Below are 122,417 nucleotides of genomic sequence, written 5' to 3'. Positions count from 1 at the left end.
TAGAAACGTAGAAACATAGAAAATAGGTGCAGGAGCAGGCCATTCATCCCTTCTAGCCTGCACCGCCATTCAATGAGTTCATGGCTGAACATGAAACTTCAGTACCCCCTTCCTGCTTTCTCGCCATAAACCTTGATCCCCCGAGTAGTAAGGACTTCATCTAACTCCCTTTTGAATATATTTAGTGAATTGGCCTCAACTACTTTCTGTGGTAGAGAATTCCACAGGTTCACCACTCTCTGTGTGAAGAAGTTTCTCCTCATCTCAGTCCTAAATGGCTTACCCCTTTTCCTCAGACTGTGACCCCTGGTTCTGGACTTCCCCAACATTGGGAACATTCTTCCTGCATCTAACCTGTCTAAACCCGTCAGAATTTTAAACGTTTCTATGAGGTCCCCTCTCATTCTTCTGAACTCCAGTGAATACAAGCCCAGTTGATCCAGTCTTTCTTGATAGGTCAGTCCCGCCATCCCGGGAATCACTCTGGTGAATCTTCGCTGCACTCCCTCAATAGCAAGAATGTCCCTTCTCAAGTTAGGAGCCCAAAACTGTACACAATACTCCAGGTGTGGCCTCACCAAGGCCCTGTACAACTGTAGCAACACCTCCCTACCCCTGTATTCAAATCCCCTCGCTATGAAGGCCAAAAAGCCATTTGCTTTCTTAACCGCCTGCTGTACCTGCATGCTAACCTTCAATGACTGATGTACCATGACACCCAGGTCTCGTTGCACCTTCCCTTTTCCTAATCTGTCACCATTCAGATAATAGTCTGTCTCTCTGTTTTTACCACCAAAGTGGATAACCTCACATTAATCCACATTATACTTCATCTGCCATGCATTTGCCCACTCACCTAACCTATCCAAGTCACTCTGCAGCCTAATAGCATCCTCCTCGCAGCTCACAATGCCACCCAACTTAGTGTCATCCGCAAATTTGGAGATACTGCATTTAATCCCCTCATCTAAATCATTAATGTACAATGTAAACAGCTGGGGCCCCAGCACAGAACCTTGCGGCACCCCACTAGTCACTGCCTGCCATTCTGAAAAGTACCCGTTTACTCCTACTCTTTGCTTCCTGTCTGACAACCAGTTCTCAATCCACGTCAGCACACTACACCCAATCCCATGTGCTTTAACTTTGCACATTAATCTCTTGTGTGGGACCTTGTCGAAAGCCTTCTGAAAGTCCAAATATACCACATCAACTGGTTCTCCTTTGTCCACTTTACTGGAAACATCCTCAAAAAATTCCAGAAGATTTGTCAAGCATGATTTCCCTTTCACAAATCCATGCTGACTTGGATCTATCATGTCACCATTTTCCAGATGCACTGCTATGACATCCTTAGTAATTGATTCGAGGTTCCAGGAGGTGTTGCTACAGTTGTACGGAATGGTCAGTGTGACATCACTTTCGAATCAAGAGCACACAAGAAATGGGTCATCAATAAATGGGAAAGGGATTGAACACTCTGCAATTACATTGTAAATAAGAGCAAATAAAATGCTGGAAAATAACTGGCGAAGACAATAGCTTATCTCTGTGGAATTCATTGTCAAACATTAAGAATGATGTGTTTTGTTTACATACACGCACACACACACACATATATAGCAAAGACTTTGTGTGTGCACTTTTCAGTTGTTGTGCTTAACCAGATGCGATTATATTCTTCGGTCTTTAGGACCTTGCGGGAGCCCACCGGCGGTGCTTGCTGTGTGAGGATATAAGGAGACCCCGCGCGTTTGCTCCTCCCAAACCTGGGGGAATGGAGCAGATATTTAAAGGGACTCGGACTCCCTTTTCACTGCCTATTTATACTTAAAGGAACAGTGCAGTTTATCTCGGAGTGTCGGGGGACTTCACGAACCGACCTCCCATTAACAGTTGTTCCCTTCTGTACTGTGCAGTGATTGAAAAGCTGTCTATTTCAGTGACTTGCGCCTTTCTAAAATGTCACACACTTTTTGATGATCCATTTGACTTGAATTTGGAAAGACTTCAGAATTGTGCAGTGTGACGAAAGTTTCGTTTAAAGCTGGAATAAAATGTGTTTCAAAATATCATTTCTAACCCTCCCCCCCATCCCCCAAATTTTAGAACACTCTGCAATATTGACTGGGAAGTTCCCAAGTTCGTTCCTTGATCTGTGCTGTTGGTTGATCTCAGCCAAGGCAGCAGTTCAGTGGTTAAATTTGTCCTCGGTACCAGTTGGCTAAATATGATTAAAAATTAGCCAGTGCCCCTGATCTTGATACCGATCCAATGACCTCAACTGGGAAATGACCTCAACTGGGAAGTGTGTGGTTGTAATTTGAGGGCAGGACTGGACTCGACTCTGATGCCTAGCACAGTGGAAATGTGTATCCTGTCCTTAAAGTAACAACGTTTGTAACCTCAATTTGCAGGGTATTAGAAGGTGAGGGTCTACAGCTGGGAAGCTGAAACCAAACATCATGGCAAGATTTGAGAGATTCACCGGATTGATCAGGAGCACCCTATCATCAGCCTTTGGAAAAACACCAATCACAGCGGTGAGAAACAGGACACATGTTCTGTGCGTGGATGCACCTTCAACCAATCGTCTAGCCTGTGAGACTCGTGTGGCCAGCTGACTCAACACTGTGAATGTAGGGACAATGGGAATGGATGCAGATGCACGTTGGGTGGAAAGACATCAGGGAAGAGACCGTTTACCAGCTGAATGTGGAAAGTGATTCAGTCTCTCATCTCACCAACTGACATTCGAGGACGTAGATAACAGACTTTCTCCTGTGAATATAGAGCTGGGTTACTGGGCCGTGATATTTTTACTTGTTGAGTGTAAACCTTTGCCAATTACTTGACGTGATGGGTTTACTTGTACATTTTGCTTTAAATACATTTACTGAGTGGATTCAAATTTAAATTGAAACCAGATTTGCACGATTCTCTATTCACACATCGAAGGTGAGAGAGATGCTGCCAGGAACGCGCTAAGTCCTGTAGCAGAAATAGATTAACAGACTGTGTTTTGTGTTTAGTGATCCCAGGCGTGATAGCTATCCCTACTCTGGACACCAAGGCAAGGAGCGGCAGTCTGGAAGGTATAATTAACTGCGACTTCTCCCTGAGAGTAACCAAAGGCATGAGAACAGAAACAATCTAGAGATAGAAAGGAGAAAAGGACCTAAATATAACAGGACATCAATTAGTCTCCTCTTATCAAGGATATTTCAAATATCGACACATTGTATTATTTGAAATAACAAAATATTAAACTCCATCCCAGTTTTCGGGGTGAGTAATATCAGCAGAAACAAATCCCAACTGACAGAACGAACACGATTCAGTCAGGATGCGATTAACAGCAGTAATAACAGTAGAACATAACCCGTGCAGTCACTTGTGAACACGCAATTCAGATGACTGAGTGAATCCCTTCCCACACTTCCCCAGTGTGAACTCGCTGGAGTTTCAGCAGGTTGGATGACTGAGTGAACCCCTGCCCACACACAGAGTAGGTGACCGGCCTCTCGTCGGTGTGACTGTGACAATGAATTTCTAGATCAGACGGGGAACTGAATCCCTTCTCACAGCCTCCACATTCCCACGGTTTCTCCATGATGCAGGTGTCCTTGTGTCTCCTCGGTTGGATGATCAGTTGAAGTTTTGTCCACATACAGAACACGCGTAGTTTCTCCCTGCTGTGAATGGTGCAATATTTTTTCAGCTGTGTATCTGATTGAAGCTCTTTCCACAGTCAGTGCACTGGAACACTCTCACTCGGATATGTGTGTGTGCTTTTCCAGTCACACTGATGTTTGAGATATTTTCCCACAGACATGTGGAAAAATATTTCCGAGACTGTATAATATATAAAGAGAGGTTTATTAAATCGGAGACAAAGCTCTGGGAGAAGTGTTAGAGACCCCTGTCTCTGAACCAGCTTCTCAATTTGATATCTCCAGTGAGGTTCTTTTATCTTACAAATTACGTCACTTTACATCACATGCTTTAGAACTAGTTCTTAAGTCTAATCATCGCATTACAAAGTTTACAAAGCTTTTCATACAATTACTATCCAAGGCTGAGCTCTTGATATAAACCATCCTCGCATTGTGACAGGGCATTATAAACAAGTGCAGGCTTTTTGCACCGGTATAGACAAACATACCCCCACTTATCTCTCCAGTCGTTCTTTATCTCACTTTCCTATATCCATAACTCAAGGCCAGCAGACCTTGAAGTCAAACTGTGTTTTTTTTATATAAAGCATAATGCATCAGTATTGTCCCTTACAAAATTCATTAAAGGGGAAAATAAAAACAAATGTTTGGTCCCGTATACTAGTCAAGTATATGTCCAAAAATCCGCTCCAACAATATTCCCCCTTTTGGTCCTGGAGGATGTTCACGAAATCCAGATGACCACAATGATAGTAGCATGGTGTCATATATTCGTCCTTTGGGGTATGTTACTTCCCTGATGTTGCGTATGTCCACCTTGCTTGTAGCTCTAGGCTACCCTTCAAAGACAGTGGTCGGTGTCATCGTCATCTGTTTCTTCATCCTTGGTGTCTTCAAGTATTTCCATCAGGTGTGCTTCTTCTTCGGCGATTACACTGGCTACTGGCATCAGTCGAGCCATCATAACTTTACAGCAGATATTAAAACACCCGATAATCAGATAGCAAGTAATTATTATTACAACCAGAATAATTACTCCATGCATAAGATAGGACCCACAGGATTCCGCTAACAGCCAGTCAAACCAGCCAGATCCTCCTGCTGTCGTGGATAACTTCTTTACCTCCCTTCTTATGTGATCAGCGAGGTTGGTTATGTTTTCTGAACTATCGGGAATGTAAGTGCAACATTCAGCTCCAATTAAGGCAAATGTGCCCCCACTTTGTGCTAATATATAATCTCGGGCCATTCGGTTCTGGAGTACCATTGTGCCTATGGCTACCATTTCAGCCGTTATGCCCTCCATTGCTTCAGCACTGTCGTTAACTATCTGTTCCAGTATACTCTCTAGATTACCTAATTCATCTATGGTGCATCCTATCCCGAATGTGAGCATCATGACCCCAAATAGCCTCTCTACCGGGGTAAGATCTCGTCTTAGTCGACCCGGTGTCTGTACTTCTGCTAAAGTACGTACCCGTCTGACAAAAGGGAACACATATCCCAAATGACAGGACCCCCTCCAGTCCTGTGGCAATCAGGGGTAGGCCTTATGCCTGCACACAAAATACATGCCATTGTATGCTGTTAGATTCGATCCCAATCTCTCTCTCATACCCCATCGCCACCTAATCTTCGGCTCCCAGTCCTGGCTACTTGTCTGATTCTTCAAACCCTCTATTTCAAAGAACCCCTGGTTTGTTGTTTCGCTGGCTATTATGTTACACCTGGCGAGGTTAAAGTATCCTGCTACAAAACCTGTTTCCTCACCAGTCAGGGTTCTAGTAAAACAAATGTCAGCAGTGGGCCTTCCAACACCTGAGGTGTTGTTCAAAACCAGGAACGGGGGTCGCACCTACCTATTGTATTCCGGCTGGTACCATCCGTCAATGCATCCAAAAGGTAACCCCCCCGATCTCCACGTTTCTTTATCTCTACTCTGGTTCCAGGTATCATTTAATTCCCCTGTACCGTTTTGTCGCATTACCCACTCCGCAACTTCCGAGATGTTAAGGGAGATTGACCTCAAAGGGATGCCTCCTTTGCTATGTATGGGGATGTGCGAACATACCCAGCAACTGGAAAAGTTCTCATTTTGCGCATAAACATAAGACATGTACAAAAAGGTATTCACATGTAACTCTCGTTTCGATCTAGCTAGCAGGCCGGACCTTACACGAACTATGATAATCTCACCGATTGCAATATATAGTTTCATCTTATTACTCTACAATTAACAAATAGTCAAAGGCAAAATGGCCGTATGGCTTTGAAGAATCTCTCGCTGTCAATCTGCAAGTAGACAAACAACAACAACTAATACGTGTGCTAAACGGCTGGTTCAAAAACCTTAAGCTGGGTCCGATGCTTCCATTGTCCTTTCCCTTTAACATCGATGCAGGCACAAGTATCCCTGCTGATTATAACCTCATACGGTCCTATTCATTTTTGGGGCAAACCACGGTTTTCCCGGGAGGACCCTTACCATAACGCGACTTCCCGCCAACGGGACTTCAGGGAGCTTTGTAAGCTCTGCTTCCGCGTCTCTTTCTTCCTGATTGTACCTAACTAATTTACACATCCCTTTTAATTGAGTACTTAGTTCCAAAACATACCGTTTTATTTTGTCTTTAAATGGGCCTACATCGGCCCCCCCCTGTTATGATGTTCTCTGGTAATTGCATCGCCCTTCCTGTCATAAGTTCATAAGGGGTTAATCCGGTTGTCCGGTTTGTCTTGGCTCTTAACTTCATCAATATAATGGGTAATACTTCTGTCCACGTTTTTCCTGACGTTTTCATGGCCTTTGCCTGGGCGTTCTTAAGGGTATGGTTCATGCGCTCTACCATCCCAGAACTCTGCGGGTGGTAGGGGATGTGGAATTTTTGTTTTATTCCCATCAGCTGGCATATTGTTTTTACAATTTTCCCGGTGAAGTGGGTGCCTTGGTCAGAATATCCTTGCCACTGTTGAGGCAGTGCAATCACGTGTGGGGAAAGATTCCACCCACCGGGTAAATTGATCTATAATCACTAGGCAATATATTTTTCCATGGGATGGGGGCAAAGGACCTGTGAAATCAATTTGTATGTGTTCCCATGGCCCCCGTGGACGGGGCTGATGTCCAATTTTAATTTTAATGGGCCTGCCTGGATTATATTGTGCGCACGTAACGCATCGATGGCAATATTTGGCGATATCTCTCCCCATCCCTTTCCACCACCAATCTCTTCCAAGACTCCCGGACATGGCCTCTCGTCCTGAATGAGACAGGCCATGATGCAACTCCAATAAGGTATTCTGTATGCATTCAGGCGCCATTACCTTGTCGTTTCGTCTCCAAACGTTATCCTTCCCTTGTGTTGTGCCCTGCTTTGTCCACATACCTATTTCCTCCTCAGAAGTGTCCTGGTGTAGTTTCTCAACACTTATCAGTTCGTCTCGGGCCCCAGCGGCACTGACTGAGGCTTCCTCACACGCTTCCTGCTCTAATGCCTTCTGTGCAGCTACATCTGCAGCTTTATTTCCCTGGTGACTCAGCCAATCTGGTCTGGTTCGGTCCGGCTCCCTCCTGTGGGCTTTAATTTTAATAACCGGTACCTGTTTTGGTTTATTACTGGCTGCTAAAAGAGCTTCTATTCTCAGCTGATGCTTTATGGGATGTCCGCTAGTTGTGATAAAACCCCTTCTCCCTCATGCTGTCATATAATCGTGTACTACCCCCAATGCATATCTACTGTCCATATAGATATTAACAATCTTATTTTCCGATAATTCCACTGCCCGTGTGAGGGCTACCAGTTCTGACACTTGAGCTGACGACGCCCATTAATTCGCCCTGATTCAACTCTCTCTAGATCCTGGTTAACTACGGCCCATCCGGGACGAGGTAGTCGCTCTACGTATTTTCGAGAGCCGTCCACAAACAAGGTTTGTTCTGCGGTTTGAAGGGGGGCGTCTTTTATTCTATCCTCTTCCATATCCTCACATACCTCTTCGCAAAAGTGGGGTTCCCCCTCACCCATCGTACCTTCTGCGGGATTGTTTCCTGCATCTCTAATTATGGTTACCGCCTTGTTGGGTGTTAAGAGGACTGCTTCCCAATTTGCCTGTCTCATATTAGATACGGTTCTCAGTTTTCCTGTGCTTAACATTTCTACCAATGTGTGTTTAGTGTGGCGAATGATGTTTCCAGTCATCACCACAGGCTCGCTTAATTTTTACCGCCCAATCTGCGCAATCTAGCGCGGCTATACATCTGGATAACCCAGTCACCACCGAGCTTTCGGTGGTAGAGTAATAGGCTATAAGTCTCCTTTTATCCCCGTGATCTTGGGTGAGCACGGCCATATAGAACCCACCTACATTGTTACAGTGGATGTGGAAATCCTTACCCATGTCAGGCAGTCCCAATCCAGGTGCGGAGACTAGTTCTGACTTGAGTTTACTATACGCCTGTTCTTGTTCAGGGCCCCACTCTATGAGTTCTAGGGCCGGTTTCCCCCCTTTCACTAATCTTTGTATTTGCTCAGCAATTTTTGCAAAATCAGGGATAAAGTTCCGGCTGTAATTAAAGATGCCCAGTACCTTCCTCACCCCCCTTACCATTACTGGTCTAAGCATGTCCTTGACAGCCGTTTTCCTATCCGAGAGCATTTTTTTCAGTCCCTTTAAGAGGCAGTCCCCTAGGTACAGGGCCTGGGATTCCCCTACCTGGGCCTTTTTGGGGTTAATCCTAACACCCGCCGTTTCCACAGCCCTTTATACTAAGTATAGGTTTGCCTGATGTCCTTCCTTGGTTTCTGAGGCTATTGTAAAATACTATTTCCTGCCGGTACCTCTATTTGTTTTAGTATATCCCTCATGACTCGATGGAATATGGCAGGACTATTATGGAATCCTTGCGGTAATCGGGTCCAAGTATATTGTTTATCCTCCACCGTGAAGGGAAATTTTTCTTGTGATTCTAGGTCAAGGGGAAGGGCCCAAAAACCATTGGCTATGTCCAGGACTGTAAAGATCTTATGTTCAGGTGATAATCCATTAAGGATTGTGGAGGGGCTGGCCACTATGGGGTGTAATTTGGGGGTGACCTTGTTAAGGGCAGTGTAATCGATAGTGAGTCTATAACTCCCATCTGGTTTCCCTACCGGCCATGTTGGGGAGTTAGTGGTGCTAACTGTTTCTTTTACGATCCCCTTTTCCACTAGCCCTTTTACTATTTCTACAGCCGCCGTTCTCGCTTCAGGGCTTATAGGGTATTGTCGGTGTGGTTTATGAGGTGGTCCAGGGACTTTAATAGGGTCCATCTTCGCCTTTCCAGTATCTAATTTTTTCTGTGCCCTGACCCCGGGCACACAGGCACATATGCCTCCATACCCTCCAGTCCCGATAAGCCAGTCAGTTTTTGTGGCTGTAGCTACACCTAAACTTTCCACATGGTGGGCTATCTGTCCTAAATCTTCCTTACTGCCATCGGCCTTTGGCCATGTCAGTTTCCCCTTGCCGCAATCAATCAGGGCCTTAAATTCCCTCATTACATCATTCCCCAATAGTGTTCCCTCACGATTCTTGCATACATAAAATCTCATGGGTATATATAAGTTATCAATTTGCACCAATTGGGTGGTGCTCAGGTCGGCCAGTGTGAGCCGTCCATCTATTCCGTTTATCAGAGCCTTCTTGTCGGTGACGAGAAGGGACATATTGGTAATGGATATTGAGGCTCCCGTGTCCACTAGCATTTCACACTGTCGGCCCCCTACTAGTGCAGGCACATATATCCTTCCCTCCTTTTTACTTTGTACAGGGGCCGCCCGACATCACCGGTGGCTTTGTACGCCTGCCACTTCTGGTATTCCTGTTCTGACAGGGTCCTTGCCTTATTAGTATAGCCATTTTTACCATAGCATGTCGCTTCCAGGTGCCCTTTCTTAACACAATACGTACATTGCTTTTCACTGCCTTTCCCTTTCCATTCCTTGGCAAAATGGCCCGGTTTTCCTCAATTATGGCAAGTCCCGCTTTTCTGCACTCCTCCTGTTCCCGTGGCAGAGACCTTTTCCTGCTTTATCTTTGTCTGAGATTTTTCATCGCCCCCTCCCTGGACGCCACTAGACCACTCGACCAGTTCACCATAATCCTGGGTTACAATTACTCCCATTTTTATAATGGTCTGGTGTACAGCGGATAGTCCATCCTTGAATGCCTGAATAAATGTTCGGTCACCGCGGCCTGGGTTTCCCTGTCCAGAGCATTCTATATATATCTGGAACAATCTTTCCCATACTCTGAGGCTCCTTCCCCTTTTTGCTGTTTGGTTGTCGTAATTTTACCCCAATTAGTATGGGCATTGCCTAAAACCCATTGGATCTCGGTTTTAAAAGGGCCAAAGGCCGCCTGTTGACCATCTACTTCGGTGGTTAAAGGTACCGCGTGTGTCCAACGTCCCCCTGAAAAGTCGACAGGCTACCGCGGCTCCTCCGGCCACTGCTCTCCACCGATCTGCCGGGCAAGCCGCTCGGACTAGTTGGTGGATATCTCTGAGGTGTAGTTGGTGGCCCACCCAAACTGTATTCAGCTCTGCCCAACATTTAATATTCGCACATCGGGGCTGTAATTTACCCAGGGATGCTATTATCTGCTGTCTTTTGCCGGGGGTAAAGGGCTTATAGGTCGCAGTGGGATTAACGGCCGTCCGCCCTCTTGTTACCGGCGCCACCGGGAGGGTTTCTAAATCTTCCTGACCCGGGGCGGTTGCTTCGCATTGATAATTCTCGTAAGGGGGCAGCGATCCCCCCCATTGAGATCGATCCTGGATCTGTTGTTCCAGCGCCAGGCATTTCTTTTCCCACTCTACGTTTTTCCTTTTTGCCTGGTTTAATTGTTTACTTTTTTCATTCATTTTCTCTTTAACCTCCTTAACCTGTTCAATTAGTCCACCTAACTGATGCACCAATAATACTCCGGCTTTTTTAGTTTGATCTTTCTTTTGTTTAACTATCCAACTTCGCTGTTGTTCTAACGTCTGGGATACATCCCAAACGTACTTTTGCATTTTCTTGATTAAGACCTGTCGATCGGTCATATAGGAATTAATTAACGACCCAGGCGGCCCGTGTTTTACATTCCCTTCCTCACCTTCCATCTTCGCCAGTCTCGGACGTTTCCCTTTGTTCCTGTAATACTCACGGCCACGACTACTCAGTGGGGACTCTTTGTCTTCACAACAAAGCTAGCGTGTTTCCTTGTCACCGGAGTTTTTCGACTCTTGGTTGGAGTGATCAGTTCCCTTCCGCAACGACCTTATTTACCAAAGGGTAAAATCAAACTGTTAGTCAGCCTCTTCCCGCTATCTAGTTACTCGTATCTTATACACTATCCCGTCGTGCCCGTACACCTCTCTTTTCAGTCTCTAACACGAGATTCCAGATACTGTCTTAAGTGATCAAGTCTGATCGGACAGTATCCTGTCGTGACGCCATTTTTTTGTGGAAAAATATTTCCGAGACTGTATAATATATAAAGAGAGGTTTATTAAATTGGAGAAAAAGCTTTGGGAGAAGTGTTAAAGACCCCTGTCTTTGAACCAGCTTCTCAATTTGGTATCTCCAGTGAGGTTCTTTTATCTTACAAATTACGTCACTTTGCATCACATGCTCTATCATCGCATTACAAGGTTTACAAAGCATTTCCTCCAAGGCTGAGACTTTTTGATATAAACCAGCCTGCATTATGACAGAGCATTATAAACAAGGGCATACTCTTTGGCACCGGTATAGACAAACATCCCACTTAATTATCTCTCCAGTTGTTCATTATCTCACTTTCGTATCTCCATAACTCAAGGCCAGCATACCTTAAAGTCTAACTGTGTGTTTTATACAAAGCATATTGCATCAGTATTGTCCCTTACAAAATTCATTAAAGGAGAAAATAAAGCAAATGTTTGGTCCCGTATACTAGTCAAGTATATGTCAAAAAATCCGCTCCAACATCCATTAGTAAGGGTTCCATTATTTTCCTATCTAAGAGACAATTATACCCTTGACCAACGAACTGATTAGCTGAGACAAGCAGGGAGTGCAGTTTATTTTCCGCCGAAAGTGATTCAGCCTATCCCGTTTTCTACTGCGTAATACAGCGACATAAAGTTGTACTGTAGGTCTCGGATTAGTCTTTGTCTGTTTAAAATGGTTGTGCTGTCAGTGCTGCTTCACTCGGTGTGTGTTTAAAAATGCAATGTGCTAGCTGCAGTGGTAATGTGCTTAAATCGTTGGATTCGGAATTTAATGGAATTGTTTCCGAGTCGGTTAGAGCCCTGCTCGTAGTGAATCAGTAGGTGTCGGCATTTGTTCGTAATCCGCTCTGATTGGAATTCATTTGATCTGAAATTCTTCTGAATTATTTTGCAGTAACTTTTCGGCCACCTGTTGCATCACACTCCCCCAATCATCCACTCGTGTGAGTCCAGAGGATTGGGACATTTTTAAAATCCAGCCAAGAACTACAAAAAATATGATTAAAAGTGGATAGATTATGAATGTTAACTTACACGAAATATAAAATTAGATAGTAAGAGTTTCTACAGGTGTATAAAAATGAAAAGAGTGGCTAAAGTAAATGTTGGTCTCCTGGAGGATGAGAATGGGGAATTAATAATGGCGAACAGGGAAATGGCAGAGACTTTGAACAAATATTTTGTATCAGTTCTCAGGGTAGAAGTCACTAAAAACATCCCAATAGTAGATTATCCATGGGCTATAGGGAGGGAGGCACTTAATGCTATCATTATCACTAATGAAGTTATCAGAGGTAAAATAATGGGACTAAAGGCGGACAAGTCCCCTGAATCTGATGGCTTATATCCTAGTGTCTTAAGAGAAAAGGCAGCAGAGATACTGGATGGTTTGGTTGTAATCTACCAAAATTCCCTCGATTCTGGGTTCGTCCCAACGGATTGGAATACCACAAACGTAAAGCCCCTATTTAAATAAAGAGGCAGACGCAAAGCAGGAAACTATAAACCAGTTAGACTAACATCTGTCGTTGGAAAGAAGCTGGAGTCGATTATTAAGGAAGCAGTAGCAGGACATTTGATAAAACATGATTGAATCAAGCAGAGTCAACATGGTTTTATGAAAGGGAAGTCATGTTTGTCAAATATCCTGCAAATCTTTGACGATATATCGAGCAGAGTGGATAAGGGGGAACAGGTGGATGTGGTGCATTTGGATTTCCAGAAGGCATTCGATAAAATGCCACATAAGAGATTACTGCACAAGATAAACGCTCACGGGATTGGCGGTAATATATTAGCTTGGATAGAGGATTGGCTTACTAACAGAAATCAGAGAGTCAGGATAAACGGGTCATTTTCCAGATGGGAAAGAGAGACTAATGAGGTGCCGCAGAGATTTGTGCTGGGTCCTCAACTATTTAAAATCTGTATTAATTACTTGGATGAAAGGACCGAGTGTAAAGTAGCCAAGTTTGCTGATGATAAAAAGATGCGTGGAAAAGCAAATCGTGAGCAGCACAAAAAAAATCTTCAAAGGGATTTAGACAGGCAAAGTGACTGGGCAATAATTAGGCAGATTGATTATAATGTGGGAACATGTGAGGTTATCAACTTTGGCAGAAATATTAGAAAATCAAATATTGGCCCTGAAATCCTGGCTTCCCCGGGTCTGTACAGAGTTCCTATAGACCTGGGAAGGCATCGGAAATGCCGGTTTTCAGTGTGCAAGTTTCTGACATGAGAGATGGCCGTATGTCTGGAGCAAGGACACTTGCAAGTGGAAATTTCCGATATTTATTCTTACTAATGTGCTCAAAAATCTTGCGCCTGAAAAAGCAGGCGCATAGCCGACTTTTACAAGCGCAAATGTTTTACAAAACACAAAAACATATAAAAATAAAGTTATTATAACATATTTTATCATTAAAAACCCTCCCCATAACGGTAAGTTTGTTAAAGAAAATGTAAAAAAATCGTGAGTTTTTTAAAGACATTATTAACTTTAATTTAAATGGAAGTAGTGTAATTATTTTCTTTATAATGTTTTAGCTGTTTGGATCTGTGTTTTTAGTGTTTCAGGCTCTATCACAATTATCGTAACAGGAGCACAGGATCCTGCGGAACTCCTATTACTATGATACCTCACTTGATTGGCTGCCCAAAGCCATGTGACTCCAGCTCTAGACCGTGCACACGCTGCGAAGCGCAGTCGAAGGAGTCCTCAAGAAAGTCGAACGTGGTCAACAGCTTAATGTAGATGCGTATGTTTTGTCTAAAATGCCCGCGGGAAGGCCAAAACGGCATTTCATGGCCCACAATTTAAATGGAGAAACGTTGCAACATGATGCAATAAAAGGAGACCTGGGGGTCCTTGCGCATTAAACACAAAAATGTTATTATTCAGTTACAGTAAGTAATCAGGAAGGCATACAGCTTGTTGGCATTTATTGCAAGGGAGATAGAGTATAAAAACAATGAAGTCCTGCTACAGCTGTACAGGCTACCACGTGGAGTACTGCGTACAGTTTTTAAGGAAGGTTATACTTGCGTTGGAGGCTGCTCAGAGAAGGTTCACGAGGTTCATTCCGGAGATGAGGGCGTTGATTTGAGGATAGGTTTGGAAGGTTGGCCCTATAGACATTGGAGTTCTGAAGAATTCGAGGTGATCTGATTGAAACGTATAAGATCGATCGGGAGCTCGACTATAAGATCGATCGGGAGCTCGATTGGTGGATGCAGAGAAGATATTTCCACTCATAGGAGAAAATAAAACAAGGGGATATAGTCTTAAAATAATGTGCCGCCTATTTAAAACTGAGATGAGGAAACATTTCATCTCTCAGAGTTTTGTTAAACAATGCCCCAGAGCGCTGTGGAGGCTTGGTCTGAATATATTTAAAGCGGAAATAGATAGCTTTTTGAGCAATAATTGGGTGAAGGGTTATGGAGTGCGGACAGGGAAGTGGAGCTGATTCCATTATCAGATCAGCCATCATCTTATTGAATAGCGGAGCAGGGTCAAATAGCCTACTCCTGCTCCTATTTCTTATGTTCTTATGTTCCAAATACAACACATCTTCTGGAAACGGCAGTAGGATGTGGCCCAGTGGATATGGCGTCTGACCTCGGTGCTAACCATGACCTGTCGGGGCCGTACAACTCACCGGGTAATACATTTTCTATTCTGCTGTGAAACTGTCTCAAAACTGGCCATTTCTGATACTCCCTCATCTAAAGTATTGGAAGGGCTTTTGCTGACAGAAGCTGATTGTAGACTTTGAACGTTGTCGACCTGGATGCTCGGGCCATTCAAGTGGTGAACTGCACTCTGTCGCAGGGTATATATGTTTGGATGCAAAAAACAGGAAACCGAAGGGCAGATCGCACTTTAGGCCTCAGACAAGGTGGCCGTGTGGTTAAGTCGATGTACTGCTGATCCCTTATACTCTGCACGTGTTGGTTCGGATCCCATTCTCGTAGTTTTTTTATGGAATGTTTCATGCCTCTGTTTTTTTTTCATTGTACTTTTACCTTGAAGCTCATGTCCAAATTCATCTTTTTCTACCAAGCATGTTACACTCAGCTCATGAAATTTCTCAAATTAATATGCGAGCCTCGATGGCTTTTAGATAAAAGTAAATATAAACTTATGAATTTGCTCCATTTTCCCCACATTTTCCGAAATCTCAGAGCTTCACATGAGCAACTAATGAAAACTAATCAACTGAGTAAAGTTAAATGTTTCCCGGTGTATGATGCGCTGTGTCGACTTGACGTCTGACACCCGTGTTCCATTCAGCACGCAGGAACTCGCCTGAATTTGGATACATTTAAATTCAGCGTCAATCTCAAAATAATCTTGAAAAATCCTCTGCACTGTATTTTAGTTAGTGCCCATTCTCTAGTGCTGAAGGTATTAAGGAGCTGGCCTTTGAATTAGTATCATGTGTGCCGAATGCATACGATTATTTAGGATATACAGAACAGGCGCAGGCCATTCGACCCAACCAGTCGATTCCCACCTTTATGGTCTACTGGACATCCTCTCGTCAGAATAAAGCTATATTCCTTTTTCGCACATATACTTATCTAACTGTCCTTTAAATGATTATATCCTACTTGCTTCAACAAATCCCTGTGATAGTGAGTTCCACATTCTCAATCTATGATAAATACGTTTCTTGTGAATTCTTTATTGGATTTGTTGGTGACGATCTTATATTGATACCTTCCAGTGACGGTCCTCCCCACATGTGGAAACTCTCTCTCTGTGCATTTAACGTATCAAACCCTTTCATGTCGAGCAGACCTCTATTCGGTCACCCTCAGACTTCTCTTTTCAAGCGAAAAGAGACGCGGCCTGTTCATCCTTTCCTGATATATATCCTCGCATTTCATGTATCCTCCTTGTAAATCCTCTCTTTACCCTCTCCAGTTCCATTATATCAATTTTGTAAATAATATGGCGACCAGATTTGCACACCGTACGCCCAATGTGGTCTATCTGTAGAGGATTCTGTAATGACTGGGAATGAACCCGGCGTCGCCAGGCTGTCTGATCAGAGTAAAAGGCTTCATTCGATAAGGTAGTTTAGAGCATTTCTGAAGGCATTTTGCTTGCAGAATCTGATTCTACATTTTGAACTTTGTCAATCTGGGTGCACGGGCAGGACTTTGAAGGTGAGGGGGACGTTCTAGCAGAGTATTTCTGGTTGGAGACTAACAGCACCAGATTGAATAGCTGAGTTGTCTTCGACAGTCGACGGGATGTTAAGGCAACTGCCGCCTAAACCGTTCTGCTCATTTACTGTAAACTTTTGATGCTGAAGAATCAGCCCAGAATTTGACTGAAACTTACATACAATAGGCATTGAATCCAAATCTCCTTAAAACCACTGGTCGCTGCCCCAGCATTGTTCACGTCTTGTTAAAATGAACACTGACTATTGGAATTCTTCACTTCTTGAATGAAGGTGGAACAGAGATCCGGATCGGAGATGGAACTTTTCCTCACTTCTTCCTTCAGATCATTCGTCTGGAGTGAACTGACAAAGATTTTTTAAGAAATGACATTCAAAGAGAAAACGTGCACGACAGTTCTCTTTACCACAAGACCTGCCCGTGTACCCCGATCAACAAAGTGAAAAACTGACAATCAGCTTCTGTGAGCAAAATTAATTTCGCTAAGTCCGTTACGTAAGGTCAGAGACTGTTAGAAATGGTCGGGTAAAAACAGTTCCTTTCCACGTTGGAAGCCACTGGACAAACCGACCTCAACAGACTTGAAACCACAATGTTATTTTCCATGAGGAGAGGTTGAGTAGACTAGGCCTATATTCTACAGAGTTTAGAAGAATAGGAGGTGATTTCATTGCGGAGCAGGCTCGAAGGGCAGAATGGCCGACCCTTTCTACGATTGCTTATTTTCTTATGTTCGTCGCATGCTTTGCGGTGCCGCCAGATCGACAATGTGGAAAACGCAGAATCAGTCTCTGTACGCAGGCGTTTCCATAACTTAAGTTGAGTAACTGTCAGAATTGGTCGCTTTTTGGGGAGATTCGGAACACAGAAGAATAAGTTTTGCCCGGTCAGTTAAACAACCGGAGCACAAGCCGAACCGACAATCTTCTGACAACATCACGATTAAAACTGAACGCGGATGCCTTATTCATTCGGCAATGTGTCCACAGCTGGTCACTTTGTTGTGGAGAGAATTGGGAGCTTTTTCAGGGCTTCAGCTATGATTAGAGAAAGGGTTTTACTCAAATATAAATACATTTTGAATTATTCAACAGGCGCGCTGTCAACTGGGTTCACTCCTACGCAAGGAAACCCATTTCGCTTTCAAATATATCACCTTAGAAATTCGGTCTTCACAACTGTAAGCACACTAATATTAAGCAGACACACGCACAGAATGATCCTGGACAGACAGCACATCCCTTTTATACTGACAAAGAATGAACTGAACTGACAGCATATCCATTTAAAGAGACACAGAATGATCCGGGACTGACAGCACAGACATATTTAAACACATATTGGTCTACTTTGCTCAATCCTAAAACTCCCCCATCATCATAGGCAGTCCCTCGGAATTGAGGAGGAGTTGCTTCCATTCACAACGTGAGTTCTTTCGTGGCTGAACAGTCCGATACGAGGTCCACAGACTCTGTCACAGGTGGGACAGACATTCGATGGGGGAAGGGGTCGGTTGGGCTGGATTGCCACGCACTCCTTCCGCTGCGTGCGCCTGGGCTCTTCATGCACCTTGCGTCAAGCCTTAAAGAGCTCAACGCCCTCCCGGATAGACTTTCTCCACCTCGGGCGATCTGTGGTCAGGGTCTCCCAGTTGTCAGTGGTGATGTCGCAGTTTACCAGGGAGGCTTCGAGGATGTTCTTATAACGTTTATGCTGTCCTCCTTTGGCTCGGTCACCATGAAGGAGCTCCGCCTGAAGCATTTGCTTCGGGAGTCTCGTATCTGGCATGCGGACTATGTGGTCTGCACAGTGAAGCTGATCGAGTGTGGGCAGTGCTTCAATACTGGGTATCTTAGCCTGGTCGAGGGCACTGATGTTGGTGTGCCTGTCCTCCTCGGAGATTTTCACGATCTGGCGGAGACATCGTTAGTGGTATATCTCCTGCGACTTGAGGTGCCTTCTGTACATCGTGCATGCCTCACACCCATACAGCCCTATCAACCATGAGTTTGGTCGTAGATTTGTTAAGATGCGATCTTAAAACACTTACTTCCGCAGGCGGCCGAAGGCTGTTCTGGCGCACTGCAGGCGATGCTGAATCTCTGCATTCACATATGCCTTTGTTGAAAAGAGGCTGCCGAGATATGTGAAATGGTCCACGTTATCCAGGGCCGTGCCTTGGGCCTTGATGATTGGAGGGCAGTGATGTGCGGCGATGGCAGGCTGGTGAAGGAATTTTGTCTTACGGATGTTCAGCGTAAGGCCCATGCTTTCATATGCCTCAGGGAATACAATGATTATACCCTGGAGTTCAGCCACTGAATGTGCACAGATGCAGGCATCGTCCGCATAGTGCAGCTCATTGACAGAGGTAGGGGTGATCTTGTACCTGCCCTGGAGGTAGCGTTGTTTAAACAGCTTCCCACTGGTCCTGAGTTTAAATGGGGAGCTTGTTGATTGTGAGGGGGAGCATGGCGGCGAGGAAAATTGAGATACGTATCTGAGGGAGAAGGGAATAGAACATTAGGCTGATAGAGTTGACGAGGAAGGACAGGATGTATTTAATGAATTCAATTTAAATTCCACAGCTGCCATGGTTGAATGTGTACACATGCCTCTGAATTACTCAACCAGTAACATAACCACTGTGCAACCGTACTCTTAACTTCATCCTTTACTTGTGCAACTGGGTCAAGGGGTGAATAGCCTCCTTCAGCTCCGATGTAACAAACTTGAGTGGCTGAATGGCCTGCTCCGTTTCCTAAATACAAGGGTCGAGGGCATGAATCGCCTCCTCCTGGATCGACTGGCTTATATTAACTGGAATTTAGAAGAATGAGAGCGGATTGCATAGAAACAGATACAATTCTGACGGGATTGCACAGGTTAAATGCAGGAAGAATGTTCCCGATGTTAGGGAAATCCAGAACTAGAGGTCAGAGTCGAAGGATAAGGGATAAGCCATTTAGGACTGAGATGAGAAGAAACTTCTTCACTCAGAGAATTGTGAATCTGTGGAATTCTCTATCACAGAAAGTTGTTGCTTCCAGTTCGTTAGATATATTCAAAAGGGAGTAAGATGTGCCACTTACTGCTAAAGGGATCAAGTGGTATAGAGAGAAAGCAGGAATTGTGTACAGATTTTGCATGATCAGCCATCAGCTAATGAATGGTGGTGCAGGCTCAAAAGGCCGAATGGCCTACTCCTGCATCCATTTTCTATGTTTGTATGTTTCTATGTATCCTGTTGATGTCTAATAGGCTGAACAACGTTTAATCATCCCATCTATTCCAATGTAAGTGTTTTGAGGGGCCGAATAGTGTGCTTCTGTGTAACAATTTATGGAGGCTGAATGACGTCCTCTTGTTCCACTGCCACAGGCTCGAAGGACTGAATCGCCTCTATCCGTTCCAGTGTAACAGGCTCAAATGGATGAATGGCCTCCTCCTATTCTTGTGTAACAAGCTCGAGTGGCTGAATGCCCTCCTGCTGTCTTGTCTAACAAGCTTGAGGGAGTGAATGAACTCCTCCTGTTCCTGATTAACCAGCCTCTGTGGGTTGAATATTCTTCTCCTGTTCCTATGTAACTGGCTCGGGAGATTGAATGTCTTCCTCTTTTTCTAGTGTGGGAGCACCTATGGGCTTAATGACAACCTCCTGTTCCTATGCAATGGATTCGAAGGGCAGAATTGCCTTTTCCGATAACTATAAAACTGTCTGGAAAGTGCGGAATGACCCACCTCCTGTTCTTATTTAAAACGCTTGAAAAGTTGAATGGTGGCCACCTGTTACTATTTAACATGTATGAGGGGATGAATAGCCTGCTCCTGCGTACAAGGGTCAAGGTACTGAAAGGCTTCTTCCTGTGCAATAGCCTCACATCATCATCGGCAGTCCCTCGGAATCGAGGAAAACTTGCTTCCACTCTTAGCATGAGTTGGTAGGTGGCTGTACAGTCTAATACGAGAACCACAGTCTCTGTCACAAGTGGGACAGACAGTGTTTGAAGTAAAGGGTGGGCGGGGAGTCTGGTTTGCTGCACGCTCTTTCCGCTGCCTGTGCTTGATGTCTGCATGCTCTCGGGGATGAGACTCGAGCAGCTCAGTGCCCTCCCGGATGCACTTGCTCCACTTAGGGCGGTCATGGGCCAGTGACTCCCAATTGTCAGTGGTAATGTCACACTTTATCAGGGAGGCATTGAGTGTGTCCTTGTAACGTTTCCACTGCCCACCTTTGGCTCGTTGGCCGTGGACGAGTTGTGAGCAGAGCGCTTGCTTTGGGTGTCTCGTGTCTGACATGCGAACTTTGTGGCCTTCCCAACGGAGCTGATCATGTGTAGTCAGTGCTACAATGCTGGGTATGTTGGCCTGGACGAGGATATTAAGTTTGGTGCGTCTGTCCTCCCAGGAGATTTGTAGGATCTTTCGGACAAATCGTTGGTGGTATTTCTCCAGCGACGTGCGGTGTCTACTTTACATGTTCCACATCTCTGAGCAGTCCAGGAGGGCGGGTATTACGACGGCCTGTCGACCATGAGCTTGGTGAAAGTATTGAAGTTCTGGTCTTCAAACACACTTTTCCACAGGCGGCCGAAGGCTGCACTGGCGCACTGGAGACGTTGTTGGAACTTGTCGTCAATGCCTGCTATTGTTGATAGGAGGCGCCAGAAATAATGAATTGGTCACGTTGTCCAGGGCCGTACCTTGGATGTTGATGACTGGGGGGGCAGTGCTGTGCAGCGAGGACTGGTTGGTGGAGGACCTTTGTCCTACTGATGTTTAGCGCAAGCGCCATGCTTTCGTGTGCCTCAGTAAATACCTCGACTGTGTCCTGGAGTTCAGCCTCTGTGTGAGCACAGACGCAGGTGTCATCCGCGTACTGTAGCTCAAGACAGAGGTTGGGATGGGCTGAGACCTGGCCTAGGGATGGCGAAGGATGAACAGGTTTTCCCTGGTTCTGTAGTTTAGTTCCACTCCAGCGGGGAGCTTGTGGACTGTGAGGTGGAACATGGCAGCGAGGAAGAATGAGAAGAGGGTTGGAGTGTTGACGCAGACTGCTTGACCCCCGATCCGGAAGTGGATTGCGTCTGTGATGGATCCGTTGGTAAGGATCACGGCCTGCATGTCATCGTGGAGCAGGCGGAGGATGGTGACGTACTTTTGGTGCCGTCTGAAACGGAGGAGGACGCTCCTTAGACTCTCGTGGTTGCGAGTGGGAAAGGCATTTGTAAGGTCGAAGAAGGCCATGTTACCTGCATTTTTCCTGCAGCTGTCATGCTGCAGAAAATCATGTCCGTTGTTCCCCGGAAGGGACGAAATCCGCTCTGCAACTCCGTGAGGAGCTCCTCGGCCACAGGGAGAAGTCAGTTGAGGAGGAGGCGAGCGACGGCTTTCCAAATGGCTGATAGCAGGGAGATTCCCTTTTAGTTGCTGCAGTCGGACTTATTGCCTTATTAAAGATGTTCACGATCATTGAATCACTAAGATGTCCCGGCATGCTTTCCTCCCTCCAGATGAGAGAAAGAAGGTCAGGTATTCGCGCCAGCAGTGCCTCACCGCCATACTTTAGTGCCTCAGCAATGATTCCGTCAGCCCCCGTAGCCTTGTTATTTTTTAGCTTTCTTATGGCGTTTTCTACCTCGTGCAGTGTTGGGGTCTCATTGAGGTGGTGGCGGGAATGGAGGCAAGTACACTCATGTCAAGCATTGGATTACATCGGATATACAGCACTGAAACAGGCCATTCACCTCAGCCAGTCTTTTATGCTCCACTGGAGCCTCCACTCAACATTCCTCAACAGCCTAATGCTCTATTCCCTTCTCTCTCATATGCCTGTCTAGCCCCTCCTTAAATACTTCCATACAATGCTCTTCAACCACTCCCTGTGGTACCGAGTTACACAATCTCACCACTCTTTGGGTAAATAAGTTTCTTCTGAATTCACTATTTTGATTTCATGGTGACTATCTTATATTGATAGCGTCTAGTTATTCTGATCCCCACAAGTTGAAACATTCTAACTGTATCCACTCCATCAAAATCTTTCATAATTTTAAATGTCTGTATCAGGTCACGCCTCAGCCTTCCTTTTTCAAGAGAAAAGAGACACTGCCTGTTCATCCTTTCCTGATTTGTATACGCTGGCTGTTCTGGTATCATCCTTGAAAATCTTCTCTGCATTCTCTGAAATGCCTCTATGTCCTTTTTATAATATGGCGACCAGAACTGTACGTAGTACTCTCAGCGTGATCTAATGAAGGTTAAATACAGGTTTAGCATAATGTCGCTGCTTTTCAATTCTGTATGTCTAGAAATAAATCAGTGTGTTTGGTTTGCTTTTTTATGGCCTTGCTCACTTATGCCGTTATTATTTAGAGTTTTTGTATTTGTACTCCGATATCCCTTTGTTCCTGTACACTACCCAGACTGGCACCTTCCAATAATAAGTCACTAAGTCTCCTACTTAAATGTAACACCTCACATTTATATGGTTTGAAATTCATTTGGCAATTATATGCCCATTTTGCAAGTTTATTAATGTCCTCTTGTAAGTTGCTGCAGTGTTCCTCCGTATTGACTATCCCTCCTAATTTGGTGTCACCCGCACATTTAGAAATGTTGTTTTTAATTCCGATGTCTAAATCTTTAATATAAATTTTGAACAACAGTGGTCCCAGCACCGATCCTTGTGGAACACCACTATCCGCCTTCTGCGTCTAAGAAACGCCAACCTTTACACCTACTCTTTGATTTCTGTCTTGAAGCCAGCTAGCTATCCATTCTGCTAGTTGTCACTTGACTCCGCATTCTCTGACCTGGCTTGAGGCTCTTCTTGTTCCGATGAACAATCTATATTTTTTATTTTATTCATTCAAGCATGTCGACATCGGTAGCAAAGGCCGGATTTGTTGCCATCTCCATCTGCCCTTGTGAAATTGTTGGTGAGTCACTTTACGCAACCGACTGGCTCGCCAGGCCATTTCAGAGGTCAGTTAAGTGCCAACGACATTGCTGTGGGTTTGGAGTCCCATGTAGGCCCAGACCGGTAAGGACGGCAGAATTCTTTCCCGAAAGGAGTCAAGTGAACCAGATGAGGAGTTTGTTACAATGGTCATCATTATTGATACTTTTAAAATTCCAGATTTACTTAATTGAATTTAAATTTCCCCACTCTCGTGGTGGGCTATGATTTCTTCTCTCTGGATTATTAGTCCAGTGACATAACCATCATGCTACTATGATTGACCTCCATCTATGTAATGCGCTCAAGGGGCTGAATGACACCTCCTATTCCTTTGCAACAGGTTGAGGGAAGGAATGGTGTGCCCTGTTCCTACGCAAAAGGATCGGGAGATTGATTAGCCTCCTCCTGTTCCTGTATAACAGGTTCGTGAGTCGCAAATGCCTCATCCTCAGCCTTTCGAATGGCTAACTGGACTTCTACTCTTCTTATAGATAAGTCTCAAGGACCTGAATGGCTTCCGCCAGTCCTCTGCCTCAGGCCCGAGGGGTTAATGGCCTTCCCCTATCCTTGTGCAACAGACTGGAGAGGCTCAATGGCATCCTACTATTTCTGCTCAACAGCTTCGTTGGTTTGGCATTGCCTTCTGGTCAACTATGCAAAAGGTTCGAGCGACCGAATGGAGTTCGACATTTCTTGTAAAACAGGCGCACACAGCTGAATGGCTTCCTCCTGCCCTTTGCAATTGGTTTGAGCGGTTAAGTGACTCATTTGCCTCCACCTGTCCCTGAGTAACAGGCGCGATTGCTTGCATCTGTTACTGTGCAAAATATTCAGATGATACTTGGGAAGGACTGGAGCCACTTGTTTAACAGAAAGTGCAGGGACCACAGTTAGCCTTCTCTGAAGTATTGCTTTGATGCAAAGTTCACGATACGGCCCAGGCTCAAATCTTGACTCTGGTGGGAGTCGAGCACAAAAACTTTGAATGTTTAATATGCAAAGAAATAAAAATCTAACGTGCTATCCATTGCGCCACAGAGTCGCCAAATTGTGCATCAATACAAAAGTAAAATAGTGTTGTTGCGTAATCTGAGCTAAAAAAATCTGGAAACACGCAGCAGATGAGGCAGAATCTGCGGAGAGAGAAACAGAGTGAACGTTTCAGGTCGATGAACTTTCATCGCCATTGGATCAACCTCCGCCATCTAAAACGGATGCCCTGTCAGACCCGAATCATTATGTTTGAAAGGGATGTTTTGTCATGGACTCGGAGAACGTTTCAGCACGGAAGGAGGCTACTTCGGCCCAGCGTGTCCGCACCGTCCGAAAATTGCTATCCCACCTAATCCCACTTTCCAACTCTTCTTTTAACCATGTAACAGTCTATGTTTTTATTTTGTTCATTCAAGCATGTTGACATCGCTAGCAAGCGGTTAATGGCCTTCTCCTGTTCTTGTGTAACAGACTGGAGAGGCTCAATTGCCTCCTACTATTTCTGAGCAACAGGTTCGTTGGTTTGGCATTGCCTTCTCCTCATCTATGCAACAGATTTGCGGGACCAAATTTGTTGCAGTCATCCTCAGTATTGAATATCCCACTAATTTGGCATCCTCCGCAAATTGAGAAATTGTGTTTTTGATTCTCAGGTAGAAGTCATTAATACAAATTGTAAACAACAGTGGTCCCAGCACTGATTCTTGTGGAACAGCACTACCCACCTTCTTCCACTCTAAAAAGCTAACTTTTACCCCTACTCTCTGCTTTCTGCCTTTAAGCCAGCTAGCTATGCATTTATCTAGTTGTCTCCAGACTCCATATTCTCTGACCTCTCTTGCAGTTCTTCTTTTTCCTGTGTAACAATCTAGAGATCCTATTGTTTATTTTATTCATTCTAGCATGTGGACAATGCAAGCAAGGGCAGCCTTTGTTGTACTTCCCTAATTGCCCTTGTGAAGGTGATGGTTTGCCAACTTATGCAAATTAATTTCTCGCTAGGCCTTTTCAGAGGGCCGTAAAGAGCCAACCACGTTGCTCTGGATCTAGAGCCACATTTGGGCCCAGACCAGTAAGGACGGCAAATTTCCTTCACTAAAGGAGACTATTGAACGAGATGGGTGTGTTGCATCAATGGTCAAATTATTAATACTTTTAAAATTCTAGATGTATTTAATTTAATTTAAATTGTCCTACTCCCTTGGTGGACTGTGATTTTCTCTCACTGGATTACGAGTCCAGTGCCACAGGCCTCCTGCTGTGTAATGTGCTAGAGGGGCTGAATGACTCAGGCTGTTCCTGTGCAATAGTTTGAGGGATGGATTGTCATCCCCCGCGTCCAATGTAACAGGTTCTAGGAGATGATTAGCCTCCACCTGTTCCTATATAACTGGTCGGTTGGTCTGAAATGCCTCGTCCTAATCCTATGCAACGTGTTCTATTAAGGGGAGAGCTGAGTGGGGTTCGGGATGTGGGGCCGGGGGGGGTGGGGGTGGGGGGGCGTGGTGCAGATAAATCTAGAATGCTAAAGAGAAATGAAAATGAAGCAATGCCGGAAAGTGATTGTTGTAATGTAACCACATTATGTCAAGAAGGGACAGAGTATACAAACAAAAGAGTGCACTAAAAAATAGGATCCTGATAAGAAATAAAGCGATAAGATAAATCGGGCTATGGTGCAAAAAAATGTTATGATCTCTAATATTGTTAAAAAGACAAATCCAAAAGCATTGTATCTGAATGGACGAAGCTTCTGTAATAAAGATAGAAGACTTAAAGCGCAAACAGATGTAAACAGATACAATATCGTTGCAATTACAGATATATGGTTGCACGGTGACCAGGGTTGGGAACTGAATATCAAATGATATTCGGTAGTTAGAAAGGACAGGCAAAAAGGAAGAGTGGGTTGTGTTGCGTTGTTGGTAAAGGATGATATCAGTGCAATAATGAGAAAGGTATTCGGCTCAGAAAGACAAGATGTACATTCAGTTGGATGGCGCTCAGGAGAATGAAGAACCAGAAAAGATTGGTGTGAGTTGTCCATAGGCCTCCAAACAGTTGTGCTAGTGTAGATGATAACATTAACAGGAAATTAGAGCTGCATGTAACAAGGGTACTACCATCATCGAAGGTGACTTTAAACTACATATAAATTAAAGTGATAATAATGTGGCCGATGAATTCCTGGCGTTTGTACCAGTTGTTTTTTTAGCGCAGTATTTTGCGGAGTGTAATAGGGGACAGAATATCCTAGATTGGGTCTTGTTTAATGAGAAGCGGTTAATTAAAAGTCAAGTTTTCTGGGGCCTTTAGCGAAGAGTGGCAATAACTCGATTAAACTCGTTATTAAGATGGAAAGTGAAGTAGCCCAATCCGAATCTATGGTCCTAAATCTAAGCAAAGGAAACTACGAATGCATGGGGAATGATTTGCATGGGGTATGATAGATTGGGAAGAGTCGATAAACGTCATGTTGGTGGATGGGCAAGGATTAACATTTCAGGAACGAATGTATCAATTGCGGCAGTTGTACTTTCCTTTCTGGTGTAAAAATAAAAGGATGCTGGCCCAACCATGGTTAACAAAATAAATTAAGGATAGTATTTGATTCAAAAAAGAGTTATACAAAGTTGCCAGAAAAAGTACAAGCCTGAGGATGGGTTACAATTTAGAATTCAGCAAAAATGTGCCATGAGATTGATTGTGAGGCGAGAAATAGAGTATAAGAGTGAACTTGCAACGAACATAAAAACCGCTGCCGTAGATTCTCCAAGTTCGTAAAAAGGAAAAGATTAGTGAAGACAAATGTAGGCCCTTTACAGACAGAAACGCGGGAATTTATAACCTGGAACAAGGAAATGGCAGGACAATTAAATAAATACTTTGGTTCTGTCTTCACGGAGGACATAAATAATATCCCAAAAATGCTTGTGAACCAAAGGTCTAGTGAGCAAGAGGAATTAACGGACATGATTATTTGTAAGAAAATAGTGCTGAGGAAACTAATGGGAATGAAGGCCGATAAATCCCCAGGGCCTGATGATCTGCATCCCAGAGTACTAAAAGAGGTTGCAATGGAAATAGTGCATGCATTGGTTGACAACTTCCAAACATCTATAGATTATGGAACAGTTCCTGCAGTTTGCACGGTGGCAAATGTAACCTCACTGTTTAAAAATGAGGGAGAGAGAAAACAAGGAACTACAGACCGGTTAGCCGAACACCAGTTGTAGGGAAAATGCGAGAATCTATAGTAAAGGATATTATAAAGGAACACTTAGATAATACCAAAGGGAATAGACAAAGTCAACATGAATTCATGAAAAGAAAATCATGTATGACAAACCTACTCGAGTTTTTGAGGATGTAACTGATAGAAAAGTTAAGGGAGAACCAGTGGATATAGTGTATTTGGATTTTCAGGTGGCCTCTGATAAAGTCCCATGTAAGATGTAGTGTGCAAAATTAAAGCATATATGATTGGGGGTAATATACTAGCATGGATTGAAATTTGGTAATGGACAGGAAACAGGATCGATGGGCAGAGGGACCTGGTGTCCTTGTAAAATAGTATATTGAAAGCATACATGCAGGTGCAGCAAGCAGTTAGGAAGGCAGATGGTATGTTGGCCTTCATTCCAAGAGGATGTGAGCAAATGAGTAAAGATGTGTTACTGCAGGTCTACACGGCCTTGGTGAGACCGCACCTGGAGTATTGTGTGCAGTGTTGCTTTCGTTACACAAGAAAGGATATACTTGCCATAGAGGGAGTGCAGCGAAGGTTCACCAGATGGATTATTGGGATGGCAGAACTGTCGTATGAGCAGAGATTGGGTCGACTCGGCCTGTATTCTGTCGAGTTTAGAAGAATGAGAGAGGATCTCATTGAAATGTATACCATTCTGAAAGGGTTGAATAGACTGGATGCGGGGAAGATGATTCACCTGATTGGGAAGGTTATAACAAGGGGTCACAGTCTCCGGATACGGGGTAGGAAATTTAGGAAGGAGAAGAGGAGGTTTTTTTCTTTCAGAGAGCAGTGCAGCTGTGGAATTCCCTTCCACAGAAGGCTGTGAATGCAGAGTCACTGAATATATTTAAGAGGGAGATAGATTTCTAGACACAAAAGACATCAAGTGATATGGGGGAAAAGCGTGAATATGGTGTTGAGATAGAGGATCAGGAATGATCATATTAAATGGCGGTGCAGACTCGAAGGGCCGAATGGACTAATACTGCTCCCGTTTTCTATGTTTCTATATTCTAGGATCTAAATGGACTTATACTCTTCTTGTAGAGCAAGCTCAAGGAACTGATCGGCTTCTGCCTCTCCGAAGGCTCAGATTTGAGGCGTTAATGGCTTCCTCCTTTCCCTGTGCAACAGTGCGGTGCGGCTGAATGGCCTCCAGCTAATTCTGTGTAACAGGAAAGTGTGCCTCCTCGTCATCTATGCAGCAGGTACGAGCGGCCGAAGGCGTTCGACTATTCTTGTATAAAAAGCCCAAGTATCTGAATTACTTCCTCTTGTCCTTTGCAACTGGCTCGAGGGTCTAATGGAATTCGGCTGTCCTTCTGTAACAGGTTCGATGGCTTGCTCTTGTTCCTGTGTAATAGACTCAGGTTCTAAGAGTACTCAATGGAAAAGTGGGTAGGATTGGAGCCACTTGTGCAGCAGGAATTGCAGGGAACGCAGTTTCCCTTCTCTGAAGTATTGATTTGCGGCAAAATGCACTGAGCTGCCGAAGAAACACCAGATCATGACCTAAATTCCGACAAAAATCCGACCTATCCAGACTAATGCCACTTTCCAGCTCTTGGTCCATAGCCGTTTAGGTTACTGGAATTGAAGTGCACATTCAAGGACTTTTAAAAGTGGTGAGGACTTCTGTCTCTGAATCACTTTCAGGAGTGAGTTCCAGACTCTCACCACCCCTGGGTGAAAACAGTGTACCTCAAATTCCGGAAAACTTCCTACCAATTACTTTAAATCTATGACGCCTGGTTGTTGACCACTCTGCGAAGGGAAATAGATCCTTTCTATGCACTCGATCTAGGCCACTCAAAATTTTATTCACATCAATACGGACCCTCTTAGCCTCCTCTGTTCCAAAGAAAACAAACCCAGCCGATGCAATATTTACTCAGAGCTAAATTCACCATCCGCCTAAATCTAACCTGTATGCTCACGAGTGCTGCCTGATCGTTCCTGTAATAAGGTGACCAGAGAAGCATGCAATAATCTAGCGGTGGCCCAACTAGAGTTTTACAAATTTGAAGCATAACTTCCCCGATCTTATATTCTATGGCTCATCTAATGAAGGCAAGTATTCCGTGTTGCTCCTCAACATAGAAACATCGAAAATAGATTCAGCAGTGCGCCATTCGACACTTCGAGCCTGCACCACCACTCAATAAGATCATGGCTGATCATTCCCTCAGTACCGCTTTCATGTTTCCTCCCTATCTCTTGATCCTTTTAGCCATAAGGGCCACAATAACTCCCTGTTGAATATATCCAATGAACTGGCATCAACAACTCTTTGCTGCAAGGAATTGCACAGGTTAACAACTCTCTGGGTGAAGAAGTTTCTCCTCATCTATGTTCTAAATGGCCAACCCCTTATCCTAAGACTGTGTCCCCTGGTTCTGGACTTTCCCAACATTTTGAACATTCTTCCCGCATCTAACCTGTCCAGTCCCATCGGAAACTTACATGTTTCTACGAGATCCCCTCTCATCCTTCTAAACCCCAGTGTATAAAGGCCCAGTTGATGCAGTTTCTTTTCATATGTCAGTCTAGCCATCCCTGGAATCAGTCTGGTGAAACTTCGCTGCACTCCCTCAATAGCAAGCACTTCCTTTCTCAGATTAGGAGACCAAAACTGAACACAATATTCCAGGTGTGGTCTCACCAATGCCCTTTACAATTGCAGTAAGACGACCCTGCTCCTATACTCAAATCCCCGAGCTATGAAGGCCAACATACCATTTGTCTTCTTCACAGCCTGCTTTAACTGCATGCCAACTTTCAATGACTGATGAACCATGACACACAGGTCTCGTTACACCTCACCTTTTCCTAATCTGCCGCCATGCGGATAATATTCTGCCTTCGTTGTTTTGCCATAAAAGTGGATAACTGCACATTTATCAACATTATACTGCATCTGCCATGTATTTTCCCACTCGCCAAACCTGCCCAAGTCAACTTGCAGCCTCTTAGCGTCCTCCTCACGGCTCACACCGCCAGCTAATTTAGTTTCATCTGCAAACCTGGAGATATTGCACTCAATTCTTTCATCTGAATCATTAATGTATTCTGTGAAGAGCTGGGGTCCAAGCACTGAGCCCTGAGGCTCTCCACTAGTCATTGCCGGCCATTCTGAAAAGGACCCGTTTATCCGGACTCTCTGCTTCCTGTTTGCCAACCAGTTTTCGAGACTTCGGTTCTGTCTTCACAAAGGAAGATACAGATCACCTTCCGAATGTACTAGGGGACAGTGGGTTTAGTGAGAATGAGGAACTGAAAGTTATCCTTATTAGGTGGGAAATTGTGTTAGGGAAGTTGATGGGATTAAAGGCCGATAAATCCCCGAGTCCTGATCGTCTGCATGTCAGAGTACTTAAAGAAGTGGCCCGATAAATAGTGGATGCAATGGTGATCATTTTCCAACAATCTATCGATCTGGATCAGTTCCTATGGACTGGAGGGTAGCTAATGTAACGCCACTTTTTAAAAATGGAGGGAGAGAGAAAGCCGATAATTATAAACTGGTTCGCCTGACATCCGTAATGGGGAAAATGTTGGAATCAATCATGAAGGAGCCCAATTAAAAAGCAGTGACAGGATCGGACCGAGTCAGCATAGATTTATGAAAGGGAAATCATGCTTGACGAAATTTCTGGAATTTTTTGAGGATGTAACTAGTAGTGTGCACAAGGAGAACCAATGGATGTAGTGTATTTGGACTTTAAAAAGGCTTTTGACGAGGTCCCGCACAAGAGATTGGTGTACAAAATCAAAGCACATGGTATTGGTGGTAATGTACTGACGTGGATAGAGATCTGTTTGGCAGACAGGAAGCAGAGCGTCGGGATAAACGGGTCCTTTCCAGAATGGCAGGCAGTGACTAGTGGGGTGCCGCAGGGCTCAGTGCTGGGACCCCAGCTCTTTACAAAATACATTAACGATTCGGATAAAGGGATAGAATTTGTGGATAACGATAAACTAGGTGGCGGTGTGAGCTGTGAGGAGGACGCTAAGAGGCTGCAGGGTGACGTGGGCAGATTAGGTGAGTGGTCAAATACATGGCAGATGCGGTATAATCTGGATAAATGTGAGGTTATCCATTTTGGGGGCAAAAACACGAAGGCAGAATATTATCTGAATGGTGGCAGACTAGAAAAAGGGGAGGTGCAGCGAGACCTGGGTGACATGGTTCATCAGTCTCTGAAGGTGGGCACGCAGGTACAGGAGGTGGTAAAAAAGCAAATGGTATGTTGGCCTTCGTAGCTAGGGGATTTGAATATAGGAGCAGGGAGGTCTTACTGCAGTTGTACAGGGCCTTAATGAGGCCTCACCTGGAATATTGTGTTCAGTTTTGGTCTCCTAGTCTGAGGAAGGACGTTCTTGTTATTGAGGGAGTGCAGCGAAGGTTCAGCAGACTGATTCCAGGGATGGCTGGGCTGTCATATGAGGAGAGACTGGATCAACTAGGCCTTTATTCACTGGAGTTTAGAAGGATCAGAGGGGATCTCATAGAAACATATAAGATTCTGACGGGACTGGACAGTTTAGATACGGGAAGAATGTTCTCTATAATTGGGAAGTCCAGAACCAGGGGAAACAGTCTTAGGATAAGGGACAGGCCATTTACGACTGAGATGAGGAGAAACTTCTTCACTCAGAGAGTTGTTGACCTGTGGAATTCCCTGCCGCAGAGAGTTGTTGATGCCAGTTCATTGGATATATTCAAGAGGGAGTTAAATATGGCCCTTACGGTTAAGGTGATCAAGGGGTTTGGAAAGACAGCAGGACAGCGGTACTGAAGGAATGGTCAGCCATGATCTGATTGAATGCCGGTGCAGGCTCGAATGGCCGAATGGCCTACTCCTGCACCTATTTTCTTTGTTTCTCTGTTTCTATCCACGTAAGTACATCACCCCCAATATCATGTGCTTTGATTTTGCACACAAATCTCTTGTGTGGGACCTTATCTAAAGCCTTTTGAAAGTCCAAATACACCACATCCATTGGTTCTCCCTTGTCCACTCTGCAAGTTACATATTCAGAAAATTCTGGTTGATTCGTCAAGCTTGATTTTCCCTTCATAAATCCATGCTGACTTGGACCGACCCTGTCACTGCTTTCCAAATGCGCTGCGATTTCATATTTAATAATTGATTCCAACATTTTCCACACGACTGATGTCAGGCTAACCGATCTATAATTACCCCTTTTCTCTCTCCCTCCTTTTTAAAAAAGTGGTGTTACATTACCTACCCTCCAGTCCATGGGAACTGATCCAGAGTCGATAGACTGTTGGAAAATTATCACCAATGCATCCACCATTTTTCGGGACACTTCCTTAAGTACTCTGGGATGCAGACTATCAGGCCCCGCGGATTTATCGGCCTTCAATCCCATCAATTTCCCCAACACAATTTCGCATCTAATCAGCATATCCTTCAGTTCCTCCTTCGCACTAGACCCTCGGTCCCCTCGTACATCCAAAAGGTTATTTGTGTCTTCCGTCGTGAAGACAGAACCAAAGTATTTGTTCAATTAGTCTGCCTTTTCTTTGTTCCCCATTATAAATTCACCTGAATCCGACTGCAAGGGACCTACCTTTGCCTTCACTAATCTTTTCCTCTTCACATATGTATAGAAGCTTTGGCAGTAAATTTTTACGCTTCTGGCACGCTTCGTCTCGTACTCTTTTTTCCCCCTCTTAACAAAACCCTTAGTCCCCCTTGGCTGAATTCTAAATTTCTCGCAGTCCTCAGGTTTCCTGATTTTTCTGGCCAATTTATATAACTCTTCCTTGGATTTAACACTATCCTTAATTTCCCTTGTTAGCCACGGTTGCGCCATCTTCCCCGTTGTATTTTTACTCCAGACAGGGATGTACAATTGTTGAAGTTCATCCATGTGGTCTTTAAATGTTTGCCATTGCCTATCCACCGTCAACCCTTTAAGTATCATTTGCCAGTCTATTCTAGCTAATTCACGCCTCATACCATCGACATTACCTTTCCTAAAGTTCAGGTCCCTAGTTTCTGAATTAACTGTGTCACTCTCCATCTTATAAAGAATTCTACCATGTTATGGTCACTCTTCCCCAAGGGGCCTCGCACAACAAGATTGCCAATTAGTCCCTTCTCATTGCACATCGCCTAGTCCACGATGGCCAGCTCTCGCGGTGGTTCCTCGACATATTGGTCTGGAAGACCATCCCTAATATACTCCAGGAAATCGCCCTCCACCGCATTGCTACCAGTTTGGTCAGCCCAATCAATATATAGATTACAGTCGCCCATGGTAACTGCTGTACCTTTATTGCACACATCCCTTATTTCTTGTTTGATGCTGTCCCCAACCTCACTACTACTGTTTGGAGGCCTGTACACAATTCCCACTAGCGTTTTCTGCCATTTTGTATTCTGCAGCTCCCCCCATACCACTTCCAAATCATCCAAGCTAATGTCCCTCCTTATCATTTCATTAATTTCCTCTTTAACCAGCAACGCCACCCTGCCTCCTTTTCCTTTCTGTCTATCCTTCACAAGCATCTTATCTACCTGCCCTGCTACCGTCAAGGATTCTGTGGACATGCACTCCAAGGTCATTTGCACCTCTACACTCATCAGTGGCCTCACATTTAATGTTTATTCGCTTTCCCTATAAGCACTCCCCAAATGCATTATCGAACACTTCTCCGGGTTGAATTCCATTAAACCCCTGACCAGTTCTTTGATATCTACCTGCAAAGTACAGCTTTCTTCCTCATTATCAAGCATACCTGGTTGACCAATCTTTTAGTCACCTGCGCTATTTTGTATTTAGTAGCTCGGTGTCAAATTTGTATCGCATAATACTCTTGTGAAGCGCCTTGGACGTTTCGCTAATTTCAAGGTGCTAATTATATATAAGTTGTTGTTGTTTAAAATGTGTGTTACATAACGTTATATAGAGATTGCATCACAGAAAGAGACAATTGTACCTAACTGGTGTTGCTAGAGTTAATGCTGCACACTACCCTACTTCACTTGATCCTATCAGCATATTGTTCTATTGCTTTCTCAGTCATGTGCTTTGGTAATTTCCCTTTAAAATGAATCTGTGCTATTCGCCTCAACTGCTGCTCAAATACCTTCATAATGTTAAAAATATATCTCACTTGTTTTTCGAGAAAGAAGCTCCCCAGACTGTTCAGTTTTTCCCGAAATGTAAATTCTTTCAGTTCTAACCGAAATCTTTCCTTCTTTGCTGCGAGATTCTGCGATTCTTTGATTTCATTTTCACATCGTCTGGGTGATCCAATCGGGCAAGCATGCAGGCGGTCTCTCTGATAAATTGCACCGACGATTCGACTATTAAAGCAGCTCTACTGTGTAGCTGCTATGGCCGAGTGGTTAAGGCGTTGGACTTGAAATCCAGTGGGGATTTCCCTGCCCAGGTTCGAGCCCTGCCCGCAGCGATTCTGCAAGTGCTCTTTTTTATCGACACACGGGGATCTCATTGGAATCTGATTACAATTCCCTCCACTGCCCTTTGTTACACTGATTGACGCGAAGCTATTGTTCGAACTGGAAACATTAATAGTTTATCGGTATTAATTGTTGGTTTGTTGGACACTAGCTGCAAAAATCAGTGAGCAATATAGACAGTATAAAAAAATGCCTTTTAATAAAGTCAAGTGCATTGTTTGGGAGGAACTCACCTTTAGTTAATGAGTGCGAACGAGGTTTGGTTTTCTGAAGATGAACAAGTTTTGCCATTTGACCAAGGCAGCGTTTGACGTTGCAATTTTCTGATAACATCAGTGTTTGCATCAACGTAGATGGCTTATCCATTAAGCGACGTGGCCCCTGCAGTTTGCAGCAGAATAATGTACAGCAAAATTCTAATGGGTCAAAGTGTAATAGAAAGGCAAGCATGAAATCTCGGTGCCGCAATGCAAGGAGTATTCGGAACCCAGGACAGGGCTCTGAGCTAGTTAGAGTGGTTGACAGCTCAGATCACAGGACCCCAAAAATACAAAAGGCAGGAGGCAACAGAGCAGAGTAGCACTGGGGAAAGTGTAAACGACAAGGTGATAGGAAGAGACAATATGTATGAATATAAAGAGGCTGCAGGAGGGGTCAAAACTAAAAATCCTGGTTTAAAAACTAGTACTAAAACACTCTACCTAACCGCACGCAGCTTTTGAAATAAAGTAAATGATTTGACGGCACAACTCATCATAAATGGGTATGATTTGTTGGCCATTACAGAAACATTGCAGGTTGGCCAGAACAGGGAATTAAACATACAGCGGTATCTGACAATTCGGAAGGATAGACAAGAAGGGAAAGGAGGTGGGGTAGCTCTGTTAATAAAGGATGTTATCAGGGCAGGTGTGAGAGACGATATTGGCTCTAATTAACAAAATATTGAATCATTGTGGGTAGATATTAGAGATAGTAAGGGGAAAAAGGCACTGGTGGGCGTAGTTTATAGGCCCCCAAATAATACCTTCACGATGGGGCGGGCAATAACCAAGGGAATAATGGAGGCATGTGAAAAAGGAACGGCAGTAATCATGGGGGATTTTAACCTACATTTCGATTGGTCAAATCAAATCGCACTGCGTAGCCTTGAGGAGGAATTCATAGAATGCATACGGGATTGTTTCTTAGAACATTATCTTACAGAACGTAAAGGGAAGCAAGCTATCTTAGATCTGGTCCTGTGTAATGAGGCAGGAATAATAAACGATCTCCCAGTACAAGATCCTCTCGGAATGAGTGATCACAGTATGGTTGAATTTGTAATACAGTTTGAGGGTGAGGAAGTAGTGTCTCAAACGAGCGTACTATGCTTAACCAAAAGTGACTACAGTGGGATGAGGGCAGAGTTGGCTGAAGTAGACTGGAACACAGACTAAACGGTGGCACAATTGAGGAACAGTGGAGGAATTTTATGGAGCTCTTTCATAGTGCTCAACAAAAATATATTCCAGTGAAAAAGAAGGGCGGTAAGAGAAGGGATAACCAGCCGTGGATAACCAAGGAAATAAAGGAGAGTGTCAAAATAAAAACCAATGCGTAAAAGGTGGCTAAGGTTAGATGGAAATTGATAGGTTGGGAACATTTTAAACGACAGCAAAGAATGACGAAGAAAGCAATAAAGAAAGGAAAGCTAGATTACGAAGGTAAACTTGCACAAAACATAAAAATAGTTAGTAAAAGCTTTTACCGATATATAAAACGGAAAAGAGTGACTACAGTAAATGCTGGTGCCTGAGAAGGTGCGAAGGGGGATTTAGTAATGGGACATGTGGAAATGCCTGAGACCTCAAACAATTATTTTGCTTCGGTCTTCACAGTGGAACACACAAAAACCATGCCAAAAATTGCTGGTCACGGGAATGTGGGAAGGAAGGACCTTGAGATAATCACTATCACTAGGGGGCTAGTGCTGGACAGGTTAATAGGACTCAAGGTAGACAAGTCCCCTGATTCTGATGAAATTCAACCCAGGGTATTAAAAGAGATGGCGGACGTTCTAGCAGATGCATTCGTTATAATCTACCAAAATTCTCTGGACTCTAGGGAGGTACCAGTGAATTAAAAAGCAGCAAATGTAACGCCTCTGTTTAAAAAAGGGGGCAGACAAAAGGCAGGTAACAATAGGCCGGTTAGTTTACATCTGTAGTGGGGAAAATGCTTGAAGCTATCATGAAGGAAGAAATAGCGGGAACCGAGATAGGAACAGTGCAATCAAGCAGACGCAACATGGATTCAGGAAGACAAAAGCATGTTTAAATAATTTTACTGGAATTCTTTGAGGATATAACGGGCATGGTGGATAGAGGTGTACCGACGGATGTGGTGTATTTAGATTACCAAAAGGCTTTCGATAAGGTGCCACACAAAAGGTTACTGCAGAAGATAAAGATACCTGGAGTCATAGGAAATCTATTAGCATGGATAGAGAATTGGCTAACGAACAGAAAGCAGAAAGTCTGGATAAATGGGTCCTTTTCGGGTTGGAAATCGGTGGTTAGTGGTGTGCCACAAGGATCGGAGCTGGGTCCACAACTGTTTACAATATACATAGATGACCTGGAAGAGGGGACAGAGTGTCGTGCAACAAAATTTGCAGATGACACAAAGATTACTGGGAAAGAGGATTGTGTAGAGGACACAGAGAGGCTGCAAAGAGATTTAGATCGGTTAAGCGAATGGGCTAAGTTTTGGCAGATGGAATACAATGTCAGAAAATGTGAGGTCATCCACCTTGGGGAAAAACAACAGTAAAAAGGAATATTATTTGAATGGGGAGAAATTACAACATGCTGAGGTGCAGAGGGACCTGGGGGTCCTTGTGCATGAATCCCAAAATGTTAGTTTGCAGGTGCAGCAATAATCAGGAAGGCGAATGGAATGTTGGCCTTCATTGTGAGAGGGATGGAATAGAAAAGCAGGGAGGTCCTGTTGTAACTGTATAGGGCATTGTTGAGGACGCACCTGGAGTACTCCGTGCAATTTTGATCACCTTTCCTTAGGAAGGATATACTTGCTTTGAAGGGTGTACAGAGACGATTTAATAGGCTGATTCCGGAGATGAGGGGGTTACCTTATTAAGATAGATTGCGTCGACTGGGTCTTTACTCGTTGGAGTTCAGAAGGATGAGGGGTGATCTGAAAGAAACATTTAAACGAATGAAAGGGAGAGACAAGATAGAGGCAGAAAGGTTGTTTCCACTGGTCGGGGAGACTAGAACTAGGGGCACAGCCTCAAAATAAGGGGGAGCCAATTTAAAACCGAGTTGAGAAGGAATTTCTTCTCCCAGAGGGTTGTGAATCTGTGCACTTCTCTGCCCAAGGAAGCAGTTGAGGTTCGCTAATTGAATGTATTCAAATCACAGATAGATACATTTTTAACGAATAAGGGAATTAGCGGTTACGGGGAGCGGGCGAGTCCGTGGAGCTGAGTCCTCGGCCAGATCAGCCATGATCTTGTTGAATGGTGGATCAGGCTCAAGGGGCTAGATGGCCTACTCCTGTTCCGAATTCTTATGTTCTTATAATGAGGGATTATGCAGTAGAATTGTATTTAGATCAGTTCCATACTTTGCACTACAAACCAATCAGCGGCAGTGAGCCTTTCACTGATTGAAATACGAGAAGTCACAAATCCCCGGATAATATGGAATTATTCATTTAATGCTGGAAACACTCCTCAGGGCCACCAGCTCTCGGCAGAACTAATGTTTTCCAGCATTGCTTCAATGTATTACAGGTTTGGTGTGAGTTTCGTCCCTGAATGTTTAAGCTGCTCTAAAATACTTGCAGGCCAACCGCACCACCAAAAATAAAATAAATGGCCCGTAGTGGGTTCGAACTCGCCAATTTGGCGTTAGTAAGACCAAGCGCTAACCAAGTGAGGCAATCGGCCTTAATGCCATGTACTTTCTTATGGCACTTTTACATTAAAATAATAGCATTCCTATAGCGACTTTTACCTCAGCACTTCCCAAAGCAGTTCAGATCAAATTAATTACTTTTAAGATGTGATCACTTTGTAGTGTAGGAAATGCAAAAATGTACAGCATGGAAGGAGGCCATTTCAGCCAATAGTGCCCGAGGAGGCCGATAAAGAGCTTTCCAGCCTAATTCCCACTTCCCAGCTCTAAGTCCGTCCTACGGGTTCCAGCAATTTAAGTGGAATTCAAGTATTTTTAAAATGTGTGAGGGTTTCTGCCGCATTGAGACATTGAGTTTCCGACTACCATGACGCCTTGGGTAAAGACATTTATCCTCACAGCTCGTCTAACCCTCCCCCTAATTCATCATCATAGACAGTCCCTCGGAATCGAGGAAGACTTGCTTCCACTCTTAGCATGTGTTCTTCGATGGCTGTACAGTTCAATACGGGAACCACACTCTCTGACACAGGTCAGACAGACCGTCGTTGAGGCAAAGGATGGGCAGGGAGCCTGGTTTGCCGCAGCTCCTTCCGCTGCCTGCACCTGATTTCTCCATGCTCTCGGCGACGATACTCGATGAGTTCAGCACGCACCCCCATGCACTTCCTCCACTTAGGGCGATCTATGGCCAAGGACTCCCAGTTCACAGTGGGGATGTCACACTTTATCAGGGAGGCTTTAAGGGTGTCTTTTTAACGTTTCCTCTGTCTGCCTTTGGCTCATTTGCCGTGGACGAGTTCCAAGAAGAGCGCTTGCTCTGGCAGTCTCGTGTGTGGCATATGGCCTGCCCAGCGGAGCTGATCAAGTGTGGTAAGTGGTGCAATGCTGGGGATGATGTCTTGGACGAGGACGCGAATGTTTGCGCGTCTGTCCTGCCAGGGGATTTGCAGGATCTTGAGGAGACATCGCTGGTGGCATTTTTCCAGCGACTTGAGGTGTTTACTGTACATAGTCCACGTCCCTGAGCCACACAGGAGGGCGGGTATTACTACAGCCTTGGAGACCATGAGCTTGGTGACAGTTTTGAGGGAATCATCTTCAAACACTCTTTCCCTCAGGCGGCCGAAGGCTGCACTGGCGTACTGCAGGCGGTGTTGGATCTCGTCATCAATGCCTGCTCTTGTTGATAGGAGGCGCCCGAGATAGGGGAATTGGTCCACCCCGAAATTAGTTTAAATCTATTCCCCCTGGTTGTTGACCACTCTGCAAACGGAAACAGGACCTTCCTTCCAACTCTATCTAGGGCCGTCATAAAGTTATGCACCTCAATATAGTCTCCCCTCAGCCTCCTCTGGTCCAAAGAAAACAGACTCAGCATTTCCAATCTTTCCTCGTCACCAAAATTCTCCATTCCAGGCAACTTTTTTTGTAAATCTCCTCAGTACCCTTTCCAGCGTAATCACATCTTTTTTTTGAAATGTGGTGACCAGAACTGCACACAGTACTCCAGCAGCGGCCTAACCAATGTTTTATACAGTCAAGTGCAATGTCTTTGCTGTAACTAGCAGAGTTACGGACCGAGAGCTGGTAAGTGGGATTCGGCTGGATTACCTTTTGTTGGCTGGCGCAGATACGATGGTAAGTACTGCAGGGATTCCAATACGGCCAAGTTGATCTCGTGGACTAATTTGATCGCGTCGATGGAGAGGAATTTTAACAGATTTTTTTCCCATAATTAGCCTGGGGGATTTTTTTGCTTTTTTGCTTCTCCCATGCGTTCGCATGGCTCGGGTTGGGGTGGTGTGTATAATTTTTCGGTGCAAGGGTTGTAGAAGTTGTGTGGGGCGGACTTATTGGGCTGGGCGTTCTTTATCTTTCCGCCATTGTCATACTTCACAGGTTCATATATAGCCTTCAGGGTTGTTGATCAAAGGGCCCTGTGGCTTTTTGTCGGCTGGCATGTATACTATGGGCCGAATTGGCCTCCTTCAGCGCTGTGGATTTCTAGATTTCTATGTACTTTCACAGCCCCAGACTATTCCTTCACAGAGCCTGACAGCTGCAACACATATTCAGACGGCTCTTTCACAGTCCCAGACTCGACCTTCACAGATTCACAATCTTCCGACACAGTACCACAATCTACCTTCACAGATCCAAACTTTTCCTGCACCGACCCAGACAGCGGCTAAACAGACCCAGGCAGCTCCCGTACAGAGGGGTAGTGATCCTACACTGAGTCAGACATTACGGCACAGATCCATACACACTTGTGCAGATAGGCAAAGCGCATACACAGCATCAAAATGCTTGTGTACAGACTGAGACAGTTCTTTTCAGAGACCCAGCATCACCTACACAGGAGCAAACATGTCCTCATCAGCTGCAGACTATACCAACACATTTCCAGAGAGCTTCGACAGAGACACTGACATTTCCTTCGTGAAAGTAGGCAGCTCCTGTACAGAACCAGGCAGGTGCTACACTGAATCAGGGATTAACAGCACAGGGATAAACCTTCCTACACAAACCCATACAGCTCCGTTCAAAGACATTTGGACCTCCGAGACAGATTAAGTCCCTCTTACATAGACATAGACAGCTCTACCCTGGCCAAGGCATCACCAACACAGATCCAAGAACTCCTACACAGATATAAGCAGTTCTTGCACGGGCGCAGACTGTTCCGACAAAGGACCAGACTGCTCGTTCACCGAGCCAGACACCTCGCTTCGGAGATGCAGACATTTCATTTAAAGATAAAGACAGCACCGGTACTGAATCAAAAAGCTCAATGCAGAACCACACTGACCCAGGGAGATCAACCAGAGACAGACACACTCCATCACAGATGCAGACTCTCCGGCACAAAAAGAGACAACTCTTGCAGAGACCCAGTCAGCTCCAAACCTGACACATGGAGCTGCAACACAAAGCCCAACGCTCCTACACAAACCCGGACAACACTTAAACAGACACATTCAGCTCAAATTCTGACACAGGCAGCTGCAACACAGACCCAGACAGCACCTAAAGAGACCCAGAAACTATTACACAGAAACAGAAGGCTCTTACAGTGCCTTCCTACCTATACTCAGAGAGCTTGTCATTGAATCCAATGCATAAAGCTGCAGATAACTGAATTAAATAGGCTAACAAAGGACAGCATAGCGTATACAGCCTTTCTCGAATATTCTGGAGTCTTTTTTCATTTAAATCTATCAGCATAGCCATCTATTCCTTTCTACCTCATATGCTTGTATAGCTTCTCCGTAAATGTATCTATAGTATTCGCTTGAACCACTCCTACGCTTCTGAGTTCCACATTCTCATCACTCTTTCCAGAAAGAAGTTGCTTCTGAATTCTCGATTTGATTTCTGGATTTCTTGATGACTATCTTATATTGGTGGCCTCCAGTTATGCTCTTCCCCACATGTGAAAACATTCTCTCTGTAAACACTCCATCAAAATCTTTCATAATTTTAAATAAATCTATTAGGTCACCCCTATAGATCAATCTTCAAGAGAAAAGAGACCCAGCTTGTTCAGTATTTCCACTTATGAATAACCTCCCATTTCTGGTAGCATCCGTGTAAATCTTCTCTGCACCCTCCCAAATGCCTCTATATCATCTTTGTAATAGGATGACCAGAACTGCATACAGTTCTCTAAGTGTGGTCTAACCCAGGTTCAATACAGGTTTAGCATAACCTTCATATTTTGCAATTTTATAACACTAGAAATAACCTCCACTGCTTAGTTACCTTTATTTTGTCTTGATAAACTCTGTGACAATTTTTGTGATTTGTGTAGTTGTACTCAGAGATCCTATTGTTCCTCTACCCCACCGAGAGTCGTTTGTGCCAAGTAATTAGTGACCTCCATATTCTTCCTACCAAAATGTAATACCTCACATGTGTGTGTGTGGAACTTAATTGAAAATTATATGCCCATTCTGCGTGTTATTAATGTTGTCCTTAATTTGTTGCAGTCCTCCTCATTATAAATTTCCTCCAATTTGGTATCATTGGCAAATTTGGAAATTCTGTTTTTAGTTCCAAATTCTAAATCGTTAATATAATTGTGAACAATAGTGGTTCCGGCATTGATCCTTTTGGAACACCACTACCCATCTTCTGCCAATGTGAATATCTGCCTTTTACCTCCAATCTCTGATTTCAGTCTTGAAGCTAGCTCGCTATGCATTCTGCTGCTTATACCCTGACGTTGCTCAGCAGGCTATTATTGGGTATCATAGCGAGGGTCTTTTGAAAATCTAGATACCTTATACTTATTGCATGATCAATGTCTACCCTCTCTTTTACCTCTTCAAACATTATGAGTTTGGTCCAGCAGTACTTTCCCTATTGAAATCCATGCTGATTATTCATTTTTATACTTTTGGTTTCTAGATGTTCTTCTATTTTCTCCATTAGTAAGGGTTCCATTATTTTCCCTATATAAGTGACAATCATACCCCTTGACCAACGAGCTGATTAGCTGAGACAAGCAGGGAGTACATCATTTAATTCCCGCCGAAAGCAATTCAGCCATTCCCGCTTTCTATTGTGTAATACAGCGACATCAAGTTGTTGTACTGTCAGTCTTGGATCAGTCTTTATCTGTTTGAAAGACTTGCGATCTCAGTGCTGCTTCATTCAGTGTGTGTTTAAAAAAAATGCGACGTGCTAGCTGCCGTGGCTGGGTGGTTAAATCTTTGGATTAGGAATGTAATCGAATTGCTTCTGAGCAAGTTCGAGCCCTGTTCACAATGAATCAGTAGCTGTCGGCATTCGCACGTAATCGGCTCTGTTTGGAGGTCATTTGAGGTGTAATTGTTTTGAATTATTTTGCAGCAACTTTTCGGCCACCTGTTCCGTCACGCTCACCCAATCATCCACTCGTGCGTGTCCAGAGGATTGGGACATTTCTATAATCCAGCAAAGAATGACTAAAAATATGGTTAAAAAAAGGGTAGATTATGAATGTTAACTTGAACGGAATATAAAAACAGATAGTAAGAGTTTCTACAGGTATGTAAAAAGGAAAAGAGTGGCTAAAGTAAATGTTAGTCTCGTGGAGGATGTGACTGGGGCATTAATAATCGAGAACAGGGAAATGGCAGAGACTTTGGACAAATATTTTGTTTCAGTTCTCATGGTAGAAGTCAGTAAAAACATTTAAATAGTGGATAAATATTGAGGGAGGAAATTAATACTATCATTATCACTAATGAAGTAGTATGAGGTAAAATAATGGGACTAAAGGAGGACAAGTCCCTGGACCTGATGGCTTATATCCAATGGATGCATTGGTTGTATCCACAGGATATAAGCCATCAGGTCCAGCGGTCCTATGGAGGAGTTGCTTCCACTCCCAAAGTGAATTCTTTGATGGCTGAGCAGTCCGATACGAGAGCCACAGACCATTTCACAGGTGGGACAGACATTCGTCAGGGGAAGGGGTCGGTTGGGCTGGTTTGCCGCATGCTCCTTCTGCTGCGTGCGCCTTGGCTCTTCATGCTCCTTGCATCGAGCCTCAAAGAGCTCAACGCCCTCCCGGATGGATTTTCTCCACCTCGGGCGATCTGCGGCCAGGGTCTCACAGGTGTCAGTGGTGATGTCGCACTTTCCCAGCGAGGCTTTGAGGGTGTCCTTATAACGTTTACACTTTCCTCCTTTGGCTCGTCTACCATGAAGGAGTTCCGCATAAAGCATTGCTTATGGAGTCTCACATCTGGCATGCGTACTATGTGGCCTGCCCAGCGAAGCTGATCGAGTGTGGTCAGTGCTTCAATACTGGGGATGTTACCCTGGTCGAGGACACTGATGTTGATGCGTCTGTCCTCCCAGGAGATTTGCAGGATCTTGCGGAGACATCGTTGGTGATATATCTCCAGCGACCTGAGGTGCCTTCTGCACATCGTCCATGCCTCAGACCCATACAGAAGGGCGGGTACTATTTCTGCCCTGTAGACCATGAGTTAGGTGGTAGATTTGAGGGCCTGGTCTGCAAACAGTCTTTTCCGCAGGAGGCCGAAAGCTGCACTGGAGCACTGGAGGAGATGCTGAATCTCCACATAAATTTCTGCCTTTGTTGACAAGAGGCACCCCCTCATTTCCAATGGAATTCTTCCAGTCACACAACCTTCGTTCAATCAAAAAATATCTAGATTATGAATCAATTATTTATTTATTTAAAACAAATCAAATTCATTTTTTTTTAAATAAAAATTAAATGTATTTATTTCCTTAAGTTGTTTAGTATACATATATTTTTAAATTGGCTTTCAGTGGGCTGGTTTTACGTACCTACCTCTTTCCTGTCTGTCGATCACCTGTGGCTTCAATAACCGTTTCTGCCAAGCGTGGTCCTGAGCCCCACTGCACAATTGCCTTCAGGGATGATAGAAATCTCACTTTATTCTTTTAAAAGGGAACTGCGGTCAGTCAAAGGTCATTCTGCATCTGGGTAAAAGGGATGTCCTTGTAGTCCCCGATCATTCTGTATCTGTTTAAAAGGGTTGGTTGTCAGTTCCGGTTCATAATCTTTCCCTTTAAAACGGATTTTCTAATAAACCCGGGTCATCCTGTATAGTTTGAGAAGGAGTATGATTTCAGCTGCAATGACCGAATTGTTAAACTGTTGTGTTGCAATTTACATCGGGGTTGCCTGCGCCGGGTTTGCACCCAGATTGCCGTGCATCTGTTCATTTACTCGAAATATGCTCATCTTTTCCTAAATCCACTCCTTGATTTTGCTCGCAATATGCACAATAACACATTGGATGATGGTGGCAGCGGCCGCGTGGTCTAATGGATACGGCTTCTGACTTCGATTATAACCGCGAACTTATCAAAACATTGCAGATTCGTATCTTGCCGCGGTCAATTAACTCGCTGCCTGAAATTTTATATTTGTTGCGATTCTGCCGAAAAAACAACCATCTCTTCGAGTCACTCACCTGAAGTAAAGAAAGGCTGTTTGCTTTAAGAATCTAATGGCACGTGTTCATCATTGTCGATCTGCATGCACGGGCAGAGCAAGCTGTGATGTGGACTTTCTTGCACATTATTTCTGTTGGGTTACAAAAAGCAGGAGATTAAAGGCTGACGCTTGGCTGAATAAAAGACGAGGTGGCCGAGAAATTAAGGCGATGGACTACTAATCAATTTTGTTCTGCACGCATGAGTTCGAATCCCATCCTCGTCGTATTTGTGTTCAGCTTTGACTCCCCTGGTCACTTTGTCAATCACATTAACCTCATCGCTGAATTTCCCTTTCACTGACAAGGATGCTGCACTTTGCTCATGTCATGTCTCAAATTAATAATATATTCGTCAAATGGATAACATTTGTCGGACTGCGGAGAGTGAGACCAATTAGATCGGTCTCTGAGTGACAGCACAAGCACGATGGACCTTTTCTCACGACCGTCAGAATCTGAGAGCTGCACTCTTCACTGTCGGCGGCTCGTTGGTCTCGGGGTATGATTCCCGCTTAGGAATGATCACATTTGAAATGCGAGAGGTCTCGGGCCAAATCCTGAACGAGCGCCGCCATTTTTTATTCAAAATTCCGCGCCTCACAGCCGCTTGACATGTGAGAAAGCAGATATATTTCACATTAAAACGTGTGATTTTGCGGCGATTGTTCGCACAGCGTCCAAATCCCAGAGCAAAGTGAAACTCACACAACTGAGTAAAGTTAAAATATCTCAGAGGTACTCGGCTCTGTGACTCGTTGGATAACCGAAAGCCTAGTTGCATGTATCCGGCCGATACTTGATCAGTATATCTTCCTGTCTGTACGCATAAGTTCACCTCAATTGGGATAAGCATACATTCAGCGTCAATCTCCACCTCTGCCCTGAATATGAGTGCGTCCTGTTTCTCTGGAGCTGAAAAGATGAGAGAAGCTGCCTTTTGAATTCGTCCCTTGGCTGCCGAATTCAAAGCATACAGGAAATCAATCCGGGCTGGCAAAGCTGCCTGGTCTGATTAAAAGGCGATGACACCCTATATTGTAGGCATGTTCTCGTCTTCTGGCCTCAACATTAGGTTCAACGTATCGGATGATAAGCACCGCTCCCATTGTCTGGTAATAGTTCTGCTTTTCCCAGTAACACCTCCTCTGGACCATCCTTTGTTACGTTATTGCCCGATTACCACCCACTTTGCCTTTCTCCATTGTGCCATGTATTATTTATATCACTCCTGCGTTCCGCTGTATCACAGACGTTCCCATTTGATCTTTCTCCCTGCGTATTTTTTCCAGGCGCTGTTTTTGTTGAAAACATCTGTAATCTTTAACTTTTTCCTGAAATATCGGAATGATTATCCGACAGAACGTGAAATCGGATTCTTCCTCCACAAAATCTGCACCACCTGCCGAGTTTTACATATTTATCTGTTTTTATTCATTATATTTCTGTGTCCCTTTTAAGGGGATTTGCTGTCTGTCCGAGATCATTCTCTGTCTCTTTAAAATGGTGTGCTATCAGACCCTCATCATTCTGTGTCTGTTTCAAAGGGATGTGCTGTCTGTCCCAGATTTCCAATTTCCAATTTCAAAACCTGCCTTTGGAGGTTAACGAATTTTAGTTTGCTTGTGTTTTTGTGTAAACTAGAGAGTGTGCAAACGTGCTGTGCGATCTTGCTGTCATGTGAGAAAAATGCATTACATGCAACTTGAAACCGTACCGATTTGATTGATCACTCCTTCGTGGACTCTCTGACGGTTGAAGAATCTGCTGTGGGATTTTGCTATTCCACATCTGAAAGAAGGGAAAATACACAAGTTAGAAATATAGCGATTTTAGGCAGGGCTTGCGTGTGGGCTGTGTGACATGACGACATCCTCCATCCTTATTTGCAAATTCAAATCAAATCAAACCAATACAAGACATGACTGACTGACTGACTTTATTTATACATGTATATATATATATATGTGTATATTTATATATAATCCCAAATTTTTAACTTGCAAAATAAATATGCTTTTTCTGTTCTGCCTGCGCTGCGCTCTCTTACATTTGACCTCTTTCACAGCACAAGCAGCTGCTGTCAGATCCAGCGGAAAGACACACTCGACTTTAAAAGATCGCCCTTGTAGCCCACGTCTTCCCTCATGGCTTGTCTTCCACCATGGGCTTACTGTGTTTGGGGAGTTATTGACTGCGCCTCTCATTTCCCAATGGAATTCCTATAGTTACACAGCCTTCGTTCAATAAAAAAATACATAGATTATGAATCAATTATTTATTTCATTAAAACAACTCAAATTCAATTTTTTTTAAATACAATTTAAATGCATTTATTTTCTTAAAATGTTAAATATTTATATATTTCAGACTAGGCTGGTTTGGCCTCCCTCCCTCCTTCCTGCCTGTCTATCACCTGTGGCTTCAAGAACAGTCTCTGCGCCGCGTGGTCCTGAGCCCCACTGCACAATTGCCTTCAGGGATGATCGAAATCTCACTTTATTCTTTTAAAAGTGAACTGCTGTCAGTCAAGGGTCATTCTGCATCTGGGTAAAAGGGATGTCCTTGCAATCCCGGATCATTCTGTGTCTGTTTAAATGGGCTGGTTGTCATTTCCGGTTCATAATCTTTCCCTTTAAAACGGATTTTCTCATAAACCCGGCTCATCCTGTATTGTTTGAGAAGGAGTATGATTTCAGCTGCAATGACCGAATTGTTAAACTATAGTGTTCCAATTTACAGTGGGGTTGCCTGCGCCGGTGCGCACCCAGATAGCAGTGCATCTGTTCATTCACTCGAAATATGCTCATCTTTTCCTAAATCCACTCCTTGATATTGCAGTTGCCCCGAATTTGCTCGTGATATACACAACAACACAATGATTAGCGCTGGCAGCGGCCGCGTGGCCTAATGGATAAGGCGTCTGACTTCGATTGCAACCGCAAAATTATCAGAAGATTGTAAGTTCGAGTCCTGCCGCGGTCAACTTAGCTCGCAACGTGAAATTTTATATTCTTTGTTGTGATTCTGCCGAGAAACCAACCATCTCTTTCCGTCACTCACCTGAAGTGAAGGAAGGCTGTTTGCTCAAAGAATCTCAGCACGGGCAGAGCAAGCTGTGAAGTGGACTTTCTTGCACATTATTTCTGTTTGGATACAAAAAGCAGGAGATTGAATGGCTGACGATGTCTTATAGCAGAGACGAGGTGGCTGAGAGGTTAAGGCGATGGACTGCTAATCCATTATGCTCTGCACGCATGGGTTCGAATCCCATTCTCGTCGTCGTTGGCTTGCAGCTTATCCACTTTTTGACATTCACATTTAACCTCATCGCCAAATTCCCCTTTTACTTACAGGGATGCAGTGCTTTCCTCATGTCACGTCTCAAATTAATAATATATTCGTCAAAAGGAGAACAGTTGCAGTACAATGGCGAGGGGCACTAATTAGATAGGTATCTGAGAGACAGCACATGCACGATGGGCCATAATATCATTTCTCACCACCGTCAGAATCTGAGAGCTGCGCTTTTCACTGTCGGCGGCTCGTTGGTCCATGGTTATGATTCTCCCTTCGGATTGATCACATTTGAAATGCGAGAGGTCACGGGCCAAATCCCGGACGAGCCCCGCCATGTTTTACTCAAAGTTCCGCTTCTAACAGCCGCTCGACATGTGAGAAAACAGACGTATTTCACGTTAAAACGTGTGATTTTACGCCGATGTTCCCTTTGCATCCAAATCCCAGAGCAAAGTGAATCCCGCCAAAATGACTAAAGTTAAAATATCTCAAAGGTACTCGGCTCTGTGACTCGTTGGATAACCTAAAGCCTTGTTTGGTTCCGGCCGATACTTGATCAGTATATCTTCCTGTCTGTACGGATAAGTTCACCTCAATTGGGATAAGCATACATTCAGCGTCAATCTCCACCTCTGCCCTGAACATGTGTGCGTCCTGTGTCTCTAGAGCTGAAAAGATGAGAGAAGCTGCTTTTTGAATTCGTCCCTTGGCTGCCGAATTCAAAGCATACAGGAAATCAATCCGGGCTGGCAAAGCTGCCTGGTCTGATTAAAAGGCGGTGATACCCTATATTGTAGGCATGTTCTCGTCTTCTGGCCTCAACATTAGGTTCAACGTATCGGATGATAAGCACCGCTCCCATTGTCCGGTAATGGTTCTGCTATTCCCACTAACACTTCCTCTGGCCCATCCTTTGTTACGTTATTGCCCGATTACCACCCACTTTGCCTTTCTCCATTGTGCCATGTATTATTTCATCACTCCTTCGTTCCGCTGTATCACAAAAGTTCCCATTTGACATTTCTCGCTGCGTATTTTTTCCAGGCGCTATTTTTGTTGAAAACATCTGTAATCTTTAACTTTTTCCTGAAATATCGGAATTATTATCCGACAGAACGTGAAACCGGATTCTTCCTCCACAAAATCTGCACGACCTGCCGAGTTTTACATATTTATCTGTTTTTATTCATTCTATTTCCGTGTCCCTTTTAAGGGGATTTGCTGTCTGTCCGAGATAATTCTCTGTCTCTGTAAAATGGTGTGCTATCAGACCCTCATCATTCTGTGTCTGTTTCAAAGGGATGTGCTGTCTGTCCCGGATTTCCAATTTGAAATTTCAAAACCTGCCTTTGGAGGTTAAGGAATATTAGTTTGTTTGTGTGTTTCAGACTGGGCTGGTTTTACGTCCCTCCCTCCCTGTGTATCACCTGTGGCTTCAACAACAGTCTCTGCGCCGAGTGGTCCTGAGCCCCACTGCACAATTGCCTTCAGGGATGATCGAAATCTCACTTTATTCTTTTAAAAGTGAACTGCTGTCAGTCAAGGGTCATTCTGCATCTGGGTAAAAGGGATGTCCTTGCAATCCCGGATCATACTGTGTCTGTTTAAATGGGCTGGTTGTCAGTTCCGGTTCATAATCTTTCCCTTTAAAACGGATTTTCTCATAAACCCGGCTCATCCTGTATTGTTTGAGAAGGAGTATGATTTCAGCTGCAATGACCGACTTGTTAAACTATAGTGTTCCAATTTACATTGGGATTGCCTGCGCCGGTGCGCACCCAGATCGCAGTGCATCTGTTCATTCACTCGAAATATGCTCAACTTTTCCTAAATCCACTCCTTGATATTGCAGTTGCCCCGAATTTGCTCGCAATATATACAACAACACAATGAATGGTGCTGGCAGCGGACGCGTGGCCTAATGGATAAGGGGTCTGACTTCGATTACAACCGCAAAGTTATCAGAAGATTGCAGGTTCGAGTCCTGATGCGGTCAACTTAGCTCGCTACGTGAAATTTTATATTCTTTGTTGTGATTCTGCCGATAAATCAACCATCTCTTCCAGTCACTCGCCTGAAGTGAAGGAAGGCTGTTTGCTTTAAGAATCTCATGGCAAGTTTTCATCATTGTCGATCTGCATGCACGGGCAGAGCAAGCTGTGAAGTGGACTTTTTTGCACCTTATTTCTGTTTGGATACAAAAAGCAGGAGATTGAATGGCTGACGATGTCTTATAGCAGAGACGAGGTGGCCGAGAGGTTAAGGCGATGGACTGCTCATCCATTGTGCTCTGCACACATGGCTTCGAACCCATTCTCGTCGTCGTTGAGTTGCAGCTTAACCACTTTATGACATTCACGTTTCACCACATCGCCAAATTCCCCTTTTACTTACAGGGATGCAGTACTTTCCTCATGTCACGTCTCAAATTAATAATATATTCGTCAAAAGGAGAACAGTTGCAGTACAATGGCGAGGGGCACTAATTAGATAGGTATCTGAGAGACAGCACATGCACGATGGGCCATAATATCATTTCTCACCACCGTCAGAATCTGAGAGCTGCGCTTTTCACTGTCGGCGGCTCGTTGGTCCATGGTTATGATTCTCCCTTCGGATTGATCACATTTGAAATGCGAGAGGTCACGGGCCAAATCCCGGACGAGCCCCGCCATGTTTTACTCAAAGTTCCGCTTCTAACAGCCGCTCGACATGTGAGAAAACAGACGTATTTCACGTTAAAACGTGTGATTTTACGCCGATGTTCCCTTAGCATCCAAATCCCAGAGCAAAGTGAATCCCGCCAAACTGAGTAAAGTTAAAATATCTCAGAGGTACTCGGCTCTGTGACTCGTTGGATAACCTTAAAGCCTTGTTTGGTTCCGGCCGATACTTGATCAGTATATCTTCCTGTCTGTACGGATAAGTTCACCTCAATTGGGATAAGCATACATTCAGCGTCAATCTCCACCTCTGCCCTGAACATGTGTGCGTCCTGTGTCTCTAGAGCTGAAAAGATGAGAGAAGCTGCTTTTTGAATTCGTCCCTTGGCTGCCGAATTCAAAGCATACAGGAAATCAATCCGGGCTGGCAAAGCTGCCTGGTCTGATTAAAAGGCGGTGATACCCTATATTGTAGGCATGTTCTCGTCTTCTGTCCTCAACATTAGGTTCAACGTATCGGATGATAAGCACCGCTCCCATTGTCTGGTAATGGTTCTGCTATTCCCACTAACACTTCCTCTGGCCCATCCTTTGTTACGTTATTGCCCGATTACCACCCACTTTGCCTTTCTCCATTGTGCCATGTATTATTTCATCACTCCTTCGTTCCGCTGTATCACAAAAGTTCCCATTTGACATTTCTCGCTGCGTATTTTTTCCAGGCGCTATTTTTGTTGAAAACATCTGTAATCTTTAACTTTTTCCTGAAATATCGGAATTATTATCCGACAGAACGTGAAACCGGATTCTTCCTCCACAAAATCTGCACGACCTGCCGAGTTTTAAATATTTATCTGTTTTTATTCATTCTATTTCCGTGTCCCTTTTAAGGGGATTTGCTGTCTGTCCGAGATCATTCTCTGTCTTTGTAAAATGGTGTGCTATCAGACCCTCATCATTCTGTGTCTGTTTCAAAGGGATGTGCTATCTGTCCCGGATTTCCAATTTGAAATTTCAAAACCTGCCTTTGGAGGTTAAGGAATATTAGTTTGTTTGTGTGTTTCAGACTGGGCTGGTTTTACGTCCCTCCCTCCCTGTCTATCACCTGTGGCTTCAATAACAGTCTCTGCGCCGCGTGGTCCTGAGCCCCACTGCACAATTGCCTTCAGGGATGATCGAAATCTCACTTTATTCTTTTAAAAGTGAACTTCTGTCAGTCAAGGGTCATTCTGCATCTGTGTAAAAGGGATGTCCTTGCAATCCCGGATCATTCTGTGTCTGTTTAAATGGCTGGGTGTCAGTTCCGGTTCATAATCTTTCCCTTTAAAACGGATTTTCTCATAAACCCGGGTCATCCTGTATTGTTTGAGAAGGAGTATGATTTCAGCTGCAATGACCGAATTGTTAAACTATAGTGTTCCAATTTACATTGGGGTTGCCTGCGCCGGTGCGCACCCAGATCGCAGTGCATCTGTTCATTCACTCGAAATATGCTCATCTTTTCCTAAATCCACTCCTTGATATTGCAGTTGCCCCGAATTTGCTCGCAATATATACAACAACACAATGAATGGTGCTGGCAGCGGCCGCGTGGCCTAATGGATAAGGGGTCTGACTTCGATTACAACCGCAAAGTTATCAGAAGATTGCAGGTTCGAGTCCTGCCGCGGTCAACTTAGCTCGCTACGTGAAATTTTATATTCTTTGTTGTGATTCTGCCGAGAAATCAACCATCTCTTCCAGTCTCTCGCCTGAAGTGAAGGAAGGCTGTTTGCTTTAAGAATCTCATGGCAAGTTTTCATCATTGTCGATCTGCATGCACGGGCAGAGCAAGCTGTGAAGTGGACTTTCTTGCACATTATTTCTGTTTGGATACAAAAAGCAGGAGATTGAATGGCTGACGATGTCTTATAGCAGAGACGAGGTGGCTGAGAGGTTAAGGCGATGGACTGCTAATCCATTGTGCTCTGCACGCATGGGTTCGAGTCCCATTCTCGTCGTCGTTGGCTTGCAGCTTAACCACTTTTTGGCATTCACCTTTAACCTCATCGCCAAATTCCCCTTTTACTTACAGGGATGCTGTACTTTCCTCATGTCACGTCTCAAATTAATAATATATTCGTCAAAAGGAGAACAGTTGCAGTACAATGGCGAGGGGCACTAATTAGATAGGTATCTGAGAGACAGCACATGCACGATGGGCCATAATATCATTTCTCACCACCGTCAGAATCTGAGAGCTGCGCTTTTCACTGTCGGCGGCTCGTTGGTCCATGGTTATGATTCTCCCTTCGGATTGATCACATTTGAAATGCGAGAGGTCACGGGCCAAATCCCGGACGTGCCCCGCCATGTTTTACTCAAAGTTCCGCTTCTAACAGCCGCTCGACATGTGAGAAAACAGACGTATTTCACGTTAAAACGTGTGATTTTACGCCGATGTTCCCTTAGCATCCAAATCCCAGAGCAAAGTGAATCCCGCCAAACTGAGTAAAGTTAAAATATCTCAGAGGTACTCGGCTCTGTGACTCGTTGGATAACCTTGAAGCCTTGTTTGGTTCCGGCCGATACTTGATCAGTATATCTTCCTGTCTGTACGGATAAGTTCACCTCAATTGGGATAAGCATACATTCAGCGTCAATCTCCATCTCTGCCCTGAACATGTGTGCGTCCTGTGTCTCTAGAGCTGAAAAGATGAGAGAAGCTGCTTTTTGAATTCGTCCCTTGGCTGCCGAATTCAAAGCATACAGGAAATCAATCCGGGCTGGCAAAGCTGCCTGGTCTGATTAAAAGGCGGTGATACCCTATATTGTAGGCATGTTCTCGTCTTCTGGCCTCAACATTAGGTTCAACGTATCGGATGATAAGCACCGCTCCCATTGTCTGGTAATGGTTCTGCTATTCCCACTAACACTTCCTCTGGCCCATCCTTTGTTACGTTATTGCCCGATTACCACCCACTTTGCCTTTCTCCATTGTGCCATGTATTATTTCATCACTCCTTCGTTCCGCTGTATCACAAAAGTTCCCATTTGACATTTCTCGCTGCGTATTTTTTCCAGGCGCTATTTTTGTTGAAAACATCTGTAATCTTTAACTTTTTCCTGAAATATCGGAATTATTATCCGACAGAACGTGAAACCGGATTCTTCCTCCACAAAATCTGCACGACCTGCCGAGTTTTACATATTTATCTGTTTTTATTCATTCTATTTCCGTGTCCCTTTTAAGGGGATTTGCTGTCTGTCCGAGATCATTCTCTGTCTCTGTAAAATGGTGTGCTATCAGACCCTCATCATTCTGTGTCTGTTTCAAAGGGATGTGCTGTCTGTCCCGGATTTCCAATTTGAAATTTCAAAACCTGCCTTTGGAGGTTCAGGAATATTAGTTTGTTTGTGTGTTTCAGACTGGGCTGGTTTTACGTCCCTCCCTCCCTGTCTATCACCTGTGGCTTCAACAACAGTCTCTGCGCCGCGTGGTCCTGAGCCCCACTGCACAATTGCCTTCAGGGATGATCGAAATCTCACTTTATTCTTTTAAAATTGAACTGCTGTCAGTCAAGGGTCATTCTGCATCTGGGTAAAAGGGATGTCCTTGCAATCCCGGATCATTCTGTGTCTGTTTAAATGGGCTGGTTGTCAGTTCCGGTTCATAATCTTTCCCTATAAAACGGATTTTCTCATAAACCCGGGTCATCCTGTATTGTTTGAGAAGGAGTATGATTTCAGCTGCAATGACAGAATTGTTAAACTATAGTGTTCCAATTTACATTGGGGTTGCCTGCGCCGGTGCGCACCCAGATCGCAGTGCATCTGTTCATTCACTCGAAATATGCTCATCTTTTCCTAAATCCACTCCTTGATATTGCAGTTGCCCCGAATTTGCTCGCAATATATACAACAACACAATGCATGGTGCTGGCAGCGGCCGCGTGGCCTAATGGATAAGGGGTCTGACTTCGATTACAACCGCAAAGTTATCAGAAGATTGCAGGTTCGAGTCCTGCCGCGGTCAACTTAGCTCGCTACGTGAAATTTTATATTCTTTGTTGTGATTCTGCCGAGAAATCAACCATCTCTTCCAGTCACTCGCCTGAAGTGAAGGAAGGCTGTTTGCTTTAAGAATCTCATGGCAAGTTTTCATCATTGTCGATCTGCATGCACGGGCAGAGCAAGCTGTGAAGTGGACTTTCTTGCACGTTATTTCTGTTTGGATACAAAAAGCAGGAGATTGAATGGCTGACGATGTCTTATAGCAGAGACGAGGTGGCTGAGAGGTTAAGGCGATGGACTGCTAATCCATTGTGCTCTGCACGCCTGGGTTCGAGTCCCATTCTCGTCGTCGTTGGCTTGCAGCTTAACCACTTTTTGACATTCACATTTAACCTCATCGCCAAATTCCCCTTTTACTTACAGGAATGCTGTACTTTCCTCATGTCACGTCTCAAATTAATAATATATTCGTCAAAAGTAGAACAGTTGCAGTACAATGGCGAGGGGCACTAATTAGATAGGTATCTGAGAGACAGCACATGAACGATGGGCCATAATATCATTTCTCACCACCGTCAGAATCTGAGAGCTGCGCTTTTCACTGTCGGCGGCTCATTGGTCCACGGTTATGATTCTCCCTTCGGATTGATCACATTTGAAATGCGAGAGGTCACGGGCCAAATCCCGGACGAACCCCGCCATGTTTTACTCAAAGTTCCGCTTCTAACAGCCGCTCGACATGTGAGAAAACAGACGTATTTCACGTTAAAACGTGTGATTTTACGCCGATGTTCCCTTAGCATCCAAATCCCAGAGCAAAGTGAATCCCGCCAAACTGACTAAAGTTAAAATATCTCAAAGGTACTCGGCTCTGTGACTCGTTGGATAACCTAAAGCCTTGTTTGGTTCCGGCCGATACTTGATCAGTATATCTTCCTGTCTGTACGGATAAGTTCACCTCAATTGGGATAAGCATACATTCAGCGTCAATCTCCACCTCTGCCCTGAACATGTGTGCGTCCTGTGTCTCTAGAGCTGAAAAGATGAGAGAAGCTGCTTTTTGAATTCGTCCCTTGGCTGCCGAATTCAAAGCATACAGGAAATCAATCCGTGCTGGCAAAGCTGCCTGGTCTGATTAAAAGGCGGTGATACCCTATATTGTAGGCATGTTCTCGTCTTCTGGCCTCAACATTAGGTTCAACGTATCGGATGATAAGCACCGCTCCCATTGTCTGGTAATGGTTCTGCTATTCCCACTAACACTTCCTCTGGCCCATCCTTTGTTACGTTATTGCCCGATTACCACCCACTTTGCCTTTCTCCATTGTGCCATGTATTATTTCATCACTCCTTCGTTCCGCTGTATCACAAAAGTTCCCATTTGACATTTCTCGCTGCGTATTTTTTCCAGGCGCTATTTTTGTTGAAAACATCTGTAATCTTTAACTTTTTCCTGAAATATCGGAATTATTATCCGACAGAACGTGAAACCGGATTCTTCCTCCACAAAATCTGCACGACCTGCCGAGTTTTACATATTTATCTGTTTTTATTCATTCTATTTCCGTGTCCCTTTTAAGGGGATTTGCTGTCTGTCCGAGATCATTCTCTGTCTCTGTAAAATGGTGTGCTATCAGACCCTCATCATTCTGTGTCTGTTTCAAAGGGATGTGCTGTCTGTCCCGGATTTCCAATTTGAAATTTCAAAACCTGCCTTTGGAGGTTAAGGAATATTAGTTTGTTTGTGTGTTTCAGACTGGGCTGGTTTTACGTCCCTCCCTCCCTGTCTATCACCTGTGGCTTCAACAACAGTCTCTGCGCCGCGTGGTCCTGAGCCCCACTGCACAATTGCCTTCAGGGATGATCGAAATCTCACTTTATTCTTTTAAAAGTGAACTGCTGTCAGTCAAGGGTCATTCTGCATCTGGGTAAAAGGGATGTCCTTGCAATCCCGGATCATTCTGTGTCTGTTTAAATGGGCTGGTTGTCAGTTCCGGTTCATAATCTTTCCCTTTAAAACGGATTTTCTCATAAACCCGGCTCATCCTGTATTGTTTGAGAAGGAGTGTGATTTCAGCTGCAATGACCGAATTGTTAAACTATAGTGTTCCAATTTACATTGGGGTTGCCTGCGCCGGTGCGCACCGAGATCGCAGTGCATCTGTTCATTCACTCGAAATATGCTCATCTTTTCCTAAATCCACTCCTTGATATTGCAGTTGCCCCGAATTTGCTCGCAATATATACAACAACACAATGAATGGTGCTGGCAGCGGCCGCGTGGCCTAATGGATAAGGGGTCTGACTTCGATTACAACCGCAAAGTTATCAGAAGATTGCAGGTTCGAGTCCTGCCGCGGTCAACTTAGCTCGCTACGTGAAATTTTATATTCTTTGTTGTGATTCTGCCGAGAAATCAACCATCTCTTCCAGTCACTCACCTGAAGTGAAGGAAGGCTGTTTGCTTTAAGAATCTCATGGCCAGTTTTCATCATTGTCGATCTGCATGCACGGGCAGAGCAAGCTGTGAAGTGGACTTTTTTGCACCTTATTTCTGTTTGGATACAAAAAGCAGGAGATTGAATGGCTGACGATGTCTTATAGCAGAGACGAGGTGGCTGAGAGGTTAAGGCGATGGACTGCTCATCCATTGTGCTCTGCACACATGGCTTCGAACCCATTCTCGTCGTCGTTGACTTGCAGCTTAACCACTTTATGACATTCACATTTCACCACATCGCCAAATTCCCCTTTTACTTACAGGGATGCAGTACTTTCCTCATGTCACGTCTCAAATTAATAATATATTCGTCAAAAGGAGAACAGTTGCAGTACAATGGCGAGGGGCACTAATTAGATAGGTATCTGAGAGACAGCACATGCACGATGGGCCATAATATCATTTCTCACCACCGTCAGAATCTGAGAGCTGCGCTTTTCACTGTCGGCGGCTCGTTGGTCCATGGTTATGATTCTCCCTTCGGATTGATCACATTTGAAATGCGAGAGGTCACGGGCCAAATCACGGACGAGCCCCGCCATGTTTTACTCAAAGTTCCGCTTCTAACAGCCGCTCGACATGTGAGAAAACAGACGTATTTCACGTTAAAACGTGTGATTTTACGCCGATGTTCCCTTAGCATCCAAATCCCAGAGCAAAGTGAATCCCGCCAAACTGAGTAAAGTTAAAATATCTCAGAGGTACTCGGCTCTGTAACTCGTTGGATAACCTTGAAGCCTTGTTTGGTTCCGGCCGATACTTGATCAGTATATCTTCCTGTCTGTACGGATAAGTTCACCTCAATTGGGATAAGCATACATTCAGCGTCAATCTCCACCTCTGCCCTGAACATGTGTGCGTCCTGTGTCTCTAGAGCTGAAAAGATGAGAGAAGCTGCTTTTTGAATTCGTCCATTGGCTGCCGAATTCAAAGCATACAGGAAATCAATCCGGGCTGGCAAAGCTGCCTGGTCTGATTAAAAGGCGGTGATACCCTATATTGTAGGCATGTTCTCGTCTTCTGGCCTCAACATTAGGTTCAACGTATCGGATGATAAGCACCGCTCCCATTGTCTGGTAATGGTTCTGCTATTCCCACTAACACTTCCTCTGGCCCATCCTTTGTTACGTTATTGCCCGATTACCACCCACTTTGCCTTTCTCCATTGTGCCATGTATTATTTCATCACTCCTTCGTTCCGCTGTATCACAAACGTTCCCATTTGACATTTCTCGCTGCGTATTTTTTCCAGGCGCTATTTTTGTTGAAAACATCTGTAATCTTTAACTTTTTCCTGAAATATCGGACTTATTATCCGACAGAACGTGAAACCGGATTCTTCCTCCACAAAATCTGCACGACCTGCCGAGTTTTAAATATTTATCTGTTTTTATTCATTCTATTTCCGTGTCCCTTTTAAGGGGATTTGCTGTCTGTCCGAGATCATTCTCTGTCTTTGTAAAATGGTGTGCTATCAGACCCTCATCATTCTGTGTCTGTTTCAAAGGGATGTGCTGTCTGTCCCGGATTTCCAATTTGAAATTTCAAAACCTGCCTTTGGAGGTTAAGGAATATTAGTTTGTTTGTGTGTTTCAGACTAGGCTGGTTTTACGTCCCTCCCTCCCTGTGTATCACCTGTGGCTTCAATAACAGTCTCTGCGCCGCGTGGTCCTGAGCCCCACTGCACAATTGCCTTCAGGGATGATCGAAATCTCACTTTATTCTTTTAAAAGTGAACTTCTGTCAGTCAAGGGTCATTCTGCATCTGGGTAAAAGGGATGTCCTTGCAATCCCGGATCATTCTGTGTCTGTTTAAATGGCTGGTTGTCAGTTCCGGTTCATAATCTTTCCCTTTAAAACGGATTTTCTCATAAACCCGGGTCATCCTGTATTGTTTGAGAAGGAGTATGATTTCAGCTGCAATGACCGAATTGTTAAACTATAGTGTTCCAATTTACATTGGGGTTGCCTGCGCCGGTGCGCACCCAGATCGCAGTGCATCTGTTCATTCACTCGAAATATGCTCATCTTTTCCTAAATCCACTCCTTGATATTGCAGTTGCCCCGAATTTGCTCTCAATATATACAACAACACAATGAATGGTGCTGGCAGCGGCCGCGTGGCCTAATGGATAAGGGGTCTGACTTCGATTACAACCGCAAAGTTATCAGAAGATTGCAGGTTCGAGTCCTGCCGCGGTCAACTTAGCTCGCTACGTGAAATTTTATATTCTTTGTTGTGATTCTGCCGAGAAATCAACCATCTCTTCCAGTCACTCGCCTGAAGTGAAGGAAGGCTGTTTGCTTTAAGAATCTCATGGCAAGTTTTCATCATTGTCGATCTGCATGCACGGGCAGAGCAAGCTGTGAAGTGGACATTCTTGCACATTATTTCTGTTTGGATACAAAAAGCAGGAGATTGAATGGCTGACGATGTCTTATAGCAGAGACGAGGTGGCTGAGAGGTTAAGGCGATGGACTGCTAATCCATTGTGCTCTGCACGCATGGGTTCGAGTCCCATTCTCGTCGTCGTTGGCTTGCAGCTTAACCACTTTATGACATTCACCTTTAACCTCATCGCCAAATTCCCCTTTTACTTACAGGGATGCTGTACTTTCCTCATGTCACGTCTCAAATTAATAATATATTCGTCAAAAGGAGAACAGTTGCAGTACAATGGCGAGGGGCACTAATTAGATAGGTATCTGAGAGACAGCACATGAACGATGGGCCATAATATCATTTCTCACCACCGTCAGAATCTGAGAGCTGCGCTTTTCACTGTCGGCGGCTCGTTGGTCCACGGTTATGATTCTCCCTTCGGATTGATCACATTTGAAATGCGAGAGGTCACGGGCCAAATCCCGGACGATCCCCGCCATGTTTTACTCAAAGTTCCGCTTCTAACAGCCGCTCGACATGTGAGAAAACAGACGTATTTCACGTTAAAACGTGTGATTTTACGCCGATGTTCCCTTAGCATCCAAATCCCAGAGCAAAGTGAATCCCGCCAAACTGACTAAAGTTAAAATATCTCAAAGGTACTCGGCTCTGTGACTCGTTGGATAACCTAAAGCCTTGTTTGGTTCCGGCCGATACTTGATCAGTATATCTTCCTGTCTGTACGGATAAGTTCACCTCAATTGGGATAAGCATACATTCAGCGTCAATCTCCACCTCTGCCCTGAACATGTGTGCGTCCTGTGTCTCTAGAGCTGAAAAGATGAGAGAAGCTGCTTTTTGAATTCGTCCCTTGGCTGCCGAATTCAAAGCATACAGGAAATCAATCCGGGCTGGCAAAGCTGCCTGGTCTGATTAAAAGGCGCTGAAACCCTATATTGTAGGCATGTTCTCGTCTTCTGGCCTCAACATTAGGTTCAACGTATCGGATGATAAGCACCGCTCCCATTGTCTGGTAATGGTTCTGCTATTCCCACTAACACTTCCTCTGGCCCATCCTTTGTTACGTTATTGCCCGATTACCACCCACTTTGCCTTTCTCCATTGTGCCATGTATTATTTCATCACTCCTTCGTTCCGCTGTATCACAAAAGTTCCCATTTGACATTTCTCGCTGCGTATTTTTTCCAGGCGCTATTTTTGTTGAAATCATTTGTAATCTTTAACTTTTTCCTGAAATATCGGAATTATTATCCGACAGAACGTGAAAACGGATTCTTCCTCCACAAAATCTGCACGACCTGCTGAGTTTTACATATTTATCTGTTTTTATTCATTCTATTTCCGTGTCCCTTTTAAGGGGATTTGCTGTCTGTCCGAGATCATTCTCTGTCTCTGTAAAATGGTGTGCTATCAGACCCTCATCATTCTGTGTCTGTTTCAAAGGGATGTGCTGTCTGTCCCGGATTTCCAATTTGAAATTTCAAAACCTGCCTTTGGAGGTTAAGGAATATTAGTTTGTTTGTGTGTTTCAGACTGGGCTGGTTTTACGTCCCTCCTTCCCTGTCTATCACCTGTGGCTTCAACAACAGTCTCTGCGCCGCGTGGTCCTGAGCCCCACTGCACAATTGCCTTCAGGGATGATCGAAATCTCACTTTATTCTTTTAAAAGTGAACTGCTGTCAGTCAAGGGTCATTCTGCATCTGGGTAAAAGGGATGTCCTTGCAATCCCGGATCATTCTGTGTCTGTTTAAATGGGCTGGTTGTCAGTTCCGGTTCATAATCTTTCCCTTTAAAACGGATTTTCTCATAAACCCGGCTCATCCTGTATTGTTTGAGAAGGAGTATGATTTCAGCTGCAATGACCGAATTGTTAAACTATAGTGTTCCAATTTACATTGGGGTTGCCTGCGCCGGTGCGCACCCAGATCGCAGTGCATCTGTTCATTCACTCGAAATATGCTCATCTTTTCCGAAATCCACTCCTTGATATTGCAGTTGCCCCGAATTTGCTCGCAATATATACAACAACACAATGACTGGGGCTGGCAGCGGCCGCGTGGCCTAATGGATAATGCGTCTGACTTCGATTACAACCGCAAAGTTATCAGAAGATTACAGGTTCGAGACCTGCCGCGGTCAACTTAGCTCGCTACGTGAAATTTTATATTCTTTGTTGTGATTCTGCCGAGAAATCAACCATCTCTTCCAGTCACTCGCCTGAAGTGAAGGAAGGCTGTTTGCTTTAAGAATCTCATGGCAAGTTTTCATCATTGTCGATCTGCATGCACGGGCAGAGCAAGCTGTGAAGTGGACATTCTTGCACATTATTTCTGTTTGGATACAAAAAGCAGGAGATTGAATGGCTGACGATGTCTTATAGCAGAGACGAGGTGGCTGAGAGGTTAAGGCGATGGACTGCTAATCCATTGTGCTCTGCACGCATGGGTTCGAGTCCCATTCTCGTCGTCGTTGGCTTGCAGCTTAACCACTTTATGACATTCACCTTTAACCTCATCGCCAAATTCCCCTTTTACTTACAGGGATGCTGTACTTTCCTCATGTCACGTCTCAAATTAATAATATATTCGTCAAAAGGAGAACAGTTGCAGTACAATGGCGAGGGGCACTAATTAGATAGGTATCTGAGAGACAGCACATGAACGATGGGCCATAATATCATTTCTCACCACCGTCAGAATCTGAGAGCTGCGCTTTTCACTGTCGGCGGCTCGTTGGTCCACGGTTATGATTCTCCCTTCGGATTGATCACATTTGAAATGCGAGAGGTCACGGGCCAAATCCCGGACGATCCCCGCCATGTTTTACTCAAAGTTCCGCTTCTAACAGCCGCTCGACATGTGAGAAAACAGACGTATTTCACGTTAAAACGTGTGATTTTACGCCGATGTTCCCTTAGCATCCAAATCCCAGAGCAAAGTGAATCCCGCCAAACTGACTAAAGTTAAAATATCTCAAAGGTACTCGGCTCTGTGACTCGTTGGATAACCTAAAGCCTTGTTTGGTTCCGGCCGATACTTGATCAGTATATCTTCCTGTCTGTACGGATAAGTTCACCTCAATTGGGATAAGCATACATTCAGCGTCAATCTCCACCTCTGCCCTGAACATGTGTGCGTCCTGTGTCTCTAGAGCTGAAAAGATGAGAGAAGCTGCTTTTTGAATTCGTCCCTTGGCTGCCGAATTCAAAGCATACAGGAAATCAATCCGGGCTGGCAAAGCTGCCTGGTCTGATTAAAAGGCGCTGAAACCCTATATTGTAGGCATGTTCTCGTCTTCTGGCCTCAACATTAGGTTCAACGTATCGGATGATAAGCACCGCTCCCATTGTCTGGTAATGGTTCTGCTATTCCCACTAACACTTCCTCTGGCCCATCCTTTGTTACGTTATTGCCCGATTACCACCCACTTTGCCTTTCTCCATTGTGCCATGTATTATTTCATCACTCCTTCGTTCCGCTGTATCACAAAAGTTCCCATTTGACATTTCTCGCTGCGTATTTTTTCCAGGCGCTATTTTTGTTGAAATCATTTGTAATCTTTAACTTTTTCCTGAAATATCGGAATTATTATCCGACAGAACGTGAAAACGGATTCTTCCTCCACAAAATCTGCACGACCTGCTGAGTTTTACATATTTATCTGTTTTTATTCATTCTATTTCCGTGTCCCTTTTAAGGGGATTTGCTGTCTGTCCGAGATCATTCTCTGTCTCTGTAAAATGGTGTGCTATCAGACCCTCATCATTCTGTGTCTGTTTCAAAGGGATGTGCTGTCTGTCCCGGATTTCCAATTTGAAATTTCAAAACCTGCCTTTGGAGGTTAAGGAATATTAGTTTGTTTGTGTGTTTCAGACTGGGCTGGTTTTACGTCCCTCCTTCCCTGTCTATCACCTGTGGCTTCAACAACAGTCTCTGCGCCGCGTGGTCCTGAGCCCCACTGCACAATTGCCTTCAGGGATGATCGAAATCTCACTTTATTCTTTTAAAAGTGAACTGCTGTCAGTCAAGGGTCATTCTGCATCTGGGTAAAAGGGATGTCCTTGCAATCCCGGATCATTCTGTGTCTGTTTAAATGGGCTGGTTGTCAGTTCCGGTTCATAATCTTTCCCTTTAAAACGGATTTTCTCATAAACCCGGCTCATCCTGTATTGTTTGAGAAGGAGTATGATTTCAGCTGCAATGACCGAATTGTTAAACTATAGTGTTCCAATTTACATTGGGGTTGCCTGCGCCGGTGCGCACCCAGATCGCAGTGCATCTGTTCATTCACTCGAAATATGCTCATCTTTTCCGAAATCCACTCCTTGATATTGCAGTTGCCCCGAATTTGCTCGCAATATATACAACAACACAATGACTTGGGCTGGCAGCGGCCGCGTGGCCTAATGGATAATGCGTCTGACTTCGATTACAACCGCAAAGTTATCAGAAGATTACAGGTTCGAGACCTGCCGCGGTCAACTTAGCTCGCTACGTGAAATTTGATATTCTTTGTTGTGATTCTGCCGAGAAATCAACCATCTCTTCCAGTCACTCGCCTGAAGTGAAGGAAGGCTGTTTGCTTTAAGAATCTCATGGCAAGTTTTCATCATTGTCGATCTGCATGCACGGGCAGAGCAAGCTGTGAAGTGGACTTTTTTGCACCTTATTTCTGTTTGGATACAAAAAGCAGGAGATTGAATGGCTGACGATGTCTTATAGCAGAGACGAGGTGGCCGAGAGGTTAAGGCGATGGACTGCTCATCCATTGTGCTCTTCACACATGGCTTCGAACCCATTCTCGTCGTCGTTGACTTGCAGCTTAACCACTTTATGACATTCACATTTCACCACATCGCCAAATTCCCCTTTTACTTACAGGGATGCAGTACTTTCCTCATGTCACGTCTCAAATTAATAATATATTCGTCAAAAGGAGAACAGTTGCAGTACAATGGCGAGGGGCACTAATTAGATAGGTATCTGAGAGACAGCACATGCACGATGGGCCATAATATCATTTCTCACCACCGTCAGAATCTGAGAGCTGCGCTTTTCACTGTCGGCGGCTCGTTGGTCCATGGTTATGATTCTCCCTTCGGATTGATCACATTTGAAATGCGAGAGGTCACGGGCCAAATCCCGGACGAGCCCCGCCATGTTTTACTCAAAGTTCCGCTTCTAACAGCCGCTCGACATATGAGAAAACAGACGTATTTCACGTTAAAACGTGTGATTTTACGCCGATGTTCCCTTAGCATCCAAATCCCAGAGCAAAGTGAATCCCGCCAAACTGACTAAAGTTAAAATATCTCAAAGGTACTCGGCTCTGTGACTCGTTGGATAACCTAAAGCCTTGTTTGGTTCCGGCCGATACTTGATCAGTATATCTTCCTGTCTGTACGGATAAGTTCACCTCAATTGGGATAAGCATACATTCAGCGTCAATCTCCACCTCTGCCCTGAACATGTGTGCGTCCTGTGTCTCTAGAGCTGAAAAGATGAGAGAAGCTGCTTTTTGAATTCGTCCCTTGGCTGCCGAATTCAAAGCATACAGGAAATCAATCCGGGCTGGCAAAGCTGCCTGGTCTGATTAAAAGGCGGTGATACCCTATATTGTAGGCATGTTCTCGTCTTCTGGCCTCAACATTAGGTTCAACGTATCGGATGATAAGCACCGCTCCCATTGTCTGGTAATGGTTCTGCTATTCCCACTAACACTTCCTCTGGCCCATCCTTTGTTACGTTATTGCCCGATTAGCACCCACTTTGCCTTTCTCCATTGTGCCATGTATTATTTCATCACTCCTTCGTTCCGCTGTATCACAAAAGTTCCCATTTGACATTTCTCGCTGCGTATTTTTTCCAGGCGCTATTTTTGTTGAAAACATCTGTAATCTTTAACTTTTTCCTGAAATATCGGAATTATTATCCGACAGAACGTGAAACCGGATTCTTCCTCCACAAAATCTGCACGACCTGCCGAGTTTTACATATTTATCTGTTTTTATTCATTCTATTTCCGTGTCCCTTTTAAGGGGATTTGCTGTCTGTCCGAGATCATTCTCTGTCTCTGTAAAATGGTGTGCTATCAGACCCTCATCATTCTGTGTCTGTTTCAAAGGGATGTGCTGTCTGTCCCGGATTTCCAATTTGAAATTTCAAAACCTGCCTTTGGAGGTTAAGGAATATTAGTTTGTTTGTGTGTTTCAGACTGGGCTGGTTTTACGTCCCTCCCTCCCTGTCTATCACCTGTGGCTTCAACAACAGTCTCTGCGCCGCGTGGTCCTGAGCCCCACTGCACAATTGCCTTCAGGGATGATCGAAATCTCACTTTATTCTTTTAAAAGTGAACTGCTGTCAGTCAAGGGTCATTCTGCATCTGGGTAAAAGGGATGTCCTTGCAATCCCGGATCATTCTGTGTCTGTTTAAATGGGCTGGTTGTCAGTTCCGGTTCATAATCTTTCCCTTTAAAACGGATTTTCTCATAAACCCGGCTCATCCTGTATTGTTTGAGAAGGAGTATGATTTCAGCTGCAATGACCGAATTGTTAAACTATAGTGTTCCAATTTACATTGGGGTTGCCTGCGCCGGTGCGCACCCAGATCGCAGTGCATCTGTTCATTCACTCGAAATATGCTCATCTTTTCCTAAATCCACTCCTTGATATTGCAGTTGCCCCGAATTTGCTCGCAATATATACAACAACACAATGAATGGTGCTGGCAGCGGCCGCCTGGCCTAATGGATAAGGGGTCTGACTTCGATTACAACCGCAAAGTTATCAGAAGATTGCAGGTTCGAGTTCTGCCGCGGTCAACTTAGCTCGCTACGTGAAATTTTATATTCTTTGTTGTGATTCTGCCGAGAAATCAACCATCTCTTCCAGTCACTTACCTGAAGTGAAGGAAGGCTGTTTGCTTCAAGAATCTCATGGCAAGTTTTCATCATTGTCGATCTGCATGCACGGGCAGAGCAAGCTGTGAAGTGGACTTTTTTGCACCTTATTTCTGTTTGGATACAAAAAGCAGGAGATTGAATGGCTGACGATGTCTTATAGCAGAGACGAGGTGGCCGAGAGGTTAAGGCGATGGACTGCTCATCCATTGTGCTCTGCACACATGGCTTCGAACCCATTCTCGTCGTCGTTGACTTGCAGCTTAACCACTTTATGACATTCACATTTCACCACATCGCCAAATTCCCCTTTTACTTACAGGGATGCAGTACTTTCCTCATGTCACGTCTCAAATTAATAATATATTCGTCAAAAGGAGAACAGTTGCAGTACAATGGCGAGGGGCACTAATTAGATAGGTATCTGAGAGACAGCACATGCACGATGGGCCATAATATCATTTCTCACCACCGTCAGAATCTGAGAGCTGCGCTTTTCACTGTCGGCGGCTCGTTGGTCCATGGTTATGATTCTCCCTTCGGATTGATCACATTTGAAATGCGAGAGGTCACGGGCCAAATCCTGGACGAGCCCCGCCATGTTTTACTCAAAGTTCCGCTTCTAACAGCCGCTCGACATATGAGAAAACAGACGTATTTCACGTTAAAACGTGTGATTTTACGCCGATGTTCCCTTAGCATCCAAATCCCAGAGCAAAGTGAATCCCGCCAAACTGACTAAAGTTAAAATATCTCAAAGGTACTCGGCTCTGTGACTCGTTGGATAACCTAAAGCCTTGTTTGGTTCCGGCCGATACTTGATCAGTATATCTTCCTGTCTGTACGGATAAGTTCACCTCAATTGGGATAAGCATACATTCAGCGTCAATCTCCACCTCTGCCCTGAACATGTGTGCGTCCTGTGTCTCTAGAGCTGAAAAGATGAGAGAAGCTGCTTTTTGAATTCGTCCCTTGGCTGCCGAATTCAAAGCATACAGGAAATCAATCCGGGCTGGCAAAGCTGCCTGGTCTGATTAAAAGGCGGTGATACGCTATATTGTAGGCATGTTCTCGTCTTCTGGCCTCAACATTAGGTTCAACGTATCGGATGATAAGCACCGCTCCCATTGTCTGGTAATGGTTCTGCTATTCCCACTAACACTTCCTCTGGCCCATCCTTTGTTACGTTATTGCCCGATTACCACCCACTTTGCCTTTCTCCATTGTGCCATGTATTATTTCATCACTCCTTCGTTCCGCTGTATCACAAAAGTTCCCATTTGACATTTCTCGCTGCGTATTTTTTCCAGGCGCTATTTTTGTTGAAAACATCTGTAATCTTTAACTTTTTCCTGAAATATCGGAATTATTATCCGACAGAACGTGAAACCGGAATCTTCCTCCACAAAATCTGCACGACCTGCCGAGTTTTACATATTTATCTGTTTTTATTCATTCTATTTCCGTGTCCCTTTTAAGGGGATTTGCTGTCTGTCCGAGATCATTCTCTGTCTCTGTAAAATGGTGTGCTATCAGACCCTCATCATTCTGTGTCTGTTTCAAAGGGATGTGCTATCTGTCCCGGATTTCCAATTTGAAATTTCAAAACCTGCCTTTGGAGGTTAAGGAATATTAGTTTGTTTGTGTGTTTCAGACTGGGCTGGTTTTACGTCCCTCCCTCTCTGTCTATCACCTGTGGCTTCAATAACAGTCTCTGTGCCGCGTGGTCCTGAGCCCCACTGCACAATTGCCTTCAGGGATGATCGAAATCTCACTTTATTCTTTTAAAAGTGAACTTCTGTCAGTCAAGGGTCATTCTGCATCTGGGTAAAAGGGATGTCCTTGCAATCCCGGATCATTCTGTGTCTGTTTAAATGGGCTGGTTGTCAGTTCCGGTTCATAATCTTTCCCTTTAAAACGGATTTTCTCATAAACCCGGCTCATCCTGTATTGTTTGAGAAGGAGTATGATTTCAGCTGCAATGACCGAATTGTTAAACTATAGTGTTCCAATTTACATTGGGGTTGCCTGCGCCGGTGCGCACCCAGATCGCAGTGCATCTGTTCATTCACTCGAAATATGCTCATCTTTTCCTAAATCCACTCCTTGATATTGCAGTTGCCCCGAATTTGCTCGCAATATATACAACAACACAATGACTGGTGCTGGCAGCGGCCGCGTGGCCTAATGGATAATGCGTCTGACTTCGATTACAACCGCAAAGTTATCAGAAGATTGCAGGTTCGAGTCCTGCCGCGGTCAACTTAGCTCGCTAAGTAAACTTTTATATTCTTTGTTGTGATTCTGCCGAGAAATCAACCATCTCTTCCAGTCACTCACCTGAAGTGAAGGAAGGCTGTTTGCTTCAAGAATCTCATGGCAAGTTTTCATCATTGTCGATCTGCATGCACGGGCAGAGCAAGCTGTGAAGTGGACTTTCTTGCACATTATTTCTGTTTGGATACAAAAAGCAGGAGATTGAATGGCTGACGATGTCTTATAGCAGAGACGAGGTGGCTGAGAGGTTAAGGCGATGGACTGCTAATCCATTGTGCTCTGCACGCCTGGGTTCGAGTCCCATTCTCGTCGTCGTTGGCTTGCAGCTTAACCACTTTTTGACATTCACATTTAACCTCATCGCCAAATTCCCCTTTTACTTACCGGGATGCTGTACTTTCCTCATGTCACGTCTCAAATTAATAATATATTCGTCAAAAGGAGAACAGTTGCAGTACAATGGCGAGGGGCACTAATTAGATAGGTATCTGAGAGACAGCACATGAACGATGGGCCATAATATAATTTCTCACCACCGTCAGAATCTGAGAGCTGCGCTTTTCACTGTCGGCGGCTCGTTGGTCCACGGTTATGATTCTCCCTTCGGATTGATCACATTTGAAATGCGAGAGTTCACGGGCCAAATCCCGGACGAACCCCGTCATGTTTTACTCAAAGTTCCGCTTCTAACAGCCGCTCGACATGTGAGAAAACAGACGTATTTCACGTTAAAACGTGTGATTTTACGCCGATGTTCCCTTAGCATCCAAATCCCAGAGCAAAGTGAATCCCGCCAAACTGACTAAAGTTAAAATATCTCAAAGGTACTCGGCTCTGTGACTCGTTGCATAACCTAAAGCCTTGTTTGGTTCCGGCCGATACTTGATCAGTATATCTTCCTGTCTGTACGGATAAGTTCACCTCAATTGGGATAAGCATACATTCAGCGTCAATCTCCACCTCTGCCCTGAACATGTGTGCGTCCTGTGTCTCTAGAGCTGAAAAGATGAGAGAAGCTGCTTTTTGAATTCGTCCCTTGGCTGCCGAATTCAAAGCATACAGGAAATCAATCCGGGCTGGCAAAGCTGCCTGGTCTGATTAAAAGGCGGTGATACCCTATATTGTAGGCATGTTCTCGTCTTCTGGCCTCAACATTAGGTTCAACGTATCGGATGATAAGCACCGCTCCCATTGTCTGGTAATGGTTCTGCTATTCCCACTAACACTTCCTCTGGCCCATCCTTTGTTACGTTATTGCCCGATTACCACCCACTTTGCCTTTCTCCATTGTGCCATGTATTATTTCATCACTCCTTCGTTCCGCTGTATCACAAAAGTTCCCATTTGACATTTCTCGCTGCGTATTTTTCCCAGGCGCTATTTTTGTTGAAAACATCTGTAATGTTTAACTTTTTCCTGAAATATCGGAATTATTATCCGACAGAACGTGAAACCGGATTCTTCCTCCACAAAATCTGCACGACCTGCCGAGTTTTAAATATTTATCTGTTTTTATTCATTCTATTTCCGTGTCCCTTTTAAGGGGATTTGCTGTCTGTCCGAGATCATTCTCTGTCTCTGTAAAATGGTGTGCTATCAGACCCTCATCATTCTGTGTCTGTTTCAAAGGGATGTGCTGTCTGTCCCGGATTTCCAATTTGAAATTTCAAAACCTGCCTTTGGAGGTTAAGGAATATTAGTTTGTTTGTGTGTTTCAGACTGGGCTGGTTTTACGTCCCTCCCTCCCTGTCTATCACCTGTGGCTTCAATAACAGTCTCTGCGCCGCGTGGTCTTGAGCCCCACTGCACAATTACCTTCAGGGATGATCGAAATCTCACTTTATTCTTTTAAAAGTGAACTTCTGTCAGTCAAGGGTCATTCTGCATCTGGGTAAAAGGGATGTCCTTGCAATCCCGGATCATTCTGTGTCTGTTTAAATGGGCTGGTTGTCAGTTCCGGTTCATAATCTTTCCCTTTAAACGGATTTTCTCATAAACCCGGGTCATCCTGTATTGTTTGAGAAGGAGTATGATTTCAGCTGCAATGACCGAATTGTTAAACTATAGTGTTCCAATTTACATTGGGGTTGCCTGCGCCGGTGCGCACCCAGATCGCAGTGCATCAGTTCATTCACTCGAAATATGCTCATCTTTTCCTAAATCCACTCCTTGATATTGCAGTTGCCCCGAATTTGCTCGCAATATATACAACAACACAATGAAGGGTGCTGGCAGCGGCCGCGTGGCCTAATGGATAAGGCGTCTGACTTCGATTACAACCGCAAAGTTATCAGAAGATTGCAGGTTCGAGTCCTGCCGCGGTCAACTTAGCTCGCTAAGTGAAATTTTATATTCTTTGTTGTGATTCTGCCGAGAAATCAACCATCTCTTCCAGTCACTCACCTGAAGTGAAGGAAGGCTGTTTGCTTCAAGAATCTCATGGCAAGTTTTCATCATTGTCGATCTGCATGCACGGGCAGAGCAAGCTGTGAAGTGGACTTTCTTGCACATTATTTCTGTTTGGATACAAAAAGCAGGAGATTGAATGGCTGACGATGTCTTATAGCAGAGACGAGGTGGCTGAGAGGTTAAGGCGATGGACTGCTAATCCATTGTGCTCTGCACGCATGGGTTCGAGTCCCATTCTCGTCGTCGTTGGCTTGCAGCTTAACCACTTTTTGACATTCACATTTAACCTCATCGCCAAATTCCCCTTTTACTTTCAGGGATGCTGTACTTTCCTCATGTCACGTCTCAAATTAATAATATATTCGTCAAAAGGAGAACAGTTGCAGTACAATGGCGAGGGGCACTAATTAGATAGGTATCTGAGAGACAGCACATGAACGATGGGCCATAATATCATTTCTCACCACCGTCAGAATCTGAGAGCTGCGCTTTTCACTGTCGGCGGCTCGTTGGTCCACGGTTATGATTCTCCCTTCGGATTGATCACATTTGAAATGCGAGAGGTCACGGGCCAAATCCCGGACGAACCCCGTCATGTTTTACTCAAAGTTCCGCTTCTAACAGCCGCTCGACATGTGAGAAAACAGACGTATTTCACGTTAAAACGTGTGATTTTACGCCGATGTTCCCTTAGCATCCAAATCCCAGAGCAAAGTGAATCCCGCCAAACTGACTCAAGTTAAAATATCTCAAAGGTACTCGGCTCTGTGACTCGTTGGATAACCTAAAGCCTTGTTTGGTTCCGGCCGATACTTGATCAGTATATCTTCCTGTCTGTACGGATAAGTTCACCTCAATTGGGATAAGCATACATTCAGCGTCAATCTCCACCTCTGCCCTGAACATGTGTGCGTCCTGTGTCTCTAGAGCTGAAAAGATGAGAGAAGCTGCTTTTTGAATTCGTCCCTTGGCTGCCGAATTCAAAGCATACAGGAAATCAATCCGGGCTGGCAAAGCTGCCTGGTCTGATTAAAAGGCGGTGATACCCTATATTGTAGGCATGTTCTCGTCTTCTGGCCTCAACATTAGGTTCAACGTATCGGATGATAAGCACCGCTCCCATTGTCTGGTAATGGTTCTGCTATTCCCACTAACACTTCCTCTGGCCCATCCTTTGTTACGTTATTGCCCGATTACCACCCACTTTGCCTTTCTCCATTGTGCCATGTATTATTTCATCACTCCTTCGTTCCGCTGTATCACAAAAGTTCACATTTGACATTTCTCGCTGCGTATTTTTTCCAGGCGCTATTTTTGTTGAAAACATCTGTAATCTTTAACTTTTTCCTGAAATATCGGAATTATTATCCGACAGAACGTGAAACCGGATTCTTCCTCCACAAAATCTGCACGACCTGCCGAGTTTTAAATATTTATCTGTTTTTATTCATTCTATTTCCGTGTCCCTTTTAAGGGGATTTGCTGTCTGTCCGAGATCATTCTCTGTCTCTGTAAAATGGTGTGCTATCAGACCCTCATCATTCTGTGTCTGTTTCAAAGGGATGTGCTGTCTGTCCCGGATTTCCAATTTGAAATTTCAAAACCTGCCTTTGGAGGTTAAGGAATATTAGTTTGTTTGTGTGTTTCAGACTGGGCTGGTTTTACGTCCCTCCCTCCCTGTCTATCACCTGTGGCTTCAATAACAGTCTCTGCGCCGCGTGGTCCTGAGCCCCACTGCACAATTGCCTTCAGGGATGATCGAAATCTCACTTTATTCTTTTAAAAGTGAACTTCTGTCATTCAAGGGTCATTCTGCATCTGGGTAAAAGGGATGTCCTTGCAAGCCCGGATCATTCTGTGTCTGTTTAAATGGGCTGGTTGTCAGTTCCGGTTCATAATCTTTCCCTTTAAACGGATTTTCTCATAAACCCGGGTCATCCTGTATTGTTTGAGAAGGAGTATGATTTCAGCTGCAATGACCGAATTGTTAAACTATAGTGTTCCAATTTACATTGGGGTTGCCTGCGCCGTTGCGCACCCAGATCGCAGTGCATCTGTTCATTCACTCGAAATATGCTCATCTTTTCCTAAATCCACTCCTTGATATTGCAGTTGCCCCGAATTTGCTCGCAATATATACAACAACACAATGAAGGGTGCTGGCAGCGGCCGCGTGGCCTAATGGATAATGCGTCTGACTTCGATTACAACCGCAAAGTTATCAGAAGATTGCAGGTTCGAGTCCTGCCGCGGTCAACTTAGCTCGCCAAGTGAAATTTTATATTCTTTGTTGTGATTCTGCCGAGAAATCAACCATCTCTTCCAGTCACTTACCTGAAGTGAAGGAAGGCTGTTTGCTTCAAGAATCTCATGGCAAGTTTTCATCATTGTCGATCTGCATGCACGGGCAGAGCAAGCTGTGAAGTGGACTTTTTTGCACCTTATTTCTGTTTGGATACAAAAAGCAGGAGATTGAATGGCTGACGATGTCTTATAGCAGAGACGAGGTGGCCGAGAGGTTAAGGCGATGGACTGCTCATCCATTGTGCTCTGCACACATGGCTTCGAACCCATTCTCGTCGTCGTTGACTTGCAGCTTAACCACTTTATGACATTCACATTTCACCACATCGCCAAATTCCCCTTTTACTTACAGGGATGCAGTACTTTCCTCATGTCACGTCTCAAATTAATAATATATTCGTCAAAAGGAGAACAGTTGCAGTACAATGGCGAGGGGCACTAATTAGATAGGTATCTGAGAGACAGCACATGCACGATGGGCCATAATATCATTTCTCACCACCGTCAGAATCTGAGAGCTGCGCTTTTCACTGTCGGCGGCTCGTTGGTCCATGGTTATGATTCTCCCTTCGGATTGATCACATTTGAAATGCGAGAGGTCACGGGCCAAATCCTGGACGAGCCCCGCCATGTTTTACTCAAAGTTCCGCTTCTAACAGCCGCTCGACATATGAGAAAACAGACGTATTTCACGTTAAAACGTGTGATTTTACGCCGATGTTCCCTTAGCATCCAAATCCCAGAGCAAAGTGAATCCCGCCAAACTGACTAAAGTTAAAATATCTCAAAGGTACTCGGCTCTGTGACTCGTTGGATAACCTAAAGCCTTGTTTGGTTCCGGCCGATACTTGATCAGTATATCTTCCTGTCTGTACGGATAAGTTCACCTCAATTGGGATAAGCATACATTCAGCGTCAATCTCCACCTCTGCCCTGAACATGTGTGCGTCCTGTGTCTCTAGAGCTGAAAAGATGAGAGAAGCTGCTTTTTGAATTCGTCCCTTGGCTGCCGAATTCAAAGCATACAGGAAATCAATCCGGGCTGGCAAAGCTGCCTGGTCTGATTAAAAGGCGGTGATACGCTATATTGTAGGCATGTTCTCGTCTTCTGGCCTCAACATTAGGTTCAACGTATCGGATGATAAGCACCGCTCCCATTGTCTGGTAATGGTTCTGCTATTCCCACTAACACTTCCTCTGGCCCATCCTTTGTTACGTTATTGCCCGATTACCACCCACTTTGCCTTTCTCCATTGTGCCATGTATTATTTCATCACTCCTTCGTTCCGCTGTATCACAAAAGTTCCCATTTGACATTTCTCGCTGCGTATTTTTTCCAGGCGCTATTTTTGTTGAAAACATCTGTAATCTTTAACTTTTTCCTGAAATATCGGAATTATTATCCGACAGAACGTGAAACCGGAATCTTCCTCCACAAAATCTGCACGACCTGCCGAGTTTTACATATTTATCTGTTTTTATTCATTCTATTTCCGTGTCCCTTTTAAGGGGATTTGCTGTCTGTCCGAGATCATTCTCTGTCTCTGTAAAATGGTGTGCTATCAGACCCTCATCATTCTGTGTCTGTTTCAAAGGGATGTGCTATCTGTCCCGGATTTCCAATTTGAAATTTCAAAACCTGCCTTTGGAGGTTAAGGAATATTAGTTTGTTTGTGTGTTTCAGACTGGGCTGGTTTTACGTCCCTCCCTCTCTGTCTATCACCTGTGGCTTCAATAACAGTCTCTGTGCCGCGTGGTCCTGAGCCCCACTGCACAATTGCCTTCAGGGATGATCGAAATCTCACTTTATTCTTTTAAAAGTGAACTTCTGTCAGTCAAGGGTCATTCTGCATCTGGGTAAAAGGGATGTCCTTGCAATCCCGGATCATTCTGTGTCTGTTTAAATGGGCTGGTTGTCAGTTCCGGTTCATAATCTTTCCCTTTAAAACGGATTTTCTCATAAACCCGGCTCATCCTGTATTGTTTGAGAAGGAGTATGATTTCAGCTGCAATGACCGAATTGTTAAACTATAGTGTTCCAATTTACATTGGGGTTGCCTGCGCCGGTGCGCACCCAGATCGCAGTGCATCTGTTCATTCACTCGAAATATGCTCATCTTTTCCTAAATCCACTCCTTGATATTGCAGTTGCCCCGAATTTGCTCGCAATATATACAACAACACAATGACTGGTGCTGGCAGCGGCCGCGTGGCCTAATGGATAATGCGTCTGACTTCGATTACAACCGCAAAGTTATCAGAAGATTGCAGGTTCGAGTCCTGCCGCGGTCAACTTAGCTCGCTAAGTAAACTTTTATATTCTTTGTTGTGATTCTGCCGAGAAATCAACCATCTCTTCCAGTCACTCACCTGAAGTGAAGGAAGGCTGTTTGCTTCAAGAATCTCATGGCAAGTTTTCATCATTGTCGATCTGCATGCACGGGCAGAGCAAGCTGTGAAGTGGACTTTCTTGCACATTATTTCTGTTTGGATACAAAAAGCAGGAGATTGAATGGCTGACGATGTCTTATAGCAGAGACGAGGTGGCTGAGAGGTTAAGGCGATGGACTGCTAATCCATTGTGCTCTGCACGCCTGGGTTCGAGTCCCATTCTCGTCGTCGTTGGCTTGCAGCTTAACCACTTTTTGACATTCACATTTAACCTCATCGCCAAATTCCCCTTTTACTTACCGGGATGCTGTACTTTCCTCATGTCACGTCTCAAATTAATAATATATTCGTCAAAAGGAGAACAGTTGCAGTACAATGGCGAGGGGCACTAATTAGATAGGTATCTGAGAGACAGCACATGAACGATGGGCCATAATATCATTTCTCACCACCGTCAGAATCTGAGAGCTGCGCTTTTCACTGTCGGCGGCTCGTTGGTCCACGGTTATGATTCTCCCTTCGGATTGATCACATTTGAAATGCGAGAGTTCACGGGCCAAATCCCGGACGAACCCCGTCATGTTTTACTCAAAGTTCCGCTTCTAACAGCCGCTCGACATGTGAGAAAACAGACGTATTTCACGTTAAAACGTGTGATTTTACGCCGATGTTCCCTTAGCATCCAAATCCCAGAGCAAAGTGAATCCCGCCAAACTGACTAAAGTTAAAATATCTCAAAGGTACTCGGCTCTGTGACTCGTTGCATAACCTAAAGCCTTGTTTGGTTCCGGCCGATACTTGATCAGTATATCTTCCTGTCTGTACGGATAAGTTCACCTCAATTGGGATAAGCATACATTCAGCGTCAATCTCCACCTCTGCCCTGAACATGTGTGCGTCCTGTGTCTCTAGAGCTGAAAAGATGAGAGAAGCTGCTTTTTGAATTCGTCCCTTGGCTGCCGAATTCAAAGCATACAGGAAATCAATCCGGGCTGGCAAAGCTGCCTGGTCTGATTAAAAGGCGGTGATACCCTATATTGTAGGCATGTTCTCGTCTTCTGGCCTCAACATTAGGTTCAACGTATCGGATGATAAGCACCGCTCCCATTGTCTGGTAATGGTTCTGCTATTCCCACTAACACTTCCTCTGGCCCATCCTTTGTTACGTTATTGCCCGATTACCACCCACTTTGCCTTTCTCCATTGTGCCATGTATTATTTCATCACTCCTTCGTTCCGCTGTATCACAAAAGTTCCCATTTGACATTTCTCGCTGCGTATTTTTCCCAGGCGCTATTTTTGTTGAAAACATCTGTAATGTTTAACTTTTTCCTGAAATATCGGAATTATTATCCGACAGAACGTGAAACCGGATTCTTCCTCTACAAAATCTGCACGACCTGCCGAGTTTTAAATATTTATCTGTTTTTATTCATTCTATTTCCGTGTCCCTTTTAAGGGGATTTGCTGTCTGTCCGAGATCATTCTCTGTCTCTGTAAAATGGTGTGCTATCAGACCCTCATCATTCTGTGTCTGTTTCAAAGGGATGTGCTGTCTGTCCCGGATTTCCAATTTGAAATTTCAAAACCTGCCTTTGGAGGTTAAGGAATATTAGTTTGTTTGTGTGTTTCAGACTGGGCTGGTTTTACGTCCCTCCCTCCCTGTCTATCACCTGTGGCTTCAATAACAGTCTCTGCGCCGCGTGGTCTTGAGCCCCACTGCACAATTACCTTCAGGGATGATCGAAATCTCACTTTATTCTTTTAAAAGTGAACTTCTGTCAGTCAAGGGTCATTCTGCATCTGGGTAAAAGGGATGTCCTTGCAATCCCGGATCATTCTGTGTCTGTTTAAATGGGCTGGTTGTCAGTTCCGGTTCATAATCTTTCCCTTTAAACGGATTTTCTCATAAACCCGGGTCATCCTGTATTGTTTGAGAAGGAGTATGATTTCAGCTGCAATGACCGAATTGTTAAACTATAGTGTTCCAATTTACATTGGGGTTGCCTGCGCCGGTGCGCACCCAGATCGCAGTGCATCTGTTCATTCACTCGAAATATGCTCATCTTTTCCTAAATCCACTCCTTGATATTGCAGTTGCCCCGAATTTGCTCGCAATATATACAACAACACAATGAAGGGTGCTGGCAGCGGCCGCGTGGCCTAATGGATAAGGCGTCTGACTTCGATTACAACCGCAAAGTTATCAGAAGATTGCAGGTTCGAGTCCTGCCGCGGTCAACTTAGCTCGCTAAGTGAAATTTTATATTCTTTGTTGTGATTCTGCCGAGAAATCAACCATCTCTTCCAGTCACTCACCTGAAGTGAAGGAAGGCTGTTTGCTTCAAGAATCTCATGGCAAGTTTTCATCATTGTCGATCTGCATGCACGGGCAGAGCAAGCTGTGAAGTGGACTTTCTTGCACATTATTTCTGTTTGGATACAAAAAGCAGGAGATTGAATGGCTGACGATGTCTTATAGCAGAGACGAGGTGGCTGAGAGGTTAAGGCGATGGACTGCTAATCCATTGTGCTCTGCACGCATGGGTTCGAGTCCCATTCTCGTCGTCGTTGGCTTGCAGCTTAACCACTTTTTGACATTCACATTTAACCTCATCGCCAAATTCCCCTTTTACTTTCAGGGATGCTGTACTTTCCTCATGTCACGTCTCAAATTAATAATATATTCGTCAAAAGGAGAACAGTTGCAGTACAATGGCGAGGGGCACTAATTAGATAGGTATCTGAGAGACAGCACATGAACGATGGGCCATAATATCATTTCTCACCACCGTCAGAATCTGAGAGCTGCGCTTTTCACTGTCGGCGGCTCGTTGGTCCACGGTTATGATTCTCCCTTCGGATTGATCACATTTGAAATGCGAGAGGTCACGGGCCAAATCCCGGACGAACCCCGTCATGTTTTACTCAAAGTTCCGCTTCTAACAGCCGCTCGACATGTGAGAAAACAGACGTATTTCACGTTAAAACGTGTGATTTTACGCCGATGTTCCCTTAGCATCCAAATCCCAGAGCAAAGTGAATCCCGCCAAACTGACTCAAGTTAAAATATCTCAAAGGTACTCGGCTCTGTGACTCGTTGGATAACCTAAAGCCTTGTTTGGTTCCGGCCGATACTTGATCAGTATATCTTCCTGTCTGTACGGATAAGTTCACCTCAATTGGGATAAGCATACATTCAGCGTCAATCTCCACCTCTGCCCTGAACATGTGTGCGTCCTGTGTCTCTAGAGCTGAAAAGATGAGAGAAGCTGCTTTTTGAATTCGTCCCTTGGCTGCCGAATTCAAAGCATACAGGAAATCAATCCGGGCTGGCAAAGCTGCCTGGTCTGATTAAAAGGCGGTGATACCCTATATTGTAGGCATGTTCTCGTCTTCTGGCCTCAACATTAGGTTCAACGTATCGGATGATAAGCACCGCTCCCATTGTCTGGTAATGGTTCTGCTATTCCCACTAACACTTCCTCTGGCCCATCCTTTGTTACGTTATTGCCCGATTACCACCCACTTTGCCTTTCTCCATTGTGCCATGTATTATTTCATCACTCCTTCGTTCCGCTGTATCACAAAAGTTCACATTTGACATTTCTCGCTGCGTATTTTTTCCAGGCGCTATTTTTGTTGAAAACATCTGTAATCTTTAACTTTTTCCTGAAATATCGGAATTATTATCCGACAGAACGTGAAACCGGATTCTTCCTCCACAAAATCTGCACGACCTGCCGAGTTTTAAATATTTATCTGTTTTTATTCATTCTATTTCCGTGTCCCTTTTAAGGGGATTTGCTGTCTGTCCGAGATCATTCTCTGTCTCTGTAAAATGGTGTGCTATCAGACCCTCATCATTCTGTGTCTGTTTCAAAGGGATGTGCTGTCTGTCCCGGATTTCCAATTTGAAATTTCAAAACCTGCCTTTGGAGGTTAAGGAATATTAGTTTGTTTGTGTGTTTCAGACTGGGCTGGTTTTACGTCCCTCCCTCCCTGTCTATCACCTGTGGCTTCAATAACAGTCTCTGCGCCGCGTGGTCCTGAGCCCCACTGCACAATTGCCTTCAGGGATGATCGAAATCTCACTTTATTCTTTTAAAAGTGAACTTCTGTCATTCAAGGGTCATTCTGCATCTGGGTAAAAGGGATGTCCTTGCAAGCCCGGATCATTCTGTGTCTGTTTAAATGGGCTGGTTGTCAGTTCCGGTTCATAATCTTTCCCTTTAAACGGATTTTCTCATAAACCCGGGTCATCCTGTATTGTTTGAGAAGGAGTATGATTTCAGCTGCAATGACCGAATTGTTAAACTATAGTGTTCCAATTTACATTGGGGTTGCCTGCGCCGTTGCGCACCCAGATCGCAGTGCATCTGTTCATTCACTCGAAATATGCTCATCTTTTCCTAAATCCACTCCTTGATATTGCAGTTGCCCCGAATTTGCTCGCAATATATACAACAACACAATGAAGGGTGCTGGCAGCGGCCGCGTGGCCTAATGGATAATGCGTCTGACTTCGATTACAACCGCAAAGTTATCAGAAGATTGCAGGTTCGAGTCCTGCCGCGGTCAACTTAGCTCGCCAAGTGAAATTTTATATTCTTTGTTGTGATTCTGCCGAGAAATCAACCATCTCTTCCAGTCACTCACCTGAAGTGAAGGAAGGCTGTTTGCTTCAAGAATCTCATGGCAAGTTTTCATCATTGTCGATCTGCATGCACGGGCAGAGCAAGCTGTGAAGTGGACTTTCTTGCACATTATTTCTGTTTGGATACAAAAAGCAGGAGATTGAATGGCTGACGATGTCTTATAGCAGAGACGAGGTGGCTGAGAGGTTAAGGCGATGGACTGCTAATCCATTGTGCTCTGCACGCATGGGTTCGAGTCCCATTCTCGTCGTCGTTGGCTTGCAGCTTAACCACTTTTTGACATTCACATTTAACCTCATCGCCAAATTCCCCTTTTACTTTCAGGGATGCTGTACTTTCCTCATGTCACGTCTCAAATTAATAATATATTCGTCAAAAGGAGAACAGTTGCAGTACAATGGCGAGGGGCACTAATTAGATAGGTATCTGAGAGACAGCACATGAACGATGGGCCATAATATCATTTCTCACCACCGTCAGAATCTGAGAGCTGCGCTTTTCACTGTCGGCGGCTCGTTGGTCCACGGTTATGATTCTCCCTTCGGATTGATCACATTTGAAATGCGAGAGGTCACGGGCCAAATCCCGGACGAACCCCGTCATGTTTTACTCAAAGTTCCGCTTCTAACAGCCGCTCGACATGTGAGAAAACAGACGTATTTCACGTTAAAACGTGTGATTTTACGCCGATGTTCCCTTAGCATCCAAATCCCAGAGCAAAGTGAATCCCGCCAAACTGACTCAAGTTAAAATATCTCAAAGGTACTCGGCTCTGTGACTCGTTGGATAACCTAAAGCCTTGTTTGGTTCCGGCCGATACTTGATCAGTATATCTTCCTGTCTGTACGGATAAGTTCACCTCAATTGGGATAAGCATACATTCAGCGTCAATCTCCACCTCTGCCCTGAACATGTGTGCGTCCTGTGTCTCTAGAGCTGAAAAGATGAGAGAAGCTGCTTTTTGAATTCGTCCCTTGGCTGCCGAATTCAAAGCATACAGGAAATCAATCCGGGCTGGCAAAGCTGCCTGGTCTGATTAAAAGGCGGTGATACCCTATATTGTAGGCATGTTCTCGTCTTCTGGCCTCAACATTAGGTTCAACGTATCGGATGATAAGCACCGCTCCCATTGTCTGGTAATGGTTCTGCTATTCCCACTAACACTTCCTCTGGCCCATCCTTTGTTACGTTATTGCCCGATTACCACCCACTTTGCCTTTCTCCATTGTGCCATGTATTATTTCATCACTCCTTCGTTCCGCTGTATCACAAAAGTTCACATTTGACATTTCTCGCTGCGTATTTTTTCCAGGCGCTATTTTTGTTGAAAACATCTGTAATCTTTAACTTTTTCCTGAAATATCGGAATTATTATCCGACAGAACGTGAAACCGGATTCTTCCTCCACAAAATCTGCACGACCTGCCGAGTTTTAAATATTTATCTGTTTTTATTCATTCTATTTCCGTGTCCCTTTTAAGGGGATTTGCTGTCTGTCCGAGATCATTCTCTGTCTCTGTAAAATGGTGTGCTATCAGACCCTCATCATTCTGTGTCTGTTTCAAAGGGATGTGCTGTCTGTCCCGGATTTCCAATTTGAAATTTCAAAACCTGCCTTTGGAGGTTAAGGAATATTAGTTTGTTTGTGTGTTTCAGACTGGGCTGGTTTTACGTCCCTCCCTCCCTGTCTATCACCTGTGGCTTCAATAACAGTCTCTGCGCCGCGTGGTCCTGAGCCCCACTGCACAATTGCCTTCAGGGATGATCGAAATCTCACTTTATTCTTTTAAAAGTGAACTTCTGTCATTCAAGGGTCATTCTGCATCTGGGTAAAAGGGATGTCCTTGCAAGCCCGGATCATTCTGTGTCTGTTTAAATGGGCTGGTTGTCAGTTCCGGTTCATAATCTTTCCCTTTAAACGGATTTTCTCATAAACCCGGGTCATCCTGTATTGTTTGAGAAGGAGTATGATTTCAGCTGCAATGACCGAATTGTTAAACTATAGTGTTCCAATTTACATTGGGGTTGCCTGCGCCGTTGCGCACCCAGATCGCAGTGCATCTGTTCATTCACTCGAAATATGCTCATCTTTTCCTAAATCCACTCCTTGATATTGCAGTTGCCCCGAATTTGCTCGCAATATATACAACAACACAATGAAGGGTGCTGGCAGCGGCCGCGTGGCCTAATGGATAATGCGTCTGACTTCGATTACAACCGCAAAGTTATCAGAAGATTGCAGGTTCGAGTCCTGCCGCGGTCAACTTAGCTCGCCAAGTGAAATTTTATATTCTTTGTTGTGATTCTGCCGAGAAATCAACCATCTCTTCCAGTCACTCACCTGAAGTGAAGGAAGGCTGTTTGCTTCAAGAATCTCATGGCAAGTTTTCATCATTGTCGATCTGCATGCACGGGCAGAGCAAGCTGTGAAGTGGACTTTCTTGCACATTATTTCTGTTTGGATACAAAAAGCAGGAGATTGAATGGCTGACGATGTCTTATAGCAGAGACGAGGTGGCTGAGAGGTTAAGGCGATGGACTGCTAATCCATTGTGCTCTGCACGCATGGGTTCGAGTCCCATTCTCGTCGTCGTTGGCTTGCAGCTTAACCACTTTTTGACATTCACATTTAACCTCATCGCCAAATTCCCCTTTTACTTTCAGGGATGCTGTACTTTCCTCATGTCACGTCTCAAATTAATAATATATTCGTCAAAAGGAGAACAGTTGCAGTACAATGGCGAGGGGCACTAATTAGATAGGTATCTGAGAGACAGCACATGAACGATGGGCCATAATATCATTTCTCACCACCGTCAGAATCTGAGAGCTGCGCTTTTCACTGTCGGCGGCTCGTTGGTCCACGGTTATGATTCTCCCTTCGGATTGATCACATTTGAAATGCGAGAGGTCACGGGCCAAATCCCGGACGAACCCCGTCATGTTTTACTCAAAGTTCCGCTTCTAACAGCCGCTCGACATGTGAGAAAACAGACGTATTTCACGTTAAAACGTGTGATTTTACGCCGATGTTCCCTTAGCATCCAAATCCCAGAGCAAAGTGAATCCCGCCAAACTGACTCAAGTTAAAATATCTCAAAGGTACTCGGCTCTGTGACTCGTTGGATAACCTAAAGCCTTGTTTGGTTCCGGCCGATACTTGATCAGTATATCTTCCTGTCTGTACGCATAAGTTCACCTCAATTGGGATAAGCATACATTCAGCGTCAATCTCCACCTCTGCCCTGAACATGTGTGCGTCCTGTGTCTCTAGAGCTGAAAAGATGAGAGAAGCTGCTTTTTGAATTCGTCCCTTGGCTGCCGAATTCAAAGCATACAGGAAATCAATCCGGGCTGGCAAAGCTGCCTGGTCTGATTAAAAGGCGGTGATACCCTATATTGTAGGCATGTTCTCGTCTTCTGGCCTCAACATTAGGTTCAACGTATCGGATGATAAGCACCGCTCCCATTGTCTGGTAATGGTTCTGCTATTCCCACTAACACTTCCTCTGGCCCATCCTTTGTTACGTTATTGCCCGATTACCACCCACTTTGCCTTTCTCCATTGTGCCATGTATTATTTCATCACTCCTTCGTTCCGCTGTATCACAAAAGTTCACATTTGACATTTCTCGCTGCGTATTTTTTCCAGGCGCTATTTTTGTTGAAAACATCTGTAATCTTTAACTTTTTCCTGAAATATCGGAATTATTATCCGACAGAACGTGAAACCGGATTCTTCCTCCACAAAATCTGCACGACCTGCCGAGTTTTAAATATTTATCTGTTTTTATTCATTCTATTTCCGTGTCCCTTTTAAGGGGATTTGCTGTCTGTCCGAGATCATTCTCTGTCTCTGTAAAATGGTGTGCTATCAGACCCTCATCATTCTGTGTCTGTTTCAAAGGGATGTGCTGTCTGTCCCGGATTTCCAATTTGAAATTTCAAAACCTGCCTTTGGAGGTTAAGGAATATTAGTTTGTTTGTGTGTTTCAGACTGGGCTGGTTTTACGTCCCTCCCTCCCTGTCTATCACCTGTGGCTTCAATAACAGTCTCTGCGCCGCGTGGTCCTGAGCCCCACTGCACAATTGCCTTCAGGGATGATCGAAATCTCACTTTATTCTTTTAAAAGTGAACTTCTGTCATTCAAGGGTCATTCTGCATCTGGGTAAAAGGGATGTCCTTGCAAGCCCGGATCATTCTGTGTCTGTTTAAATGGGCTGGTTGTCAGTTCCGGTTCATAATCTTTCCCTTTAAACGGATTTTCTCATAAACCCGGGTCATCCTGTATTGTTTGAGAAGGAGTATGATTTCAGCTGCAATGACCGAATTGTTAAACTATAGTGTTCCAATTTACATTGGGGTTGCCTGCGCCGTTGCGCACCCAGATCGCAGTGCATCTGTTCATTCACTCGAAATATGCTCATCTTTTCCTAAATCCACTCCTTGATATTGCAGTTGCCCCGAATTTGCTCGCAATATATACAACAACACAATGAAGGATGCTGGCAGCGGCCGCGTGGCCTAATGGATAAGGCGTCTGACTTCGATTACAACCGCAAAGTTATCAGAAGATTGCAGGTTCGAGTCCTGCCGCGGTCAACTTAGCTCGCTAAGTGAAATTTTATATTCTTTGTTGTGATTCTGCCGAGAAATCAACCATCTCTTCCAGTCACTCACCTGAAGTGAAGGAAGGCTGTTTGCTTCAAGAATCTCATGGCAAGTTTTCATCATTGTCGATCTGCATGCACGGGCAGAGCAAGCTGTGAAGTGGACTTTCTTGCACATTATTTCTGTTTGGATACAAAAAGCAGGAGATTGAATGGCTGACGATGTCTTATAGCAGAGACGAGGTGGCTGAGAGGTTAAGGCGATGGACTGCTAATCCATTGTGCTCTGCACGCATGGGTTCGAGTCCCATTCTCGTCGTCGTTGGCTTGCAGCTTAACCACTTTTTGACATTCACATTTAACCTCATCGCCAAATTCCCCTTTTACTTACAGGGATGCTGTACTTTCCTCATGTCACGTCTCAAATTAATAATATATTCGTCAAAAGGAGAACAGTTGCAGTACAATGGCGAGGGGCACTAATTAGATAGGTATCTGAGAGACAGCACATGAACGATGGGCCATAATATCATTTCTCACCACCGTCAGAATCTGAGAGCTGCGCTTTTCACTGTCGGCGGCTGGTTGGTCCACGGTTATGATTCTCCCTTCGGATTGATCACATTTGAAATGCGAGAGGTCACGGGCCAAATCCCGGACGAACCCCGCCATGTTTTACTCAAAGTTCCGCTTCTAACAGCCGCTCGACATGTGAGAAAACAGACGTATTTCACGTTAAAACGTGTGATTTTACGCCGATGTTCCCTTAGCATCCAAATCCCAGAGCAAAGTGAATCCCGCCAAAATGACTAAAGTTAAAATATCTCAAAGGTACTCGGCTCTGTGACTCGTTGGATAACCTAAAGCCTTGTTTGGTTCCGGCCGATACTTGATCAGTATATCTTCCTGTCTGTACGGATAAGTTCACCTCAATTGGGATAAGCATACATTCAGCGTCAATCTCCACCTCTGCCCTGAACATGTGTGCGTCCTGTGTCTCTAGAGCTGAAAAGATGAGAGAAGCTGCTTTTTGAATTCGTCCCTTGGCTGCCGAATTCAAAGCATACAGGAAATCAATCCGGGCTGGCAAAGCTGCCTGGTCTGATTAAAAGGCGGTGATACCCTATATTGTAGGCATGTTCTCGTCTTCTGGCCTCAACATTAGGTTCAACGTATCGGATGATAAGCACCGCTCCCATTGTCTGGTAATGGTTCTGCTATTCCCACTAACACTTCCTCTGGCCCATCCTTTGTTACGTTATTGCCCGATTACCACCCACTTTGCCTTTCTCCATTGTGCCATGTATTATTTCATCACTCCTTCGTTCCGCTGTATCACAAAAGTTCCCATTTGACATTTCTCGCTGCGTATTTTTTCCAGGCGCTATTTTTGTTGAAAACATCTGTAATCTTTAACTTTTTCCTGAAATATCGGAATTATTATCCGACAGAACGTGAAACCGGATTCTTCCTCCACAAAATCTGCACGACCTGCCGAGTTTTAAATATTTATCTGTTTTTATTCATTCTATTTCCGTGTCCCTTTTAAGGGGATTTGCTGTCTACCGAGATCATTCTCTGTCTCTGTAAAATGCTGTGCTATCAGACCCTCATCATTCTGTGTCTGTTTCAAAGGGATGTGCTGTCTGTCCCGGATTTCCAATTTGAAATTTCAAAACCTGCCTTTGGAGGTTAAGGAATATTAGTTTGTTTGTGTGTTTCAGACTGGGCTGGTTTTACGTCCCTCCCTCCCTGTCTATCACCTGTGGCTTCAATAACGGTCTCTGCGCCGCGTGGTCCTGAGCCCCACTGCACAATTGCCTTCAGGGATGATCGAAATCTCACTTTATTCTTTTAAAAGTGAACTTCTGTCAGTCAAGGGTCATTCTGCATCTGGGTAAAAGAGATGTCCTTGCAATCCCGGATCATTCTGTGTCTGTTTAAATGGGCTGGTTGTCAGTTCCGGTTCATAATCTTTCCCTTTAAACGGATTTTCTCATAAACCCGGGTCATCCTGTATTGTTTGAGAAGGAGTATGATTTCAGCTGCAATGACCGAATTGTTAAACTATAGTGTTCCAATTTACATTGGGGTTGCCTGCGCCGGTGCGCACCCAGATCGCAGTGCATCTGTTCATTCACTCGAAATATGCTCATCTTTTCCTAAATCCACTCCTTGATATTGCAGTTGCCCCGAATTTGCTCGCAATATATACAACAACACAATGAAGGGTGCTGGCAGCGGCCGCGTGGCCTAATGGATAAGGCGTCTGACTTCGATTACAACCGCAAAGTTATCAGAAGATTGCAGGTTCGAGTCCTGCCGCGGTCAACTTAGCTCGCAAAGTGAAATTTTATATTCTTTGTTGTGATTCTGCCGAGAAATCAACCATCTCTTCCAGTCACTCACCTGAAGTGAAGGAAGGCTGTTTGCTTTAAGAATCTCATGGCAAGTTTTCATCATTGTCGATCTGCATGCACGGGCAGAGCAAGCTGTGAAGTGGACTTTCTTGCACATTATTTCTGTTTGGATACAAAAAGCAGGAGATTGAATGGCTGACGATGTCTTATAGCAGAGACGAGGTGGCTGAGAGGTTAAGGCGATGGACTGCTAATCCATTGTGCTCTGCACGCATGGGGTCGAGTCCCATTCTCGTCGTCGTTGGCTTGCAGCTTAACTACTTTTTGACATTCACATTTAACCTCATCGCCAAATTCCCCTTTTACTTCCAGGGATGCTGTACTTTCCTCATGTCACGTCTCAAATTAATAATATATTCGTCAAAAGGAGAACAGTTGCAGTACAATGGCGAGGGGCACTAATTAGATAGGTATCTGAGAGACAGCACATGAACGATGGGCCATAATATCATTTCTCACCACCGTCAGAATCTGAGAGCTGCGCTTTTCACTGTCGGCGGCTCGTTGGTCCACGGTTATGATTCTCCCTTCGGATTGATCACATTTGAAATGCGAGAGGTCACGGGCCAAATCCCGGACGAACCCCGTCATGTTTTACTCAAAGTTCCGCTTCTAACAGCCGCTCGACATGTGAGAAAACAGACGTATTTCACGTTAAAACGTGTGATTTTACGCCGATGTTCCCTGAGCATCCAAATCCCAGAGCAAAGTGAATCCCGCCAAACTGACTAAAGTTAAAATATCTCAAAGGTACTCGGCTCTGTGACTCGTTGGATAACCTAAAGCCTTGTTTGGTTCCGGCCGATACTTGATCAGTATATCTTCCTGTCTGTACGGATAAGTTCACCTCAATTGGGATAAGCATACATTCAGCGTCAATCTCCACCTCTGCCCTGAACATGTGTGCGTCCTGTGTCTCTAGAGCTGAAAAGATGAGAGAAGCTGCTTTTTGAATTCGTCCCTTGGCTGCCGAATTCAAAGCATACAGGAAATCAATCCGGGCTGGCAAAGCTGCCTGGTCTGATTAAAAGGCGGTGATACCCTATATTGTCGGCATGTTCTCGTCTTCTGGCCTCAACATTAGGTTCAACGTATCGGATGATAAGCACCGCTCCCATTGTCTGGTAATGGTTCTGCTATTCCCACTAACACTTCCTCTGGCCCATCCTTTGTTACGTTATTGCCCGATTACCACCCACTTTGCCTTGCTCCATTGTGCCATGTATTATTTCATCACTCCTTCGTTCCGCTGTATCACAAAAGTTCCCATTTGACATTTCTCGCTGCGTATTTTTTCCAGGCGCTATTTTTGTTGAAAACATCTGTAATCTTTAACTTTTTCCTGAAATATCGGAATTATAATCCGACAGAACGTGAAACCGGATTCTTCCTCCACAAAATCTGCACGACCTGCCGAGTTTTACATATTTATCTGTTTTTATTCATTCTATTTCCGTGTCCCTTTTAAGGGGATTTGCTGTCTGTCCGAGATAATTCTCTGTCTCTGTAAAATGGTGTGCTATCAGACCCTCATCATTCTGTGTCTGTTTCAAAGGGATGTGCTGTCTGTCCCGGATTTCCAATTTGAAATTTCAAAACCTGCCTTTGGAGGTTAAGGAATATTAGTTTGTTTGTGTGTTTCAGACTGGGCTGGTTTTACGTCCCTCCCTCCCTGTCTATCACCTGTGGCTTCAACAACAGTCTCTGCGCCGCGTGGTCCTGAGCCCCACTGCACAATTGCCTTCAGGGATGATCGAAATCTCACTTTATTCTTTTAAAAGTGAACTGCTGTCAGTCAAGGGTCATTCTGCATCTGGGTAAAAGGGATGTCCTTGCAATCCCGGATCATTCTGTGTCTGTTTAAATGGGCTGGTTGTCAGTTCCGGTTCATAATCTTTCCCTTTAAAACGGATTTTCTCATAAACCCGGCTCATCCTGTATTGTTTGAGAAGGAGTATGATTTCAGCTGCAATGACCGAATTGTTAAACTATAGTGTTCCAATTTACATTGGGGTTGCCTGCGCCGGTGCGCACCCAGATCGCAGTGCATCTGTTCATTCACTCGAAATATGCTCATCTTTTCCTAAATCCACTCCTTGATATTGCAGTTGCCCCGAATTTTCTCGCAATATATACAACAACACAATGAATGGTGCTGGCAGCGGCCGCGTGGCCTAATGGATAAGGCGTCTGACTTCGATTACAGCCGCAAAGTTATCAGAAGATTGCAGGTTCGAGTCCTGCCGCGGTCAACATAGCTCGCTACGTGAAATTTTATATTCTTTGTTGTGATTCTGCCGAGAAACCAACCATCTCTTCCAGTCACTCACCTGAAGTGAAGGAAGGCTGTTTGCTTTAAGAATCTCATGGCAAGTTTTCATCATTGTCGATCTGCATGCACGGGCAGAGCAAGCTGTGAAGTGGACTTTCTTGCACCTTATTTCTGTTTGGATACAAAAAGCAGGAGATTGAATGGCTGACGATGTCTTATAGCAGAGACGAGGTGGCTGAGAGGTTAAGGCGATGGACTGCTAATCCATTGTGCTCTGCACGCATGGGTTCGAGTCCCATTCTCGTCGTCGTTGGCTTGCAGCTTAACCACTTTTTGACATTCACATTTAACCTCATCGCCAAATTCCTCTTTTACTTACAGGGATGCTGTACTTTCCTCATGTCATGTCTCAAATTAATAATATATTCGTCAAAAGGAGAACAGTTGCAGTACAATGGCGAGGGCACTAATTAGATAGGTATCTGAGAGACAGCACATGCACGTTGGGCCATAATATCATTTCACACCACCGTCAGAATCTGAGAGCTGCCCTTTTCACTGTCGGCGGCTCGTTGGTCCACGGTTATGATTCTCCCTTCGGAATGAACACATTTGAAATGCGAGAGGTCACGGGCCAAATCCCGGACGAGCCCCGCCATGTTTTATTCAAAGTTCCGCTTCTGACAGCCGCTCGACATCTGAGAACACAGACGTATTTCACGTTAAAACGTGTGATTTTACGCCGATGTTCCCTTAGCATCCAAATCGCAGAGCAAAGTGAAACCCGCCAAACTGATTAAAGTTAAAATATCTCAGAGGTACTCGGCTCTGTGACTCGTTGGATAACCTAAAGCCTTGTTTGGTTCCGGCCGATACTTGATCAGTATATCTTCCTGTCTGTACGCATAAGTTCACCTCAATTGGGATAAGCATACATTCAGCGTCAATCTCCACCTCTGCCCTGAATATGAGTGCTTCCTGTTTCTCTAGAGCTGAAAAGATGAGAGAAGCTTCCTTTTGAATTCGTCCCTTGGCTGCCGCGTTCAAAGCGGACAGGAAATCAATCCGGGCTGGCAAAGCTGCCTGGTCTGATAAAAAGTCGGTCATAACCTGTATTGTAGTCATGTTCTCGTCTTCTGGCCTCAACATTAGGTTCAACGTATCGGATGATAAACACCGCTCCCATTGTCTGGTAATGGTTCTGCTGTTCCCACTAACACCTCCTCTGGACCATACTTTGTTACGTTATTGCCCGATTACCACCCACTTTGTCTTTCTCCATTGTGCCATATATTATTTAATCACTCCTGCGTTCCGCTGTATCACAGAAGTTCCCATTTGACGTTTCTCGCTGCGTATTTTTTCCAGACGCTATTTTTGTTGAAAACATCTGTAATCTTTAACTTTTTCCTGAAATATCGGAATTATTATCCGACAGAACGTGAAACCGGATTCTTCCTCCACAAAATCTGCACGACCAGCCGAGTTTTACATATCTATCTGTTTTTATTCTTTCTATTTCCGTGTCCCTTATAAGGGGATTTGCTGTCTGTCCGAGATCATTCTCTGTCTCTTTGAAATGGGGCGCTATCACACCCTCATCATTCTGTGTCTGTTTAAAATGGATGTGCTGTCTGTCCCGGATTTCCAATTTCAAATTTCAAAACCTGCCTTTGGAGGTTAAGGAATTTTAGTTTGTTTGTGTGTTTCAGACTGGGCTGGTTTTACATCCCTCCCTCCCTCCTTGTCTATCACCTGTGGCTTCAATAACAGTCTCTGCGCCGCGTGGTCCTGAGCCCCACTGCACAATTGCCTTCAGGGATGATCGAAATCTCACTTTATTCTTTTAAAAGGGAACTGCTGTCAGTCAAGGGTAATTCTGCATTTGGGTAAAAGGGATGTCCTTGCAAACCCGGATCATTCTATGCCTGTTTAAATGGGCTGGTTCTCAGTTCCGGTTCATAATCTTTCCCTTTGAAACGGATTTTCTCATAATCACGGGTCATCCTGTATTGTTTGAGAAGGAGTATGATTTCAGCTGCAATGACCGAATTGTTAAACTATAGTGTTCCAATTTATATTTGGGTTGCCTGCGCCGGTGCGCACCCAGATCGCAGTGCATCTGTTCATTCACTCGAAATATGCTCATCTTTTCCGAAATCCACTCCTTGATATTGCAGTTGCCCCGAATTTGCTCGCAATATATACAACAACACCATGAATGTTGCTGGCAGCGGCCGCGTGGCCTAATGGATAAGGCTTCTGACTTCGATTACAACCGCGAAGTTATCAGACGATTGCAGTTTCGAGTCCTGCCGCAGTCAACTTAGCTCGCTACGAGAAATTTTATATTCTTTGTTGTGATTCTGCTGAGAAACCAACCATCTCTTCCAGTCACTCACCTGAAGTGAAGGAAGGCTGTTTGCTCAAAGAATCTCATGGCAAGTTTTCATCATTGTCGATCTGCATGCACGGGCAGAGCAAGCTGTGAAGTGGACTTTCTTACACATTATTTCTGTTTGGAAATAAAAAGCAGGAGATTGAATGGCTGACGATGTTTTATAGCAGAGACGAGGTGGCCGAGAGGTTAAGGCGATGGACTGCTAATCCATTATGCTCTGCACGCATGGGTTCGAATCCCATTCTCGTCGTCGTTGGCTTGCAGCTTAACCACTTTTTGACATTTACATTTAACCTCATCGCAAAATTCCCCTTTTACTTACAGGGATGCAGTCCTTTCCTCATGTCATGTCTCAAATTAATAATATATTCGTCAAAAGGAGAACAGTTGCAGTACAATGGCGAGGGGCACTAATTAGATAGGTATCTGAGAGACAGCACATGCACGATGGGCCATAATATCATTTCTCACCACCGTCAGAATCTGAGAGCTGCGCTTTTCACTGTCGGCGGCTCGTTGGTCCACGGTTATGATTCTCCCTTCGGAATGATCACATTTGAAATGCGAGAGCTCACGGGCCAAATCCCGGACGAGCCCCGCCATGTTTTACTCAAAGTTCCGCTTCAAACAGCCGCTCGACATGTGAGAAAACAGAGGTATTTCACGTTAAAACGTGTGATTTTACGCCGATGTTCCCTTAGCATCCAAATCCCAGAGCAAAGTGAAACCCGCCAAACTGAGTAAAGTTAAAATGTCTCAGAGGTACTCGGCTCTGTGACTCGTTGGATAACCTAAAGCCTTGTTTGGTTCCGGCCGATACTTGATCAGTATATCTTCCTGTCTGTACGCATAAGTTCACCTCAATTGGGATAAGCATACATTCAGCGTCAATCTCCTCCTCTGCCCTGAACATGTGTGCGTCCTGTTTCTCTAAACCTGAAAAGATGAGAGAAGCTGCCTTTTGAATTCGTCCCTTGGCTGCCGAATTCAAAGCGGACAGGATATCAATCCTGGCTGGCAAAGCTGCCTGGTCTGATTAAAAGGCGGTGACAGCCTATATTGTAAGCATGTTCTCGTCTTCTGGCCTCAACATTAGGTTCAACGTATCGGATGATAAGCACCGCTCCTATTGTCTGGTAATGGTTCTGCTATTCCCACTAACACCTCCTTGGACCATCCTTTGTTACGTTATTGCCCGATTACCACCAACTTTGTTTTTCTCCATTGTGCCATGTATTATTTAATCACTCCTGCGTTCCGCTGTATCACAGACGTTCCCATTTGACATTTCTCGCTGCGTATTGTTTCCAGGCGCTATTTTTGTTGAAAACATCAGTAATCTTTAACTTTTTCCTGAAATATCGGAATGATTATCCGACAGAACGTGAAACCGGATTCTTCCTCCACAAAATCTGCACGACCTGCCGAGTTTTACATATTTATCTGTTTTTATTCATTCTATTTCCGTGTCCCTTTTAAGGGGATTTGCTGTCTGTCCGAGATCATTCTCTGTCTCTTTAAAATGGTCTGCTATCAGACCCTCATCATTCTGTGTCTGTTTCAAAGGGATGTGCTGTCTGTCCCGGATTTCCAATTTCAAATTTCAAAACCTGCCTTGGAGGTTAAGGCATATTAGTTTGTTTGTGTGTTTCAGACTGGGCTGGTTTTACGTCCCTCCCTCCCTCCTTGTCTATCACCTGTGGCTTCAATAACAGTCTCTGCGCCGCGTGGTCCTGAGCCCCACTGCACAATCGCCTTCAGGGATGATCGAAATCTCACTTTATTCTTTTAAAAGGGAACTGCTGTCAGTCAAGGGTCATTCTGCATCTGGGTAAAAGGGATGTCCTTGCAATCCCGGATCATTCTGTGTCTGTTTAAATGGGCTGGTTGTCAGTTCCGGTTCATTCTCTTTCCCTTTAAAACGGATTTTCTCATAAACCCGGGTCATCCTGTATTGTTTGAGAAGGAGTATGATTTCAGCTGCAATGACCGAATTGTTAAACTATAGTGTTCCAATTTACATTGGGGTTGCCTGCGCTGGTGCGCACCCAGATCGCAGTGCATCTGTTCATCCACTCGAAATATGCTCATCTTTTCCTAAATCCACTCCTTGATATTGCAGTTGCCCCGAATTTGCTCGCAATATACACAACAACACAACGAATGCTGCTGGCAGCGGCCGCGAGGCTTAATGGATAAGGCGTCTGACTTCGTTTATAACCGCAAAGTTATCAGAAGATCGCAGGTTCGAGTCCTGCCGCGGTCAACTTAGCTCGCTACGCGAAATTTTATATTCTTTGTTGTGATTCTGCCGAGAAACCAACCATCTCTTCCAGTCACTCACCTGAAGTGAAGGAAGGCTGTTTGCTTTCAGAATCAAATGGCAAGTTTTCATCATTGTCGATCTGCATGCACGGGCAGAGCAAGCTGTGAAGTGGACTTTCTTGCACATTATTTCTGTTTGGATACAAAAAGCAGGAGATTGAATGGCTGACGATGTCCTATAGCAGAGACGAGCTGGCCGAGAGGTTAAGGCGATTGTCTGCTAATCCATTGTGCTCTGCACGCCTGGGTTCGAATCCCATTCTCGTCGTCGTTGGCTTGCAGCTTGACCACTTTTTGACTTTCACCTCATCGCCAAATTCCCCTTTTACTTACAGGGATGCTGTCCTTTCCTCATGTCATGTCTCAAATTAATAATATATTCGTTATAAGGAGAACAGTTGCAGTACAATGACGAGGGGCACTAATTAGATAGGTATCTGAGAGACAGCACATGCACGATGGGCCATAATATTATTTCTCACCAACGTCAGAATCTGAGAGCTGCGCTTTTCACTGTCGGCGGCTCGTTGGTCCACGGTTATGATTCTCCCTTCGGATTGATCACATTTGAAATGCGAGAGGTCACGGGCCAAATCCCGGTCGAGCCCCGCCATGTTTTACTCAAAGTTCCGCTTCTAACAGCCGCTCGACATGTGAGAAAACAGACGTATTTCACGTTAAAACGTGTGATTTTACGCCGATGTTCCCTTCGCATCCAAATCCCACAGCAAAGTGAAACCCGCCAAACTGAGTAAAGTTAAAATATCTCAGAGGTACTCGGCTCTGTGACTCGTTGGATAACCTAAAGACTTGTTTTGTTCCGGCCGATACTTGATCAGTATATCTTCCTGTCTGTACGCATAAGTTCACCTCAATTGGGATAAACATACATTCAGCGTCAATCTCCACCTCTGCCCTGAATATGTGTGCGTCCTATTTCTCTAGAGCTGAAAAGATGAGAGAAGCTGCCTTTTGAATTCGTCCCTAGGCTGCCGAATTAAAAGCGGACAGGAAATCAATCCGGGCTGGCAAAGCTGCCTGGTCTGCGTAAAAGGCGGTGAAACCCTATATTGTAGGCATGTTCTCGTCTTCTGGCCTCAACATTAGGTTCAACGTATCGGATGATCAGCACCGCTCCTATTGTCTGATAATGGTTCTGCTATTCCCACTAACACCTCCTCTGGACCATCCTTTGTTATGTTATTGCCCGATTACCACCCACTTTGGCTTTCTCCATTGTGCCATGTATTATTTATATCACTCCTGCGTTCCGCTGTTACATATACGTTCCCATTTGACCTTTATCGCTGCGTATTTTTTCCAGGCGCTATTTTTGTTGAAAACATCTGTAATCTTTAACTTTTTCCTGAAATGTCGGAATGATTATCCGACAGAACGTGAAACCGGATTCTTCCTCCACAAAATCTGCACGACCTGCCGAGTTTTACATATTTATCTGTTTTTATTCATTCTATTTCCGGGTCCCTTTTAAGGGGATTTGCTGTCTGTCCGAGCTCATTCTCTGTCTCTTTAAAATGGTGTGCTATCAGACCGTCCTCATTCTGTGTCTGTTTAAAAGGGATGTGCTGTCTGTCCCGGATTTCCAATTTCAAATTTCAAAACCTGCCTTTGGAGGTTAAGGAATTTTAGTTTGTTTGTATTTTTGTATAAGCTAGAGAGTGTGCAAACGTGCAGTGCGATCTTACTGTCATGTGAGAAAAATGCATTACATGCAACTTGAAACAGTACTGATTTGATTGAACACTTCTTCGTGGACTCTCTGACGGTAGAAGAATCTGCTGAGGAATTGTGCTATTCCACATCTGAAAGAAGGGCAAATACACAAGTTAGAAATATAGCGATTTTAGGCCGGGCTTGCGTGTGGGCTGTGTGACATGACGACATCCTCCATCCTTATTTGCAAATTCAAATCAAATCAAACCAATACAAGACATGACTGACTGACTGACTTTGTTTATACATGTATATATATATCTATGTGCATATTTTTATATAATCCCAAATTTTTAACTTCAAAAATAAATATGCTTTTTCTGTTCTGCCTGCGCTGCGCTCTCTTACATTTGACGTCTTTCACAGCACAAGCAGCTGCTGTCAGATCCATTGGAAAGACACACGCGACTTGAAAAGATCGCCCTTGTCGCCAACATCTTCCCTCATGGCTTGTCTTCCACCATGGGGTTACTGTGTTTGGGTAGTTATTGACTGCACCTCTCATATCCAATGGAATTCTTATAGTTACACAGCATTCGTTCAATAAAAAAATACATAGATTATGAATCAGTTATTTATTTCATTAAAAAAACTCAAATTCAATTTTTTTTAATACAATTTAAATGCATTTATTTTCATAAAAAGTTAAATATTTATATATTTCAGACTGGGCTGGTTTTACGTCCCTCCCTCCCTCCTTCCTGCCTGTCTATCACCTGTGGCTTCAATAACAGTCTTTGCCCTGCGTGGTCCTGAGCCCCACTGCACAATTGCCTTCAGGGATGTTCGAAATCTCACTTTATTCTTTTAAAAGAGAATTGCTGTCATTCAAGGGTCATTCTGCATCTGGGTAAAAGGGATGTCCTTGCAGCCCCGGATCATTCTGTGTTAGTTTGAACGGGCTGGTTGTCAGTTCCGGTTCATAATCTTTCCTTTGAAACTGGTTTTCTCATAAACCCGGGTCATCCTGTATAGTTTGAGAAGGAGTATCATTTCAGCTGCAATGACCGAATTGTTAAACTGTTGTGTTTCAATTTACATTGGGCTTGCCTGCGCCGGCGCGCACCCAGATCGCCGTGCATCTGTTCATTCACTCGAAATATGCTCATCTTTTCCGAAATCCAGTCCTTGATGTTGCAGTTGCCGCGAATCTGCTGGCAATATGCACAATAACACAATAGATGGTGTTGGCAGAGACCGCGTGGCCTAATGGATAAGGCGGCTGATTTCAATTATAACCGCGAAGTTATCAGAAGATTGAAAGTTCGAATCGTGACGCGGTCACCATAACATGCTTTAGTGAAATTTTACATTCTTTGTTGTGATTCTGCTAAGAAACCAACCATCTCTTCCAGTCACTCACCTGAAGTGAAGGAAGGCTGTTTGCCTCAAGAATCTGATGGCATGTTTTCATCATTGTCGATCTGCATGCATTGGCAGAGCAAGCTGTGAAGTGGACTTTGTTGCACATTATTTCTCTTTGGATACAAAAAGCAGGAGATTGAATGGATGAGGGTGTATTAAAGCAGTGCAGAGATGACCGAGAGGTTAAGGCAATGGACTGCTGATCCATTGTGCTCTGAACGCATATGTTCGAATCCCGTTGTCGTTGGCTTACAGTTTTGACCTCGTTTTGTCAATCACATTGAACCTCATCGCCAAATTCCCCTTTCAATTACAAGGATGCTGTACTTTCCTCATGTCATGTCTCAAATTAATAATATATTCGTCAAAAGGAGAACAGTTGCAGTACAATGGCGAGCGGCACTAATTCGACAGGTATCTGAGAGACAGCACATGCACGATGGGCCATAATATCATTTCTCACCACCGTCAGAATCTGAGAGCTGCGCTTTTCACTGTCGGCGGCGCGTTGGTCCACGGTTATGATTCTCCGTTCGGAATGATCACATTTGAAATGCGAGAGTTCACGGGCCAAATCCCGGACGAACCCGGCCATGTTTTACTCATCCGACAGAACGTGAAACCTACTTCTTCCTCCACAGAATCTGCACGACCTGCCGAGTTTTACATATTTATCTGCTTTTCGTCATTCTATTTCCGTGTTCCTTTTAAGGGGATGTGCTGTCTGTCCGAGATCATTCTCTGTCTGTTTAAAATTGTGTGCTATCTGTCCCGCATCATTCTGTGTCTGTTTAAAAGGGATGTGCTGTCGATCCCGGATTTCCAATTTCAAATTTCAAAAACTGCCTTTGTAGGGTGCAGGAATATTAGTTTGTTTGTGTGTTTGTTAAGCTAGAGTGTGTGCAAACGTGCTGTGCGATCTTACTGTCATGTGAGAAAAATGCATTACATGCAATTTGAAAACGTACTGATTTGATTGAACACTCCTTCGTGGACTCTCTGACGGTAGAAGAATCTGCTGTGGGATTTTCCTGTTCCACATCTGAAAGAAGGGAAAATACACAAGTTAGAAATATAGCGATTTTTGCCAGAGCTTGCGTGTGGGCTGTGTGATATGATCCCATCCTCCATCGTTATTTTCAAATTCAAATCAAATCAAACCAAGACAAGACAAGTCATGACTGACTGATTGACTTTGTTTATACATGTATAAATATGAATATATTTATATGTAATTCCAAATTTTGAACTTCCAAAAGAAATATGCTTTTTCTGTTCCGCCGGCACCGGGCTCTATTACATTTGACCTCTTTCAGAGCACAAGAGCTGCTGTCAGATCCAGCAGAAAGACACACGCGACTTTAAAAGATCGCCTTTGTCGCCCACAACTTCGCGAGTGGCTTGTCTTCCAAAATGGGCTTACTGTGTTTGGGTATTGATTGATTGCACTCCTCATTTCCAATGAAATTCTTCCCGTCAAACAGACTTCCTTCAATCAAAAAATATATAGATTATGAATCAATTATTTATTTATTTAAAACAACTCAAATTCAATTTTTTGAATACATATTTAAATGCATGTATTTTCGTAAAATGTTAAATATATATATATTTCAGTCTGGGCTGGTTTTACGTCCCTCCCTCCTTCCTGGCTGTGGCTTCCATAACTGTCTCTGCCCCACCTGGACCCGAGGCCGAATACACAATTGCCTTCAGGGATGATAGAAATCTCACTTTATTCTTTTAAAAAAGAACTGCTGTCAGTCATGGGTCATTCTGCATCTGGGTAAAAGGGATGACCTTGCAGTCCCCGATCATTCTGTGTCTGTTTAAACGGGCTGCTTGTCAGTTCCGGTTCAGCACATGGGATTGGGTGTAGTGTGCTGACATGGATTGAGAAATGCTTGTCAGACAGGAAGCAAAGAGTAGGAGTAAATGGGTACTTTTCAGAATGTCAGGCTGTGACGAGTGGGATACCGCAATGTTCTGTGCTGTGGCCCCAGCTGTTTACACTGTTCATTAATGATTTAGACGAGGGGATTAAATGTAGTATCTCCAAATTTGCGGAAGACACTAAGTTGGGTGGCAGTGTGAGCTGCAAGGTGGATGCTATGTGGCTGCAGAGTGACTTGGATAGGTTAGGTGAGTGGGCGAATGAATGGCAGATGAAGTATAATGTGGATAAATGTGAGGTTATCCACTTTGGTGGTTAAAACAGAGAGACATACTATTATCTGAATGGTGACAGATTAGGAAAAGGGAAGGTGCAACGAGACCTGGGTTTCATGGTCCATCAGTCATTGAAGTTTGGCATGCAGGTACAGCAGGTGGTTAAAACAGCAAATGGCATGTTGGCCTTCATAGCGAGACATTTGTGTTCAGGGGCAGGGAGGTGTTGCTACAGTTGTACAGGGCCTTGGTGAGGCCACACCTGGTGTATTGTACACAGTTTTGGTCTCCTAACTTGAGGAAGGACATTCTTGCTATTGAGGGAGTGCAGCGAAGATTCACCAGACTGATTCCCGGAATGGTGCGACTGACCTTTCAAGAAAGATTAATCAACTGGGCTTGTATTCACTGGAGTTCAGAAGAATGAGAGGGCACCTCATAGAAACTTTTAAAATTCTGACGGGGTTAGTCAGGTTAGATACAGGAAGAATGTTCCCAATGTTGGGGAAGTCCAGAACCAGGGGTCACAATCTAAGGATAAGGGGTAAGCCATTTAGGACCGAGATGAGGAGAAACGTCTTCAACCAGAGAATGGTGAACCTGTGGAATTCTCTACCACAGAAAGTATTTGAGGCCAATTCACTTAATATATTCAAAAGGGAGTTAGATGAAGTCCTTACCACTCGGGGGATCAAGTGGTATGGCGTGAAAGCAGGAAGGGGGTACTGAAGTTTCATGTTCCGCCATGAACTCATTGAATGGCGGTGCGGGCTAGAAGGGCTGAATGGCCTGCTCCTGCACTTATTTTCTTTGTTTCTATGTTTCTATAATCTTTCCCTTTGAAACGGATTTTCTCATAAACCCGGGTCATCCTGTCTTGTTTTAGAAGGAGTATGATTTCAGCTGCAATGACCGAATTGTTAAATTGCTGTGCTCCAATTTACATTGGGTTTGCCTGCGCCGGTGCGCACCCAGATCGCCGTGAATCTGTTCATTCACTCGAAATATGCTCATCTTTTCCTCAATCCATTCCTTGATATTGCAGTTGCATCCAATCTGCGCCCAATATACACAATAGCACAGTGGATGGCATTGGCAGAGGCCGCGTGGCCTAATGGATAAGGCATCTGACTTGGATTATAAACGCGAGGTTATCAGAAGATTGCAGGTTTGAATCCGGCCGCGGTCAACTAAGCTTGCTGCGTTTCTTCCAGTCACTCACCTCAAGTCAAGGAAGGCTGTTTGCTGAAAGAATCTCTCACGACACGTTTTCATCATTGTCGATCTGCATGCACGGGCAGAGCAAGCTGTGAAGTGGACTTTTTTGCACGTTATTTTTGTTTGCATACAAAAAGCAGGAGATTGCATCGCTGACGATGTGTTAAACAAGAGACGAGGTGGCCGAGAGCTGAAGGCGATGGACTGATAATGGGCTCTGCGCAATGGATTTGAATCCCATTCTCGTCGTCGTTGTCTGACAGCTTTGACCTTCCTGGTCGTTTTGTCATTCACATTTAACCTCATCGCCAAATTTCCCTTTTACTCGCAAGGATGCTGTACTTTGCTCATGTCATGTCTCAAATTAATAATATATTCGTCAAAAGGATAACATTTGCAGGACTATGGAGAGGGTGACGAATTAGATAGTTCTCTGAGGGACAGCACAAACACGATGGGCCGAATATTTTTTCTCACTACCGTCAGAATCTGAGAGCTACACGCCTTACTGTCGGCGGCTCGTTGGTCAAGTGCGATGGTTTTTGCTTTCGGATGATCACATTTGATATGTGAGAGGTTCGCGGACGAGCCCCACCATTTGTTACTCAAAGTTCCATTTCTCACAGCCAGTCGACATGTGAGAAAACAGACATATTTCACATTAAAACGTGTGATTTTGCGTCGATGTTCCCACAGCATACAAATCCCAGAGCAAAGATTTAATCCCATTCCCACTGAATACTGCGGACAGACATGGTCACCTTGGTAATGGAATGGTCATTCTGTCATCACTTTCTAAACAATAGCACACAAGACAATGGGTCATCAATAAATGGTAACTGAATTAAACACTCTGAAATTACTTTGTAAATAATAGGAAATAAAATGCTGGATAATAGCTGGTGCAGAAAGTAGCTTATCTCTCGCAAAGATTAAGAATGATGTGTTTTGTTTACACACACACGCACATAGCAACGACTCTGTGCCTTTTTTTCAGTTGTTCTACTTAACCTGATGCAATTTATTTCTTAGGACTTTAGTAACCTGCGGGAAGCCATTCGGCGGTGTTTGCTGTTTCAGTATCTTAAGAGGTTGCGCGCCGTTGCTCCTCCCACTGCCCGGGGGAATGGGGCACTATTTAAAGGGACAGGGACTCTCATTTCTCTGCCTATTTATACTTGAAGGATCAGTCCAGTTTATCTCAGAGTGTTGGCGGACTTCACGAACAGAGCTCCGATTAACATTCGCTCCCTTCTGTATTGTCCTGTCATTGTAAAGCTGTCTATTCCAGTGACTTGAGCCTTTCTAAAATGGAACATTGTTTTTATAATCCATTTGACTTGCTTGTTTAATTGGGAAAAATTTCAGAATTATGCAGTGTGACGAAGGTTTTGTTTAAAGGTGGAGTATAATGTGTTTCAAAATATTCTTTCCAACCATCCCTCAACCCCCCAAATTTTAGAACAATCTGCAATACTGACTGGGAAGTTCCCAAGTTCGGTCCTTGGTCTGGGCTGTTAGTTGATCTCAGCCAAGGCAGCAGTTCAGGGGTTATAATTGTCCTCAGTACCACTGGGCTAAGTATGAGTTAAAATTAGCCACTAGCCTTGCTCTTGGTACTGATCCAGTGACATCAATTGGAAGGTCTGTGGATGTCATTTGGAGGTAGGATTGGATTCGGCTTTGATGCCTACCACGGTGGAAATCCTGCTGACACTCTCTGAGTCGACTGTTGGTGAAGCACCAGAGCTTAACAAATTTCTGTGGAATTGCACCCAGCCAGATTTAGCACTTCCTGGAGAAAGTAAATCGCAGTTGATTTTATACCGTAAGGATGGAGGGAGACTGTCTAGAATAAGGCTTTTGCATCTTGGAGGGACAGAGGCGACAGAATGTCCTATATAATCTAGATTTGTCTATTCTGAATTTATATCCTGTACTTAAAGTAACAACTTTTGTAACCTACATTTGCAGGGTATTAGAATGGGAGGATCTGCAGCTTGGTAACTCAAACCAAACATCACATCAAGATTTGAGAGATTCACCAGATTCATCAGGATCACCTTATCATCAGCCTTTGGAAAAACACCAATCACAGCGGTGAGAAACAGGACACATGTTCTGTGTGTGGATAGAACGTCAACCATTCGTCAACCTCCGAGACTCGTGTGCCCAGCTGACGAAACACTGCAAATGTGGGAACTGTGGGAATGGATGCAGATGGGCGTCGGGTGGAAACACATCAGGGAGAGGCCATTTACCAGCTGAGTGTGGAAAGAGATTCAGTCTCTCATCTCACCAACTGACATTCGAGGACTTAGATAACAGACTTTCTCCTGTGAATATAGAGCTGTGTTATTGGGCCATGATGTTTTTACTTGTTCATCTAGTTGACTGTAAACCTTTGCCAATTAGTTGATGTGTTCAGTTTATTGTAGATATTTAAAAAAATACATTTCCTAAGTGGTTTCAAATTTAAATTGAAACCAGCTTTGCAGGTGTGATACTCCATTCACACATTGAAGGTGAGAGAGATGCTGTGGACACACGAAAATTCCAGTATCGGTAAGAGATTAACAGACTGGAATTTGTGTTTAATGATCCAGGGCGTGTTAGCTATCCCGACTCTGGACATCAATGCACTCTTGACGGTATGGGGAACTGGGACTTGTCCTGAGAGTAACCAAAGGTCTGAGAACTGATACAATCTACAGTTAGAAACGAGTAAAGGCGCAAAATGAAGCAGTCGATAACAAGACATCAATTTGTTTCCTCTTATCATGGAGACATCAAGTATCGACACACTGTGTTATTTGAATTATCAAAAAATAAACTCCAGCCCAGTTTTATGGGTGATTAATATCAGCAGAAACAAATGCCAACTCACAGAATGAACACGATTCAGTTAGGATGTGATTAACAGCAGTAATGACAGTAGAACCCAACCCCTGCAGCCACTTTCGAACTCGCAATACAAATGACTGTGTAAATCCCTTCCCACACTTCCCCAGTGCAAACTCGCTGGAGTTTCAGCAGATCAGATCACTGAGTGAAACCTTGGCCATACACAGAGCAGGTGAATTGTCTCTCCCCAGTGTGACTGCGATGATGGATTTCTAGATCAGACGGGAAACTGAATCCCTCCCTACAGTCTCCACATTCCATGATTTCTCCATGGAGCAGGTGTCCTTATGTCTCTCCAGGTTGGACGATCAGTTGAAGTTTCGACCACACATAGAACACATGTAGTTTCTCCCCGCTGTGAATGGTACGATGCTTTTCAGGCTGTGTAACTGGTTGAAGCTCTTTCCACAGTCAGTACACTGGAATATTCTCACGCGGAAAGGTTATGTGTGTCTCACTGATGTTTGAAATATTTTTCCACAGACAGAACTGAAAAATGTTTCTCCTTCCACATTCAAAGGCAGATGGTATTTATCATTTCCAGTTTACATGGTTGGGTAAGTACGCAAAGTGAGAATAAAATAAATGAGCTGCTGATTTTCTCTGCTGATCACTGAGCATTTTGTGCTGGCCCAATAGGGTGAACCCGGTCTGGCCCAATAGTGTGAGCCCGGGCTGACCCAAGGAGATGAGACTGTGTTGGCCCATTAGGGTGAGGCTGGCCTGGCCCAATAGGGTTAGCTTGGGCTGGTCTGACACAATAGGGTGAGGCGTGCTGGTCCAGGTTCAACAGACAACTATCAGAACAACAAGGCTCCCTTTCAGGGGCCACTGAGCTGGACATAAACATGTGACCAATCAAACTGACAGACATCCTGAAGCCCCGCCCACCCTTTGTCCCTGCACAAAGGACCGTGCATGTGCCATGAGACCGCCCTGACCAATATGGCGGGGCTGAGCACGCTCCCACCACCTGGGGAAACAGTTTTACTCGTTGGAGTTCGAAGGATGAGGGGTGATCTTATAGAAACATTTAAAATAAGGAAAGGGATGGACAAGATAGAGGCGGAGAGGTTGTTTCCACTGGTCGGGGAGACTAGCACTAGGGGGCACAGCCTCAAAATACGGGGGAGCCAATTTAAAATCGAGTTGAGAAGGAATTTCTTCTCCCAAAGGGTTGTGAATCTGTGTAATTCTCTGCCCAAGGAAGCAGTTGAGGCTAGCTGATTGAATGTATTCAAGTCACAGATAGATAGATTTTTAACCAATAAGGAAATTAAGGGTTACGGGGAGCGGGCGGGTAAGTGGAGCTGAATCCAAGACCAGATCAGCCATGATCGTGTTGAATGGCGGAGCAGGCTCGAGGGGGTAGATGGCCTACTCTTGTTCCTAATTCTTATGTTCTTATGTTCTTATTAGTTACTGCCAAGAAAGGCACCAAGAAAACGGTCACTAAAACACCACCGAAGAGCGGCAAGAAGCGCAGAAAGTCGAGGAACGAGAGTTACCCCATTTACATCTACAAAGTGATGAAGCAGGTTCACCCCGACACTGGCATATCCTCCAAGGCCATGGGCATCATGAACTCGGTTGTGAACGATATTTTGGAGCGTATCGCTGGTGAGGCTTCCTGCCTGGCCCATTACAACGAGCACCGCACCATCAGCTCCTAGGAGATCCAGACCGCCGTGCACCTGCTGCTGCCCGGGGAACTGGCCAATCACGCTGTGTCGGAAGGGAGAAAGGTGGTGACCAAATACACCAGCTCCAAGTCAAACTGCACGCTGTCCTAAGAGAACAAACCCAAACACAACGGCTCTTTTAAGAGCCACCCACAACCTCTCTGAAAGAGCTGCACAAACCCATCAACCTTTAAACTTAACTCACTAATTATTTCCTGAACAATTGTGTGAAAACCTTTGGAGTTCCAGCTGTAGATTTAGTTTTGAATTTTCAGATAATAAGCTTCACTCTCAGACCTGTTCATTTACACCGCCTGCCGAATTAAAAGCATGTTTAGTGGCTGAGACTCAGATTTCAATCACACATTCGCTCCCGCAAGTACTTGTCAAATTTATTGTTCAATTCCTGTTGTGTCAGTCCGTTTATTAACCCGGCACTCCCCGCAGTATAACAATCCAGAAAGGGAGTTCTTATATCGATTATAACTGGGGCAGTTTGAACACTCTGTCTGATATGTCCTTACTGTACAGTATAAATGCACACGAGACCCATACTTGAGAGAAGGTCACTCTGTGGTCAGTAACATTTATTAGCCAGCACTGAAGTGATGATAATGGGTGGAGCTTCCCCTTTTATACCTGAAATCCAGGTTAGGAGTGTCTTCCACAAGTGCACCTCCTTATGTTCAATGTTCTCACGGTGTACAACTTAGGTCAGTTTATACATGGGTTACAATGACAGTTGAATATATGATATCACCTCTCCCAAAGTCTTATTGGGATCATTGGTTAAGTCTCTCTGGTGGTTTACGCTCCATTGCAGAGCGCCTGAGTTGGGGCTCCAGTTATTGGGCGTTGGCCTGAGTGTCTGCTGTTTGTGGTGCCTCAGGCCTGTCCGGACTGCCCACAGTGACTGGGCTCTCCTCCGCTTGATTCCGATATTCAGTCACCTGTGGAGGAATGAACTCGATATCGTGTTCTTCCTCTGCTTCTTCTATGGGGTTGTTGAACCCTATTTTTGTTTAATCCACGTGTTTGCGGCAGATTTGTCCATTGGTAAGTTTAACTATCAGATTCCTATTACCCTCTTTGGCAATCAAAGTGCCTGATAGTTGTTTAAGCCCTGCAGCGTAGTTGAGGACAAAGACAGAGTAATTGACATCAATACATCGCGCCCTCACATTCCCGTCATGGAAGTCACATTGTGACTGGTGCCTGCTCTCAACAATTTCTTTCATGGTGGGGTGTATAATGGATAACCTGGTTTTGAGTGTCCTTTTCATTGGCAGCTCTGCGAGTGGAACCCCTGTGAGCGAGTGTGGTCGGGATCTATTGGACAACAGGAGGCGTGATAAGCGGTTTTGTAGTGAACCCCTTGGATTCTGAGCATCCCCTGTTTGATTATCTGCACTGCTCGCTCCACCTGACCATTTGAGGCCCGCTTGAATGGTGCCGTTCTGACATTGTTGATAAAATTTCCTGCCATGAAGTCCTGGAATTCAATGCTTGTAAAGCACGGGCCACTGTCGCTGACCAAGGCGTCCGGTCGACCATTGGCAGAGAACATTGCACGTTGACTTTCTACCTAGGCGGAGGATGTGCTTGAATTGAGAATGTCACACTCGATCCATTTGAAGTATGCCTCCACTGCAACCAAAAACATTTTTTCTCATGAAAGGACCTGCGTAGTCCACATGGATAAATGCCCATGGTTTGGCGGGCCAGGACAAGGGGCGAAGGGGGGACTTCCCTGGGCGCATTGCCCAGCTAGGCACACGTGTTGCATCTGTGAACACAACATTCCAGGTCTGCATCTATCCCTGGCCAAAAAACGTGTGACCTGGCAATTGCCTTCATCATGACAATGCCCGGGTGCTCATTGTGAAGTTCTCTGTTGCACATCTCTCTGCCCATCTGGGGCATGACTGCAAGGTTTCCTCATAGTAGGCAATCGGCCTGAATCGAGGGTTCCTCCTTGCGTCTGTGAAATGTTTTGAATTCCCCAGGGAATGCCCCGTACGTGGCTGCCCAGTCCCCATTAGGACACATTTCTTCACTAAGGCAGTAGTGGGTCTCTATGTGTCCAGATTTTGACCTGACGGGCTGTCACAGGTGAGCCTTCGGTTTTGAAAACATCAACAGCCATGACCATCTGAGCTGCATGCTCGGTTGGCCGCTCGGTGGTGGCTTGTGGGAGCCTGCTGAGTGCATCGGTGCAGTTTTCAGTGTCCGGTCTGTGCTGAATTGTGTAGTCATAGGCGGCTAACGTGAGTGCCCCGTCTGTATGGGGGCCAATGCATTTGCATTTATGGCCTTGTTGTCGGCCAAAAGGGACGGTTGGGGTTTGTGATCTCTCTCCAGCTCGCACTTCCTGCCAAACAGGTACTGGTGCACTTTTTTACCGCATATATCCATGCAAGCGCTTACTTTTCTACCATCCCATAGCCCCGTTCTGCCTGGGACAGACATCTGGAGGCATAAGCTACCGGGTGAAACTAACCATTTGCATTCACATGCTGCAACACACACCTGACCCCATAGGACGACGCATCGCATGTTAAATTATGTTTCTTGCATGGGTCATATAGCGTTAATATATTGTTGGAGCATAAAAAATGTTGCGTTCAATCAGAAGCCCTTTCCTGGCTGTCCCCCCGAGACCCATTCACACCTTTGTGCAGGAGCACATGTCGCGGCTCTAACAGCGTGCTCAATTTGGGAAGAAAGTGACCAAAATAATTCAGGAGCCCCAGGAATGAATGCAACTCCGTCGTGTTACGGGGTCTGTGCGCTCTCTGGATTGCTTCCGTTTTGGACACCGTAGGTCTGATCCCGTCTGCTGCTACCCTCATCCGCAGGAATTCTACCTCTGGAGCTATGAAGATGCACTTCACTTTTTTCAGTCACAGACCTACCTGGCCATCGCAATCGGGGTAAGTTTACCGCCTCGCAGGCCAGAAATGATTTATGGTACATTACAGCAGGCTTTTATAACAGCAAACCTGTTGCACTGTCTGTCGGCAGTGACAAGATTATAACCGACAATGTCTGAGGGTCATTTCTGTTGGGAAACTAACCGCTTAATTGCAGAGATTCAATGCTAATTTAGATCTGGGACAATTGTGATCGACAGAGCATTAACCTGTCCTTACATTGATACTGTGGGTGGCTCGGAAAAGAGCCTTTGGTTTATTAGATTAAATCCTGTCCGCTTTACTTGCTCTTGGATACACTGGTGGTTTTCTTGGGCAGCAACACAGCTTGGATATTAGGCAGCATCCCGCCCTGAGCGATGGTCACCTTTCCCAGCAGCTTGTTGAGCTCCTCGTCGTTGCGGATGGTCAGCTGCAGGTGTCTTGGGATGGTGCGGGTCTTCTTGTTGTCGCGGGCCGCGTGGCCAACCAGCTCCAGGATTTCAGCCGGTCAGATACTCGAGCACAGCAGCCATGTAGACCGGTGCTCCGGCACCCACACGCTCAGCGTCGTTCCCCTTCCAGAGGAGCCTGTTAACACGGCCCACAGGGAACTGCAGTCCGGCCCGGGAGGAGCGAGACTTGGCCTTGGCCCGAGCTTTACCGCCGGTTTTTCATCTTCTGGACATTTCCACAATCGACACGTTCATGGAAAGATTCAGAAACTCCTCCCACATCTGCCTTATACCTTCTGGAGGAATGCAGGGAGAGAACTTGTGATTGGTCACTCTGTCGTGAATTTCATTGGTCCTTTCCGATGACCAATCGCAGCCTGTTTAGCCCACCAAAGAAATCTGGACGGAAATGACTGTTCTCAACAGTCAGTGTTCGAAGGATTTAGAAAATCAAAAATCCCGCCAATATTTGTTAAAATTGCGGATTATGTTAGTAACTTCCAAATTAGCCACATATTTCCAAACATTTTTTGTTTCCCTTTGTCTTAATCCACATTTCACTTGCAAATTCCAGGCTGTTACAATCAGGATTACATTTGGGTTCAGTTTCAAACTATCTGTAATGGGAGGGAATCACTTCCCACTTATTCTGTAACGGGACACAATCCAGTAAAAGTTGGATTACATAGATTATCGATCGATCCCCCGCACAGGCAGCAGTGAGACCAGAACTGGGAATCCTTCTGTGAAAAGGGAAGAGGGACAGAGTGTTCAAACTGCCCCGGTTCTGGTCTCTGTAAGAACTCCCATTCTGGGTTGTTACACTCGGACTCGAAGGTTAATAAACGGTTTGAATCCTAAGTAGAATTTTATTTTTAATTGAAAAGGGCGTGAGAGAGAACGAGGTGGCTAAAGTCTGAGTCTCATCCTAAGACAAATTTCTAATTCTTCGGCAGCCGCTGTAAATAAACGGGTCTGAGAGCAAATGGAAAGGGCGACCAGGGACCGAGTTTGTCATTTAGGGCGGGAAAAGGAAGAACCGGACAGTAAAATCAGTGACCTGAGAATTTAAAATTAAATCTACAGTTTGAACTGCAAAGGTCCCCACACACTTGTTCAGGAAATAATTACAGTAAATTAAGTCTAAAGGGAGATGGGTTTGTGCAGCTCTTTCAGAGAGGTTGTGGGTGGCTCTTAGAAGAGCCGTTGTGTTTGGGTTTGATCTCTCAGGACAGCGTGCAGTTTTACTTGGAGCTGGTGTACTTGGTCACCACCTTTGTCCCTTCCGACACGGCGCGCTTGGCCAGCTCCTCGGGCAGCAGCAGGCGCACGGTGGTCTGGATCTCCCGGGAGCTGATGGTGCGGCGCTTGTTGTAATGGGCCAGGCGGGAAGCCTCACTCGCGCTGCTCTCCAAAATATCGTTCACAACCGATTTCATGATTCCCATGGCCTTGAAGGAGATGCTGGTGTCGGGGTGAACTTTGTCGATGTAGATGGAGTAACTCTCCTTCCTCCACCTTCTGCTCTCGTTGCCGCCCTTCGATGATGTTTTCTTGATTACTTTCTTGGTGGTAACTGTTTTCTGGGCGGGGAATGGGCTCAGCGGCCGTCATCTTGGTCAGGGCGGATCTCACGGCGCATGTGCGGACCTTTGTGCAGGACAACGTGTGGGCGGTGCTTCAGGGTGCATGTCAGTTTGATTGATCACATGTTTGTGCCCAGGTCAGTGCCCCCAGAAAGAGAGCCTTGCTGTCTGATTGTTGTCTGGTGACACTGCGCCTGGGCTCATCTTATTGATCCAACCCTGGCTCACCTTATTGGGCCACCCCATGCTCACCCTATTGGGCCAGCACAGGCTCACCCTATTGGGTCATCCAAAGCTTAACCCTATTCATCATCATCATAGGCAGTCGCTCGAAATCGAGGATGTCTTGATCCAACTCTAAAAGTGAGTTCTCATGTGACTGACCAGTCCAATACGGGAATTACAGTCTCTGTCCCAGTTGGGATAGACGGAGGTTGAAGGAAAGGGTGTGTGGGACTGGTTTGCTGCAAGCTCCTTCCACTGCCTGTGCTAGATTTCGGTATGCTCTCTACGATGAGACTCGAGGTGGTCAATGCCCTCCCGGATGCACTTCCTCCACTTAGGGTGGTCTTTTGCCAGGAACTCCCAGATGCCGGTGGGGATGTTGCACTTTATCAGACAGGCTTTGAGGGTGTCGTTGAAACGCTTCCTCTGCCCACCTTAGGATCGCATGCCATGTCGGAGTTCCGACTAGAGCATTTGCTTTGGGAGTCTTGTGTCAGGCTCGTGAACAATGCGGCCCGCCCAGCGCAGCTGGTCGAGTGTGGTCAGTGCTTCAATGCTGGGGATGTTGGCCTGGTCAAGGACGCTAACGTTGGTGCAGGTAAGGGGATTTGCAGGATCATGTGAAGACATCGTTGATGGTATTTTTCCAGCAATTTGAGTTCAAAGCTTTCAGCAAGCACATGGTCTGCAGGGCTGTGTAATTCGCCCCCTCTGGATGGCTCAGAGGTGTGGACGCTATACAGCAGACATCGCACCCTATTGGGCCAGCACTGATACACCCTATTGGGGCAACCGGGCCTCACCCTCTCGGGCCAGCCCAGGCTCACCCCATTGAGCCAGCACAGGCTCACCCTATTGGGCTAGCCCAGCCTCACCCTATCGAGCCAATCCAGGTTCGCACTATCGGGCCAGCACAGATTCACACTTTCGGGCCAGCACAATCTCACAATATTGGGCCAGCACAGGCTCATCCTATCGGGTCATCACAATCTCACCCTATCGGGCCAGCACAGGCTCACACTATCGGGCCAGCACAGGCTCACACTATCGGGCCAGCTCAGTCTCACACTATCGGGCAGCACAGGTTCACACTATCGGGCCAGCACAGGTTCACACTATTGGGCCAGCCCAGGCTCAGCCTATCAGGCAACACAGTCTCACCCTATTGGGCCAGCACAAAAGACCCAGTGGCCAGCAGAGAAAATCAGAATCTCATTGATTTTATTCTCAATTTGCACACAGCTGCTGCAAGTCTGAAACCAAACATGTCAGTTGGAAATGGTCAACATCCTCGGCCTTTGAATGTGGAAGCAGGAATATTTGTCTGTTCTCTCTGAGGGAAAATATTTCGAACATCTGGGAAAGCACCACGACACACAAATATCCGCGTGAGATTGTTCCAGTGCACTATAAAGAGCTTCGACCAGTTACACAGCCTGAAAACACTTCGCATCATTCACAGCAGAGAGAAGCTACACGTGTTGTGTGTGTGGACGAATCTTCAACTGATCGTCCAACCTGGAGAGACACAAGGACACCCACACCATGGAGAAACCGTGGGAATGTGGAGACGGTGGGGAGAGATTCAGCTCCCCGTCTGATCCTGAAATTCATTGTCACAGTCACACCAGGAAGAGGCCGTTCACCTGCTCCGTGTGTGGGTAGGCGTTCACTCCATCATCTGTTGAAACGCCAACGAGTTCACACTGGGGAAGTGTGGGAAGAGATTCATTCAGTCATCTGAATTGCGAGTTCTCAAGTGACTTCAGGGGTTGGGTTCTACTGTTATTACTGCTGTTATTCACATTCTGACTGAATCATGTTTGTCCTGTCAGTTGGGATTTGTTTCTGCTGATGTTAATCATTCTGAAAACTGGGCTGGAGTTTAATATTTTGATATTTCAACTTACACAATGTGTCAACATTTGATATCTCTATGACACGAGGCGACTATTGATGTCCTGTTACCGACTGCTCCATTTGGGGCCTTTTTTCCTTTCGAACTCTCGATTGTTTCCGTTCTCATGCCTTTGGTTACTCTCAGAGACAAGTCCTAGTTCCCCACACCTTCCAGAGTGCCTCTCTTTGCCTTGGTGTCCAGGTTAGGGATAGCTAACATGCCCGGGATCACTAACACAAAATCCAGTCTATTATTCGCTTTCAGTGACAGGACTTAGCATGTGCCTACAGCAGTTGTTGAGATAGGCGACTGCATCTCTTTCCACACTCAGCTGGTAAACGGCCTCTCCCTGATGTGTTTTCACCTGACGTACATCTGCATCCATTCCCACTGTCCCCACATTCACAGTGTTAAGTCAGCTGGGCACACGAGTCTCACAGGCTAGAAAATTGGTTAAAGGTGCATCCATACACAAAACATATGTCCTGTTTCTCCTCGCTGTAATTGGTGTTTTCCCAAAGGCTGATGATAAGGTGATCCTGATGAAACTGATGATTCCCTCAAATCATGACGTGATGGTTGGTTTGAGTTTCCAAGCTGCAGATCCTCCCCTTCTAATACCCTGCAAATGGAGGTTACAAAAGTTGTTACTTTAAGTACAGGATAGACATTTCCACTCTGATAGGCATCAGAGCCGAGTTCAATCCTGCCCTCAAGTGACATCCACACACTTCCCAGTTGATGTCACTGGATCGGTGTCAATACCAAGGGCAATGAATAATTCTTACTTATATTTAGCCCAATGGTAGTGAGGACAATTAGAACCCCTGAACTGCTGCCTTGACTGAGAACAATTAACAGCCCAGATCAAGGACCGAACTTGGGCCGGTCCCAGTCAGTATTGCAGAGAGTTCTAAAATTTGTGGAGTTGGGGGAGGGTTAGAAAGAATATATTCAAAGAAAATTAAATTTTCCTTTAAACAAAACCTTCGTCACAATGCACAATTCTGAAATCCTTTCAAATTAGAAAAGCAAATCAAATGGATCATCAAAAACAACTGAGACATTATAGAAAGGCTCAAGTCACTGAAAATAAACAGCTCTACAATCACTGCACAATACAGAAGGGAGCGACTGTTAATGGGAGCTCGGCTTGTGAAGTCCTCCGACACTCCGAGATAAACTGCACTGTTCTTTTAAGTATAACTAGGCAGAGAAAAGGGAGTCCCTGTCCCTTTAAATATCTGCTCCATTCCTCTAGGTAGCGGGAGGAGCAATAGCGTGCGGTATCTTTATATCCTGACACAGCAAGACCTAATAAAACATATTGCATCAGCTTAAGTACAACAACTGAAAAGTGTGCACACAAAGTCTTTGCTACATATATATGTGTAAGTGTGTGTGTGTGTGTGTAAACTAAACACATAATTTTTATTGTTTGCTCGTGAATTCCACAGAGTAAGCTATTATCTTCGCCAGTTATTTTTCAGCATTTATTTCCTATTATTTACAAAGTAATTGCAGAGTGTTTAATCCCTTTACCATTTATTGATGACCCATTGCCTTGTGTGCCCTTGTTTAGAAATTGATGTCACAATGACCATTCCGTTACCGAGGTGACCATCTGTACGCAGTATTCAGTGGGAAAGCGGATTAAATTACACCGAGGGTAATGAGCAGCCACCCACCAGTCTCTGCACTTTATTGTGCAGTGATCACCTCACCATCACACAGACGCTCCTCAGATTTAACTCCAGTGTGGATGACTTGTTTCAGTGATGTTGAAAATGAAAGTGTAGGGGTGAAATAGGAGTTGGGGGACGGGTTTGGAGAGAAGGGTGATAGAGAAGTTTGGGTGAGGGTTTGAAAGAAATGGGGTGAGAGAGGAGTTGGGGTGAGAGGTTTGGAGAGTAGGGGCGAAAGAGTAGTTGGTGAGGAGGAGTTGGAGAGTAGAGGTGAATGAGGTGTATCAGTGAGGAGTATTTACTGGCCATTAATTGCCTTTGTTGAACTATGATCGGGTTTATTTTTCCTTTAAAATGTTTTGTATATTGTGTTCCACCGAAGTTAGACATGGGGCTGCAGTTCCTTGCAGGCACTGGGCTGTTTCTGGTGAATTAATGTGGGTAGTGTTAATTGGGAATAGATTTTAGTGGGATCATTCTGTGCTGAATGCGTTGCTGGGCTGCGGGGTTGTCCATCGTCCCAATGACGAGGTGCAGTTGACAACAAATCCAGGATTCCGTTACATAGTGACACCAAATCCAGGGACCACTTACATTGTGACACCAAATCTGACATGTCCTTACTATACCGTATAAATGCACACGAGGCCCATACGTGAGAGAAGGTCACTCTGTGACCAGTTACCTTTATTACCAAGACCTCAAGTGATGAAGGTGGGTGGTGCTTCCCCTTTTACACTTGAAAGTTCAGGTTAGGAGTGTCTCCCACAAGTTCACCCCCTTGTCTTCAATGTTCTCACGGTGTACAACTTCGGTCAGCATATACATGGATTACAATGATAGTTGAATACATGACATCACCTCCCCGCAAAGTCTTATTGAGATCACAGGTTAAGTCTCTCTGGTGGTTTACACTCCCTTGTAGAGCGCCTGAGTTGGGGCTCCGTTTGTTGGGCGCTGGCCTGTGTGTCTGCTGTTTGCGGTGCCTCAGGACTGTCTGGACTGCCCACAGTGACTGGGCTCTCCTCCACTTGGTTCCGGTGTTCAGTCACCTGTGGTGGAGTAAACTCTACGTCGTGTTCTTCCTCTGCTTTTTCTATGGGGTTGCTGAACCTCTTTTTAGTTTGATCCACATGTTTGCGGCAGATTTGTCCATTGGTAAGTTTAACTACCAAAACCCTAATTCCCCTCTTTGGCAATCAGAGTGCCTGGATGCCATTTGGGCCCTGCAGCGTAATAAGGACAAAAATAGTGTATTGACATCAATAATGGCGCCTTCGCATTCCTCTGATGATAGTCACATTGTGACTGGCGCCTGCTCTCAACAATTTATTTTCATAGCAGGGTGTATAAGGGATAACCTGGTTTTGACCGTCCTTTACATTAGCAGCTCTGCGGATGGAATCGCTGTGAGCGAGTGTGGTCGGGATCTATTGGCCTACAGGAGGCGTGATAAAGCAGCTTTAAAGGGAACCCCCTTGGATTCTGAGCATCTCCTGTTTGATTATCTGCACTGCTCGTTATGCCTGGCCATTTGAGGCCGGCTTGAACAGTGCCGTTCTGACATGGTTGATTCCATTGCCTGCCATGAAGTCTTGGAAATCAATGCTTGTGAAGCACGGGCCATTGCAGCTGACCATGACATCCGGTAGACCATGGGCGGCGAACATTGACCGTAGACTTTCGACCGTGGCAGAGGATGTGCTTGAATTTAAAATGGCACACTCAATCCATTTTCAGTAGGCATCTACTACAACCAAAAACAGTTTTCCCATGAAAGGACCCGCGTAGTCCACATGGATGCGTCACCATGGCTTGGCGGGCCAGGACCAGGGGCTAAGGGCGGCTTCCCTGGGTGCGTTGACCAGCTGAGCACACGTGTTGCACCTGCGAACACAAAGTTCCAGGTCTGCATCTATCCCTGTCCACCAAATGTGTGACCTGGCAATTGACTTCATCATGACAACGCCCAGGTGCTCATTGTGAAGTTCTCTGATAAACACCTCTCTGCCCCTCTGGGACATGACGACTCGATTTCCCCATAGTAGGCAATCGGCCTGAATCGAGAGTTCAACCTTGCGCCTATGAAACGGTTTAATTTTCTCAGGGCATGCCCTTACGTGGCTTTCCAGTCCCCATTCAAGACACATTTCTTAACTAAAGACAGTAGCGCGTCTTTATTTGTCCAGACTTTAATCTGATGGGCTGTCACAGGTGAACCTTCGCTTTCGAAAGCTTCAACAGCCATGACCATCTCAGCATCGTGCTCAGTTGTCCCCTCAGTGGTGGCTAGTGGGAGCCTGCTGAGTGCATCGGCAGTGTGTTCAGTGCCCGATCTGTGCTGAATTGTGTCGTCATAGGCGGCTAACGTGAATGCCCACCTCTGTATGCGGGCCGACGCATTCGCATTTATGGTCTTGTTGTCGGCCAAAAGGGACGTGAGTGATTTGTGATCTGTCTCCGGCTCAAATTTCCTGCCAAACTAGGGCCTTACAAGAGCAATTCTTGTACCTCATCCTGAGCCAGAAGCAGTGTGGGAGGTGTCTGCTCTTTACAAAGGAGGTGCTCACAGATCTCTGCCACCTCTTGCAACCAAACCTGCAGCCTCACTCTATGAAAAGGACAGCGCTGCTACTTGCTGTGAAGGTGACCGTGATTCTGAGTTTCCTCACCCTGGGATCCTTCCAGGCAATCTTCTCTCTTTCCAGAGAGATGCATGTAGAGCATGGGTCATATAATGTTAACAGTTTGTTGGAGCATAACAAGTTGCGTGCTCTATCAAAAGCCCTTTCCTGCTTGTTCCCCCAGACCCAATCGCGACCTTTGCGTGGGAGCACGTGTAGCGGCTCTAACAGCATGCTCAATTTCGGAAGAAAGTTACCAAAAAACTTTAAGAATGAATGCAGCTCCGTCGTGTTACGGGGTCTGGGTGCTCTCCGGATCGCTTCCGTTTTTGACAAAGTAGGTTTGATCCCATCTGCTGCTACCATCCTCCCCAGGAATTCTACCTCTGGAGATAAGAAGATGCACTTTGCCTTTTTCAGTCGCAGCCCTACCCGGTCCAGTCTGCGTAGCATCTCATCCACATCGTGGAGATGTTCTTCAGCATCGCGACCCGTGATGAGGATGTTGTCCTGAAAAACCATCGTCCTTGGAATCGACTTGAGGAGGCTTTCATATTTTGCTGAAAGATCATGGCGGCTGACCGAATCCCAAACAGATATCTGTTATACTCAAACAACCCCTTGTGTGTCGTGATGTTGGTGAGCCTTTTTGAATGACTCGCCAGCTCCTGGATCATGGGAGCTGAGGTCAGCTCCAATTTTGAAAAAAGTTTGCCAGCGGATAGTGTCGCAAAGAGGTCCTCCACTCTGGGTAGTGGGTACTGGTCTTGGAGTGAGACCCGGTTGATCGTGGCCTTGTAAGCGCCTCATACCCTGACCGACCCATCCGCTTTGTGCACCGGCACGATCGGGCTCGCCCAGTCACTGAATTCAACTGGCAAGATGATGCCTTCCCTCTGCAGGCGGTCGAATTTGCATTCTATTTTTTCCCGCATCACGTACGGCACCGCTCTGGCCTTGTGGTGTACTGGCCTGGCGTCCGGGTTTAGGTGAATCACTACCTTAGCCCCCATGAAAGTGCCGATGCCGGGTTGAAATAATGAGTGAAATTTGTCTAGGACCTGTGAGCATGATACTCGCTCCACAAAAGAAATGCATTGACATCGCCCCATTTTCAGTTCATGACAGCAAGCAAACTCCTCCCCAGGAGTGTGGGACCGTCCCCCGGGACAATCCAGAGTGGCAACCTGTTCTCCGAATATAGCACCGGAATAATCTCCTTTGTATATGTCCGTAGCTGTGCATCAATCGGCAATAATTTTGGTCTCCTGGCCTTGGACACCCACAACCTTTTCAACTGGTTGATACTCATCAGGAACTGGCTGGCCCCCGTGTCTAGCACCATTAATACTGGGATGCCATTGAGGAGCACTTTCATCATTATCGGTGGCGTCCTGGTGTATGAACTGTATATGTGCTCCACATGAACTCGCTGAACTTCAGCTTCCAGCGATTTCCCCCAGTATTCGTTTGGCCTCGAAGAGCTTACATCGGGCCTGTCCTCCTCGTACATCAACTTGGCTGCAGGCTTCCTGCACATACGCGCCAAGTGACCGCTGACGTTGCCGTTTCTGCAGGTATGTTGCTGATACCTGCAGGCTCTGGCTGGGTGTTTGCCTCCACACCTCCAGCATGAGCAGGAGGCCCCATTGTTCGAAACAAAAGGTCCATTACCAGTTTATCGTCTCTGACTGTCTCTGTAACTGTCCTTAAACGCACCATTAACAGGTGTTGATGGCCCCATTACTGGCCGCATTGTCCCTTACGATGGCATGAATCGCCGTTCAACTAACCATTGTCTCTGTTGAATTCACCATTTGGGTTCGACTACATGCTGGGGCTTGTCCGATTGCCCTTGTCTGGCTAGAGAACTGTGTGCCGCATTAACAATGTTGACTCTCTGGTCGTTTGCCGCATTTGAGCCAAGATTTTTGTCATACATCATTCTGGTCTTTTCCTTTCCTGAGATAAATATCTGAGCTGTCAGGGCCACCGCTTCCAAGGTCAAGTCTTTGTTCTCAATCAGCTTCCTGACAACTCCAGCGTGCCCAATGCCCTCAAGAAAAATGTTTCGCAGCATATCCGCTCTGCATGCATCTGTGAACTTACATAAGCTCGCCAGTCGCTGGAGATCTGCCACGAAGTCTGGAACGCTTTGCCCTTCTCGCCGCCGGTGAGTGTAAAACCGCTGTCTCACCATGTACATGGGGCTCGCTGGTTTAAAGTGTTCCCCGATCAACTTACTGAGCTCTTCGAACGTCTTGTCCACTGGCTTCTCTGGCGCTAGAAGGTCCTTCATCAGGGAGTATGTCCTGGATCCACAAACCGTCAGGAGATGAGCCCTACGTTTGTCGGCCGAATCCTCTCCCAACCATTCATTAGTGACAAAACTTTGCTGCAGTCTCTCAATGAAGTCGTCCCAATCATCACCAAACAGTACCTATCTTCTGTGCTGCTGGTGGCCATGCTCGCGTGGTTTAAATCCCAGTTTCTCGTCGGCAATGAAATGTCCTTACTATACAGTATAAATGCACACGAGGCCCATACGTGAGAGAAGGTCACTCTGTGACCAGTTACCTTTATTACCAAGAGCTCAAGTGATGAAGGTGGGTGGAGCTTCCCCTTTTATACCTGAAAGTCCAGGTTAGGAGTGTCTCCCACAAGTTCACCCCCTTGTGGTCAATGTTCTCAAGGTGTACAACTTAGGTCAGCTTATACATGGGTTACACTGATAGTTGAATACATGACACATTGGGAGCTATTTTGCTGCAGCATTATGTTGAGCATGAACGACAGCTTCATGTGGGCCATTTTCTGTTTCCTGTGGGGCGGCATTTACAGAGTCCCAGCTGCGCTCTTTTGCTCACACTCAGTCTCACTACCTTGTGTAAATTGCATATCCAGCCTCCCGAGTAAGATCGAACCAGTTCAATAGATATACAGGTCGCATTTACAGTGTCGTTTGGAGAAGTTGGGATGTACTTTTGAGGAATTTCATTTAATATATTCAAACAACGAAGCCAGTTTTTAATGAGACCTGGCGTGAGCTGCAGTAAGCTTCGGAGTTTTATTAACACAATACAGCGACAACAACTTGCATTTAAAGAGCAGCTATAATGTAATGAATCGTCACAAGGCAATTATCATAAAGAAAATTTACACAGCCACATAGCGATTTTAGGATAGACGACCAAATGCTTGTTGAAACAAGTGGGTTTGAAGAAGCGTTTAATGAGGAGGAGGGAGAGGTAGAGCTGTGAAGAGGGTTAAGGAGGGAACTCCAGAGTTTATGGCCTTGCCAGCTGTATATATGGGCTGCAATGTGGAGCGATTAAAATCGAGGATGAGCAAGGTCAGAGGAGGTTTGTAGGGACACTTGTTACACAGTCTGAATCCTCACTGGGAGAGACACACTGTACAAAGGGACACTTGTTACACAGTCTGACTCCTCACTGGGAGAGACACACTCTACACAGGGACACTTGTTGCACAGTCTGAATCCTTACTGGGAGAGACACATTGTACACAGGGACACTTGTTACACAGGCTGACTCCTCACTGGGAGACACACACTGTACACAGGCACACTTGTTACAAATCTGACTCCTCACTGGGAGACACACTCTACACAGGGACAGTTGTTACACAGTCTGACTCCTCACTGGGAGACACACTGTACACAGCGACACTTGTTACACAGTCTGACTCCTCACTGGGAGACACACACTGTACACAGGGACACTTGTTGCACAGTCTGACTCCTCACTGGGAGACACACTGTACACAGCGACACTTGTTACACAGTCTGACTCCTCACTGAGAGACACACACTGTACACAGGGACACTTGTTGCACAGTCTGACTCCTCACTGGGAGACACACTGTATACAGGGACACTTATTACACAGTCTGACTCCTCACTGGGAGAGACACACTATACACAGTGACACTTGTTACACAGTCAGACTCATCACTGGGAGAGACACACACTGTACACAGGGACATTTGTTACACAGTCTGAATCCTCACTGGGAGACACATAATGTACACAGGGACACTTGTGACACAGTCTGACTCCTAACTGGGAGACACACTGTACACAGGGACACGTGTTACACAGCCTGATTCCTCACTGCGAGACACGAACTGTA

The 122,417-nt window shown here is 44.9% G+C and overlaps 36 non-coding genes across 36 annotated transcripts; all 36 read left to right on the top strand.

Annotated features, from left to right (window-relative positions):
* The first annotated feature begins 34,975 nt into the window (after nucleotides 1–34,975).
* trnas-uga (transfer RNA serine (anticodon UGA)) lies at nucleotides 34,976–35,058 on the top strand. The gene has a single exon. It is a non-coding gene; the product is annotated as a tRNA-Ser (tRNA).
* Nucleotides 35,059–48,876: 13,818 nt separating this feature from the next.
* On the top strand, nucleotides 48,877–48,965 carry trnar-ucg (transfer RNA arginine (anticodon UCG)). The gene is given in 2 exon segments: nucleotides 48,877–48,913; nucleotides 48,930–48,965. It is a non-coding gene; the product is annotated as a tRNA-Arg (tRNA).
* Nucleotides 48,966–49,180: 215 nt separating this feature from the next.
* On the top strand, nucleotides 49,181–49,262 carry trnas-gcu (transfer RNA serine (anticodon GCU)). The gene has a single exon. It is a non-coding gene; the product is annotated as a tRNA-Ser (tRNA).
* Nucleotides 49,263–51,521: 2,259 nt separating this feature from the next.
* trnas-gcu (transfer RNA serine (anticodon GCU)) lies at nucleotides 51,522–51,602 on the top strand. Its single transcript has one exon. It is a non-coding gene; the product is annotated as a tRNA-Ser (tRNA).
* Nucleotides 51,603–53,527: 1,925 nt separating this feature from the next.
* On the top strand, nucleotides 53,528–53,616 carry trnar-ucg (transfer RNA arginine (anticodon UCG)). Its single transcript is given in 2 exon segments — nucleotides 53,528–53,564; nucleotides 53,581–53,616. It is a non-coding gene; the product is annotated as a tRNA-Arg (tRNA).
* Nucleotides 53,617–53,861: 245 nt separating this feature from the next.
* trnas-gcu (transfer RNA serine (anticodon GCU)) lies at nucleotides 53,862–53,943 on the top strand. The gene has a single exon. It is a non-coding gene; the product is annotated as a tRNA-Ser (tRNA).
* Nucleotides 53,944–55,869: 1,926 nt separating this feature from the next.
* Nucleotides 55,870–55,958, top strand: trnar-ucg (transfer RNA arginine (anticodon UCG)). The gene is given in 2 exon segments: nucleotides 55,870–55,906; nucleotides 55,923–55,958. It is a non-coding gene; the product is annotated as a tRNA-Arg (tRNA).
* Nucleotides 55,959–56,203: 245 nt separating this feature from the next.
* On the top strand, nucleotides 56,204–56,285 carry trnas-gcu (transfer RNA serine (anticodon GCU)). The gene has a single exon. It is a non-coding gene; the product is annotated as a tRNA-Ser (tRNA).
* Nucleotides 56,286–58,210: 1,925 nt separating this feature from the next.
* trnar-ucg (transfer RNA arginine (anticodon UCG)) lies at nucleotides 58,211–58,299 on the top strand. Its single transcript is given in 2 exon segments — nucleotides 58,211–58,247; nucleotides 58,264–58,299. It is a non-coding gene; the product is annotated as a tRNA-Arg (tRNA).
* A 2,251-nt stretch (nucleotides 58,300–60,550) lies between these two features.
* Nucleotides 60,551–60,639, top strand: trnar-ucg (transfer RNA arginine (anticodon UCG)). The gene is given in 2 exon segments: nucleotides 60,551–60,587; nucleotides 60,604–60,639. It is a non-coding gene; the product is annotated as a tRNA-Arg (tRNA).
* A 245-nt stretch (nucleotides 60,640–60,884) lies between these two features.
* trnas-gcu (transfer RNA serine (anticodon GCU)) lies at nucleotides 60,885–60,966 on the top strand. The gene has a single exon. It is a non-coding gene; the product is annotated as a tRNA-Ser (tRNA).
* A 2,259-nt stretch (nucleotides 60,967–63,225) lies between these two features.
* On the top strand, nucleotides 63,226–63,307 carry trnas-gcu (transfer RNA serine (anticodon GCU)). The gene has a single exon. It is a non-coding gene; the product is annotated as a tRNA-Ser (tRNA).
* A 4,599-nt stretch (nucleotides 63,308–67,906) lies between these two features.
* trnas-gcu (transfer RNA serine (anticodon GCU)) lies at nucleotides 67,907–67,987 on the top strand. The gene has a single exon. It is a non-coding gene; the product is annotated as a tRNA-Ser (tRNA).
* Nucleotides 67,988–69,912: 1,925 nt separating this feature from the next.
* On the top strand, nucleotides 69,913–70,001 carry trnar-ucg (transfer RNA arginine (anticodon UCG)). Its single transcript is given in 2 exon segments — nucleotides 69,913–69,949; nucleotides 69,966–70,001. It is a non-coding gene; the product is annotated as a tRNA-Arg (tRNA).
* Nucleotides 70,002–70,246: 245 nt separating this feature from the next.
* On the top strand, nucleotides 70,247–70,328 carry trnas-gcu (transfer RNA serine (anticodon GCU)). Its single transcript has one exon. It is a non-coding gene; the product is annotated as a tRNA-Ser (tRNA).
* Nucleotides 70,329–72,252: 1,924 nt separating this feature from the next.
* On the top strand, nucleotides 72,253–72,341 carry trnar-ucg (transfer RNA arginine (anticodon UCG)). Its single transcript is given in 2 exon segments — nucleotides 72,253–72,289; nucleotides 72,306–72,341. It is a non-coding gene; the product is annotated as a tRNA-Arg (tRNA).
* A 245-nt stretch (nucleotides 72,342–72,586) lies between these two features.
* On the top strand, nucleotides 72,587–72,668 carry trnas-gcu (transfer RNA serine (anticodon GCU)). Its single transcript has one exon. It is a non-coding gene; the product is annotated as a tRNA-Ser (tRNA).
* A 1,924-nt stretch (nucleotides 72,669–74,592) lies between these two features.
* On the top strand, nucleotides 74,593–74,681 carry trnar-ucg (transfer RNA arginine (anticodon UCG)). The gene is given in 2 exon segments: nucleotides 74,593–74,629; nucleotides 74,646–74,681. It is a non-coding gene; the product is annotated as a tRNA-Arg (tRNA).
* Nucleotides 74,682–74,926: 245 nt separating this feature from the next.
* trnas-gcu (transfer RNA serine (anticodon GCU)) lies at nucleotides 74,927–75,007 on the top strand. Its single transcript has one exon. It is a non-coding gene; the product is annotated as a tRNA-Ser (tRNA).
* A 1,925-nt stretch (nucleotides 75,008–76,932) lies between these two features.
* Nucleotides 76,933–77,021, top strand: trnar-ucg (transfer RNA arginine (anticodon UCG)). The gene is given in 2 exon segments: nucleotides 76,933–76,969; nucleotides 76,986–77,021. It is a non-coding gene; the product is annotated as a tRNA-Arg (tRNA).
* Nucleotides 77,022–77,266: 245 nt separating this feature from the next.
* On the top strand, nucleotides 77,267–77,348 carry trnas-gcu (transfer RNA serine (anticodon GCU)). The gene has a single exon. It is a non-coding gene; the product is annotated as a tRNA-Ser (tRNA).
* Nucleotides 77,349–79,272: 1,924 nt separating this feature from the next.
* Nucleotides 79,273–79,361, top strand: trnar-ucg (transfer RNA arginine (anticodon UCG)). The gene is given in 2 exon segments: nucleotides 79,273–79,309; nucleotides 79,326–79,361. It is a non-coding gene; the product is annotated as a tRNA-Arg (tRNA).
* A 245-nt stretch (nucleotides 79,362–79,606) lies between these two features.
* Nucleotides 79,607–79,688, top strand: trnas-gcu (transfer RNA serine (anticodon GCU)). The gene has a single exon. It is a non-coding gene; the product is annotated as a tRNA-Ser (tRNA).
* Nucleotides 79,689–81,612: 1,924 nt separating this feature from the next.
* On the top strand, nucleotides 81,613–81,701 carry trnar-ucg (transfer RNA arginine (anticodon UCG)). Its single transcript is given in 2 exon segments — nucleotides 81,613–81,649; nucleotides 81,666–81,701. It is a non-coding gene; the product is annotated as a tRNA-Arg (tRNA).
* A 245-nt stretch (nucleotides 81,702–81,946) lies between these two features.
* trnas-gcu (transfer RNA serine (anticodon GCU)) lies at nucleotides 81,947–82,028 on the top strand. The gene has a single exon. It is a non-coding gene; the product is annotated as a tRNA-Ser (tRNA).
* A 1,924-nt stretch (nucleotides 82,029–83,952) lies between these two features.
* On the top strand, nucleotides 83,953–84,041 carry trnar-ucg (transfer RNA arginine (anticodon UCG)). Its single transcript is given in 2 exon segments — nucleotides 83,953–83,989; nucleotides 84,006–84,041. It is a non-coding gene; the product is annotated as a tRNA-Arg (tRNA).
* A 245-nt stretch (nucleotides 84,042–84,286) lies between these two features.
* trnas-gcu (transfer RNA serine (anticodon GCU)) lies at nucleotides 84,287–84,368 on the top strand. The gene has a single exon. It is a non-coding gene; the product is annotated as a tRNA-Ser (tRNA).
* A 1,924-nt stretch (nucleotides 84,369–86,292) lies between these two features.
* Nucleotides 86,293–86,381, top strand: trnar-ucg (transfer RNA arginine (anticodon UCG)). The gene is given in 2 exon segments: nucleotides 86,293–86,329; nucleotides 86,346–86,381. It is a non-coding gene; the product is annotated as a tRNA-Arg (tRNA).
* A 245-nt stretch (nucleotides 86,382–86,626) lies between these two features.
* Nucleotides 86,627–86,708, top strand: trnas-gcu (transfer RNA serine (anticodon GCU)). Its single transcript has one exon. It is a non-coding gene; the product is annotated as a tRNA-Ser (tRNA).
* A 1,923-nt stretch (nucleotides 86,709–88,631) lies between these two features.
* On the top strand, nucleotides 88,632–88,720 carry trnar-ucg (transfer RNA arginine (anticodon UCG)). Its single transcript is given in 2 exon segments — nucleotides 88,632–88,668; nucleotides 88,685–88,720. It is a non-coding gene; the product is annotated as a tRNA-Arg (tRNA).
* Nucleotides 88,721–88,965: 245 nt separating this feature from the next.
* Nucleotides 88,966–89,047, top strand: trnas-gcu (transfer RNA serine (anticodon GCU)). Its single transcript has one exon. It is a non-coding gene; the product is annotated as a tRNA-Ser (tRNA).
* A 1,925-nt stretch (nucleotides 89,048–90,972) lies between these two features.
* trnar-ucg (transfer RNA arginine (anticodon UCG)) lies at nucleotides 90,973–91,061 on the top strand. The gene is given in 2 exon segments: nucleotides 90,973–91,009; nucleotides 91,026–91,061. It is a non-coding gene; the product is annotated as a tRNA-Arg (tRNA).
* A 245-nt stretch (nucleotides 91,062–91,306) lies between these two features.
* trnas-gcu (transfer RNA serine (anticodon GCU)) lies at nucleotides 91,307–91,388 on the top strand. Its single transcript has one exon. It is a non-coding gene; the product is annotated as a tRNA-Ser (tRNA).
* Nucleotides 91,389–93,650: 2,262 nt separating this feature from the next.
* trnas-gcu (transfer RNA serine (anticodon GCU)) lies at nucleotides 93,651–93,732 on the top strand. The gene has a single exon. It is a non-coding gene; the product is annotated as a tRNA-Ser (tRNA).
* Nucleotides 93,733–95,993: 2,261 nt separating this feature from the next.
* Nucleotides 95,994–96,075, top strand: trnas-gcu (transfer RNA serine (anticodon GCU)). The gene has a single exon. It is a non-coding gene; the product is annotated as a tRNA-Ser (tRNA).
* A 6,100-nt stretch (nucleotides 96,076–102,175) lies between these two features.
* trnap-ugg (transfer RNA proline (anticodon UGG)) lies at nucleotides 102,176–102,264 on the top strand. Its single transcript is given in 2 exon segments — nucleotides 102,176–102,212; nucleotides 102,229–102,264. It is a non-coding gene; the product is annotated as a tRNA-Pro (tRNA).
* The last annotated feature ends 20,153 nt before the right edge of the window (nucleotides 102,265–122,417 follow it).

The sequence above is a fragment of the Pristiophorus japonicus genome, unplaced genomic scaffold, assembly GCF_044704955.1.
Source record: "Pristiophorus japonicus isolate sPriJap1 unplaced genomic scaffold, sPriJap1.hap1 HAP1_SCAFFOLD_33, whole genome shotgun sequence".
Lineage (NCBI taxonomy): Eukaryota > Metazoa > Chordata > Chondrichthyes > Pristiophoridae > Pristiophorus > Pristiophorus japonicus.
Note: the sequence above shows the minus strand (reverse complement) of the source record. Positions and strands in the feature narration are given on the sequence as shown.